Consider the following 144,179-nt stretch of genomic DNA (forward strand, 5'->3'; position numbering starts at 1 on the left):
TAAATTTAAATATTATGTGGTAATTCATGGTAAAACAAATGGTGTTTTTCAGATGTGGATGAAAGTTTTAGGCTCTATTAAAGGTTTTCACAAACCTCTTTTAAAGGTTTTAATGATTTTACACAAGCTTTAGACTATACTAGAGGAATATTAGGACCAAATTACTATATTTCTATAGACCTTAGACAAAATTCAGATAAAACTCCATGATAAAACATCCAAAAGGATACAGACAAAGTAATATTCTGTGATAATTGCTCATCCATGACCGAATCATTTAAAAGTCTAAATCCCAAAAAAAGGCTCTAATGTAAGAAAATGTCAAGCTCAGGGAAAAACTCTGAAAAATAAAAATCAAAGGTCAGACTAAACAAGATGTACAAACTCAGACATCTATACAGGGTTTTCCATCCCTAATAAAAATGGAGGAGATGGGTGTGCATTCCCCCATTGAATATTAAGAAATCCACTGTATCCAATGAAGATACAACTAGTCCGGTTCAAACAGTAGCCGGTAAAGACTTATCAAATCTGTTATGGTTGTTACTTTGCCAAAAAGTGAAAATGAAGAAAGTTCATCTTCTTCCCAGAATAGACGAAGATTACCACTATCTTTTACCCAAAAACTGAAACAGAAAACTAAAAAAGCCCAGAAAACTAAAGACATAGAATTTCTCATTACCCAGACAGTAGAAAAATTACTCAAACAAAAACAGGAACAAGAAAAACAGATGATTAAAGACCCAAGCCCTATTCCAAGCCAGAAAAGTAGTCAAGAAAACTCAGAAGATTACTTAGAGACAATGCAATTTTCCCAAAATCCTAATAATGATGACTCTGGGATGAGTTTTGATTCTATAGCATTGCATAATTTAGACACTTAAAAATAATAATAATAATAATAATAATAATATAGATAAATATTAAAGTATTTTGTAAAAAAAAAATCTATAATCAAGAGGGATGCCTCTTTAGTCAATCTGTGAGTTCCACTTTACTCACTACCACACATCTGTGGAAAAACTGTTGGGACATGCTTAAAAGAATAAGACAGATATCAGACCACAAGGACAATAATGCTAGAGAAGGATCATCATTTCACGTGACGACGGGTCCCAAAAGCGTACCCGGGTGAGATGATAAGATTATTTTTCTATTTGAAATCCGAAGTTTGAAGTCCGAAGATCTCTATAAAAGCAGACATTATCAGTTGAGGAAAGAATAAGATAGAAAAAGAGCAAAATAAAGAGAGAGAAAAACCAAAATGAGACATTATGCCAGAAATTTCTCTTCAAAAATCCCTAGCATAAAAAAGTCCTCTATAATATAAATTTTGTACTAAGTTTGAAAAAGTTATATTTCTGTGAGTTTTTGGATTTTCCGAAAGGGAAACTTCACTTCGTTAATTATGTAAGTTTTCATATTTAAGATCTAGTAACTTTTCCCATATATGTAAATTATGTTTGTTTATTTTGATATGTAAAAACTGTTTAATAGTTTTCTTTACCATGAATTTTATGTTACATAGTATATGGTTAGTCTCTTAGCCCCTAAAAAGCATCGATGGATTAATCTGTAAATTCCTAGGAATCTGATAGGTCATGTTGAATGTTCTTAAGATAGAACTATGAATGACCATATCCGGGGTGTGGTTAAGAAGATTGCAATTAGGAATTAAAGCTAAGAGAAAGAAATGAACAGTAATAATAGATTCATGAATGGACATAGTCCATAAAAAAGGGGGAAAGAATACTAGAAACTTATACTGATAATTACATAAAGAACAAGGAATGAAGTTTGGAATTCAAGTTTGACTTCACTAATAGGCCAAATTAAGTGAGGGGTCTTTTGGATATTTCATGGGAGGGTTATATAATGATTTTAAATCAGCTTTACTTCACATTCACTCACTCAAATCAAATTCCCAAATCAAAATCCAAAAGCTCTCCCCTCTCTCTATTGATCCTCCATTGAAGGAAGCAAGAACCTTGAATAAGAATACCAAATTCCCTAAGATTCTACTCAAATTTCGTGGACTAAGTCTCTTTAAGGTATAGATTCTTAACTCTTGGATTTTCTTTCCCCAAGAGGTCCTTTCAAAGTTGATTTCTAAATAACCCAATTTCAAGAGTTTTCTTCTACAAATGGGTTTTCTTCTAAACTTGAAATTAATGATTAATTGTGACGAATTGTGATTACCTATGGCTAATTAAGTATATATTGTTGGTAATTAATGTTGAATAGGAGTATTTCGTGTGGATCATGTCTTTTCCCCAAATCTTAGGTCTTGCTTATGAATTAATGGATGTATTGATTATTAGACTTGTTTTAACTATCCTTATTCATTTTTGGACTGCCTAGAGTCATGGATTGTTGGGATTGGATCTAGTTTTTGAATAATTCATGATGAACCCTATTCCCCAAACCCTAGGGTATCGATTGATTATGAATTGGTTAGTCATGATACAATTGAGTTAGTTATTGTGTTGATTATTATTATTATTATATGATGTTGTTAAGTATATTGATGGGTGACTATGGTTGAGTTGATGGTAAGACCTTGAGGAAGGATTTAAAGGTGAATTGGTACGACCTTGTGATTTTGAACCCTTACTTCAATGTGATGTATTTTACTTGATGATGATGGTTAATTGAAGTATAACATGTGATTAGATTACATATGTGATGGAATTATGGATGTGATTGAAATGTCTTGACCATATGAATTGTGGGATTCTTATTAAGGTATGATGATATAAGGTTCATTGTGAATCACTTATGTGTCTTACTATGATATGATGATGATGGTGTGTTAATCTCACAAATGAAGGGTTGTAATGAAAGGACATTATCATGCAATACCTAATGAGCTAAATGATATGATATACAAGGGGGTTAGTCTCCAATGACCTATATTAATCTATGATTGACTAAGAATGACTTAAAGATATTTCAAAAAGAGACTTTATCTTAGCACAAAGTGAACTAGTTATAAGAGGTGTCCCTTCCCAATGTGGGAAGGTAGGTTCACGTTGGTTCTCATGAGATGGAGATTACAATGCCATTGTGCATAAATAGGGTATCAAGTATGTCTCCTAGTTCTTGAACTATGCTGCCCCCACAGGAATACTAGCTAGTGGATCCACCTAGAATGCTATGTTCATTTTTTGGTCTTACCTTGGCAAGAAGACCACCTTCTTTCGGTGTAGGGTCTCATGACATCGGATTCTATGTTTAACTCATGAGGTCTATGTCGATTAAGACAATTGTTCCCGAAAGTAAAATAAATGTAATAATGTGAACTGTAGCTAGGATAACTTAAGGGGTTCTTCTTAGTATAGATATGGGTATGAGACTCTACCTATGCATTGCATTAGATGGCCTTGAGAGAAGTCCTAGGATGGTTTTTCTTATGCTCTTATGACTTAAATGATATGCATATGTTGACTTTACATGTTGATGATCCTATATGATGCTAGTTTCATTTACGAACATGTTATTGGTCTATATTGCTATATATGATTATGAATACTCATGATGCTATGTTAAATGAAGTTAGGAATTATTTATGATCTCTTTCCTTGTTTGATTGACTATGTGAGGTTATGAGACATCATATAGACATTGCAGTTGTAGGCTTGGGAAGGGGTTGTGAGTAAGTGTCTTGTGTGATATGATGATGAACTCGTGTACATGCTTTGCTATGATATTAGAGTTACTTTGGTTATATGATCTTGATATGCTACTATACATGTTGGTATGCCTCATGATTGATAATGTTCATGTTGACTTGACTTTATGTTGATATTGGTCTTGTGTTGCATATGAACTTGTCTTGATGAATATGTGATCATTGGCTTGTATGTGTTCTTATTTGTACATTAAGGCTTTCGAAAGTGACTTAACATGACTTGAACACAAATGTCCTTTTTTTAGCATGATTTCAAATGTTTTATGTGAATATTCATACTTAGTACAAGTGGTTGTACTAACCCATATTCCTTATGTTTCTACAAATATGTAGGTTCGAGCGGTTGAAGTTAGATGGTCGTTTTCAAAACTACTTGGATATTCCCCAATTGTTTGGTAGGTCCTCACCATCCGAGGATGATGTCACTATCGAGCTACTTGATGTTGTTATAGTCTAAAGACATTTAGTTTCTTCCTTCTCTTTCATTTGAAGACTATAATTGTATAAGCCTATACGTGGCTTTTGTTGTAATGAAGTGGGCTATGCCCAAAACTTATACTCATTTTAGATGGTTTAAATGTGAGATAGTATTATAGACTAATTTCCTATATGTTATGTATATTTTCTAAACGAGAAGCCTATGTAAACTTCCTATGCAAGTAGTCTAAGTAAACTCCATATATATATATGTTTAGTATTCGAGAGGTCTATGTAAACCTCAATATATAAAAGTTTTAACTTTTACGCATTTTAACCTATGAAATGTAATGAAAAATTCTAAGAGGCTAGTCTTTGTCCTCTCCGGGGACGAAGACGTTAGTTACGTCTAGGGGGTGCTTCCCGGTCGTGACAGAGTTCATGCGGAAGTTATGGGAATGAACAACTAGACTAAAAGTTCTAAGTAACTAGATGGAACTCATGTATACATTCTCGTTCTCTTACTTATTTACTCAAAACTTAATTCAAATCAATGGTTTACTGCAAAGGATTCACAATTGAACTCAAAAGACTTTCTTGAGATCTTCTTATAACTCTCTCTTGAATGTGAATTATGAATTCGAGTGTTTTGGCGCATGACATAGAAAATATCATGATGACAATGTAGATTCATGAATATATTCTCTTCATTCTCATACTCACATGCTCGAGTCTTGAAAAAAATTACTAGAATTTGTAGAAGACTCCTAAAAAGGACTCAGAGGGACATTCTTAGTATGATCGAAAGAATTTTCAAAACTTAACTCTTAACTCTACCTTGAATTTGTATTATGAATTCAAGGTTATGATCATGTTAGTACTGATTTTTAGGTGTTTAGAGGTAACTTATATTAGTTAGAATCGAATAGGAGTGAAGGTGCACTTTAAACGAACTAAAACGGAGCAACTAGAGGCAACCTGGATGGCAGGCGACATTGGCGCTATTGGTGGCGCGGGGAGCCAGCCCCTAAAGTTCAGAAGTGGGTTCCGGGTGCTTTGGCAGGCGTATCGCGCCAGGCCCCAACCCAGAAATTCTGTCGAACATCCTTACTCGTTTTCTCACCCTAACTCGCCTAGAATCGAACGGTTTCTTTCCCAATCACTTGTATTTGATTAGTTAACTTAATTACAATCTAATCTACTGAAAACAACACTCAAATAACTCAATTTCATCTCAAGAAATCATCAAAACTCCAATACAACAAGATTTGGAATGAACTTCAAGAACACCTATCAAGAACTCTAATCTTTCAATTTTAAGAATGGAACTTCGCTGAAAATAACATGATTGGCATGAGGGTGAACTTAAAAAACACTATGGAAGCTTACATACCTCTTAGGTATTAAACCCATGTCCAAAATCCACAACTAAAATCAAGAATGTCGATGAACGCCTTGATTCTTTCCTCTTTTCTCTTCTTTTTCTTCTTGAACTCTCAACTAAAACCCTAGGCGTATATTAGGATTATAAAACTGAAACTAAAAGGATTATATCCCTAAAATATTACTAAAACGAATTAAATATGATTGAGTAAGAAAAGGACAAAAATACCACTCACTATTTTCGGCTAATTTTCCTTAACTTGACAGCCTAATTTCAAAAGATCATATCTCACTCATATGAACTCAAAACTTATCAAACTCAGCGGCATTGGAAAGATAATTCAAAGATATTTCCTATGGTATCTTGTATAACACCTGACTTATCCTTTAATAAGAGTTATAGTCATTTGAATTTTACCCAAAACTCATACTTAACTTAATTCTCCAAATTTCAAATTTTACTATTTCCAAATTAGTTCTTTTTGGAACTCAAGGTGCTAAATCTAGTGAAATGACATTAATACTTAAGAAATTTTTAATTCCTTGTTAAATATAACACTATGATGAACGACTCAAGTCTTAGTTCAAAAAATTTTCTTGGGTGTTACAACATGATATGTCTTTTATTATGATTATGAATTGATATAAGTTTATTTCATATTTCTACATACATCTCAGAGTTATTTTATATCTTTGCATACACAGAGTTTACAACATGTTTTTAAACAAATTTTCTTTATCATGCACTTGCTTTTAAATTGTTTAATATTGAATGAGTTTAGTTAAGTATTCATGAGTTGAAAAGAGTCAAGGTAAGTGTTTCTTTCAGAATCTCCTTCAAGCCTATGTTGTTTAACACTCTAACTCGCATACTCGTACATTCAAAGTACTGATGTCAGTTGGAATGCATCGTATCATGATGCAGATGCATATAACTAGGATCGACATTCAGTGTACCATTGATCCACTACGCAACTTAGAATCAGTTAGTGAGCCTTCTTACATTTTGGAGGACATCTTTTATCGTTTCATTTTAAGTTTTAGTTGTTAGGATGATTGGGGGTCCTGTCCCAACATCTATTTTTGTTTTCGAGGCTTCATAGACAGATAACATTAGTTATTGAATCTTATCCTTTCAATTGTAATCGTTTAATACATGAGTTGTTGTTTTGACTAAGTTATTTCTTTAAGATATCTTTCATGAGTTTTCTCTCTTGTGTTTAAGTTTTCCATTGAGTAAGTAAGTTAGGCCAAGGGTCTGCTTAAGGCCAACAATGGTCTCCGAGTCCGGTCACATCTTGGGTGTAGGCTCAGGGCATGACATGACCTCTATACTTGTATTGACCATAGTAAGAGCAAATCTTCCATATTTATGATATCAACACACTGTGCATCGTATTCACTCAGCTCCCTAACTGCTTCGTGATGGCTGCACATAGTCCTATCAAGCCCAATTGTGTCATCTCTGCACCTTGTCCTTGCTCATGTGTATCATTCTTCCACTCTCACACGATAGATTCAAGGCTCTTTAGTTCATGGCACTTTACATAGCCATGCGCCCCACCTCATATGTAGCAACTACTTATTTTGTTAAATGTTTTCCTTCCTCTACGTATCGCCATGACGTTCAGAATTCTTGCCATCAGACTTGTAGGTATCATGATGCTTGGGATATGGTAGGTTTTCCTCAATTTTGCCACGATCTCTCCCACTATGGTTATGACTACCTCTACTCTAGATTTGTATGGATATTCATGCCTGAAGTCTGTCAAAGCTTGACCTGCATGATGGCTTCATCGATAGTCCTAACCTGTCAGCATTCCAACTTCTTCCTAGCCCAATTTTGTAGCTCATCCATGAAACAACATATCTTCATCTGTCAGGTTAGGAATCAGAAGCATGAGGGTGGTAAATTCCTTCACGTATATGCGTAGGTTGCTCTTTTGCTTCATCTCCCTAAACTTGTACTTCGCCGCATAGATTATATTTTTAAGGAAGAAAGTCTTCTTGAACTCCACTCAGAATTTCTCCAAAGTGTTGTGATGTAAAACCCTTTTCCTATGTTTGAATCTTTTCGCCTCCACCACAATATGACCATCTCCGAGAGGTAAAACACCGCAGTGTTGATCCTACTCTCATCACTCTTCACGCCATTGCAGTTGAAGTAATTCTCCAAATGTCATAGGAAGTTCTTCACCTCTTGCGCATCATAGATGCCTTTGGATATAGGTGGCTTGGGAGCCTCAACCTTGGCCTCCCTAAATCGATCGAACGTCGAAGTAGATTGCCCAGTTTTCTTGCCTTCTTTAAGTGATTTTTATCTCGGCTCCCATGACTGCTACGGTACTAAGTGCATTCATGAGTCGATACTCCAGGGAAGTGATAGCCTACTTCATCTAAAACTTGGCATTATTGCAGCTTTCCATTTCCTTGCGGATGTTGTCAGTCTCTTCAAGAGTGAAGTCCTCTATAGTTCTAAATTTTCCATCGACCTCGTTCAAGCGCTTGCCTAAGATCTCCACAGCCTGCCTCGTCGTCTCGACCCTTGCAATCAATCTTCTAACTTTCTTCGGTGGTCAAAGATGGGTGAGGTGCTAGTGTGTCGCTTGGTGTAGGGTCGAGCAACATCTTCTTACTATTCTGAAGGTGTTTCCTTCCCCTGCGGAGTTCCTTTTCACTAATCAGCCTGACATTGGTGGTACTAGCGGTGTTAAAGTCTCCTTCTTTTGTTATTCCCTTAGTACGAACCTTTGCTCTGATATCACTTAGCCACGGACTCATAGTCTCACTAAAAATCTGTGCGGAACTTGACAACTTACTCACGAATTTGTCATAATTTTATAAGCTCAAGTAAGCTGTTTGAAACTGTGATTTCTAAGAGAACGCAAGAAAGACTTAGAAAGCTTTGGAAGAAGACTTTGTATAACTTTGTTGAGGATTGCTTGCAACTTGTTGGATGATTTATAAATATGAAACCCTCTATTTATACTACTCCTTAAGGGCTTGAGTAAAAATAATATTTACTTTATAAGTCCCTACATATTTACACTTTACTCTACATTCTAGGATTCTCTCTAATTCTGAGAAATTCTAAAGCTTTCCTGGAAAATATCTAGTCCCTCTTCTAGAATTCTTTAGACTTCTAGAGAATTCTAAGGTTTTCTAAGATATTTTCTATGAAATTCTAGAGTTTCTAAGAAAACTCTTGGGAATTCTAAAGTCTTCCATTAACATTTTCGTAACTCTAACTTCATCTCCCTTATTTTGTATTAAAATTGAACAACAAAATGTCGGGTCGTGACACCAGGCTTAGAATTGGGGCGTTAAGAAGTTGGAATCAAAGCGGCTTAAGTTTCCTAGCTAGTCTGTAAGCTTGTGTATATTAAAGTCTTAATTATGGGTGTGGATTGTGTTATGTTTACAGTTAGGAGATTATGAGACAATTTCTTTGTCCAACAATACTCGTTCACTATTAACTTTGCACACTTAAAAAATTATAAATAGAAGGATAATTTTACAATATCGCCCTTTATATATAATTGATACACTGTCTGGAAAAATGTAATAAGAAAATTACTATAATTAGTGATAAGGGTAAACAAGGAACTAAGTGTAAAACTATCCATTGTTTTCATAAAGTGGACAAGTATTATTGGACATTCCAAAATAGTATAATGAATAACTATTGTTGGACGTGTTGGGAAACTATATGCACAATCGAAGTATATCAGAATCATGTCTCTTACATACATAATAGATAAGTAATACGTTTATGCTAGAGCACATAAACTTGCTGGAATTTAATTTAAGAATAACCTCTTGAAGCATGAACAAATATCTTCCAGCAAATCCATAAGCCCAATTTCAGTTCTACGATCTTTTACAATGATCCCAAGTTCACATATGAACTTGCTCAATACTTGAGTGGGCAAGTATTGTATAGAAAACTTCTTTCTTCATAGGTTAGAAGAACCCCTATTTATAGAGATCTCTTCCTAGTCCAATAAAGAAGAAGAAATACACGCCTGTCACATGACTTTTCCCCTTTCCCCTAGAAAATAGAATTATGAGTTCTAGTTAAATATAGGCACCGTAGAGTTCATATAATTAATTAATGAGACTTCCTATTATAGAAATAATTTCAAATAATTAATTTGAATTATTCTTACCATGATAAATTATAATCAATTTCACTAGAAATTTATAATTGCACTCCTCTATTTATATTCTTAAATTAGTCATTAAACACTTATATAATTCCTAAGATTATTATTACAGATACTAATCAATAAATTAAATTACTGACAAATTTAATTCAATGATTAATTTACTTTATATCACTGCTTATCTTATTTCATATCAAATTCATAACTCCACTTATAAGGTTTGACGCGATGAAAACTTATAACCTTCTCAAAAGCATATCATCAATAATCTTAAATGCTCTATTCCAACTTCAATAAATAAAGCTAACTTAGATCTTTCTGGGGAAGTTCACATCCATCAACTTCCTCACCACCTTAAAAAAAAAGTTATTAAGTCAAAAACACGTTTTTTTTCTTCACTATATATCATATATATAATACACCCCAAAAGTGCAAAATTAAATTGCTTTATTGCCCTTATACTAAATAAAAATGTCACACTTTTATATTGAGATATGAATTTCATTAACTAATTTATTATTTCATCAAATACATATTAGTTTCATCCAATTTACCAGGTATACTGAGTCATCTTAGAATCTCACATTTTAATAAATCAAAGCGATAATTAATATATACAGGTTATAATAGTTATACCAGAATTAAGAATATAAGTACATTTAACAGCTTAGATAATATGTCTTTGTTAGTCAGTCTAAAACAATCATCTCTATTTGATTCAATACATACAAACACAAAAAGTTGGAGGTATACCATTTCCATAAAGAAGATAAATTATATATAATCTTGTGCCACAATTATACCGGTGACGCATATAATTTTCATCTTAGATTGTGAATTTATTTTTTATTTAAAAGAACTGATGATTTAATTTTCTGTATATAAGATAAAACTCTATACACTAAAGAATCTATTATATAAATAAATAAATATCATTAATGAATATACGATCTATAAAAACTTTTATTAAAATTGAATGACTAATTATTTTATAATGAATATTATATCTAAATATATGATTAATAGTATATATTGAACGGGACAGATGGAATATTTAAGAATGTTACTCTTTCTTTCATACTTAAATCATGCTTGAAAGTTGATCAGCCTAATTAAGAAATGATTTTAACTCCTATTTTATCATATTTGCTTAGAAAGTTGAAAGTAAAGCAAAGCAATATAGATGAGTTTTATTGATTTTGTCATTGTCATAAAAGTACACAAAGAAGAGTAGTCATTAGATACTTTCTATCCATCTCGAAGGTGTCAAGCTTTTGTGAAGGAATAGAGAAGGAGTGTGGGTCCTAATATCACATGCAATTTATTTATTTTTTGCTTTGCATGAAAATTGCTCCTACAACAAATGTTCCATATCACGTGCCTATTTAATGTCTTGTATTTAAGGTTCTTTATGGGAACTTCCCTTACTTTTTTTTTCCTTTCTTTAATCGCAAATATTTCTATTACATAAAAGAGTGAAGTGGAGGACGATCAAGGTTCAAAAATGTAGTTTCACGTTAATAAAAATCTATGAAGAAAGATAATAAATAATTTTAAAATTATCTTTCTATATATAAAATGAATAATGATCAAGAGCAAAAATATAATTTCACGCTAACAAAAATCTAACAAGAATGATAACAAAAAAATTAAATAGTTCTAGAAACATCTTAAGTAATTGTGATTACCATTAACTTATTTTGTTGTTACTTCGTTTCCTTTTTATTTCTTTTGTGAGTTGTTTTGGTATCTATTTTATTATTACTCTATTTTACTATTACTTTAATGGGATAATGCCCAAGTACCCCCTCAACCTATGCCCGAAATCTCAGAGACACACTTATACTATACTAAGGTCCTATTACCCCCCTGAACTTATTTTATTAATAATTTTTTACCCCTTTTTAGCTTACGTGGCACTATCTTGTGGGCCCAACGATGGTTGACTTTTTTTTCGAACTAGTGCCACGTAGGCTAAAAGGGGGTAGAAAATTACATATAAAATAAGTTCAGGGGGGTAATAGGACCTTAGTATAATATAAGTGTGTCTCTGGAATTTCGGGCATAGGTCGAGGAGGTACTTGGGTATTTTCCCTACTTTAATTTAATTCTTAATGTTTTTCTATTCACTATGCTTATTAAAAACCTTCTTTTTATATAAAAATATCACGAATTAATTATTTCAATCTTTATTTACGCTCTAATTAATATACTTGAAAATAAATTAGTTTAATAAAATTAATAATATATATTAGATTGAAATTAAAGAAAAAGATGTTAAAAGTAAGTTTACAAATAAAAATAAATAAGATGATATAGTTGTATTAAAGATGACCAATAATAAAAAGGTAATTTCATTCTAATAAAAATCTATTAAGAATAAATAATCTTAGAAACATCTTTCTATATATAAAGTGAATGGTGATCAAAAATAAAAATTTAACTCATGCAAGCAAAAATCCATGAAGATTGATAACAAGAAAATTAAATAGTTCTAAAAAATATTTTTAGGTATTGTTATTAGTATTACCTCATTTTTATTATTTCTTTTTTTTTAATGAGTTATTGTGATATATATTTATTATACAAAAGTTAATAAATAATGATTACGCTTAGCTCTTTATAATTATATATCAAGTATAATATTAGGTGAAACCAATCAAAATAAAAATAAAAATTTATATGTATATTAAATTTTGTGTATTGAAATATATTTTAATTTTGTGATCTTTAATATGCTATATTAAAAAAAAAATTCAGAAGTTATTTACTTTTTGAAATGAAATAAAAAATAAGTTCATATAATAAAAAAGGAGGGAGTCATATATTAAAAATGAAATATATATGTGTTATTATTGAAATGAGCTTTCATATATTATTAAATTTTTTAAATAAATTGTTTAGCTTCCTTCTATAAATTTGTGCATATATGTGGAATTTTAAAGATTTGAACATTTTAACATAGAAATATAATGATTTGAAAACTTTAATTCTTCGTTTTAATTTCTAATTTGTTACATATTTGAAAATTACATAAAAAAAAAGAAACTTAAAAACGCAATGTAAAAATTTAAGATATTTTTAGAAAAACATAATGAAATTTGGTTGGCTCCCTTATTTTTATCAAAAAAAAAAATTGCACATATTGTTTGAAAATAACGTAAGAACTAAAAACTACTATGAATCACAGTAAAATAACAACTAAAAATATGTGAGAATTATATAAGAAATTATGTTTACTTTCCTAAATTCACTTGTATCACATAAAATAAAACTGATAGAGTAACATATATTATTCGAAAATAACATAAAAGGAACTCCATAAATTAACAATTTAAAATATTTTTTTAGAAAACACATAAAAAAAATTAGTTCGCCTTTTCAAATTTCATTTGTGCCACAAAAATTTGAAGGAAAAAACTACCATACGTTGAGCATGCGCTGGCGCGGGCATATGATATCTAAGTTGTATACACAATCCCAACAAATTTACCTAATTTGTTTTTGAAATTTTCCACCCTATATATTTTTTATTCGGTTTCTAATTGTTTAATTTATCCTCTTTTAAATCGATATATTTATTAAAAAATAATTATTAATATAGTGATTCTATCATTTTATCTCTATTAATTATGAAGTAAATAAAATAAAAACTTACGATTTTAAAGAAATTCTGCTTTTTCAAAGTAATTGATTGGTGGTACAATATGTCTAAAAAATTTACTTTTTTAATTTGTCAAAATAAACAAGTAATTGAGACAATTTAAAAAGAAAAGCAGACAAGTAATAGACATAAATGGAGTATTTCCTCTGTTTTTTTATATATCATCCTAACTATAAATAGTTAATTCATCATATTTTTCATTTCATAAAATCAAAGTATAAATAATTGTATTCTTTATAATTTACTCTTATAAGTTATAAATTTTGAAAATATTCATTTAACATAGAAAAACTTAATGAATAATTCATGTTTATTGATCAATTTAATTAATTAATTAATTAAAATAAATTATTTTATATTTATTAATTAAAAAATGACTTTGAAAAATAAAATAAAAATAAAATAATAGACTTACTTAATTTCTTAATGCATCTAAAATAAAAAAAAATGATTGAGATATAAATAGAAATGGAAAGCGTAAATGGTGTAACTAGTTAGCATATGAAATTTGAAGTGTCCAATTTTTAACTATGAAATTAAATAATGATTATTTTTATGAATCGTCAGAAACATCCTGGAATTTCCAAACAGACTAGTAAATAAAGCTTGGGCGTTGCCTGTGCACAACAAGAATATAGAAAATAAAAGTAGCGACGAAATTGAGGATAGAAATGGAATAAACTTTTGTAAATTTAAGTAAAAATAAATAAAGTAGAGGCAATATTAAGGGTTGGACAGTTCAGTCGGTTATTTTAGAAAAATATAGCATTTCAATTATTCGATTATTTTATTATGTATAGTTAAAATTAAAATTTTAAAACCATTTCCATCCTAATTTATGTGACAGAAGCAACACAATTTTTTTTTATTGTGTGGATATTTTAAGATATCAATTATTTTAACTTATAATACTTTTTATTTTAGTTTTAATAACATATGTTACTTTCTGTAATCGAGAGTTCAATCAATTTTTTAATGTGTCTACTAAATATTTTAAATTGTTAATTTTTAGTAATTTTTAGGTCATTTAAAAAAAACAATTATACTTTTTTAGTCTCGTTTTATGAGGAACGGTAGAATTTGGAGAGATGACTAAATATTTGTTAGCAAATAAAGATTAACATTCACAAGATTGATATCCGAAGAATTTAAGGATCGAATGTACTAATTGAAGTCGATAATTGTACCAATCACTACTCTGTCACATTAATTCGATATATTTTAAACAAAAAATTTAGATATACAAAATCTACACAAAAATTATTATGGATCGCAATTTTTCATATCAATGTAATTAAAAAAATACATCATAAAATGTTAATTGTAATTAAATTTAAAAAAATCACGATAATTAAAAGTGAACAAAAAAAAATATACCATAAAACATGAAATTGGTGTCAACTAAAGCGGACCCATTGGATGACTGAATTAAAAATAGAAATTAAAAACTAGCATTGGCTGGTTTTGATCTTGGGACCTACCTTTTGCATGAAACGTCATGATGCAACCAACTGGGCAAAGCAAGTAGGGCAACCCTTAGCTGCTAATTTAGCCTCTTATTATATATAATATTTAATCAACAACAAATTTTATTTATGTTACTTAGAAATTGATTATAAATATTATTGTAAAGAACTTTTTTTTGCGTGGGTGGGAGGGGAAGATAAAATTATTAACTTCCTAAATGGTAATATTTTATTTGTTTCAATATATGTGACACAGTTTAATTTGTTATAAAATTAAGAAAAAAATAGATTAAAATATTTTTGTTTATCATAAGAAAATTTTTAAAATTTTACTATTTAAAAATTATATGAATATGACATTCTTTTAGCTACGAACTAAAAAAGGTGTCACGGATTAAAAAATGAGATAAATGTCAAATACGTACTTAATTTTTTTTAAAATTTTATAACTAAATTATTGAGACCGTAAGTTTCATACCTAAAATATGACTTATTAATTTGAGATAGGGATCTTCAATTTATTGATATCCAATTTTTTTTCTAAGGAAAGAATAATCCAAATATGGAAGAAAATAATGTTTTTCTTTAAAGGAAAGTTAAAACATTTATGGTAATACTTTATTTTTCCTTTTCTGAAAAATTAAACTTTAAAGGATAAAAAAATCATAGCAAAACTTTAAGCAAATACGCTGTGACAATACTTACTTTTTTAATAAATGTGTCAATTTAAAAATAACAAACAATAGAAACAGAGAGAAGTATAATTGACAAAGGGAAGAATTGGCGGCAATTTGTACTTAATTGAAGATAAGGTCGGCCATGTTACTCATGTACATCCCATGAATCAAATTTTGAGGTTGATGTATACCAAATGGTGAACAGATTTAATTTGATTTGAAATGAAATTTAAAAAAAATATATTTTTTTAATTTTATGATTTTAAATTAATGTTATGTCTCATATATTAATTTTTTTTTAAATTTTATGATTTTAACATATCACATGAAAAATTAAAGTTAAAATATTATAAGAAAATCTTTCTTTTTAAAACAAATTAAAAAAATTGAGCCATTTTTTTAAAACGAGAAGTAGCACTTGATATGTCTAAGTACTAATCAAAGCGATGTCTAAACATGAAAAGAAATGGTCTTTCAATATTAGCTACACCCTTCTCTGTGAAATAAAAGTCACTATTAACTAAATGAATCTTTTAAATGGTTATAATATTTTGAGTCTCCCATTTTAAGCTTCTACATCTTTTTTATTGACTAATTGTAACTCTAAATCCATGTTCCTTATTTAAAGCTGATCAATTCTTAAAAGTTCGTTCTCTGTGATATTAAAGGTGAAAGGTGAAGCATAAGAATTAAGTTGGGGGGGTAAATGCTGAAAAGGGAAGTGATAAAGTAAGGTCTCGAATCTAATTTGAAAATTATGTTTAGATTTTGTGTGAGAGAGAGACCAAAAATACCTTAAAAAGGAATCTTTTTAAATTAACACAGAAAAAGATAATCAAATTTAATTAGGGCAAAGAAAACGAGACTAAAAGGGGAGAAAATGAATAGAAGCTAAAAAGGCAAAAATATAAAAATAAATTAAAACTGTAAATTTGTGTGTGTGTGAAAGAGAGAGAGAGACCCATATGTACACATTATACATTAGGTGTGAGATGGATATCCACACAAGACACAACGTACAATATGTTGTAATCTAATCATCCATATAATATACTTAGTGACCCAATATTTACGTGGCAAATAGATATCTATGTATTATACATAGTGCCAAGTATATATATAGTCCTCTCTTTTTGTGACAAAATAAGGAAACATAAGGAAAATATATAGTCCTCTCTTTTTGTGACAAAATAAGGAAACATAAGGAAAGAGCAAGTGAAAGAAAAATATTCAATAATAGAAAAGATGTACTACTATTACTACTAGTTTATGTAAAAAGAAGGGAGCTATCTCTGTTAAATTTGGAGATTGAAAGTCTTCTTTCCTTTCTCGACGGTGAAGTAAGACCAAATTCATGATCTTATTATCCTAGGTCGGAACAAGTTAATAGAACCTTCTTTTTTATGTCTGTATGGTTCCCTTGTGTGGCGACATGGGGCGAAAAAAAGGAAAGAGAGGGATGAAATTTCTCTCGCTTTTGGCAAAGTGGGCCCCTAGTGGAGGCTCGTACGACGGGCTATTAGCTCATCTGAAATATATAATAAAAAAAATAACTATAATTAATGATAAGTGCAAATTAGAAAGTAAGTATAAAATTATCCATTGATTTTATGAAGTGTAAGTATGATTGGACATCCCAAAATAGTATAGCGGACAATTATTATTGGACGGAGTAAGTACTATTCAAATTTTGAACTCATATATTTAGAACTGTTTGTTTGTGTGTTCTTATTTCTCTCTTTTTTCTTCTTGTCATTTTATTTTACTACACATGCTTCATTTTATCACACGTTATCAACCAAGTCTCTTCATCTATGAGTATCTCAGGTGTATTAGCTTAAACATAAATAGTATAGAGTATACTATTTTGCTATATAAGTTTTCATATACTTGATAGTCTAAAATTGATATATTTCGTTAATATTATAATGAATTTTGAGCTAAATGTTGAAAGGATAATTAGTACATACTTGATTGATAACCTTGTTGGAAGAATTAAACTCACCAAAATCGTTAGAAGACTAAAAGTGCATATTTTATTTGGTTGATACTTTATTGTGGTTATCACCTAGTAATATATAATTGCTTTTAAAGGAGATGTAGCTGATTGAAGGAATGCATATCAAATATCATATATTATTATACGCATGAAGCTCAAAACATAAAAGTTGAATTACTATTTTGTTCTTCTAATAAATTATAATTTTTATATATATAATCTTCTTAAACTCATTTCATAATCTTGACCTTCCAAATTTCTAACACAAATGTAAATAAAAATAAAATTGAGTAATTATTACTTATAGACAAGAAATTAAAGTAGATTCATGTCTCTTTAAAATTAAATTTCATCTCTATCTTTTTTATATTTATTTTAACAACAATTCATGTGACTTTTCATGTTTCCATAATTTTGTTCTATAAATTTAACTTTTTCAAGAAAAACTTTTATTTGTCACTCTTACAATTCTTGTGTGTAGGAACTCTAAATATGTGAAATAATATCACAAATTGAGGTGAAAGTTGTGAGATTCCCTTCTGCAGTCACGAAAATAGACAAGAATTTAATTACTGAAGCATCGGAGCTTGATGTGTTAGTTCTATACTTATATGTAGTAAGAATTATAATAAGACTTTTTTGTCTCTCTTCATATAGTTGAATTCTTGTTTTATTAGCAAGTTGCTCTAAATTCATATTTGTATTTTGTATGCTCAAATGTTCAGTTTCACTATAGAGACAAAAATAAAATGAAATGCCTAATTATCTTGCTCATCTCTACCTTTTTTTATTTTTTTGCTTCGTACTTATAATTTTATATATACATTAATTTTCATCTTTAAGAATGAATGTGATAAAATAGGATGTTTACTCTTTTCTTTTCTTTTTATGGAAAAAAAAGGTGAAACATATAATATTAGATTAATGGTGGATAAGTTATGTATGAAGAGAAAATTAAATTTTATATAAAAATAGTAGTTATTCATATAAATATTCTGATTTTTAAAATATAAATAATAAGACTTTTTACATCATAGTTTTAAATATTTATAGTTAACTAACTAGTTTAAAGTGTTTGTGGATAAAAATTTAATACAATACTTTAAACACATTCATTATAATTATCAGAAGATTCAAAAGACAAAGTAAAAAAGTTGAAAGGTTTTGTTTTCCTTTCACTCAAAGTTAATCTTACACTATTTCTTCTAACATTATTCTACCAATAAAACGGAACTATCGAGAAATTTAATTTAGATAGTTGTTATTTTTTCTTTTTGCTTTGCAAACTTATTTTTGAATTATAAACGAAGTTTATATTATTAATTTCTCATATTATTATTTCGATGTATTCATTAGGAGGTCAAAAAATTGGAGTGTCACAATTAGTAGTAAAACAAAGTAAGAAATCTCAATTAGACATATTTTATTAATTAATAATATTATCTTTGAAGAAATAATACACTCATAAGGTACATGTGCAAAGCGCGTACTCGGAAACTAGTATATACAAAAATGTGGGATTTCAGTCATTTATGTTGAATAATATGCAAAATAAAAGAGAGTTTGACACCATTTGTATTTTGTCACGACAAACGGCAGTAGTTATAGCTTGCTTTTTGTTTTAAATTTTCTAGCAATACTATTCCCTACTAATTAAAAGTTAATTATATGCCAGGTCGGATTGATCCAGTGACCTTCTTCCTTGTAAGGACTAAACCAAATTCACTATTGGAGACCTACATCATTGAACTTTATGTTTAAATTTCGATAAAGCACCTTCTGCCCCATGAACACCAAGTTCCGTCTTGACTTTGAGGAAAGGGACGATGAGTCAAAACAATATCGACAAAGATGTATTTAGTACAAACACACTGTAAAGTACGAAAACATGCGGACGAAAACTCTAGTTTTGTACTTGTGTTGACGTATCTCCTACTCAAACCCCTATTCCAAACAAGTTAACTAATAGTTAGGTCTCTTATACAAGAAGATAAATTGAACATTGACGGTAGTGTCAAAATACAAACTGGAGATGTTGCTTTTGGAGGTAATAATTTCAGAAAATGATCAAGGTAGTGAATGTTAGGATACTAAAGTAAGTAAAGTCTACTTCAAGTCTCGTTACAGAACTATGGAGCATATAAAAAGGGTTACTTAGCAAAAGAAATGAGATACAAAACGAGGTAGGCATAACACCGAAAAATCTAAAACGAATTGAATTAATTTGCTTCTTCAGTTTGATTTCGGTTCTATTTCCTCTATAGTTCAGTATTCAGTTCATTGTCGTTCGGTAATAGGGTCCCGATACCGAAGAACCGAACTTTTATCAATGCTCATTAATTATACTTTTTCTTTATTATCTTTTCCAGCAAAATTCCTTTTTAAACTACTTTTGCCTCTTCATTACAAAATTGTGATCATAAAAGCTTTTATATACTAACATAATGAATTGTTAAAGCTATAAGTGTTCAACTACTTTAACCAACTATCATGTCAAGCTTCGATGCTACCCCATTGACGTAAACACGGAATCTAAGATCAAGAGTGATCCCAAGCTAACTCAGAGCTGACATATCATAAGCATACTAGAACAACGAAATAAAAGATACTATGTAAAAGCTCAAAACAATAGTTAACTTAATGATGGAGAATACCCAATATTGACCTGAATATATACAAAACATTCGAAGAGTTTAGTGATACTGAGAAATCACTCAAAACTAAAGTTGAAACTAATAATATGTCTGAAAAAGCCTCTAGCTGACTAGAGTTGGTGAGATATGTCCCAGCTAACCCTAGCAAAACTGAAACTGAAATTAAAGACAATGGAAAACATGTCTATTGTCCTCGAGGTATGAGGACTCACCGTTGATGCTACTAAATATGGATTAGGAACGTATCTACGCGTGATCTGATGATGAGGACATGAACCTAAATCATGAAAGGATGTAGCACAAAGTATCCATCAGTACTTGGAATGTACTGAGCGAGCATGTACAATATAGAATATAGCTGAACATATACTGAAAAGAACTAAAATGAATGCAATGACCAAGTACTGATAATTAACATATCATGATGAGACTGAATATTGAAGTATAACTGAAAACCTAGTCAAATGCACTTGAGTCTGACAGTGGAAACTATTATTAACCAACAGAAAGCCACGTGAGTTAAAATGTGGAGTCCGATATATACGCCCCATCGAGAGGACTCAATATACCTTGCCATGGGTATAAAGGCATGAGTGACGTGATCACTAAATTTAATGCCCACATAGGGGACTTTTAATTCTTTGGGGCACGTAGTTCTAGGATTATGAGGGGGTAAACTGAACCCTATCCCAACTCGATGCTAAGCCTATTCCCAACTAAAAATATGTCTGACATAACATGATTGAAATATTGGATTAGCTCAATATTTTGACATGCTAACTGATAATGCAACATTTATGTACTCGCAATGAAACATTGAAATCAAAGGTATGCTTATCTATTTAATTAACCTAGCAAGTGTAATTTAGGAACTAAGAGAATCTACACAACTAGGGTTTTAAATTTCATGCAAAGAACTAAGCAACGATTTCACAAAAACATGATAATCTTATTGGGAACTCTATAACAACTAAATCACAATCAATATATAAGGTTTTAGAAATCCTAGGTGTAAGCAAAATATAGCGAATCAAGAATCTGACAGAATTCTAGGGACCTGAAAGGAATCCACTAGTGAAATCTCACACTACGGTGACGAAATCTATGAAAAAATCCTTCAATTTTGGGGCTGGAACTGAAGAAAACCTGTTGCGTTCTTAGAAGGGCTAGGTCGCCTCTTTTCTCCTATTTTCTCCAAGTTTTGATGAAATTTGGTGAATGAATCGCCTAAGGTAAGTTCTGACTAAGTTACTAGGCTTAAACTAATCAAAATTACGTAAATTAGGGGTTAAACGACATAGTTTAGGTATCTAACGCATAGGGGAAAAGACCAAAAGGACTCTAAACTTAAAATCTGATGGGGCCATCGATGGGCCTGACCAACGTACCGTAAGTCAACTGACGGTCTATTCTGTCAGTCGTTGTTTGGCTTCAGTGAGCTGAAAACTGGGGGTTTGAAACATAGGCCGTGGTCCCACCTAGACCCTGGTGTTGTTCTGGACTTCTTTTAAAAATTCTGGGTGCCTGACCCTATGGACCACACATACGGTCTGTGGTCCCAGCCAAGAGTCGTGGGTGGCCTCTATCGGTGGCACCTGCATGTTCTGTAAAGTTTGACATTTGATCTTTTTTTAATTCTAAGTGTTACATTATCTCCCCCTTAGGAAGGGAAGAAGCTGCAATCCCTACCACTAAGTACTATAAACTGAATCTTGAATTCGAAGAACATGTAAATATGCTGAAAATGCAAGAACTATTGAAGGAACGTGATACTAAGACTAAATTTACACAAGAGTAAACTAAGAGAAGGGAGAGGAATCCACAAAACCATCACTAAAGTGACCTTATTTCTCAACCTACGGACCTAACGGCCAAAAATATCAATTGGCACCTTCTCATAAGTGAGACTCTCCTCCACAACCACACTCTTTAATGGTAGTACAGATGTTGGATCACCTACACATTTCTTCAACAAGGAAATGTGAAAGATTGAATGAATCACTGCTAGTTCTGCTGGCAACTCTAAATCATAATCCACACTACCAATCCTTCTCAGGATTCTGTAAGTACCCACATATCTAGGACTGAGCTTCCCTTTCTTTCCAAACCTCATCACCCCCTTTATAGGTGATACTTTCAAGAAAACCCAATAAATTTCAAACTCTAAGTCCCTTCTCCTTACATCTGCATAGGACCTCTGACGATTTTGAGTTTTCTTAAGTCTATCTCTGATGAGCTGAACTTTTTCCATAACTTCATGAACCGAATCTGGCTCAATCAATGTTGTTTCACCTACTTCAAACCAACCAATTGAGGACATACATTTACGCCCACATATAACAGGCTATCTGAATATTGAATGGTAGTTATTATTATAGGCAAACTCTATGAGAGGTAGGTGATCATCCCAGCTACCTATAAAATCGATCATGTAAGCTCTCAACATGTTCTCTAACGTCTCGATGGTACACTTTGCCTAACAATCCATCTATGGATCAAATGTTGTACTAAGATTTACCGGAGTGCCAAAAATGAGAGGTAAACTAAGGACCACTATCTGCGATAATAGACAGGGAGCGGACTTACTAACTCTATCCACTATCACTCCATGTTATCTGTGAGTACGAGGTAAACCAGTAATGAAGTCTATGTTTATCACTTCCCACTTCTATGTAGAAATGTTAATCTTTTGAGTCACACCTCCTCGTTTTTGATGTTCTAACTTAACATGTTGACAATTAAGACACTTAGCCAAAAAGTTGATTATATCCCTTTTCACGTCATTCCACCAAAAGACTTTCCGCAAATCACTGTACATCTTAGTGACACCTGATGGATAAAATACTTGGAGGTATGGGCTTTTGTAAGGTTCTATTTCCTCAACTCACCTACCTTAGGAACACATACGTGATTGTAACGAAGCACACCATCTCCCCCTAGGTAGAAAACCTCAACTTTTTGTTGATGAACTGCACCTTTTAACTGAAGCAATATAGAATCACTACTTTGTTTTTCCTTAAATTCCACTACCAATGATGATTTAGCTCTATTCTGAACTATCACACCACCATCTGACATGTCTGTATGACCAACTCCTAAGCGAGCAAGTTAGTGAACATCTTTTCTTGATTCATTTTTTTCTTCCTCAACATGGGCTACACTACCTATAGTCTGCTCAGAGCATTGGCCATACTCGGATGAAAAAACACAGACGAAGATTCAACTCTTTCTGGGTGAACACATACTGTAGGCTCTTATGATATGTGAACACATCTACGTGAACACCACACAAGTAATATCTCCAAATATTTAGAGCAAATACTACAACTACAAACTCGAGGTCATGAGTCGGATAGTTCTTCTCATGTACCTTGAGTTGTATAGAATCATAAGTTATCACCTTACCTCGTTGCTTCAACATAAAACCTAAACCGACCCTGCATGCATCATAATTGATCATATAACCATCTGAACTATATGGTAGTGTCAAGACCGAAGTTGTAGTGAACCTAGTCTGTAGTTCTGAGAAACTCTTCTCAACTATCTGGAAGAGTCAAGACCAAAGTTGTAGTCAATCTAGTCTGTAGTTCTGAGAAACTCTTCTCACACTCATCTGACTGCTGAATCTAACCTTTTTTTTTAAGTCAACTTGGTCAATGGGGAAGTAATGGATGAAAATCCTTTAACAAATCTCCTGTAATAACCAGTCAAACCCAAGAAACTTTTGATATCTGTTGGAGAAGTATGTCTAGGCCACTACTTCACCGCCTCTATTTTCTGAGAATCAAATTGGATCTCTTCGCTTGATACCACATGACCAAGGAAAGCAACAAATTGTAACCAGAATTCACATTTGTTGAACTTAGCGAATAATTAGAGATCTTTGAGAGTTTGCATAACAACTCTTAGATGAGTCACATCATCTTCCTTACTTCGATAATAAATGAGGATAATCAATAAAGACAATGACGAACAAGTTCAAATATTGTTTGAACAAGCTATTCATTAAGTCCATGAAAGCTGCAGGAGCATTTATTAGCCCAAAAGACATAACTACAAATTCATAATGACCATACTGAGTTCTGAAGGTTGTCTTCAGAATGTCACTATGTATGACTCTTAAGTTGATAGCTAGATCTGAGATCTATCTTAGAAAAATAACTAGCACTGCGAAGTTGGTCGAACAGGTCATCAATCCTGGGGATGGTATACTTATTCTTGATTGTGACTTTGTTCAACTGGCGATAGTCAATTTACATCTTGAGAGAACCATTTTTTTTCACAAACAACACAACAGTACCCCACAGAGAGATACTAGGTATGATGAAGACCTTATCTGGGAGGTCTTTCAACTATTCTTCATTTCCTTAAAGCTTGGATGGAGCCGTTCTGTAAGGAGGAATCAAAATGGGTTGGATATTATCATTAACCCGAACAAGATGATATATGCACCCTTTAGAGATCATATTCCTAGCCTTAAAGTAAGAGATAAATCGATCATAACTGAAATCGAACGATTCTAGTTCTACAATCAACTGAGGCATACAAGGAATGTAACCAATCCATGCCTAGAATGATAACAAAGCCTAATGTTTCTAACTCTATAAGATCTGCTAAGATGATCTTCTGAGAGACTGCAACTTTTGTATACCCGCTTAGCTATAATTAAGTCACCAACTAGAGTAGAAACTAAGAAGGATTCTGAAAGAGTTTCTGGATTGACACCAAAGTTTACTGCTATAAAAGGACTTACAAAAGAAAGACTAGCCCTTGGATCTAACAATGCATAAACATCTAAATGAAAGACTCATAATGTACCAGTGACCACATTAGAAGAATCTTCCTGGTCCTTGCGAGCTTGAGAGCATACAAAATGTTTTGACATTGACAGCCACCTGTACCAGATGAAGCACCATGCTAAGTTGCTAGTGCTTCCCTATTATTGTTACCTCATAGCCCCTGCCCAGCAGAAGGGCAATATTTCAACCTATGACCACACTGAAAACACCCAAAACATCCTTCCCTGCCTGCAAGACACTCGCCCAGTGTTTTGGACGGCGAGAGGCGACAAAAGGCGACAAGGGCCTGTATCGCTACGCGGCGAGGCGAGCGGCAAGGTGCTCGCCTTTTTGAATCGAGGCGCCAATTAATACAAAAAATTAAAAACATTTAATTGCACATATAATATTCAAAATTTCAATAGCAATTACATATATTACAAATACTACAATAATTACTATATAAGAATTTTTTTTTCAAAAAGAATGGACAGCAGTCATAACACAGTGAAAGCAGAAAGCATTTTACAGTAATCCGGAGCAAAACAGAGAGTGAAGAAAACAAAGAAAAAACAAGAGTAGTGAAGGTAGGGAGCAGTGAAGAGTGAAAGAGAAAGACACGAATGGAGCAACAACTCGAGGGAAAGAGACGAAGAAGAGAGCAGCAACTCGAAAAGAGAAGAAGAGAGCAGCGATTGAGGAAGAGAAGAAGCAGCAACGACTCGAGGAAGAGAAGAAGAGGAATACACGAAGAACCAAGTCAAAAAACCCAAACTTGAAAAAGTTAAACCGAACCAAACTACTTCGGTCGGTATTCAATACACACTATTGAAAAACCAAAGAAGCAAAGGCCCACACCTGGGTACAAAGAATTTGAAGTGGAAATAAGTAGCCTACTTGCCATTAAGTTTATCAATAAGTAGTACATACCATGTCACCCCTTAAAGGGTTATTATTGAAGATTGCAGATGTTTGTTGGAAGCTACAAAGGCAACCACTAAACATATCTGGAGGAAGGTCAATCCATGTACCAATTTCTTGGCAAACAAAGGGCACAAACATGAAGAAGATTTATTAATCTAGGAAGAGGCAATCAAGGATAAAGAGGTTCTCCTATTTACATATTTAAGTTATGTAGCTTATGAATTACTTTAAACTAGTTGATTCTTCTTATCTGTCCTAGCCTTGGTGGATAGAGTTACCTCGTACCTGTTCCTAGTAAGAGGTGACAAGTATCTCGTGATATTAGTCGAAATGCACAAAAGTTGGCCCGGACACCATGGTCATCTAAAAAAAATGAGAAACTTTTTTGGTCCTTCCCAATGTACCAAATTTTTTTTGTTGTTTATTTCTTTAAACGTCGACACTACTTACAAGAAATTCCTTGCACACCACTGTCCTAGAGGTCTCGAGGATCAGCAAATCTTGTTGCATATGAAAAGAAACCAGAGAATACTACTCTATATGTCAGTGTTTACCACAAGGATGGAACACATGTATTTTCAAAGACACGACCAGGCCATCATTTGCCTAGTCCATGAACACAAATACTTCCTTGTCATTAAAAATCTCACTAATGTTCTGTGCAGCACTTGACAACTTACTTGCAAATCTTTCACGATCTTGTAAGCTCAAGTAAGCCTTTTGAAACTAGATCACTGAGAGAATGAAAAGAAAGACTCAGAAAGATTGGAGGTCTTTTGCAAGAAGTGTTTTTATTGCTTAGAAGATTGCTTACAACTTGCTTGATGATTTACAAAATGAGAGTCCCTCTATTTGTACTACTTCCTGGGGGCTAAAATGTAAATAAAAATAACTTGGCAAGTCTCTCAAATAATTACATATTGGTCCCTTTGTAGGATTATCTACATATTCTTGGGATCTCAAAAGTCTTCCAAGATATTTTCAAAGGCATTTTAGGTTCTTCCAAGGGAAGGTCTAAAAAATCTAGAGTGTTCTACTAACCACCCTACAACTCTCAATTCTTTCCCCTTATTCTGATGCCAAGTTCGTACTGTGAAGAGACGGGACATGAAACTCTCCCACACCTATTGATGCGACAGCCGCATCGCATCGTTGTTGCATCGCCAACCGAGTCTTGTCTTCTCGTATTCGTTACTGATAGTCCATTGACTCAATCAACGCCCTCGTGCCACTCCTTAAATTGTTTCATGATCTCCTCTAACTTGGCCATATAATCTTCCTCATCACGACATTGTTCTTTTCCAGAATCTTCTTCGTGCATGGTGACAAGGACCATTTTGCACCATTATCTTCTTTAGAACTAGCAATGGTGGCTATGGATGTCGACTGCTTCTTCTAAAGGCCTCTCACGAGCTGCATGGTCCTTAGTTGTACTTGACCTTCCATCTTTGGAACCTTAACCAGAGGCACGATACATGAACCTTCTTGCTTTATGACCAAAAGTCGTTGTAGGTAAGGATCCATCACCGCGTGGCACTCTCAGAAGAACTTATGCCCTAGGATTATATCAAAGAGATGTATAAGAGCAACAATGAAGTTGGGTTTGCCCTGCCACTCGCCTAGCGTGATGCTTACTCCATCCGCGACTCCACATCGATGGTGCATTGACTGTCATGAGTTGTGCATTACTTGGACAGTAACTTGATGCCAACCTTGTCGCTATTTTAGTCATTATATTGGCCTCTGCAACCGTGTCGACCATAGCACGAAGGGGTCTTCCGTTGATTCTGATATCTACATATTGTACGTCATATTCTATCGTCTTCCCTAGCTGTTTCATGATGGATATTCATAGTCCTATCAAGCCAACTTGTGTCGTCTCTACGCCTTGTCCTTGCTCCTATGCATCCTTCTCCTTCCACTCTTGTAGGATAACGCCAAGATTCTTCAGTTCAGGGCACCTTGCATTATGTCATGCGGCCCACCACATATATAACATCTGTTTCTTTTGGTAGTTTCCACCTTTCTCTTTGTGTAGCCATGACGTTCAAACTTCTTTCCATCGAACATATAGGTATCATGATTCTTCGGACGTAGACGTTGCTCCTCAATTTGCCTTGATCTCCCCCACCAGGATCATGACTACCTCTCACATTCTCTCCTTTGGCTTTGTCGGGCTCTTCATGCCTGAAGTCTACCAAAGATTTGGCCTGCGTGATAGCTTCATTGATAATCCTGACTTGTCGGTGTTCCGACTCCATCCTGACCCAATTTTATGGCTCATTTATAAAGTAGAACAACATATCATCATCTGTGAGCTTAGGAATATGAAATGCGAGGGTAGTGAACTCCTTCACATATGCGCGTGCGTATGTTGCCCATCTACTTCAACTCCCTAAACTTGCACTTCGGCTCATAGATTATGTTGTTTGGGAAGAAAACCTTCTTAAACTTAACTCAGAATTGCTCCCAAATGTTGATGGTTCAAATTCCCTTTCCTATTTTAGACTCTTTACACCTCCACCACAACATGGTCGTCTCTGAAATATACAACACAACAGTACTGATCTTGTTTTCGTCGCTATTCACTCGGTTACACTTGAAGTAATTCTCCAAGTTCCACAGGAAATTCTCCACCTCTTGCGCGTCACAAACGCCTTTGAACATAGGTGGCTTGGGAGCCTCGACCTTGGCCTCCTTATCTCGATCAAGCGACGATGATCCTCCAATTTCCACGCCCTCATTGAGTGCTTTCATCTCGCCTTTCATGGTCTCAATCATGCTCAACGCCTCCATAAATCGACACTCTAAAGAAGTGATGGTCTCTATCTCAAACTCGAAAGATGGTTTCCCCCCAACTCCTTGCGTAGTTGTCCGTCACTTCAAGGGCAAAGTCCTCGAGAGTCTTGAATTTGTCGTCGGCCACATTCAAATGCCGGCCTCGCTATTTCAGCCCTTGTGATTTACTCATCTCCATGTGTGATGTCAAAGGGATCATAGCCACGGTCATGGTAACTTGCTTCAGTGGTCGAAGGTGGATAAGATGTTAGCGCCTCGCTTGGTATGAGATCGAGCAACATTTCCTCATTACCTTTTTTGTGCTTCTTTTCCTTGCGGTTCTTCTTTCCACCATCCAGATAAACGTAGGTGGTGCTAGTGGCGTTTATATCTCCATCGTTGACCATTCCCTTAGTATCAAACCTGGCTCTGATACCACGTTGTCACGTACTTTGAGTTTTGCTAATGATTCGTGTGGCATTTGACAACTTATTCACAAATCTTTCAATATCTTGTAAGCTCAAGTAAGCCCTTTGAAGCTAAATCGGTAAGAGAATGTAAAGAAAAACTTAGAAAGATTAGAGACCTTTTCGAAGAAGTCTTTTTATTGCTTGAAAGATTACTTACAACTTGCTTGATGATTTAAAAATGAGAGCCCCTCTATTTATACTACTTCATATGAGGTTAAGTGAAAATAAAAATTACTTTGCAAGTCTCTCAAATAATTACATTTTGATCCCTTTCCATAATTCTCTACTTATCCTAGGGATTTCTAAAGTCTTCTAATATATTTTCTATGGTACTCTAGAGTCTTCTAGGGAAAGGTATAGGAAATTCTAAAGTGTTCTACTAATCCCCCACAACTTAAGATTCTTCACCCTTTTTCCGGTGCGAAGTTTATACTGTGAAGTGTCGGGACACGACACTTGATTTTCCTGAAATATAAAATACGAGGAACCAGAGTGAGGAATCCCTTTAAATGTTGTAGCGCTTAATATCAATGAAATAATTTTTTACTTAGAGAAAAATATAGGAATATCAAGAACTCTATTGCTCAAAGCAGATAGCATTTACTCTTTAGTATTCCCTCCGTTTCACAAAGAATGATCTGATTTTACTTGACACAGAGTTTAAGAATATAAAGAAAACTTTTGAATCTTGTGGTCATAAATTAAAGTTAGTTCATATGTATAAAATTGTCCTTTGATCTTGTGGCCTTAAATATGTCACATGAAAAGCTAAAATTAAAATGTTACCAAAAAGGAAAAGAGGTCATTCTTTTGAAACAGACTAAAAATGAAAGGAGGACATTTTTTTTAAACGGAGGGAATATACTATTACAAACACAAATGTTTATCTTTTAAAAGGTATGGGAAGCGTCATCCTCAAACCCCTCCTACCTAGGAATACGACAATTATTTTTCCGCTTTGCTCCTTGGTTACTCAAACCTCCAACCTCACTAGATTCTCCCCCTCCCTTGACTTCAAGCGAAAATTGCAGATCCTTAGGATAACTGTGCTACGGAATAGTTGAGCAAATTTTGTCTGATTGAACTTGATTCTGATTTGCCTCAATTCCAGGAGGTAGATTTAAGTGAACCAATACCTTGTACGCCAAATGACATACGAAGGCTACATTACTTTTGACAGTACTCCAAGTACACCTTTTTATATAAAATATATACTGTCAGATGCAATTATAGCTCATGGGTATGGTCAAACATAGATTTATAATCAACTTGTGAACTGATAAGGAGGATAAACACGATTTTTAGAAATAGCTTTAGGAACATGTCAACGGTGACTTATGAGTCACCCTCCGTAACACTAACATCATCCATGAGAAGACACTGAGCACCATTGTTCCAATCATTTCAGAGACTTGGTATCTGTTTAGATCTTCTAACTTTTCTAGTTTGGTCATGTGTATCTATCTTTTGTTTATTCATACCTAATTAACTACGAGTAGTCAACTATTTCTTATACATATTGTGATAAAAAAAGGCAAGAGTAAACATGTTACCAGAACCCAAATGTGGTAGCTGATAATATCATTACAACGAAACAAATGGCCCAACAATTGTATTGCTAGTCGCTAAATTGGTGTTTCACGGCCTTGGGCATCCTCAATCTGGAAGATCAGAAAGGTTACATAGAAGCTCATAAATTCCTAAGTTTTACGCATCAACATTAACACACAGTGGCCCCACACATATCTGCTAGTTCTAGTTTAGGATCGCTAGCCACTTTTGTGTCAAAACATGGGCCCATACACACTTGCCGTAATTCAAGGTGAAATTCTCAGAGAAGGAAATAATATTCTCTATCCGGGAAATAAAGGCTATAAGTAAACAACAAATGCATGTCAAACATTCAAGGGAGTCACATAAATAACTCCATAAACAGTAATCGAAGTCTCAAAATCCCTATACAGCACAGAAAGTTATATTACACATTTATTTGAAAACTGCAATTCAAAGATGGCGCCACTACAAGCTTTAGAACATGTTAAGCTTTTCAAGAAAATTGGTGTAGTTGAGATTTCAGAAAACAAAGACTGTCTCAGCTTTTGGTTGCCAGCAAGGAGTAAATAATCATAGCACCTTCATCTTGGCAACTGGCAAGTGCTACACTCCACATGTGCCGGAACCTCCTCAATACGTGTAAATTGCGACAGGTAGACAGCAAAAATATGTTGATCCAAATCGACAGACCAACCTAAAACATTTACAAGTACAATAAAAAAATATAAGGTTCATTTTATTTTATTTTCATAATTGTGATGTTTGAGCTAGTTTGCACCGACTAATCTCATTGGATACCTACTAGCTCTCACCAGCACAGATATCGACTAACTCTAATGGAATAGATGGAAAGAAATCTCCTAGTGCTCAGATCTCACTTTTTTGACCACTAGGTAGGTGAAGTAAAATCACCAAGCTTTATTTTACTTTGATCCAAACTACATGCATCGATCATCCTACAAATCCTCTAATTTTATGCCGAGTGGTCGAGCACTTCAAAATGGCTCAAAGAAAAAGTTAAAACTAATGGAATATATTCCCATGGTTGAAAGTTTTCCCTATTTGTCAGCTCTAGAGGATGTTAAAAGAAGTTTCAAAAGGCAGGGTCATGGGGTGAGGTGTAAGCCTTGAATATCTAATGTGTCTTCAATTTTATAATTTTATCACAAAAATACAAGTAAAAGAAAATTTCAATATTCTTGCACATGAATCACCAATAATATAAAAAGTATATAATAATTATTATTTGAGAAAAGTATTAAGTAAAAATAATCTTTAGTTGAATTTTTTCATCTATTTCATCGTCGATCTCCCTCCACATCTACTAGTCCCCCCCCCCCACACACACATCTAATATTTGCGCTTATTGTTTATATATTTTACATAAGGATAAGTATAAAAGATATGAGAGCACAAAAAATTGGATAACTTGCCTCAAGATTATACATGAAATCTCTATCTCATCAATTTTAGGCATAATCATCTAAATTGTTATATATGACATCATCATTTTCTATGAGAGTTGCTTTCTTTATTTTTTCTATATTTTAGAAAAAATAATTATTACATGATAGCATTAAGTATAAATATCATTACACTAATAATAAATATATGATTTATAGAAAAAAATACTTTTAAGATAATAAAAAATAAATTCAAGGGTATCCTTTTATACCTGGGCCTTACGCAACAAATTCTAGGACGTAGGTCCTACGGATCTACACCTTTCATTTGAGTATGGAAGCATTTTAGGTACATATGTAATGATTTGTCTAGCCGTTTATGGATAGTTAAGGCCACAGTACCCTTGTTAGAGTTACCATAATGCCTTGAGCTAATAAGAACTCAAAATAGAGAGATTTAATATCTCTTTATTATTTTGATGATTTGTGTTGTTGTGTTGTGTTCCGTTAAGAGGTGACCTAGTGATCTACACCTTCGTAGGAGGCTATCTGGTTGTGTAGATCAATCAAAAATGAGTAGTTATAATGGTATTGTATAAACAGGGTAAAACCCTCGCTCCTATCCAATAGCTCGCAAATCAAGAAAGGTAACCATACTAGGCAAACTCAGTAAAAACGAGCTCAACCCAGAAGCTAAACCTCTTGCTTTCCTAGCAAAGGGTTTCAAACTTGAGACCTCCAACATGAAATTCCAAGCCCAAACCACTGGGTCACCCCGAAGGGTATTGTGATGCTTTATGCATTTGTCTTTATGTCGTGACGTCATGCGATGAGAAAATGTGTTGTGAAATGAGGATATACTTTGTTTTTCCTTGAGCAGTTGTTTAAGGGGTTTTTTGCAGCAGCTAGACTGTAGTAGCGAGCAGGGACTCACTCTAGCGCAGGTAGATGAGCCAGATGACACTAAAAACGTACATTTTTGAAATAAAGTCATTTTCCATAAATTGAAGGAAAATAAGTTGATTTGGAAAACATTAAAGCCCCAACCGAACATGAGAAAATTGGAAAACATCACTCTTAGTAACTTCTGCCTACTGACAGACTCTGCCTTATAGTGGTTATCTGGCCAAGTTTTCCATCTTTGCCGAATTACTATCATTTTCTTCATGGTTACTGTTCTAGCAAAGTTTTCTTATTTTCGGGATAGTTTTTGTGGCATAGTGCTAGTTCGAGTTTGTTATTATGGTAGCAATGTGCATCTTTCTGGTGACTGTACAGAGATACGACGCCACTTCATCCTGATTATTATTCTATTGACATTGCAACTTCCTGTACAGAGATAAAGACGCCACTTCATGCTAATTATTATTCTATTAATGTTGCAACTTCTTTTAATGACCATTCTAGTGGCTCCGTGCCATTCACAGTGAATGTTTCAGAGGCACTGCACCTCTTCTTTATAAGGTTCTTACAATGAACTCAGCGTAGCAGAGCACCAGTTTTTGCCAACCATTTTGACAAGGAAACCTTTCTTCGACCATCCAAACATTATATTGACAAGAACCCTGAACTTCTCAATTCAGATTCTAGCAACCAAACTTTTCTCCAAGGATTTCAATTTCAAAAAAAGAAAAATCAAGTGAGATTCAAGTTGTCAAAGGGTAACATGTAAATGAGAAAAAAGGGAAGTTCAGACACTACAAGATTGGAATGCTACACTTAATGAGAAACCAACAAAATTAGCTTACATGATATTTCTAATGAATTTCAGACGTTGTGATCAATTTTGCAATCTCAAGTTTTTTGTCATTACATAACCAAAATATTAGCTTTAATCTTTTTTTATACTGTGTTATCCAAACCAGCTTGTGCACACCTCAACAAATTCCACATCATACGTGATATCTCCCACCAACAGGTCCTAACTCCGTACTCGAGGCTTGAATAGATATGAAGAAACCACCTACAGAGTAGTATTTTGCCTCTAAAGGATAGTAGCTTTAACATCCTAATAAAGAAGCATCCCTACGATATACGTTTTCCCTCAAGGTTCTAAATATCTAAATGCTAGAAAATGTTCCAAGCAACAAATATTACTTGGAAGGAGAAAACATTTCTAAGAAAAGGTGTATCGACCATATTAACAACCTTGGAAATTGTTGATGGGAACCAGTGGAAAAGGCCTCGATCCTCAACGGACTGTCCTGAAACATAAAAATGACTTCAAAATAAGATAATATAATCAGAAATGCATATCCAGTCTTTAAGAAAATCCAGTTCCACTATCATAAGGTGTTCATCAACTAACATTTGGATCATCATAAGAGGCACAAATCTAAGAGCTCTGAACAATTGGCGCAAATCTAATGCACCATCATTCATGTAACCTTAACAAGGATCAGTTAACATTTTTTAATCTAATGTCTCTTCGAATGTATATAATCAAGTCATTCTAAATAGTCATGAAACCTCATTTTTTTTAGATGACACAGTGGGGCAGTAAACTAGTTTACGTCAGAAAGCTGCAAATAGCATATCTATGCACGTAATATATTGGCACCATGTCCAAACAGAGCTGATGGGACGTAGAGGATTAATATATCTGAAACCAACTAGAATCTTGAAACCAGCATACCCAGTTAATTGTACCAGCTGAGACTGAAAAACCCTTCTCTGGTAAATGAAATACAAGGAAATTCGAGATGTATTCTATTCTGCTTTAATGAACTTATTCATACATTCATCCTTGGGATAAAGTCCTGAAAGAAAAGTACTCATGCAAAATTTGACTTACATCTACGAATATAGTTTCTCCCAGAAAAATGAGCAAAGAATCACCAACTCGAATATCATCGGTTGGAACTTCAATACAAATTGCATCAGAACCGACAACGTCGGTCGAGGAATCACTACCGGAGGAAGTAATTACAAGTCTAGACTCAGTGGATATATGCGACTGCCAAAAGAACCACACCAATATTTCGTAAGAAAAAGGAGTAACAAAGTATAGAAGTTTTTCTAATTATGAATACAAAGGGAAAAAGTAAGGTACAATACAAACTTCAATTTATTTCAATTCTTCAGCACTTCATTAGTGGACTTGGGAATCTAGTCTGAATAGTAAAATGTATTTGATTTCTTACGCAGACCAAAAATAAAGAGTAGCCTTGTGTGACTTTATATATTGTGTTTAATAAAGTAAGGAAATTGTAGCCCGAAAATAACCTGAGATTATTCTTTTGATAAGTGCAACTATATGTCTCAAAAGTTTGGGATACTAAACAAATGTTTTTCCTCGATAGGTGTGAATGAATATATACTGGCCACCACAAATAAGAGAATAGAGCTTTTATGCAACTTCTAAAACTGGATCATCTGTAACCCACTTCATACGCACCTTTTCCAAGTTCTAAAATATAACTGTTTTTTATTTTTTGAAGTAAAAGGTCAAACTCCAGAATTGAAACTGATATTAGCCAATAGTGGCTTTCAGGAAAAGGGAACTTTTTAATGCATCAATAGAACAAGAGAAAACTTGATACTAGGTGTAGTTCATTTCCATTTAGAATATGTTATCTAGTGTGTGCAAGAACTCAAAATCTGAGGACTTACTGGAAAAACAAAACATTTATAATAGTTGGATTTCATGCTATCAAGGACAACATATTGGTCAATAACAAATTCAAATAGGTGGTTTAGCATGGAACTCTCATGAATGTTTGTAACATACTCATTGATGCTACTGTATCAGAAAGCTCCAATATCTAAAAGCTAAAATAACCAGTATTCCAATGGTTAATAGAGTTTCCAACTTTTGGAGATGGTCGAATATTGAAGAGTCTCATAGCCCATATTTTTAATCCATTTTCTTAAATCACATGCAATGAAAACAACTTACTAATAGCTCATTCATGTCACTAGATGCCTTCAGCCATGCCCTTTCCTCCAAGGAACACCCTAGTAATACAAACCCAAGAAGCATGACCTGCGTACTAAAATCAATTTTTTTGAATGAGCAAACTCATTGCTAAAATAAAAAAAGAGAAGTTTAGTAATAGTGTAATAGTGAATAGAATTTGGTCGAGACAGACCATCATAAAAGTACAATTAGAGGTATTGCAGAGCATAAATGATATTTAATGAATTGGAAAAATAGCACAAATGAGAACTACATAGTGAAAGCTAATGATTGATGGATGGAGAATGGTTAGAGATGTTGGGTTATGGGTCTTTTTTCCCTTCCTATGTGGATAAATAAAAGCCCAATTTGGACCAACCCATTTTTGCCCATAGGCCCATTCTTATGAGGCAAATATAAGCCTATTTAGCTCTTATTTTCAAATACACAGAGAGTTTTTTTCAGCAGCCAAAAAGAGAGAAAAAGAGCAGTTTTTCGCAGTCAAATTTCAGCCACAACAGCCAACTTCAAATTGCGATTCCCGCTTCGTTTCTTGTCCGATTGAGCTGATTTTTGGACAGCATATTATCTTCATCTCAATCTTTGATTAGGAACTGACAGAGTTGGATTTGGTGGCTTGCAGCTTCAGTTTTGCTGTCGTGAATATTAGCTGCGAAATTGGTGATTTTGCTCCTTTAATTCTCTAGATTTGGTGCAATCTTATTTTGTTGTTGCTCGTTGTTTGGCACTTGTTTCGTGGCCAATTTTGGATAACAATATTTTAACTCTTGGTGATTATAGTGGAGCTTTTGGTCCCGTGGTTTTTTACTCTTCACATCGAAGGTTTTCCACGTAAATCTTGGTGTCTTGTGTGCTTGATTTATTATTGCCTTGTTATATTTGTTTGGTTGAATTACTTGCTGCCTTACTATCATATTGCTTGTGGTTGTTTGTCTTCTCTTGGTTCAAATCGAGAAGGGAAAGTATAGACTTGGGTATTCTTCCACTGTTATCCTGTCAGGCATTCTTTGTTAGTGCCTTGTCTTTCCCAACAAAGTGGTATCAGAGCATTGGTTATTGTTGATTGTCATTTTGAATGATGGAGGCAAATATAAGCAAAATGGTGTGTTTAAATGGTAGTAACTATCATATTTGGAAAGGCAAGATGAAAGATCTTCTATTTGTCAAGAAGATGCATTTACCTGTGTTTGCTTCTAATAAGTCTCAGTTTTTGAATGATGAATAATGGGAATTTGAGCATCTGCAGGTTTGTGGCTATATTAGACAATGGGTTGAAGATAATGTTAGAAATCATATTGTGAATGAGACACATGCCAAAAGTTTGTGGGACAAGCTCGAGACACTTTATGCTTCGAAGACTGGCAACAACAAGTTGTTCCTATTGAAACAATTAACGAACATCAGGTATAAAGAGGGCACTCCTATTTCTGATCATATTAATGATTTTCAGGGTGTTCTTGGCCAGCTGTCCGGAATGGGTGTAAAGTTTGATGATGAGATACAGGGACTTTGGCTTCTTAATACTCTGTCAGACTCTTGGGAAACTCTTCGAGTTTCTTTGACTAATTCTGCTCCCAGTGGTGTTTTAACCATGGAATATACTAAGAGTGGTGTCTTGAATGAAGAAATGAGAAGAAGATCTCAAGCCTCATCTTCTTCAGCTTCACACTCCGATGTTTTGGTTACTGAAGATAGGGGGAGAAACAAGTCCAGAGGTCAGAATGATAGAGGTAAAAGTAGAAGCAAGTCAAAGTCTAAATACAAGAATATTACATGTGACTATTGCCACAAGAATGGGCATATCATGAAATATTGTTACAAGCACAAGAGAGATATGAAACAACAAAAGAGAGAAGGCGATAATGAAAATCGTGTTGCTGTTGTTGCTAATAATGATCTTCTTGTTTCTTGTGATGCAAATGTCATTAATCTTGTTCGTGATGGGTCTAGCTGGTTTGTGGATTCTGGTGCTACTTCTCATGTCACGCCAAAGAAGGAATTATTTTCTTCTTATACTCCAGGTAATTTTGGAACGTTGAAAATGGGTAATAATCATGAAGTTGAAGTTATTGGCATTGGGACAGTTTGTTTGGAAAGTAACAATGGTTCCAAACTAGTTCTCAATAATGTCAAGCATGCTCCAGATGTTCGCTTGAATTTGATTTCTGTGGGATATCTTGATGATGAGGGTTATGTTAATACACTTGGTGTTGGCCAGTGGAAGCTTACTAGAGGTTTGATGGTTGTGGCCCGTGGTTACAAGTTGTCTAACTTGTATGTATTTCAGGGCTCCATGTCCAGAGACTCAGTAAATTTGGTGGAGAATTATACTTCATCAGAGTTATGGGATAGAAGGCTGAGTCATATGAGCGAGAAGGGGATTGATAGTTTGGCTAAGAAAAATTTGCTTTCTGGAGTGAAACAAGCAAAGTTGAAGAAATGTGTTCATTGCTTAGCCGGTAAACAGAAAAGAGTTTCTTTTCAGAGTCATCCACCTTCAAGAAAGCTCGATTTGCTGGAGTTGGTACATTCTGATTTGTGTGGTCCTTTTAAGGTAAGATCTCATGGTGGTGCACTTTACTTTGTGACTTTTATTGATGATCATTCTCGCAAACTCTAGGTATTTCCTTTGAAGTCCAAGGATCAAGTACTTGATGTGTTCAAGAGTTTTCAGGCCTTGGTTGAAAGACAAACAGGAAAGACATTGAAATGCATCCGCTCAGATAATGGTGGTGAGTATATTGGTCCTTTTGATAGATATTGCAGAGAGCAGGGTATTAGGCATCAGAAAACTCCTCCAAAGACTCCTCAGTTAAATGGTTTAGCAGAGAGGATGAACAGAACTCTAGTTGAGAGGGTTAGATGTATGCTTTCAGATGCTAAGCTGTCAGATTCCTTTTGGGAAGAAGCACTTAATACTGCTGCTTATGTTATCAATTTATCTCCTGCTGTTGCTTTAGATGGTGATGTCCCTGACAGAGTTTGGACTGGTAAGAATGTTTATTATGATCATCTTAGAGTCTTTGAGTGTAAAGCCTTTGTACATGTTCCTAAGGATGAAAGGTCAAAGTTGGATATTAAAACTAGGCAGTGTATCTTCATTGGTTATGGTCAAGATGAATTTGGCTATCGTTTCTATGATCCTATTGAGAAGAAACTTGTTAGAAGCCGTGATGTTGTGTTCTTTGAAGACCAAACAATTGAAGATTTTGACAAAGCTGACAAGGCTGATTTTCAGAGTAGTGAGAGCTTAGTTGATGTTGATCCAGTTCCTTTGACTATTGCACCAGAAGAAAATCTTCATAATGATGAAAATCAAGTTGATAATGAAGATGGTGATCATGTTCAGAATGACCGGCATGATGTTGTTGATGCTCCAGTGCAAAATGATGTGGTTGTCCAACAACCAATTATAGATGCTCCAGAGAGTTCTCTCAGACAATCTAGTAGAGAGAGAATTCCTTCATCTCGTTATTCGCCCAATGAGTATGTACTCTTGACTGACGGGGGAGAACCTGAGAGTCTTGATGAGGCCATGGAAAGTGAAGAAAAAGAAAGGTGGTTTGATGCTATGGAAGATGAGATTAAATCCTTGCATGATAATCATACTTTTGATTTGGTTAAGTTACCTATAGACAGAAAAGCTTTGAAAAACAGGTGGGTTTTTCGGGTGAAACACGAAGATGGTAATCCAGTTCCACGGTACAAAGCTAGATTAGTTATCAAGGGATTTAATCAGAAAAAGGGAGTTGATTTTGATGAGATATTCTCTCCAGTTGTGAAGATGTCATCCATTCGTGTGGTTCTAGGCTTGGCTGCAAGTCTAGATTTAGAGGTTGAGCAAATGGATGTTAAAACTGCTTTCCTCCATGGTGACTTAGATGAAGAAATTTATATGGAGCAACCGAAAGGTTTTGAAGTCAAGGGAAAAGAGAATTATGTTTGCAAACTGAAGAAGAGCTTGTATGGTTTGAAACAAGCTCCCAGGCAGTGGTACAGGAAGTTTGGTTCTTTTATGAGTCAGCAAGGCTTCAAGAAGACTTCTTCAGACCATTGTGTTTTTGTGCAAAAGTTCTCTGATGGTGACTTTATTATTGTGTTGCTTTATGTTGATGACATGCTTGTTGCTGGTCATAATACTTGCAGGATTCAGAAGTTGAAGCAAGAGTTGAGTAAGTCTTTTGCTATGAAAGACTTAGGACCAGCAAGCCAGATTCTTGGCATGCAGATTGTCCGTGATAGAAAGGCCAAGAAATTGGTATTATCACAAGAGAAGTACATTCAGAAAGTACTTCGCAGATTCAGCATGGACAAAGCTAAGGTTGTCAGTACACCTTTAGCTATGCACTTCAAATTGAGCACGAAACAGTGTCCTTCTAGTGATGATGAGAAGGAAGATATGAAGAAAGTTCCTTATGCTTCAGCTGTTGGTAGTTTGATATATGCGATGGTTTGTACAAGACCGGATATTGCTCATGTTGTTGGAGTTGTTAGCCGTTTTCTTTCTAATACGGGAAGAGAACATTGGAATGTTGTGAAGTGGGTTATGAGATATCTCTGTGGCACTTCTAGTCTGATTTTTTTTTTGGTACAGGGAAGCCTATTCTTTGAGGTTATACTGATTCTGACATGGCTGGTGATGTTGATACTCGCAAGTCTACTTCAGGGTACTTGGTTACTTTTGCAGGGGGAGCTGTGTCTTGGCAATCTAGGTTACAAAAATGTGTTGCTCTATCTACTACAGAAGCTGAGCTTATTGCTGTCGTTGAAGCTTGTAAAGAATTGCTTTGGATGAAGAGATTCTTGGGGGAACTTGGTTGTGCTCAAGAGAGGTATGTGCTTTATTGTGACAGTCAAAGTGCTATACATCTTGGTAAGAATTCTACGTTCCATGGTCGGTCTAAACACATTGATGTGAGATACCATTTGATTCGAGATGTGTTGGATTCTAAGTTGCTTGAGCTTGAAAAGATTCATACAAATGACAATGGTTCCGATATGATGACTAAAGCTTTACCAAGAGGGAAGTTTGAAGATTGTTGCATGGTCGCCGGGATGGCGGTCTCCTCCACATAGTCGTGAGGGGGAGAATTATTGGGTTATGGGTCTTTTTTCCCTTCCTATGTGGATAAATAAAAGCCCAATTAGGACCAACCCATTTTTGCCCATAGGCCCATTCTTATGAGGCAAATATAAGCCTATTTAGGTCTTATTTTCAAATACACAGAGAGTTTTTTTCAGCAGCCAAAAAGAGAAAAAGAGCAGTTTTTCGCAGTCAAATTTCAGCCACAACAGCCAACTTCAAATTGCGATTCCCGCTTCGTTTCTTATCCGATTGAGCTGATTTTTGGACAGCATATTATCTTCATCTCAATCTTTGATTAGGAACTGACAGAGTTGGATTTGGTGGCCTGCAGCTTCAGTTTTGCTGTTGTGAATAGTAGCTGCGAAATTAGTGATTTTGCTCATTTAATTCTCTAGATTTGGTGCAATCTTATTTTGTTGTTGCTCGTTGTTTGGCACTTGTTTTGTGGCCAATTTTGGAGAACAGTATTGTAACTTTTGGTGATTATAGTGAAGCTTTTGGTCCCGTGGTTTTTTACTCTTCACATCGAAGGATTTTTCACGTAAATCTTGGTGTCTTGTGTGCTTGATTTATTATTGCCTTGTTATATTTGTTTGGTTGAATTACTTGCTGCCTTACTATCATATTGCTTGTGGTTGTTTGTCTTCTCTTGGTTCAAATCGAGAAGGGAAAGTATAGACTTGGGTATTCTTCCGTTGTTATCCTGTCAGACATTCTTTGTTAGTGTCTTGTCTTTTCCAACAAGAGATTTATGGAATTTCACAAAATTTAGCCATTGCAAAAGGAGAATGGACTCAGTTAGTGATACATTTCAAAATAACTTCAGGCAGGTCAAGAAAAACATGAAATTAGAGCACCTGGACCATGTGAAACCCTAATGACATTATTGAATTTTGCAAGGACTTTAGATGAAAATATTTTGAAGCTTGAGATTTTTAAATGTTAAAAAAAAAGGTTGAGCCCAATAAGGCACAAGTATATGTGGCACCACCTCGACAACCTATTACATTGAACTTTGTGAATCGAAAGACCCTCTCATCATTTAAAATTCATAAGCAAATATAAAAAGAGAAACTACTTCTTAAAGACTATATGCTGACTGTCCTAAACAGCAGAAAACAGGACTACTTATGAGCAAGCAAATAAAATCAAAAGTGACAGAATAAATGGAAAGAAATCTAAGCACTTCAAGAGAAGTAGAGGAAAGTAAGAAAAGACAAAACGGCTCATCAAAAATTGATGCTTCCCGTTGAAGCTCAGGGTTAAGCAGAAGACTAAGAAAGAGAAGTTATCAGCATATCAGTCTTAACTCAAGAGAGTAATGGTTTCTAATCTATTATGAAAACAGACACTGAAATCATAACAAGAGCTACTTCTTAAAGACTACAATATGCTGATAGTCCTAAACAGCAGAAAACAGGAGTACTTATGAGCAAGCAAATAAAAACAAAAGTTACAGAATAAACGGAAAGAAAATCTAAGCACTTCGAGAGAAGTAGAGAGGAAAGTAAGAAAAGACAAAACGGCATCAAAAAATTATGCCTCCCATTGAAGCTCAGGGTTAAGCAGTGAGACCTAAGAAAGAGAAGAAGCTGTCAGCATATCAGCCTACTCAAGAGAGTAACGGGTTTGTAATATATTATGAAAACAGACAGTGATAACAAGAGCTACTAGCAAGATAAAGGGCACAACTTTAGTTGATTCTTACAGAACTAATTGCAAAAGCAGCTCCAAAGCCAACAAGAGAGTTCATATTTGGTGATCCCTTTGTGAATGCCAGAAGACCATCAAAGAGCAGCTCTGGAACATAATTTATTTCGGTTAGTAATGAACTAAGATGATAAGCTACATAGTTCCTATCTACATAACTGCCAAAAATGACGCTAGGTATTGAGGTAAAAAAAAAATAGCATGGTGCACTGAGCTCCCACTAATGCATGAAGTTCATGGGAAGGGCCAACCCACATTTTCATTTGAATTCTTGACATGACACTATTAACTTGCAAACTGAAAACAGGTTCTAAATGCTACTCATAATAACAACTTTAATCGACTCTCTTCCAAAACTTAACGCAGAGATGATAGTGAAAATTGGACATCAAATTCAAACACAAGGTCATACCCATTTGATTTTTTTAGTTAACTTCCACATTTAACTAGAAAAAGTAACAAAGGAACATAAACAAATAAGAAAACAGAAAAAGATAAATGGAGTAGAAAGTAACAGTCAATTAAGAAAGAAACAGAACAGAATAAACAAGTAGTGATTAACCTCGTCGAAGTCCTAATAAAGCCCCAACGGCCAATCCAGCTTTGTCATAAGAATTATGCAGTATATCCAACATTGAACCTGTATCAATGTGGATCAACTAGTCTGAGTTATCCAGAACAGAAAATTTCATCAAACACTAGCTATTTAGCTTTTGGTACAGATATTTCCAAGCTGAATTGCATATAGTTCCAAAGAAAAGCAATGTAACCGGATGCTTTTTTCATAGCTGAATTTCATATAATATTGTTATGGAACCGGTTAAGAGTATTTGCCTTTTTTCTTTTCAACATCTTTTACTAACTGTTAAATCAAGAGTTCAAATCGTTGTTGTTCTGAACTAGCAAGCATGCATATTAACTCAGAAATGAATTGTGCATCTTTCACTAGTTTACCGTGAATATGAATGCCAAGAGAGTACAAAATATGAGTAGCGTGAGTTCCACAGCATAAAGCAACCAGAGTCCAAGTGGAAGCCACTGGGTTACGACTCTTAACAAGCAACGTCACCTTTTTCTTCACCGTTTCCTTCCACTTCACCTTGGCATCGATTCCTCTAACCCAGATGACCTCTTCTTCGACGGAAAACCACATTTCGGCAACCTCTTAGCCAACACTAGAGACGTCAAACCAGTCTCAGCTGCATCCGGTTTCAACATATTGACCACAGCCAAGTCAACTTTGCCTTCCGCTCACAAGATCGCCTTGACGCGTGAGACACACGCGCCACACATCATCCCGCTCACATCTAGAAGCGCCGTCGTCTCATCATTTTTCAACTCTACCTGCTGCTCAATTCAACTCACCGTAACTTCGAACTCCACAGGCTTGGCCAATACGGCATTGAGCCACAGGAATAGCTGACTACTACGACATCGCTGATGGATGACAGTTTATATAGAGAGAGTACATGTTTTTTAGCTTTTCATTTCGTGTTAGTTTAGTCATTTCTCACTTGGTAATTTACTTCTAATTTTGGACCCATGGAGGAAGGAACTTCTAATGGTTTGACCAATATCTTAAAAAATATTCGAAAAAAGCCTAAAATATCTTTAAAGTATTGAAAATGGTATAAAATTACCCTTCGTCCACCTATTGGCTCCAAAATGTCTTTTCATCCACCTATTAGCTCCAAAATACCCTTGTCAACCACCTTTGAGTTCAAAATTGACCACTAATTTAATGATAATTTAAACTATTTAAATATTTTTTAAATATTTGATGCTCAACTATTGGTTATAATTTAATTTATTTGTATCATTTATAAACCAACTCACTACCCACTCATTACTAACTAAACACCACCCAATTAATAATTCAACTATTATATCAAAATCGTCATAAACACTACTAAAACACGATGAAATTATAGATTCCTGAAAATGACATCCAAAATTATTCGAGTCCTAATCAAAGCTCCAATTAAATTTATGTTGAGCCGTTTATTTAGGAGGACACTTTCAATAGAATTTTCTTTCAAGATTGAATTAGAAATTTATGATTAAATGTAAAGAATTAATATATCCCGAATTAATTCATGCACTTTTTTAAAATATACTTTTATAAATATTTATTATTTGTTTTAAAACCTTTAATATATTATTTTGAAAAAAAGTTACCTATGAAGTAACATCATATAATTGAGACGTGAGAATAATTAAGATGAACAAAGTTAGACTTTTAAATTTGTGGGTAATTTTTATTTAGACACTTAAATGTATGATAATTTACTTCAATAGATATTTTGGTCTCAAATTTTTAAAAACACTCAATTGGCAGTATCTTTTCTGTTGTTGCATTAATAATGTGACGGGTTTATTAATCTGGTGGGTTTAATTAGCAATGGGTGGGTAGTGGATTGATTTATAAATTATACTAATAAGTTAAATTATAACAATAGTTGAGCGCCACGTATTTAAAAAAATATTTAAATAGTTTAAATATAAAACCGTTAAATAAGTGATGAATTTTGAACCAGAAGGTGGATGACAAGGGTATTTTGGACCCAATAGGTGAGTGAGAAGGGTATTATGGAGCCAATATGTGGATATTATACCATTTCCAATACTTTAAGGGTATTTTAGACCCTCTTCCAAAAAATATTTGCCTGATTTGGCAGATTACGTGCATGACATTTTGACTAGTATAAGCTTCACAAAAGGATGCTACGAACACAGTTACCAAAACTTTACAGGAGTCAGTATTATCTAGTGTTACCATCATTATAACAAAATGATTGTTTCTTGGTTTTATTCTATAGTTAGGGATACAATCTTGATCAAGTTTCAGTGTTGATTTCACTATTTCCGGTAGAGAAATAGCTTCATCAAATGTAACTTGATCTCTTAATCTTTCCCCATATTGGCTAGTTCATATCTCCTCTCTCACTCAGTATGTGTGGACAAATACAAAATAACACTACTTGAGAGGAGAACAATCTGATCAATGGCATGTTGGATCAGTCAAGGTGCTTTCGCTTTGTTGTTAATCATGTTAATAATCAACAGGGAATCAGATTCCACCATCACGTAAAATGAACTTCTGCAAATAAACCGTTTCACACACTGTAAAAGAGCTCTGCCCTCAGCCATATTATTCATCACAGAGCAGCCAAGATTGGCCCTAATGATACAACAACCTCCTCCAAAGCTTCCTAGTTCCCTTTACAACAGCCATCAATGTTTAGTTTTAGTCATTCAAACTCAGGCTTATTCCATCTAACCGGTCCACTACTGATTATTTCTTTTGCCTTTTCCACTAAATTACACATCAAATTTCCGGATAGAGGCAATTGGACTTTGGGAAATTGGCCATAAAAATTTTGGTCATCTTTTCACAGACCTGCTGAATAATAACTCTGCCAGACATGTGAACATTATCATACCTAGCAACCACTTCTATTTTTCTTTATCTCCCAGCATATAACAGTTGGGAAGCATTGAAATAGCACTGCATGGATACCATTATTAGCTTTAGATAGCCACTAAACATGAGTAATTGTTTCATGTTACCGCCATTTCTAATTACTGTACTACAACTTTGACCAAAGAACCAAATATGTTTTGCAATCTTTCTTGAACGAAAAAAAGGTGCATGATAATCTCTTCATTATGAGTAGTACAGAAGGAACATCTAGATCGTAGCATCATAGCAAATATTTGTGTCACTTCAAACCAGTGATGGATCCAGGTTTTGAAGTTTATAAATTCCTACAATGAAATACATGGTATGAACAAAAGATATCAGTCCCCTGAGCGCATACCTTAAGGGCTAGATCCGCTCCTGCTTCAAACCTAAGAATGCTGGATTCAACAGAAATGATTGCTACAGTCCTTTATGCTCATTCCTTCTCTATCCTATTTAATGTGAAGAGTTGATTGTCTCTATCAAAATATGATTTCAAGTACAAGCAGTAATAGCCTAGATTATGTTCCAACATTAGAATGGTTGATACTACTGACATCAAGACTTGAAGACTGCAATAGTCTATAATTGACATATTATTGGGCATTCGATTTTTAACACTTAAAGAGGAGAAAAATCTCACAGAAGTACGTATCCAACAAATAAGATACAACTGTGTGAGTGTAATGGGGTACATATCTCAAAGTTCTAGACCATCAGGCAGAAATAGACACCATCTGAACATGAAAAAATGCTAATCTGTCAATGGTCAATCAGAAAACATCATATCTCTATGTTGTTCTGAAAGGACGAATGATCATAATAAGCGAGCACCATAAGACTGGTACAGCCAAATTCTAGATGAAACCCATTCAACTTCCAAGATGAACAAACAGGTGCCTCAAAATGAATTAGGTTCTCCGTTTGATGTTATGGGGCTTGATAATCGAGGTATGATCTTGGAAGCAAAAATTTCATAGCAACAACATAAGTAATATTGACATATTGAAAACCCCAAAAGAAAAATCTCAGAGAAACTAGCAGTTTGAGATTATAGAATAGAGTAGCTTCCTCTAACTGAAGACTACACTTCCTTGCTCAATTTGGCCAAGTAAAATTTCAAGATCGATGGGACTGAAGCGACAATTTTTTGGTAAGAATACTTCGACAGAGGATATAGCAAAATGTCCTGCAAGAGATGACAGACATGCCTTGAAAATATGCTATCGAATGATCACATGGCCTGATACTTCAAACACGTCGAGATCAACAGTCAATTGCATGATATGACTATAAGAAATATTGCCAGAGTTCAAGAATAGAAGGGCAGAAACCAGAGTGCCCTGAAGAACATCGATACCAAAACCAATAATTTGGATGACTAACCCATACATTAATTAATTTCTTTGGTGGAGCATTTATCCTAACAAAACATTCACCATCTCATAAGAATAACTGAATGAGATGGTGATAATCGCTGACAATGACAGGAATTCATAAACTGTTGATCAAAGGAAACCTTAATAAGGAGAAACCGAGAACGTCGACAGGCTCTCTTCCAACACAAATTGCAGAAAATGATACATCCGCTTCATCAGACGCATTCAACCAACCTTCAGTTTAGATATCATAGGTAAGATCATAGCGGCATCAACTTCCAATATTCCACGGTCTTCGTGGGTCACATTTCAAATTCTCAAAGGCAGAAACACCCATCAATTCAGCAGCTTAAACAATTTCATGATCTGCTGTCAGTGCATTCCTTATTTACCATTCCACTATCTTCTTGACCAGAGGAAAATTCAAATGCCATTGTGAAAATCAGAGTCGACAGCATATTCTAATCATCATCGCTCTCCTTTCTCCACTCCTCATCATCAAATAGATCTTCAGGTGGATCATAAACTACAGCATCCGGGAACAGTTCCAGAAAGTCATCCTTCACTTTTTCTCTCAATTCGGGGTAAGGAAGTAGCCCCTTCAACATAACACGATAAGGTAAAGACATAGGAGGATCAGGAGAGCGCCTCATTTCATCATATATTTGCATTGCCTCCAAAGGTAATCCGCCATCTAGAAAAGCCCTGACAAGATCGCCAAATGTATGTTGATCAAAAAGCACCCCTTCTTTCTTCAAATCTTCCCATACCTTCTTCGTTTCATCTACCTTTTTGTTTCTTGCAAGCATGAAAAGCATATCCCTGTAAAAAAACATGTCTGGACGATACCATATTTCTTTGCGCACAGCCTCATACAACTGCAAAATTTAGGAGCAAAAGCCAGCAGTGAAAACATCATACAAATGATTAATGAAAGTGGACAACTTCCATCTCCAGATAAGCTAAAGAAAGGGTCTAGCACTAGGCAAACATTCTCTCTCTACTCTGGAATTACCACTTAAAGAGGACAACGGGAAGTAAACATAAGAAGTTGAACATCACATCTCTATTGATTAAGATGAATTAACGATCAAAGTATAATTGATAATGTTTCAAGAAGGAATCAGATGTGTTCAACATCGTGAAACACAATGTTACATTTTGCTGGAGTATGATAGTACAATAATACATAGACATTACAACAATTACTTCTGAACGAAACAAGATAACATTATTCCCTATACGGGCTAACTTACAGCAAAAAATTGGAACACATGAACCCATGATCTCTCTGTAAAACTAGATATTTTATGTACATATTTTCTAAAATTAGTATAATATTATGCTACAAAAACACTAAATGATTCACTGAGTTATTTACCCAAAAGGACTAGGAATTGCACCATCTTTTTCTTCAATTTCTTTTCTATATTGTACAATAATCAATTTTTATAACCAAAAAGGGTTACAACTTGTTAGCAGCAAAAGGAAAAAGAAAAATTCAAATTATTACCCTCATGGAGAGGTAAGGGAGATCTTGTCTTTGGAACTCAGCAAGAACGGCGACGAGGTCAGATTTGAGTAGGCGAGAAACATTGGACTTCATGAACCGCTCAAACCTAACGGCGTCGGACTGCAAGCGCTTAAGCTCCTTGGCGACCATTAAACCTTCTTTCCCCATTTCTTTCTTGCGCCTCCATATAGACACACTTGGGCTTGAAGATGACGCTGAACCAGCAATCATTTGTCTGATTCCGCAGCTACGGTTTAATACCGCCGCCCGCCGCAGAAGATTCTGACCTTGACGCCACATCTGCAACGGGTGATTCACAAGTCTAAACCATGTAAAAGGGGTCAAATAAGTTTGACAAGTTTTTTTAAAGTGATCAGAAGGTGCCGAATAAGTTTTATTGTTTTTACCGACGCTTTAGTAAAGAAGGGTCAAATTTAACTATTTTTAATTTTAACCTAATTAGTATAAAAAGTAAAGAAAATTATTTAAAACTCTGGTCTCTCCAACGTTTTTCTTCCTTGAAAAAACCGACCATTAAAAGCTTATCGAAATCTAGATTAGATATTCACATTCTTCGTTTCTTTATCACCAATCGTCACTTTATCTGGAGCTGAACGCAATCGTCGATCATCATTCTTCTTACAATGGATAAGTCGTTATTTTTTTGAAAAAATTTAGAATTGTGAAAAACATATTATTGATAGTTGAATCTTTTCTTGGGTTAATAAACAAGAAATTGTTCTACAGATATGAACATTGAATTATGATTTAATGGGACCTGTTATTTCTTATTTACGAAAGAAAAATGATAAATCCAAAACACCTAATTCTTGAGCATTTTATTGATATATTGGTAAAAATATAATATATTCGATTGTCCAACATTTATTGAAAGAAGTGTCATATGTTGCAGGAGTCATATGTTGGTGGAAATTTCATCGTAGTTATCAGATGTTGGAACATGTCACTATGTGTTATGAAACAGAATGGTCATCTGTAGTAACATATTACTCGTGTTGTAATAGAAGGTTCTTTTGGCCAACATAAGCATATTCACAAATGTAATGTTATAGACTCAGACGATGTCACATGCAACAAGAGAAAAGAAAGGGAATTAACAGAGCAATTCAAATTGAAAGGAAGAAGATACTAGAAATCAAATGTTACAAAATTGAATGCCTAACTAAAAATAAATAAATTTATCAGATGAAAAAGGAAAATCACAAACATGATCAAACTTTAACAGGCTATGGGCAAATAAAATCCAATCATGTTATTCCTTAAAGAAATAGTAAACAACAAGCTATTAACAAAGGAAAATTACACTTCAGAAGCCAATCATATTTATCGACTAGGTGACATATAACAGGGTAGAACATAACACTTTTCTCCTGCATTTAACTGACTCATATAGATGACTTGTTTAAACAACAACTAACTGTTATGCAAAATTAAAGTGAAGCTATCGATATAACTCTCGTGTTCATATATATAAAAAAAAGAATAAAATTAGACTTTGTTCAAAATACAATGCAAAACTTTTCTCGTGAAAAAATCAAAACAGAGCTAGGTAGCCAAAGCATGAGTCATGAAGTTACAGAATTTCATGGTCTGAGTATTCAAGAAGAAAAAAGAATAAAGTAAAGTTATGCATTCATAGCAAATACAAATCATAAACTAGTACGAATTAACTGGATATCTTTAGGTGAGAACACAAAAAAATGAAATCTAACTTGTTAAATTTTAGAATAAACAAAGAGTAAGTAACTCAAATCGCAGGAATGCGATAGTGTTGAAAGAACAAACTGTTTTATTTATTATCAATGAAGTAATTATCATGTACAAAAAGAGGGCAAGAACAAAAGCATGATGCACAGTGCATATGTACTCAAGACAGTCAACCTGTGAAGATGAATTTGTGAATCTTTAATTAAACAAAGGTTGCTCGGCATACAAATATGACAACAACAACATTATAAAGGAAATTTCCAATCAAACAACCCCAAGTCTGATCCATTTAATACATTATTGAACTCATCTATATAGCTGAGACATGTTACTAAAGAGATGGCTAGATGCTGGTTCAGAGGTATTCAAGTAAAAGGGACTCAAGACGAGGAGTAATAAATAAGGAAGAATTAAGCAACAGACAATTCACACGATATTCAAATATTAGAACAACAACTTTGTATTTTCATTAAGGTTGGACACTAAAATGTTTAAGAACAGTTATAACTTTAGTTCATAAAGTTAAAACTGAAAAGATTGTTACCTTTCCGAGGGCAGTTGCCAAGCTCGAACATGAAAAAAGAGGAAAAGAGGGGGTGAGGGTGGTTGGATGTGATCACTTAGGATTACTAGGGTACTAGGTTGGGGAAGACGAGTGCGGAGAGTGGGCCCTGTAGGATCGTCGTTCTTTTGTGGAGACGAAGAAGAGTAGCGGGTCGTTTCTGGGTTTAACCGGATTTGCTGGTTGGAGGAATTGCAATTGAATAACTTAAATACACAATTTTAAGTTTTTTATTGTTCCACTTTTTTTAAAAAATTACTTTAATCCCTTATTTAACTAACAACAAATTTGCAAATTACATTAAAAGATTTTACCAATCTTTTACCTCAAAGGTTTCACAACTTCACATGTCACTCCTTTTTTTTTCTTTTTTGTTCCATTACCTTTTCGATTACAAATAATTATCTCAATTTCATTTTCAAAAAAATTCTCTCTCAATCCGCCCATTTTCAAACATTGTCTTCTCCATTTCATCTTCGTCCTTCCATTTTTATCTTGTTATCAGTTTTCTCAGTTTTTTCGTCTTATCAGTTTTTCATCGCCTTCTCAATTTTTTCTTCTAGATACATATGAATTCACATGATATATCAAATCCTTCTAACAGTGATCTAACAATACACAATTCTCATGATGAAAATTCGACAGAAAATCAAGAAAAAAGTTTGCATGACCCATTAAACTCGAGGAAGAAGTCGATTAAAGTTGTGCCTAAATCGTCTAAATCAAAGGTTACAAAAAAAAAACCTCAAAAAAAATAAAGGAAAGAAAAATAACATTCACTATTTTTAGACCTTCATTGTCTAGAGCATATGTTTTTAATCTTCATTAAACTTGTTTGTGATCTATATTGTGTTTGCTATCTTAATTTGAAATTGCATGATACATCAATTGAATGGGATATATTGTCTATTGGTTTAAATTATGATACATACAAAACCCCTATATTAGTTTGATACATTATGATTTGGGATTTCATCCAACTTTTAAGCCTTTGTTTTATATGTGTATTGAAAAATTCATAAGACAAATGTTTGTCAAATTTAACAAAAAGTTTGTTGATGTATCATAAGAGGGCATCATGTTGTATAATGTATTAAGTTTTATAATACGAATATGTTGAAATCTAGTGGCATGTATTTTTATTTGTATCAACTTGTTCTTATTATGTATCATTAATTGGTGTGTAGTGTGACTTGGTGTTTTTATTTAAGTGTGACGAAGTATCATTATAAAGTATAATTTTTCTTTTCATTTTGCAGTCATTCAACTATGTTATAAAAAAAGGTACCAACACATGTCATAAGATTTGTTTTCCCTTTTAACTCAAATTTTTTGAATTAAAACAGGAAGATAAGGGTGTATGACTCTTTATTAGGCACAAGGAAAAGAGCAATTCTGCACGGGATAAAAATGTTGTTCAAAATGCTACCTTCTTACCTTATGGTAAGTGGATTTTTTGAAAAAATTGAGCAAACAAATTTTGCTAATTGTGATGCGTACAAGGACAATAATTCTTATTCACTTTTGGAGGCACAAATTCCTTTCAGTAGTAGCCTGTAAGTGTTTTGCTTTTATTGTTTTTGAATCATGCATGATTTAAGTTTATAGTTTCTATTCTGCATTTTTGTAGAGACTGTGGGTTATATGTTGCTATATTTGCGGAGTATGTGAGCGACTAAATCGAAATATCATTAGTTGATTTTCTTCTAGAATACTTGCGTAAAGATATGAAGCATTGAGTTATGGCATCAAGAAGGCTAAGGGTGCATATGTTAATGACAATGATGATTCACCAAAACCTAAGAGTATAGTCACAACAGTATCTGAAGAAGATTTGTGTAACATCCGGGAATAGCCCCTTGATGTAACCAGCGTCGTCGTCCTCTTTTAGGTCTAAGACTAGCCTCTTAGCTTACATCATTACATTCATAGGTCAAATTTAGCAAAAAAAATTACAACTTTCATTACTTCTACTCGGAGGTTTACATAGACCTCTAGATAGATATAATGTATATATATATCGAGTATACATAGACCTTTCGTGTTGAAAGATTACTTGGTCTTCTACTTATATTTCATATAATTATATAAAATATAACATAGTCATAATAGTCTTCTCATCTCATAACCATCTAATAAGAGTATATCAAATTGGGCCTAGCCCTGTAGCCTATACATCAATTCAATAAGACCACACATAGGTCATACAAATGTTTAGTACTCAATTGAAAGGAAAGAACTTAAACTCATAACAACTCCATTAGCTAGATAGTGGCACTGCCCTCGGAAAGTGAGGACCTACCCTACTTGAATGAATAAGAGATCCAAGCCTTCTTCAAGTCGTCTTTCAAGCCCTTCAACGACTGGAACCTAAAATGTTGGGGGAAAAGGAAGAAATGGGGTTAGTACACCACTTGTACTAAGTATGAGACTATATGCACACATACTTTGAAATCATGTTAAGAAAAAGGGATATTTCATAAAGTATGCACTTTTCGTTTAAAAACATTTATGCACATTCAACAAGACCATACCAAATCACTTAGGCATAATCATTAAGTCATAGACATGTACATCACAAAACCAATAACATCAAAGCATAGTCAATTCAACATACATATCATGTAATTGGATACATAGTCAAGTAACTCTATCATTAAGTCATAATAGCAACAAGCATGAATAAGAGTACATTTCAACATAACCAAAGTAAGACAATTAACCATGAATCCCTATCAAGTCAACAAGTGCAATGACCAAGCAAAGCCCCATAACCTTACTCAATCAAGTAACACAACAATAATCATGACTAATATTATACTTCACATATCATAACATTTAAGAGTACATAACATTATACTTTGACAATATCGACCATACATACTCATAAATGACACCAATCAACATATAGTATCAACAATGTGCAAGTTCATCATATACATGTCATATAACATTATAAGCATTTTCATACATAAGAGCATTCTCTTAAGATTCCCTTCAAGTCTAACTAGTGCAATGTTTAGTTAGAGTCTCATACCCCTACCTAGACTAAGCTAAACCCCTTAGGTCACGTTAGTTAGAGTTCATTCCTTTAATTCATTTTACCTTTTGAGAACATCTTTCCCTTACCGACATAGACCACATGAGCTAATGTGGAATTTGATGTCATGGAACCCTACACCAAAAGAAGGCGGACTACTTGCCAAGGTAGTACGAAAACATGAACATAGCAACTACATGGATCCACTAGCTAGTATTCCTATGGGGGGAAACATAGTTCAAGAACTAGAAGATATAGTTGGGACCCTCATTATGCTACATGCATTGTAGTCTCTAATCTCAAGAGTACATTAGTGATCCTACCTTCCCTATGTGGGAAGGGACACTCCTCACTCTAGTTCATTCGGTGCTAAGCTAGAGTCCCTTTTGAAATGTCTTTGATGTCTATTAATCATCATTACTTAATGTAGATCATAGGGTTTAATACTTGTATAACATCATCCTCATCATAGCTCAATAAGTATTGCATGAGTATTGTCCTCTCATTACAATTTATATAGATGAGGTTAGCACATTAACATTTTCATATCATGATAAGGCACATTGGTAAATCATTCACCATCCTTATAACATTTACATCTTAAGTCAACATGTCACAAATCATAGTCAAGACATCTAATTTCAATATCATACCACCCTATCAATCCTAACACAAGGCATAATCCAATACAATATCATGACTTAATCACAATTAACCAAAATTTGAAGTAAAGGATAGCTTCATCATTTTCCGACTTCTAAAAGCTAGTCAAATAGGCTAAGGCACGCTAGTACCTCCTTGAACTAGTTTATGGACGTCATGTACGTTCTTGGACGTTTTGGTTTCTAGACTTCCTAAATGATTTATAATCATTGTAATGGACCTTAAAGTAGTGTCTAGACCTTAGGAAATTTATGTTAGACTCTATAACATGTCTTGGATTTTCAAAGTGTTACAATTTGGTTCACATAGAGTAGTAATTAAATATCTACTCATAGACAATGTTTTATGTTTTTCAGTTTCTTTTAACAATTTCACTCATGTTTTAGTGTGTTTTGTATTGTATGGATCACTATATTTTGCTTATAAAAAGTTAAATTTCAGACGCAATTATTGCATTACATAAAAAGTGTAGTATATAACATATAATGTATGATACATTATGTATATGATAGATATGTTTTTGAAAAGTAATGTACATGATTCATTATTTATAATTAATATTATATATGAAACAAATAATATATATATATATATATATATATATTACAAACATAATTATTTAATTTATGTATCATATAAATTATCACACATATTCGTTGTGTATATGATTTAATGCAAATAATACAGTAACAATACAACAAACATTATAAATTTAATGTATATGATACATTACTGAAATTATTTATTACTTAATGTACATGATACATTAGCATATATGTTATCCAACAATTGATTTATAATCATAATTGCACCTTAAAATTTATTTAACAAAATTAACATTGATACACAAATCATAACAAATTATTTTTCTGAATAACAATATTGATAACAATTGAAAATTGTTTACATGAACAATATTTCAACACAACAAAAGCATTAATGTCTTATAAATATAATGATTATTTCACATTTCATTTGGGAAGAAAGTACAAGTTCTTCTGTTGTGGCCTTCTTGACCACAATAATTTTATGTTCACCATAATATTTTCATCTACATTCTTTTTTCCTCTTTTCCTTGGTCGTCCAGCTAATCGTTTGTATGTAGGTTGATACACATTTTCAGCTACCACATTCTCAGGAACAGTCCAGTCTTCATCATATGGCATCGAAACAATTGAAATCTCATATGTTTTAGAAAATGCATCAGGATTGTAGTAATCAGAGAAATATGAATGCATATCTTTAATATTTTTTTCCTTTAAAACAACGATTTCATGTACGCAAGGTATCTCATCTAGTTGAAATCTTCCACAAGAACATTCTTTCTGCTCAAGACAAATAATGTATCTTCTTCCATTTACATAAATAGAGAAAACAAATTCAGATGATGGAACAACCTGCGTACATTAAAAAGATCAACTAGAAAATTATTTAAAAGAAAGCATGCAAATGGTATACTGAATTAAAATAATAAAAAATAATGTATCATGATACATACCTCCATCTTTAAACTTTTAGACGTGTTTATAATCAATACCTCCTCAAATCTTCTCCAGTGTGTCCTTTGTATAATAGGTTATTTCTCTGTTTTTGCACTGCCATGAACCAATAGAATTCTAACTTCTTCCGAGAATTCTAATATCGACAATTGGCGTGCTTCAACAAGACAACCATTGTTACATTCCACAATACTCTCGATCACTTCTAATACCTTGCATCCTCAAGGTACTCCTTAATACTGCAATCAACTTTATCAACCTTAACCATCAATTTATCGAAATCCTCCTTTTGGTATGTCTTCGCCATAGAGATAGAATAGATGACTTAGGGAATTTCTACTCTTTTTGAAGCTTTCATAAACATTCTTCCAAAAATGTCATATGCATGCATAATGAGGTACATTTGGGAACACAAACCTTACAGTATTAATAATACTCTCACTACTATCTGATAACAGCACACATGTCTTTTTGCTCGCCAAAATGCATTTTTGAATTGCTTTTTTTCCCGTAGTTTCCTGGTAGCGCTTTGCGAATCTGACTAGTTGTACCCACCGGGTCCCGTTGTTTCAAGGTGGGTGCACCATAGTTAGTTTCACAGGGCCCTGGAGACGCGATCGGTTTGTAATGCCTCCAGTGGACCTGTTGGGGCTTGAACTGGCGACCTGAAGGACTTTATCCTCAGGACTTTACCAGCTAAGCTACCCCTTGAATTGCTCAAAAAATCATGTCATGACAATCATTTTCAGTGTCAATAGCACCCTATGCCAATGAAAATATGCAACCTAATTACAAAGCAACACATATTATCTTATCTGATACATAATATTTATAAACACATCACAATTACAAAAAAATACATACCTGCACCATCAAGTGTGCTTGCTGATACAAATGTCCTTTTATAAGTTTCACCCAGATGTGTACCATTAACAACAACTATTGGTCTGTAATATTTGAACCCCCTAATAAATGGTCTTAAGGCTATAAATAGATACATAATAATTTAGTGTATTTTTTATATCAGAGTCAAAAAAAAATATTTATCCATGTATCACAATTTTTGTAATGCATCGTCTATATGATTGTTGAGAGTAATTTAATGTTTCAACAGTATTATATTAACATATCAAAAGAATTAACTTAATGTATCAACAATATCAACAAATAAATAAATAATGAATTATGTATTAAAAATTTTTGGAATGTGTCGACTACCTGATTGTTGTTATAAAATTCTGTAATATTTCAACAACATTGTCTTAATGTATCTACAATATTAACTTAATGTATCATTATCATTCAACCAAATCATATTCAACAAACAAAACAAAACAAAAATCTAAAGACTTTCTAATTACTAGTGTATCAAACATTACAATAAAATAAATGTTTCACAATTCATAGATCTAAAGAATCCAAACACTCACATGCCTTTGTTTATGAGATCTCTTTACTTTACAATTGAAGTTGTTCTTTATCTTATATTTCGCCATAACATCTACGAGTGTTGTTTTATTCTTACATAACTGACATGTCTTCACCTCTATACCATTTGAATCAATTATGTAATTTGTCCATTTTAATTCTGAAATAAAATATGAATCACAAATTCTTCATTCAACCATCGCAAGAGCTTGTGTATCTTGTGTTATGCCTTCTACACACGTTATTTCTTCGCATGTTCCATCAAAACTATCTACATTATCGTTAATCTTTTCAATTGTGTCAATTCATAATGGATACATTGAAAATTCTTGCTCACTTTTTCACTTCTAAATATATTTAACACCCATGTCGTTCTTAGTTTTCATCGTAGACAAGTTACCTTATATGATGTAACGAATCTCAATGTTTTCCTTGATACATCGATATCCAATTCGGCTGAAATTGATGCTTTGAGATTTATAAATGAAATGATTGTCCAACAACGATTCCGTCACTTTTGTAACTTTCATATTTCACTTCGCTGACCTAAATTTCTGAATGCCTCAGTAAAATTGATATATTCAACATGTAGTAGCAAAAATTCAGAAGTTTTTTTCGTATTTCTTGCATTTTCAATGGCTGTTCACAAATTGTTCTTTCATGTAGAAGATATAATTTTGAAATTTAAATTTTAAAATGTCAGAGTCAGTTACCTAGTAAGATATGGATTGTTTTGAAATTGTAAGGCGTTAATTAAGCTTATTAAACTAACAGAATTAATTATTAAGTTTTTTTTCATTTTTATCTCAACAATAATTTATATACCTTGTATCAATTATAATGTATCTAAGTGGTATCCATGTATCATTCACTTGCTTTTTTAAGGGATTTTTAGTAATATGTAATAAGTTAGGATAAATTGTAATTTATATCTTACACGATGAGATTCTTTTGATTTATACAGTGGGCTTCTATAATTTAGAGTAAAATTTGGCCGTTGAGCTGAAGAAAATAGACCCAAAATTTGGTCTGGATGGGTTTAAGATGAAGTAAGAAATGAGCTTACATTGGAATTGAGAATTTGACCCATTTGCTTGCAATTATAGCCAACTGAAACTAAATTAATTGGTGAATTCGATTGAAATTGAAATGAGACGAATTAATATAGATTAATTAATGAGCTTTTTTAATTTCAATGAAATAAAATAATCACTTAATTATTAACTAATCAATTCAATATTATAACTGTAGCTTTAATTAAAAAAATTTAAATAAATATTTTAAATACATTTTTTGAGATGATTTTAAATGTTATTAAATGTTATGAAAATATACTAATTATACACATAATTATGTATAATATATATATTATTCAAAGATTATAAAAAGTGACAAAACGATTTTAAAATAACTTTCAAACAATTTTTTTGAATCTTTTAATATAAAACTAATTAATTCAAATCGATTGAAATCAAAGAAGCTTGATTAATTCATATTGTGAAGGATCAAAATTTGGTGTCAACATTTACCATGATGTTCCAATGTTTCTATTGTGGAGTCTATGTTGAACTTAAGACATCATGAAAACTAATTAATCCTGAAAGAAAGTAATGAGTGTGGATTCTTTCAATAGGTGATGCAAATGATGCAACATTCCAAGAACACAACAACATCAAGAATTCATCAACGAATTGAGCGCAAGGAAGTCAAGGAGCAGTAGCATTAATATCATTGTAATTGTGATTGTTGTGATTTGATTTATAATTGTTCTTTTTAAGATGTATTAATTAGTATTAGTTTTTATTGATGATGAAATGACATACCAAAGGCTTTGGCTTCAATTGTTGATTGCATTGGCTTTAGAATAGCCTTTAAACACAAATCTGAATAGCAACTTAACAAACACATTAATTTCATTCAACCACTGATTCATATACAAAGTCTTTCAAATAGCAACTTAACAATAGTCGAAAATGAAAATAGAATAAAAAACAGTTGGGATCAAATCGTTAAGCCAAATAAAGTCAATTAGGATAAACTCATTAAGCTAAAGAAAGAGAAATAAAATGTGTGTCATCAGTGCTTGGTGTGGCATAAGTGTCAGTTGTGACTTAAATGCTTTTGTAACTCTCCTCTCATAGCTGCCTAACCATAGTCCATTGAGTGTAATCAAGATCTACATTGATAGAAATTGAACTTGATAATGCAGCCTTATGTAACACCCTATCAATATTTCCAGAATGAGAAAACAACAAAATCATCACTTAAAGATGAACTAATATCAATAATGACAATTAAAAATGTGTTTAAATGATAAATTAAATATCTTCTCAATTATACTCGCACCAGATCCACATAAGAGACCATAACTGTCTTTGTTTTTATTTTTGTCTTGGTCCCCCTCTTAGTTGTGCTAGTCTTTCTTTTTTTGGTCCACTTGCATGATTGTAGAGTACCAAATGGACTTGTTGCAGGCCCCACACTACTTGATGAATTATTTGTAGGCCTTCCATCAAATGTTAAGGCAGTTGCAATCCTTACACCACTTGATGAAATATTTGTAGGCCTTTCACTAGATGTTGATGCAATTGCAATCCTGATAACACTTGATGTAGCACTAGTAGGCCTTCTACCAAATGTGAGGCAATTGCAGCCTTTACACCTGTTTTGGTAGCGTCATACTTGGACCTGAATTTACACTTGATTGATTTTTTATTCCAACATTTGTAAAATCAGATGCTTTATCACTCCTACCAACTTTATTAGTTGAATATTCAATATTTTCTACAAACATATCTTAAAGTCAAAAGTACAATTCAGTAACAGAAAGACATTAAAGCATAACTTATCAGAGAATATTTCATTTCTCTTTCCTTCCTTTTCACTTTAAAACTTTTTGTTGACAGACTCATCACTATCTTTTTTTTACATGATCTTCCTGCATGCCAGTAATTTCAAGTGGTTTAATGGCTAATTTTGTGCTTTTGGATCACATTTTCATGTTTGTCATAATTTGAATAAACCTATTATATATATATATATATATATATATATATATATATATACACACATACTAGTGACCAAGAAATGACTCAACAATCCAATCATTATAATGACATGTTGTAAGTGCATGAGCACAAGAAATTTCCTTTAGTTGCCATGACATACAACTACATACCTTTTTTAGACCAACAATATGTTTATATGGTGAATCATGAATCTCAAAGTCAAAATCTATAATTTTAGCATTTTTTTGAATAAAATCTTCCATAATTATTGGTGAAATATCAATAATCCATTTTTCTTAAATTTCTCTTATTTGATTCGTTTTCTTTATGACTTTGGTTCTTATTTTCTTTAGCATAATGATGAAGATATGAATCTAGTGCCCAAAAGTCAACTATTGAAAGTTTCTCACATTTTGTTTTCAACCACATCATACTTGCTATGTTCATTAAAATATGATTTAAATTGTGCTTCTTTATTATGCTTTAACAAATCTTTCACAATGTCTTGTCCTAACTGACTCATTTCATCAAGTTTTACCTGTAAAAGGATTTCAAAGGATGCCCCGACAACCTGCTAGAATTTTCTTCTCCTTTCTTCACCCCTCCACTATTTCTTTCACTTTTCACTTAGCATGTCATCTAATTTTAGCATTTGACGATAATTCAACAAACGCAAGATGAAGGTGTTGTTAAACAAAGAATATTAGACATATAACAATATTAAATATTAATTACTACAAAAAGTTGAAAGAATAAATTTGACAAATGATTTTGTAATACCTTTTTTTTTTCATATGAGACATCTATGTTAGTCATGCACCTTCAATCTCTGTAAGTTTCAAATCATGTTTGATGCACTTCAAAAATCAAGATCATGTGTCCTTGGTTTCTTTATTAACTATTCTCCATGCTATAAGGTATATCTCATTATTTCTATCTTTGGAAATGCAAGATTATAGTTGACCTTTACATACGCTCTTAAGAAATGCACCATCTAGACCAATAAATTAAATCCTTCTACAATTTTTTTTTATTCACTTTTTTAAGGCACAAAGACAAACATAGATGCCAATAAACACCCCTTTTCATAGAACTATGTTGTTGGATTCTTAATAGATACAAAAGTTTCAAGTTTTGTAGTCTTTAATTCCTCATTTATATTTGCTTGGTGCCTTAAAAAGTGGACGGAAAGAGGGGTATATAAAAATTATTGATTTAGGTGGTACATTTCTCAAGAGTCTATGTGAAAGTGAACTATTATCTTGCATTTCTAAAGATGGAAATAATCATATGTACCCTATAGCATGAGCAATAGTTGATAAATAAACCAAGGACATATCCTCTTGATATTTTAAGTGCATCAAACATGATTTGAAACTTAGAAAGACTGAAGGTGAAGGACTAACAATGATGTCTGATATGCAGAAAGTAGATATTACTAAATTATTTGTCAAATTTGCTCTTTTAACTTTCTTTGGTAATGATATTAAACATTGTCGTGTATCTAAATTTCATTGTTTGACAAAGTCTTCATCTTGCACTTGTTGAATTATTGTCAAATGTTGAAATTAAATGGTGTGCCATGCATATATGGGAAAATTGGAAGAAAGATAGAAAGGGTGTAGAAAGAAGAAGAACATTCTCGCAGGTTAACAAGACATCATTTGAGAAGGTAAAACTTGATGACATGAGTCAGTTAGGACGATGCATTGTGAAAAATTTGTTAAATTATAAGATAAAATGGTCAAAAGCCTCCCCAACCTATAGTCATATTCTCAACTACACACCTATACTTCATGATGATTCTAATACTCCCTTGAACTATTTTAAAATGAAATTATTGTCACCTTATATGCTGAGATGGCAAAGAAAATTCACTTTTTTAAAAAAAGAGTGAGATACACTTTTTTTAGTTAAAAGTTTTAACTTTGCAAGTGATTTCCTCTTTTCATTTCTAACATTTTTTTAAAAAAAAATTATGTTATGTTTTACTTCTATTTCTCTTTTCTTTTAAATTTTTTTGTCTTCTTTCTTTTTCTCTTCAAAATTTCTCCGAAAAATATCATAAACTTATTTAATTTTGCAGCTATCACTAGTATTATCTTTCTCCTCTCTTTTTTTCTAGAAGAAATCTACTCTCCTTGTTCTTATCATATAATTCAATTTTGCATTCTCAGAGACTAAGTTTACCATTGTCATACCGCTATTTTTCCCTTTTTTCCAGATCTATCATAGTATGTGTTATTCAATTTTGAGTAATAGCAAATTAAAAAATATTCAAAAGTAAGTCGTATAGAATAATTTTTAAAATGCTAAAAATACTTTTTGTAGACAGTGACCACGATAACGAGACTAAAAATAGCAAAAAAAAAAATTTTGTACTTCGAATCACAATATCCAACTTTAATATGTGACCCACTTTTCGAAAACTACTTAACCACACGACTTATCAATGTTGTCATCTAATTCTTCGATTGATAGAATCAAATTCGATTCAATGTTCTTATCATTATTACTTGAATGAAAATTCACTAAAATTATGAAAATAAAATAATACCTTTCGAACATCATTAAAGGTGTTGGCGAGGGGTGTCGGCGACAATGAAAACACCTTGGGATTGTTGAGAAATTTATCCAAATATTAGGAAAGCTTATAGAGGAGTAGATAGAGCTGATCATAGTGGACTGGGTCAAAACCTTTATTAATGCTTTTTGAGATTTGTAACATTTAACTTTGATAATTAATAAAATAGTGTAACAGCCACCAAAAAATTGTTTTTTCAAAAAAAATATAAAGAAGAAGAAAGAAAGAACAAGGTAATGTGCTTCTGGTTTCATATCAATAACAAAAGAGAAAAAGAGATAGGAAAATATAAAATAAAGACAAAATAATAACTTTTTGTACTAAAAAATGATGTGGTAGGCGAGTGTATCTCACTACTTAACATAAATTTGGGTAAGACTTTTTAAGTGGGTATATATTTCACTTTTAAAATGTTCAGGGGTAATAAGGTACCCATAAAGTTAAAGTATGTAGTTGGAATTCCAGGTATAGATTGGAGGGTTTTAGACTATTTTCTCAAAGTATAATAAAAAAGCATGGTGTAGAGCTATTTCAAAGAACATGCAAATGATGTTGACAAACAACATGTGTGAGACTTTCAATAGTTGAAATTTGATTGTTAGATTCAAATCAATTATCACTATGCTAGAGTAGATAAGAGTCAAGGTCATTAAAAAAAGAATCAAATGAGAAAACTTTTAGAAAAATGGACTACTAATGTATCACAAATAGCTATGGAAGAACTTAAACAAAATGTTGAAATTGCAGATGATTATGAGATGAAGTTTATTGATAATTTTGACTTTGAGATTAATGATCCACCATATAAACATGTTGTTGACCTAAAAAAAACAAAGGTGTATGATTGTAGGGTATGACAAATAAAAGGAATTTTTTGTGTCTATGCACTTACATAAAATGATTATAAGGATTGAGTTGTTGGATCATTTGTTGATAACTCGTATAAGAAGAAAACATACTTGAAAGCATATAACAGGTTTAACTTGTGACAAACATAAAAATGTGGCCAAACATTACAAAATCAACCATTGAACCATCTGAAATTACTTTGATGCTAGGAAGACCAAGTAAAAAAAGAAGAAAAGATAGTAATGAGCTTGTCAAGAAAATTTTTGGAAAGGCTACAAGGAAAGGAAGAAAAATGAAATATTCTCTGAGTAAGACTTTTAGACATAACAAGAAAGGATGTCCAACTCTGGTAAGTTGTTCTTTAATGTCTTTCTGTTACTGAATTTTACTCTTTTTAGTTATACTTTTGACTTTAAGATATGTTTGTAGAAAAATGCTTGAACTTCAATGGATTTGATAAAGTGATAAAGCATGTGATCTTACAAATGCTGGATTATAAAGTCAATCAAGTGTAAATGGAGGTTCAAGTGTGACACCTACCACAACATGTATAAGGACTGCAACTGCCTCTGGTAGAAGGCCTACCACAACATGTGACTTATGGAATTCACTATTACATGATGATGTTATCCTATACGATGTATGAATAACAATAAATTAGGGTTAGATCTTGAAGGAAGTTGTGAAGGCTATGAATGAAGGTTTTCAATTTGATGAAAAGTCTTATATTTAATTGTTTATCAACTTATGATGGAGGCGCTTAATTGATTTATTATTTGTGGTGTTGAGTCATGATTCCTCTCTCAAACAACCCTAATTATGATCAAGTATGTTATGATATGAACATGAATGTTATGTTATGATTATAGTAGTGTCGGTTTGATGAATGAAAGGTGATTCTCATAAACACTATAGGACTATGATATAAAAGAACATTCTCACATGTTCTTGGTTCTATGATTGAAATGTTATTCTCATCTTTGGAACCTTTGAGCTAAATAATATATGTGAGAGGTGGAATTCGTAAGGCATTCTTTATGAACTAATACATAAGTAAAGGTTTAATCTTACTTTAACAGGGAAATTGTGCTTAGCACCGAGTGAATATGATTATGAGATGAGTTTTTCACGTTAGTAGTTGGGTTCCCACTACGGTATCTCATGAGATGAAAACCCGCACGTTAGAAGTATAAGGTTTCTAGAAGAAATATCCATATCTCATAACTATGTGCCCTCATAGGTCTTAGCTAATTGATCCACCTTATAGATAGGTATAACTAGTTTCATCGTAGGCAAGAGAAACACCTTTTTTTGGTGTGGGGGTAGAACACCAAATTCCATATAACTCACATGGTCTATATCGATTATCGCAAATCTTCCTATGTTTTAAGGATATGAATTAAAATATGAATATGACCTATGATTAAGAATATGAACTTTAACTAGGGATTCTTGAGAGGTACTACTTAGTATAGGTGAGGGTATGAGACTTTACCTATACATTGAACAAGTGGGTCTAAGAGGAGTTCTTGCATGAGTCCTTTATGTATAGCAACTTATGAATGATGTTAAGGTTGATTTCACCTATTATGAAATTTATTATGTATGTAATTACACTTGTAACTTCTTGATGGCTTTACTTAGTATATATATGGGGGTATGAAACTTCATATGTACATTGCACACATGAACTTAAAATGGGGTCATGGGTGGTGTCTTTATGATATGATGTGTTAAGTTATGAAATATTACTTGTTATAGTGTTACTTGTGATCATGGATGTCTCTTCATCTTATAGTATGTATTGTTATGTATTTTTTGAATGTGCATTATGACTTTCAACTTGAAATAGCATGTTTTTAACTAAAAATTCATTTTTGCATGTTTTAAGTGATTTTAATTGCGTGGCCTCCATACTTAGTACAAACTGATTTTACTAACTCATATTTCTCGTATTTTTCCACTAAGTGTAGATTTTGGCTAGTATGTCCTCATTGTGAAGAAAAGAAGGCTTGGATTGTATTCCTACAAGACTTTGGTATGTCCTCAAGTTTCGAGGTCAAGCATAATGTCACTTACGTTTCTTTCTATTGTAATAGACTAATAGACTTCTTATGTTTCTATTATGAGACAATTCTATTGTAAAGGGATATGGTTCTTATGTTAGACTTCTATGTTGTACTTAGACGGTTTATGAGATGTCTAGACATTTTCTTTTCTATGATGAAAGAGTTTGAAATCGATTGTAAAAAGGGTTTTAAATTCCACAGATTCAATGTCTTATGCAATGATGATTATGCTAAGAACTTGTATGAGATTCCTTCGGGATCAAGTACGTCGTGTCACGTTTAGGGGGTGCTCTCAGGGCGTGACAACAACATGTTGGACTCAACTGCCTCACCAGAACGTTTTGCCTTGAAGAAAACAATTTGTGTTTGGTTAGTTCTTTTGAAAATTGTTTTAATAAGCAAATTATGTTGGGTTAATCTTATGTAAAATGTTTTTTCTTAGAATCAAAGTTATGAAAAAGGGTGATTGTCAATGTACTTTAATATTAAAATTATTATATATAGAGAGAAACTATTTTAAATAGGAAAAATGGTATAAAATAGCAAGCTATTAATTTTAATTAAATGCTATAACCACATTTTCATTTAATTCTAATCCGTAGCAAAATTTTGCCATTTGCCTCTCTCTCCAGATATCTCGCTCGCCACTCTCCTGATCTCACTCGTCACTCTCTCTCGCCTTTCTCACTTTATACAAACACAAATCTATAAATTATGTTTGTGTTTTTATAAAGAGAGAGAAAATTATATATATAACACAAATACATATCTTTTCATTCGCTTCTCTCTTAGATATCTCGCTCGCCGCACTCTCTCGCCTCATTTTCTTTATACTAACACAAAATGTATTGTTTTGTGATTGTATAAAGCGAGAGAAAACTGTGTATATAAATACAAATACATATATTTTCATTCTAAACAGTTATAATTATACAATACAAATTTCCCCCTGCCCAGTTATCTTTTGTCTTTCTCTTTTTTTTCGCTTTATACAAACACAAATTATATAAAAAAGAATACTTTCTTATTCCAAATATACTTATACAATTGATATTTTTGTATAAGTATACCGAAATATACATATTAATAGCCATAACAAACATAAAGTTTGTTATGACGCGCAATTATGCAAACTATAACTATAACGTACAAATATGATTTTTATGTTTACTAAACCTAAAATTTACTCTTTTAAATATCTATTATAATTTTTTAATTTTATTTTAATTATATTCATATGTACATATTCAAATTTTAAATCAGTATTATATATACATACATACATAAATAAATTAAATATTGATATAATATCAACATGAAGATTTAAATATAATTAAAAATATTAGGCAAAATGATTTTGTGGATCCCTGTACTTGCATGCGTTTGTATTGTGACTCATTCTACTTACCTCTTTGTCATCTGGACCCCTGAACCCATCTAAACTCAACATGTTGAATCTTTTCAACACATCGTGGCTCTCAATCGCGTTGATGTCACACTCCATGTCAGATAAAATTTGCCACATCATTCTTATCTCTTTTTATAATAATATATTTTTTGACAAAAGAAAAATCATAAAGTTTGATGCAATTTTGAAAAATTTAATTTTAATTTATTATTTTAAATTAAATGTTTGAGTCTCCTAGCATCATCCAGTTTCACAGCGAACTGTCCCAACTGCTGAAGAAAGTCGATGTTGTTGCCACTCCTCTTGTCAAGGAAACTACAAATACGATCTCCCTCACCAGTCTACATCCACTACAAGAAAACAGTGAATTATATGGGGATTTTCTTGAGGATTAGTATGAAATTGGCAGAAAACTTATTTTTCTGTAAATTTCATACTAATTCCCAAAAACATCCCTATGTAATTCACGATTTTCTTGTAGTGGTCTTCATTACACATACTCACCATTTTTCTTTCGTCCTTCTCCAACCTCCACAAATCGCCGCACTAGCTCCTTGCCATTGTCGGTGTGGCTCCTCGCCATTGTCGAGCGATGTGAAGCACTAGGAACCTCCTATGCTCTCCTTCCTCTCCGACGTACCAGAAGGCCAAGAAACACATTGCCTCCGGCGTACAAAGGCTCCCCTCCACCTCTGGAGTCTGCTGTAGCAGACCATTTTGCCAAAAAAAGCTGGAAGAATAAAAAAAAAGGTAGGGCAAAGATGGATGGCTGAAAAAACATATGGGTTGGTTGAACAAAAATGATATTTTTTTCTTTTTAAGTTTATTATATTATTCTCTTATAATTTAAATATTTTTAAAATTAAAATACGGCATTCACTTGCTCACTTGCCTTAATAGGCCTTTAGCTTCACTCTCTTGCCAACTCAACCATCTTAATGACACATACGCATGGTCAATGGTCAGAGGGGTTTGATATATTATCTTTTATTGAGTGTAAGGGTCTAGATGACAAAGACATAAGTAGAAGGATTTTTAATACAAACTGATACAAGTACATGAGTTCATCAAATGATTTTGCCAAAATATTAAACAAAATAAATTTAAAATTCATTCCATAAATTAAACTGCTATATACGAAAAGTTCACCACAAGAATAGATAAACTCCTCCATCTTTTTTATCCTACAAAACTATTATTGTTACCTCTGTTTCTAATTCTGTAAAGTAAAAACGCAAAATAACATGTAAAATATAAAATAAAATAAAATATTTATCATATTTTTGAATGAAACATGATCAAATTTATGAGATATGCTAATTAATTAATGAGATATATATTGGTAAATATGTATACAAGAAAAAGATATTTTAATCTTCAAAAAAATAATTTTCTGCTTTTGCCTTTTTTTAACAAGCAGAAATTTGTAATTTCTTCCAACAATAGAAGAACTATTTTTTCTTTTATTTAAAAATTGTTTTAAGAATTTACCAAACATTTAAGTTTTTTTTTAAAAAATTATTCTTTTTCTCAAAAGACACTTTTAACCTCCTAACAACAAATGTCAAACCAACTCTAAAGCACCTATGAGATACATGATACTTACAAAGCAAAAACTTTACCGTCATAGGTAAAATGGTACTTAAATGACATTTATTCAGCAAAAAGCACTAAAGTCGATCCATTAGTTATTAACTACTTAACTCTAACTCATTTTAATTTTTTTTTCTTAATTCAATAGATATGAAATTTTAGGGAAAAAATAAGTTTCAGGAAAAAATCTGAAAAATATTTCAATTTGAGCTAACATTATTGTCAAACTTTAAGAATGACATTTTACCCTCTGCACTTTTTAAAAATATATTTTAAAAGTATATATGTGTCCACGTGGACACATCACTATTTAAAATGATGCAATATTTATGATGTCCTAAAATACATTATTAAATAGTGCGGAGATAAAAAAATCCTTCATAAAATTTAGTATCGTAACAACAATTTCGATCAAAATTCGAATATATTTCTCATTTTCAACCTAAATTTTACTATCTTTAATAATATTAAAGGTGTATATTGAACCAAAATATCTTTTGAGTCTTGTGATCTATGAACTCCGTGCACACTGAATATAAAAAGTTATTCCTCCATTGCAACCAAAGTAAAGTCATTTGACTGGAAAGAAAATTAATGAAATTTTGTCCTTCAAAGTTGGATCTTCCTAGTATGCGTGAGTCTTTTTTTGGTCGACCAAAATGCTAATCAAAATTCGAGAACAATCTATCCCTCCACTATGGCTGGTAAAATTTGTGAGCTAATATTTTCCTTACATTATTTAGAGTTTACAATTTAAATATATAAAGCGATGTTCTTTTTAAATAGATTTTAAAAATCTAAATATAAATCGTGATATTCCTCAATTATTTTTTTAATTGTTTTTCCAAAAGGAGAAAAAGAAGCAGCAGAGAAGGAACAACAGAGCAACCTAAAATTTGCCAACACTAACATTTTAAATGGCGTCACTACAATCAGCTATCAGAGTCCCGTTCCTACTTGTTTGCAACGAAAGAAAAAGTAATTGATGTTGTTAGCAGAAAATCTACGGAGAATGGCGGAATATTACCTTGAACCGTGAAATTTGTTTATTATAATATTGTTCACCATTCACCTTAAGATTCTTAACTTTAACGGTTTGATTCAAGATTGGCCTTTAGAATAACGAACACACCCAATTGAAATTATTTAAAAGGTGTTGGGTTTCATAGTAATTTTAAAAAACAAAATAAAATCAATGATCTGCTATCCTTTGAGTGCACGGGTAAAACCCAGCTCCTATGCAACCGGCAAATTATAGGAAAGGTAAGCGGACTAGGCAAGCTCGAGCTCGACCCAGAAGGCAAACCCCTTGCTTTCGCTGACAAGGAATTTCGAACTTGAGACTCCTCTGGCCTTTTAAGGATTTGAGCTCATAATCAGAAATATTTATTTTTATTTGCTTAATGTTAACAACAATATTGCCTTGGTTTTCAAATGGAAGATAGTGCTGACAATACTCTATAAACTAACACTAGTGTATTATGACACTACAGCTACTCTCAGCTGATGGATACATAACAGCAAAGTCCAAGAATGAGTAGCACAAAAGATTTCACAGATTCAGATTCTTACATGTCAACTCCATGATTTGGATGAACTTGAAGTTATTGCTCCTTTTGAGCGGGTTTATATGTAAGATTCTCTTTTCTATTCTTTTGCGAACCGTGGAATTGTAGCAACAGTGAATTGCTCACCACAAATATTGAGCTCATAGCCATTAACCCTCCTGTCAGGAAAAAAAGAAAGCAACAGCTGTTAATTCTATTTCACAATTTGAAACCGCGGTTAAAGGTTGTTTTAGGATGAATTTCTCCAAAATCACCAAGAGATGAATAAAGAAACCATGGTGGGAAACCCTCTAAGCAATATCCATATATTGGTCATATATTCCAGAGGATTGTCAACAAGATGCCAGATAAGTGATTAGACAACAAAGTATCATAAATCATTTGGACCAAGAGGCAGAACAAGCAATATGGATGTTATTTACCTGAAAGAGATGGTGTCATTGCAAAATCAAAATTTGGAAGAAGCACTCCAGCTGCAATGGGTATGGCAATGACATTATATGCAACCGCCCAAGACAAATTTTGATGTACTTTTGCCATTGTTGCCTGTGCAAGATCAAGAGCTTCCAGCACCTGCCAAAACATTAGGAAGCATTGAAAAATTAATTACAAGACAAGGCACATCATCATTTTTTTTCATCTGAATAAATTCACAGGCAAATTGCATTGAACATTTGTGTAATTATCCCATAGAAATTGCTCATATACACACAGAGGGATGTACAGTCTGCTTTCGGTCACCTGAACCTATTCTTCACGGTAATCCTCAAAACTATAGAGTGAAATAAGTTAGCGTGCTGTAAGTTATTCTTTGCGCTATGATATTCAGCAACTTTTTACAAATAAAAAATATCCACCTTTTTTTTTTCTTGACCGGAAATTTTGAATCCATCTTCTCATGACCATTCAATGAAAATGATAAGCAAAAACAAGACACAATAGGATAATAACTAAATATTTATTCCTCTTATATGATATACATGTTACCACATATTAAAGAAAAAATAACTTGGTACAGGTTACACTATTTTTATGGTCAACACTAATATGTGAAGAGATAATTAATATTTTTTGAATAGACATAATTAAATAAAAGCCTCACTGTGATGACATGGAGCAATTCATTTATTTTAGGACAAATGTGATGACATGGAACATGTACCTGTGAGAGTCTATTTCCAAGGAGTATAATGGATGCTGCATTTGAAGCAGCAGTTTCCTGTGCTTCAACTTGCAAAGCAATCCCTACATCAGCAAGAGCAAGAGAAGGTGCATCATTAATGCCATCGCCAACCTTCAAAATGAATTTCTAGTTAGATGGCCATGCATAGCATCTGACATTGAGCAAATCATATGTTCATATAGTACAAAACTAATACTCTTTGAGAGATAACTAGAATAATGAATAGCTGCTAAGAGAAAAAGGAAATATGATGACACTTGCTAGAGGGGCAAAAAGACAGCTCAACTACTGGATGTTATGTGCCATGGAGAAGCAAATTTCTTAAAAGGGCCAAGTAATTGTAGAAGTCAATTTTTATATGTTAACTTTTACGACGATATAAACCAAAGTTTTCTGGGAGAAAGGTAGCAGCCAATTGCAAATAGTATTACTGGCGAGGTAACTTTTACAGTTGTTCTGCATGTTTGAGGGACAAGTAGAATATTATTAGGTTTTCACCGGATAAATGCATTTACCACGACGACGCAATTGCACATGGTATTGCAGGACAAGATAACTTCTATATGTTTGAGGGACAAGTACAGTATATTTATGTTTTCATCAGATAAATGGAGTTACCATGGCGACGCGGTGACCTGAAGCTTGAAGACCTGAGATGGCAGCAGATTTCTGCTGGGGTGTTAAAGATGCATTGACAAATTTGTCTTTTATGCCTACTGTCTTAGCTACAGTTGCAACTGCCTCTTCCCTGTCTCCCGATAACAGTACTGTTTCAATTCCCTTGTGCTGAAGCCTTCAATTGGTAAGAAATTAAAAGAAAATATGAGATAACTAAACGAGAATAAAATTAAGATGTTCTACGAGAGGAATTTAGAAGAATAGAGAAGGGATGAGCAACGGGCAGGTGGTGGAACACATATTTGCAAGACTCTACATATTGAATCCATTCAAATTGAAAACTGATGGAAACATCGGTAAAATCTTTATGATATAAGTTTCAATCTACAACATGTTCATAGAAATCTAGACTTTGTAAAACTGCGAAAGGCAAGTCAATTTAATGATTTAAGTAACTTCTTCAAAAGGCTGAAGACTGGATGATCGCCTCAAATTCCCACATCACGACAACTTCAAAATAAAAGAATTAAGAAGCTAATGACCTACCACACATCAAAGATAGGTACCATATCTATGCAGCAAGGAAAAAAGTGAGGAGTGGGGCCATGGGGGAGAGAAATGATGATTATAACTTCTAAGATGCATTTAAAATCTACACTTGAAATTGTCTTCAACGTTACCTGCTTATTGTAGACTCAGCATCCTCGCGTAATTTATCAGATATTGCAATGGCACCAATCACACCCTCTCCCTCCCGACCAACATATACAACTGTTGTTGAATGATTAGATGATTGACTGTCCTGTAATGATTTAAGCATCACCGATTGTTCAAGAGCCATCAAATCAGAACGTTCTGTTTTTTGCTGGAAACGTTCTTGAACCCATTTCAGCTTTCCAATTGCAACCAAGAGCCCATTTACTTCTCCCATGGTTCCAGAGCCGGGTTCAGCCAATTGTCCACGTGTGACAGGGACACTCAAATTTAATGATTCTGCTTTGCTAATAATAGCATGAGCAATGGGGTGTGATGTTGTTTTCTCCACTGCAGCAGCTATTTGAAGAATCTCTAATTCCTCATGCCCCAATGATGTGATAGCAGAGACAGCAGGTTTTCCTTCAGTCAGAGTCCCTGTCTGAGAGTTACAAGCAGAGATCAGGTTTGCAATTCAGATAAATCACTGCGGATCTTTTAAATTTAGCTGCGGAAGTAATCATTACAACTAAGTATTCAATTGAAGAACTACTAAACACCTTGTCCAGCATGACATGATCCACACTTGCCAAGCGTTCCAGTACATCTCCTCCTCTGATAAGAAGTCCTTGTCTTGCTCCTATATAGTTTTAAAAGATAAAATTACAAGCTTAGCAATTTGGAAGTGTATAAGGTAACACCATGAAACTGAACTACTGCCTACTAAACTAAAGACAGAAAATAAAAGGGCGAGTATGCAATCCACAGAGTGTAATTCTGAACACTTTGAACAAATATTATAGCCAAGGAAGTAGGGTCCTGCAATTTCTTGTATTATTGGCATTTCTGATAGCCAAGGAGCCCATATTTCTGCTTGTTGGTTGGAACATCTAAATCTTCTCTAGAAGTTTAGTCTATAAAGCAAGAGATACATCAAGGAGAATACTCTTGTGAGTAAGAATGTCAAAAGATGTACTGGTATGTCCCCAACTGCTGCATAACAGGGAGAATGGAGGAAATTCTTTGAACTACAGCAAAAGCATTTAAATCTGATTATGTACCTAGTGAGGTTCCAACAAGAATTGCAGTTGGTGTGGCAAGGCCTAAAGCACAAGGGCAGGAGACAACCTGTCAAAAATCAAAGACAATAATATGGTAATCAAAATCACATCATACCATTTAAGGACATCTATAAGTGGAGGACATATAGTCCCAATCAAGCTAGGCATCAGAATAAGAATAGACTAGGTGAAATGACCATAGTAAGTCTGCTGACCGGTATCACAATTGATTTTTCTTTTTTGAGATAAGAGTAACTTTGTATTCACAAAAAATCATCATCCAAGGATGATGAATTGGAAACTTACATTACACAGGGTAGTGGCATCAAAAAGACCTACAGTATTACAAGTTCCCTATAAAATCGACCATCTCTGTGCTTTCCCCTATCAACTCTAGCTTACACCAAGAAAATAAAAGACTTAAGCATTTCATTTTCATCTTCTGAAAACTAATCATTTTGTCCTTCAAAACACCTAGCATCCTTTCTTTCCATGGAGTCCACCATATACCGCCTGGAATAGTCTTCCACCAATCTTCACTTTTCCCTCTGTTGCCAATTCTTGCCCAGCTATTAAGGAGCTCCATTGTTGTCTTTGGCATCACCCAACTAACCCCTAGTATACACAAAAACATTTTCCACAATTTTGAAGTTGATTTACTGTGAATGAAATAGGAAAAGAATAGTATTGAATTGTTGGTGTGTCTCATTATTACATTGATGACCCTATTTATAGACACTAGAATACAATCCTTTACCAAGTAGGATACTATTTACTGTTCCTCTATTTGTATTCCTATTCTAAATAGGATTGTATAAACCTTTTCCTATTCTAATAGGATTATATAAACCTATTTCTATTCTAATAAGATTGTATAAACTTATTCATGTTCTAACAGTTGTCTTTGGCATCACCCAGCCAACCCCTAGTATACACAAACATATTCCACAATTTTGAAGCTGCTTTACAGTGAATGAACAAATGACTATTTACTTCTGCTTTCTGCTCAGACATAAAGCATCTTGAGCAAAACTGCATCCCCTTTTTTGTAACGCCTCATGAGTAAGGCAAGCTTTTCTTATGACCAACCAGACAAAACATGATACTTTAACGGGCTTCTTGTCTTCCACACTAGTTTCCAAGGCCACTTTTTAGTCACTGACTGATTAACATTTATCCTCCAGTAGCAAGATTTTAACTGTGAACATTCCTTTGCTATGTAGCTTCCAAATTGGTTTATCCTTTCAGATATGGCTGATGGGGGGTGTTAAGCACCTCTAGTAGCCCGGCCACATTATCAATTCCCCAGTCATTCAAAGCCCTACTGAACACCAAGTTCCACCCGTGTTGGCTCCATATTTCGGCAACAGTAGCAGATCTTTGTAAGCTCAAGGTCTAGAAGTTTGGGAATAAGTTCCCAAGGCTATCATCCCCTTTACAGATTTCATTCCAGAAATCCCTTTTCAGATCATTGCCCACACTAATATAAATATTGTTATTGAACTCTGGCCACATCCTTCTGATGTTCTTCCACACACAGCATCCAAAAGACCCCATCACCTCCTCAGTAGTCCATTGGCTAAACAAGTTGCATGTTATTACAAATCATTTACTCTCAGTAGACAGATAGCACAAACTCTTCCTGCAGGCAAGCAATTCTTGTGCTTTTACCTATAATGATACCATATTTATGAAGCAACAGCATCGAAAAGCAGCCTTCTGCAGTAATTCCATTCATAACATGTCTTTTGTTTAAATTTACAATTGGTTTTTGTTTTTCTTTTTGATTACTAAATTTTACAATTTGATTTCTACTTTGGGCCATTTCATGAAGCTTCTGCTGAAGTTTAATTACTCCTACAATTTCTTCATCCTAAAGTTATTGGACAAATCTTCCTTCACCAGTTATATCATAAGAGCAAATGGAGAAGCACAGATGTGACCAGCAGACAAACTGACAAAGCACAAAGATTTGGACAAGCTAAAATGATAACTCCAAAAGTTATTGTCTATCATTTATAACTTCCAACAAATTAGCAGCAGCCTCTAACAAGAACTGACAGAATAGAGAATGACTTTTCTAGACAAAGATAGAAGGGAAACAGAGAAGCAATTTAAATTCGTTAGGAAGGCACTGATATAAAATGGTTCATCATGACGCACCAATACATCTACAGCAAGTTTCAAGCTCAGAAGCAAAGGATCTCCTTCTGGTCCGGCAATATCATTCAATAGAACATCTGGGAAGATGTTTGACCCAACATAATACCTATAGAATGAGCAATAATTATCAAACAACAGAAAATTATAAGTAACTTCCCCGTAAAATGAAATATATACAGTACCAGAACATGCTATCATTGTTGGAGAGACTCAAAGTAACCAAATAAGAGTATCAAAGATTCATTTCTACTGCTACCAAGTTATTGCAGAACATTGATCATCTATGTTTTGAAAGCTTATGTCAAAACTTGTATAATGTGCTATTCCCTCTGTCCCATTGGCACCCTTTTCTTTATAGTCCGTCCCAAAAAGAACGTCACCTTATTATAATTAGAAACAATTTAACTTTAAAATTCTCTTTTTACCCTTAATGAAATGATTTACAACCACACAAATATCTGAGACTACAAATTTAAAAAGTCTTCCTTTTTTTCTTAAATATTGTGCCAAGTCAAATGATGCCATAAAAAATGGAACTGAGGGAGTATTAGTTTTGATGAAGTAGTAAATTTATTAAATCATTGTTAGAGAGACTTAAAAGTAACCAAATAAGAGTATCAAGGATTTCATTTTCTGCTGCTGCCAAATTATTCCACAATCATTGATCAACTATATATTTTTTGGAAACTAATCATTGATCACCTATATTTTGAATACTTGTACCAAAGCTCGTATAATGTGCTGTTCTAGGATTTCTCTATCAGATGATGCCCTAGATCAGGGAAGGATTTACCTTGATATATGTGGTATCATCTGACACCACCTCATCAGGAAATCTTACTTTTATATATCAATAACATGCAAAATAAAAAATAGTATAAATAAAGACAGAAATGACACCATTTGTCACAAGTTGCATCCAGGTTCTCTGGTTAGGTGGATAAAATTTCTGAAGGACGCCCGGTTCAAAAACCTCGATAGCTTGCTTTTGTTTTAAAATTTTTGAGCAATACTAGTCCTTACTAATTAAATGCCAGGTTGGATTGATCCAATGACCTCCTTCCTTGTAAGGAGAAACTAAACCACATTCACTATTTTTCTTTGTGAATTGAACTTTATGTTTAAATTTTTAATTCAGTTTAACTTTCAATGACGATATCATTTGCTAAAGCACCTTCTGACCCTTCAAAACCAAGTTCAACATTTCAAAGTTCATCTAACTTTGAGGAAAGGGACGATGAGTCAAAACAATGTCGAAAAAGATGTATTTAGTACTATATCTAGTGAGACTATTATTAACACATTGCAAAGTATGAAAACATGCAGACGAGAATTGTAGTTTCATACTTGTGTTTTTTGATGGCTTTACTGTGTTTGTTTTTTGTTGGGATCGACACATGTACTTCCCTGAATCAGACAAATTATGAAGTATGCTAGGGAAATTGTTGACGTGTCTCCTAGTCAAACCCTATTCCCAAACTAATAGCTAGGTTTCTTGTATAGGAAGATAAATTGTACATTGACGGTGGTATCAAAATGCAAACTGGAGATGTTGCTTGTGGAGGTAATAATTTTAGAAATGATCAAGGTAGTGGATGTTAGGATACTCAAGCAAGGTAAAATCTACTTCAAGTCTCGTTACAGAACTATGGAGCATCAAAAAGGGGTTTTAGCAAAAGAAATGAAATACAAAAAGGGGTAGGCATAAACACCGAAAAACCAGAACGAACTGAATTAATTAAGTTCTTCAGTTCTGATTTCGGTTCTATTACCTCTATACTTCAGTATTCAGTTCAGTGCTTGGTAATAGGGTCCCGGTACTGAAGAACCGAACTTTTATCATGCTCACTAGTTATACTCTTTCTTTTATTATCTTTTCCAGCAAAAATCCTTAACTACTGTTTCTTTTGCCTCTTCATTACAAAACTGTGATCATAAAAGCTTTTATATAATAACATAATGAATTGCAAGTTCTCAGCTACTTTAACCAACTGTCCTATCTTATGCATTCTGATAACTTTTTTATGCTAAACAAATACAAGCTTAAATTCAATGTTAAGTCGTTCATGTCTTATGGAATTAGATTCTGTTAGTCTTAAACAACTGCTATTATAATGTATCTGTACTTTAGTTCGTCTCATCGAAATAAACAAAGAACCGAATTAAAAAAACAAACTTGAAAAAGTTGAACCAAACCAAACTAATACGGTCGGTATTCAGCACACACTAGTGAAAAAATAAAGAACCAAAGGCCCACACCTAGATACAGAGACTTGGAAGGGGAAACAAGCTTCCTACTTGCCATCAAGTTTATCAATAAGGAGGACATACAATGTCACTGCCCAGAGGGCTAATGATGAAGATTGAAGATGTTTCAATGTGCCGCTTTCCTGGCAATCAAAGGGCACAAACAGGAAGAAGATTTACTAATCTAGGAAGAGGCAATCAAGGATATAGAGTTTCACCAAATGGCAAATTTTAGCCATGTAGCTTATGAATTAGTTTAAACTAGGTGATTCTTCCCATTTGTCCTAGTCTTGGTGGACAGAGTTACATGTACATGTTGTTGGTGGGGAGGTGGCAAGTATCCCGTGGAATTAGTCGAGGTGCCCGAAAGCTGGCCCGAACACCACGGCCATAAAAAAATATGAGTTTAAACTTTTCTGGTCCTTCCTAATGTACCAACAAAAAAAAATTTGTTGTTTATTTTTTTAAATGTCGACACTGCTTACAAGAAATCCCTTGCACGCCACTGTCCTAGAGGTCTCAAAAATCAGCGGATTATGAAAAGGAACTGGAGAAGACTGCTCTATATGACACATGTTTACCACAAGGATGGAACATATGTATTTTCAAAAACAGGAACCAGACCATAGAATGCCTAGTCCGTGAACATTGTACTGAGATTAAGTTAAGAGCTTCAAGTTTTAGAGCTGCAAATACTTTCCTTGTCATAAAAAAACTTAGTTTGAGCCTTGATTTTCCTGAAATAGTTTTTAGGGGAACCAGAGTGAGAGATCCCTGTAAATGTTGTGGCACTCAATATCAATGAAATAATTTTTTCTTACTCAAGGAAAAATATAGGAATATCAAGAACTCTATTGCTCAAAGCTGGTAGCATTTACTCTTTAGTATACTATTACAAACACAAATGTTTTTATTTTAAGGGTTATGGTAAGCACCATCCTCAAATCCCTCCTACCTAGGAACACGACAGTGGTTTTTCCACTTCGCTCCTCGGTTACTCAAACCTCCAACCTCATAGTTGAGGTGGACGTCCTTCACCACTAGACTCTCCCCCTCCGTTGTCTTCAAACAAAAATTGAAGATCCCAAGGATAATTGTGCTAAGGAATTATTGAGCAAACTAGGTGTCGAATTTAGTCTGATTGAACTTGATTCTGATTTGACTCAATTTCAGGAGGTAGATTTTAGTGAACCAATGCCTGTGTGCCAAGTGACATACTAAGGTTACATTACTTTAAACAATACTTCAAGTACACCTTATAATAGAAAATACATGCAGTCAGACGCAATTATAGCTCATGGGAATGGTCGAACATAGATACATAATACAACAGCTTGTGGCTTGATAAGGAGGAAAAACACGGTTTCAAGAAATAGCTTTAGGAACATCTCCACACCACTAACATCATCCATGAGAAGACACCGAGCACCATTGTTCCAATCATTTCAGAAACTTGGTATCTGTTTAGATCTTCCAACTCTTCTTCTAGTTTGGTCATGTGTACCTATCTTTTGTCTATTACTTCCTCCGTTTCAAAAGGAATGTCCTTATTTCCTTTTTAGTTTGTTTAAAAAAGAATGACCCTTTTCTTTTTTGGCAACAACTTTAACTTTCCACGTGGCATGTTTATGATCACAAGATTAAAGGGCATTTTGGTACATTTGATATAACTTTAATTTAGAACCACAAAACTAAAAAGTTTTTTTTCTTTTCTTAAACTCCGTTCTAAGTCAAACTAGGCCATTCTTTTTTAAACGGAGGGAGTAATACCTAATTAACTAAAAGAGCAGTCAACTGTTTCTTAAACATATTTGTGATAAAATAAGGAAAGAGTGAACTTGTTACCAGAACCCAAATGTGGCAGCTGATAATGTCATCACACTGTAAACAAATGGCCCAGCAATTGTATCTGCTAGTCGTTGAATTGGTGCTTCACGGCCTTGGGCATCCTCAACCTGTAAGATTAGAAAATTTACATATAAGCTCATAAATTCCTAAGTTTTACGCATCAACATTAACAGGCAGTGGCCCCACAACTGCTAATTCTAGTTCAGGATCAGTAGCCACTTTTGTGTCAAAAGATGGGTACACACTTTTGTTTAACTGCTTATATTAGAAAGAGTAATTCAAGGTGAAATTCTCCGAGGAAATAATATTCTCTATCCAGGAAATAAATGCTATAGGTAAACAACAAATGCATGTCAAACATCCAAGGGAGTCGCATAAAGAACTCCATAAACATTAATTGAATCTCAAAATCCCTATACAGCACAGAAAGTTATAATACACATTTATTTGAAAACTGCAATTCAAAGATGGCGCCACTACAAGCTTTAGAACATGTTAAGCTCTTCAAGAAAATAGGTGTAGTTGAGATTTCAGAAAACAAAGAGTCTCTCAGCTTTTGGTTGCCAGTTAGGAGTAAATAATCATAGCACCTTCATCTTGGCAACTGGCAAGTACTACATTCCACATGTGCCGGAACCTCCTCAATACGTGTAAATTGCAACAGATAGACAGCAAAAATATGCTGATCCAAATCACAATAACCCAAAACATTTACAAGTACAATAAAAAAATATAAGGTTCATTTTACTTTCTTTTCATAATAATGATGTTTGGGCTAGTTTGTGTGCACCTCGACTAATTTCATGGGATACATGCTACCTCTCACCAACACATATATCTACTAACTCTGCTGGAACCGATGGAAAGAAATCTCTTAGTGTTCAGATCTCACTTTGTTGACCACTAGGTCACACCCTAGTTGAGGTGAAATCACCAAGATTCATTTTCCTTTGATCCAAACTACATGCATCGATGATCTTGCAAATCCTCTAGTTTTAGGCCGAGTGGTCGGGCACTACTAAATTGCTCAAAGAATTAGTTAAAACTAATGGACTATGTGAGAAATATAGGAAAAGAATATTATTGAATTGTTGTTGTGTCTACATTATTACATTGAAACAATATTTATAGACCCTAGAATACAATCCTTTATCAAATAGGGTACTATTTACTATTCCTATTCCTATTCTAATAGAATTGTATAAACATATTTCTATTCTAATAAAATTGTATAAACCTATTCCTATTCTAATAGGATTGTATAAACCTATTCCTATTTCAATAAGATTATATAAACCTATTCCTATTCTAACACTCCCCCTCAAGCTAGTGTATACAATTCATGTACCGAGCTTGTTACAAATGTAATTAACACGAGGACCGATGAGAGGCTTGGTGAGATATCCGCAAGTTGATCAGTCGACTTCACAAAATTGATAGTCAATCTCAACGTGTTTGTCTTCTCATTAAATACTGGATTTGATGCATAATGTCAGAGATAAGATTCCAGTGTTGAACTTCCAAACTAAACCTGCAAAGACTTCTTCAAGCCATAAAGTGACTCACATAATCGACATACAAGGCTACTAAACTCCCCTTAGCAACAAAGTGCTCAAAACCTAGTATAAAGTATATGGATCATGTTGGAATTCAATAAATTAGTTGATATTGAACAAGTCACTAAAAAACTGGTTGGAACATGCTCATATGCCGGAGTATTAGATTTGATGGCTAAAAGTGGTCATAATCTAAGAAATAAAATTATTAGGTAGGGTCTGAATGATGTCACGACCTAACTAGAAAATAGAAATTATATAGGATAGTTCGAATTGATGGAACGACCCTATTGAAAAAAGAAATAATATGGGTAGGGTCGGATGATGGCACGACCCTAATGAAAAATAGAAATTATAGCGGTAGTATTGGAATGATGGCACAACCCTACGCAAATCAGATTTGAGGAGTCACCGAAAAACGAATGGAACTACACAAATCATATCTGAGGAGTCACTGAAAAGACACACTGAAAAGACACTGTGTTATGCAACTCAGATAAAAAGGTAGTTCGGAAAAAAACCCACGATACTACGCAAATTAAATATGAAAAGTAGTTCGAAGAGATGCACGATGCAATGCAAATCTGATATGCAAAAAAAAATGTAGTCACCAGAACAATGGACGGTGCTACACAAATTAAATATGAAAAAGTAGTCATGTGAATGATGGCATGGTGCTACACAGATTAACTAAAGTAGTCACCGGAAGGATGGCACGGTGCTACATAAATTAGATATAAGAAAATAGTCACTGAATGATGGCACGGTGCTACGAAAATTAAATATGAAAAAGTAGCCACCAGAAAGATACACAGTGACCAACTTTTGCCAACATAATCATTGACCGGACGGGTGGCATATATGAGTAATAGCCGCCCGCCGATAGCAGATGCACTTTGATTTTCTACCAAGATCATAGAGGCTCTGATACCATGTGAGAAATATAGGAAAAGAATATTATTGAATTGTTGTCATGTCTATATTATTACATTGAGACCCTATTTATAGACCCTAGAATACAATTCTTTATCAAATAGGGTATTATTTACTATTCTTATTCCTATTCTAATAGGATTGTATAAACATATTTCTATTCTAATAGGATTGTATAAACCTATTTCTATTCTAACAGGATTGTATAAACCTATTTTTATTTCAATAGGATTAAATAAACCTATTCCTATTCTAACAGACTATATTCCCATGGTTGAACATTTTCCTATTTGGCACCTTTAGAGGATGTTATAAGCACTGTTTTAAAAGGCAGGGGCATGGGGCGAGGCATAAGCCTCAAATATCTAATATATCTTCAATTTTACAATTTTATCACTAAAAATATAAGCAAAAGTAGAATTTTCAATAATACTGCAAATAAATCACCAATAATATAAAAAATTGTTATAATTATTATTTGAGAAAAGTATTAAGTGGAGATCATCTTTAAAGGAATTTTTCATCTATATCATCGTTGACCTCCGCATCTACTAGTCCTTCCCACCCTCATGTACTATTTGCACAAATTATTGTTTATACATTTTAAATAGGGATAAGTAAAAAAGGTATAAGAGCACAAATAGTGGATAACTTACCTCAAGAATATAGTGTTATTGAATCTCAATCTCATCAATTTTAAAATAATCTGAAATTTTATTTATGATAGTATCATTTTCTATGAGAGTTGCTTTCTTTCTTTTTTATATATTTTAGAGAAGATCATTACAACATGTTACCTTTCTCAAAAACAAAAAGAGAAGATCATTACAACATGAAAACATGATAGCATTAAGTATAAAGATTATTACACGAATAATAAAAACATGATTTGTAGAAAAATACTTTGAAAACAATAAAAAATAAATTCAACAGCTAGGGGGTATCCTTTTATACATGGGCCTTACGCCCCAAATTCTAGGATGTAGGTCCTATGGATCTACGCCTTTCATTTGAGCCCCGAAGCAGTTTAGGTACATCTGTACGTTATGAAGGTTGGGGCCATAGTACCCTTATTAAAGTTACCATAATGCTTTGAGCTAGTAAGAACTCAAAATAGAGAGGTTTTAACACTGATGTCTCTTTATTATTTTGATGATCTTGTGTTGTTATGTTGTGTTGTGTTCCGTTAGGAGGTGACCTAGTGATCTACACCTTCGTAGGAGGCTCTCTGATTGTGTAGATAATTCGAAAAGAGTAGTTGTGATGTTTTTTTGAACAGGGTAAAACCCCCACTCCTATGCAATAACTCACAACCACACATGAGAGGTAACCTGCACTAGGCATGCCCGGTGCGACAAGCTCAACCCAGAAGGCAAACCCCTTCCTTTAGCTGACAAGGGGTTTCAAACTTCAGACCTCCAACATGGAAGTCCCAAGCCCAAAACACTGGGCCACCTCGAAGGGTATGATGATGCTCTATGCATTTGTTTTTATGCCATGACGTCGTGTAATGGGAAAATGAGTTGTGAAATTGGGTTGAACTCTGTTTTTCCTCGAGCTACTGATTAAGGGGTATTTGCTGCAGCGAGACTGTCATAGTGAGCAGGGACTTGTTGTAGCGCCAGTAGATGAGTCGGATGAAGCAAGGCAGAATGTACATTTTAAGTCAGTTTTCTCAAGTCTTTCCCCATGACTTGAAATATTTGAAACCGAGAATCCAAAGGCGAATTTTCAAGGTCGGGGGCAATTTTCTCTAGACTTGAGTATTTTTCATCAATCTTTCCATCTAGAATCCAATGAGATGATCTTAATGGTAAATTATGGGTTAGAGCCCTAGAACTCATGATTTTGTGGGAAAGCATGTGGCTTGATGTAATTAGAGTGTGTTTATTCTAAGTTGACTATCTATCCTTCTTGGGATGAAATTGATGCCTAAATACTTGTTATGATGATTGGGGAATCTAGAAAACCAATAAAAATGATTTCTTGAGCATAAAAAATGCTCAAGAAAGTTTTTTTGTGTGATCATGGAAAACTTTTGTGTGATGAAATAACCCTATGCTGTTGATGATTTCTTGATTGTGAGACTTATTGGTCCAGTTACTTATGCCCCCATATATTGGCTTGTGTTTATATATGTTACTAATCTTAGTCGGGCTATGATGCAACGAGTACATAGTGTTTGTACTTATGCTACTCCTACACTTTCTTTTGAGGGCTGACTGTGATCCAAAAACTCTTACGGGACAACGCATCTAGCGCAGATACATTTTAGATCTGAGGGTGAGCAGATCTTCTAATGACACTGGACATTAGTACATTTAATTTAGTGTTTGCTATTCTTAGACATTTAATATTTAGAATCATAGTACAATGACTGTTGAATTTTGAGGATGCAATAGTTTAGATTTTCCGCATCTTTTATTTAAGTTGAACCCATTGGCGGCCACCTAAAGTTGCATAAATTTACACTTAAAGACACTTCAACTAAGGTTTGTTCGTTTTAAACACCTTATGTTGGGCCTCGATGTGTCATTTTGACTTTTTACCTTGAGGTTGTTTTGTGCAAAGAGGTATGGGGTAGTCTGGAGAAGACAATCAAAAGGCAAGCGGGTGCTACTGCAAATATTTTTAATTGATTAGATTTCTTTTCTGTAAATTATTTGGATAAATATGTTTCATTGGCCACTTTTTGTTTACTCAAAATTCATTACACAAATGACAAATGTTGTCATTTAATTGGTCACTTTACATGTCATTTGAGGAGTGTAACACACATTACATATTTTGGCTGATTGTAAATAAAAGCGTCAAAATGACACATCGGGATCCGACATGAGTTGTTCAAAATGAATAAACCTCAGTTAAGATGTTTTAAGTGAAAGTTGGTGTCAACTTAAAGTGACCGCCAATGGGTTTAGCCCTTTATTTTTTATTTCATTTTGAGACTCTTATTTCTCGTGATATGTTTTTAATTATGTTTACTTATTTGGTTATAGTATTTTTTTAGTTGTTAAGATTTGGTTTGCCCAATGGAGGTTAGTGTGGGTGTCAATCACTGTGGCTTGGGTCATGACAACATATTGCCCCAAGACCACCCCGAAAACACCTTTGGAAACACTGGTTAGAAGTAAGGTAATAATTTATTTGAATGCTAGAGTTAGTATCAAGAAGATCCCTCATCAATTACAGATAAAATATTAATTGTATAACACTTACCATAGGTGTCCTCTATTTCATCTCATCAAATTGTGCGTATATTTTCTCTTTTCATTATTCTCTCACATAGTTCAAGACCTCCACGATCTTGGTGGAGACTTGGTAACTTCTGCCTACTGACTGACTCTACCTTATATTGTTTACCTAGCCAAATTTTCTATCTTTGCCGAATTACTATCTTTCTTCTTTATGGTTACTGTTCTAGCAGTACCAATCTTATTTTCGGTAATGATACCTGTAGCATAGTGCTAGTTTGAGTTTGTTCATTTTATGGTAGCACTGTGTGTCTTTCTGGTGACTGTACAGAGATAAGATGCCACTTCATGGTGTCATTATTTTATTGACGTTGCAACTTCTTTTAATGACCATTCTAGTAGCTCCGTGCCATTCTCAGTGAATGTTCCAGAGGCACTGCACCTCTTCTTTTTAAGGTTCATGGCACTGAACTCAGAGTAGCAGAGCACCTTTCTTTGCTATCCATTTTGACAAGAAAAACTTTCTCCGACAATATGGACATTATATTGGAAATAACCCTGTTCTCCTATGAGATTCTAACAACCAAAACTTTTCTCCAAGGATTTCAATTTCAAACAAAAAAAAATCAAGTGAGATTCAAGTTGTCAAAGAGTAACATGTACTTGAGAAAAAAAGGAAGTTCAGACACTACAAGATTGGACTACTACACTCAATGAAAAAACACCAGAATTAGCTTATACGCTATTTTGAATGAATTTCAGACGGTGTGATCAATTTGCAATCTCAAGCTTTTTGTCATTACATCAACAAAATAGTAGCATTAATCTTTTTTTATACCGTTTTGTCCAAACCAGCTTGCGTACACCTCGACAAATTCCACAGCATAACTAATATCTCCCACCACCAAGTACCAGGTAACTTTGTACTCGAGGCTTGATTAGATGTGAAGAAATCACCTACGGAGTAGTATTTTGCCTCTAAAGGATAGTAGCTTTGACTCCCTAACAAAGAAGCCTCCCTTCGTTATCTGTTTTCCCTCCTCAAGGTTCTAAATTTCTAAATGCTAGAAAATGTTCCAAGCAACAAATATTATTTGGAAGGAAGAAACATCTCTAAGAAAAAGTGTACTGACCATATTAACAATCTTGGAAATTGTTGAATTGGAACCAGTGGAAGAGGCCTCAATCCTCAAAGGACTGTCCTGAAACATAACAACAAGGACTTCAAAATAAAATAATATAATCAGAAATGTAAATGTAGTTCTACCATCATAAGGTGTTCATCAACTAACATTTGAATCATTATAAGAGGCACAATCTAAGAACTCTGAAAACAATTGGCGCAAATCTAATGCACCGTCATGTATATAACCTTAACAAGGATCAGTTAACATTTTTGAAATCTATTGTCTCTTCAAATGTTTATAAGTTGGTATATAGCCTATTCCTATGTTGATAATAATAATAATTAAGTCATTCTAAAAGGTCATGAAACCTCATTTTGTTACAGATGACACAGTGGGGTAGTAAACTAGTTTACATCAGAAAATTGCAAGTAGCATATCTATACATGTAATATCTTGGCACCATGTCCGAACAGATCAGATGGGACGTAGAGGATTAATATATCTCAAACCAACTAGTTGGGGTATCATATTTGATTGATTGATAGAATCTTAAAACCACCGTACCCAGTTAATTGTACCAGCTGAGACAGAAACACCCTTCTCTTTAAACACCGGAAGAGACTCTCCAGTAAGCATAGACTCATCCACAACACTTCGACCTGCAACAACTCTTCCCTGCAGAGGCAATTTGATTTATCATTTGAGAATGTAAGATGTTGCATGCCTAGTCAACAAACAGAAGAAAACAAGTATTTTAAACAGAACTCAACAGCCTTGAATAGGCATTTGTATTCCTTACAACCGACTGAAAAAGGTGCCTTAAATGCTTTTAAGCTAATAATTAGTCAGTTTCTTTAAACAGGACAAATAACTCATTTGTCCAAAATTACCTATTCAATCCTCGGGAGAACTTTAAAAAATATCATTCCTATGACTCCATATTCTGTTTGTAGTAGTTGATGGCTTTGTTTTACATTAGTATCCTAAATGCTTGGATAAATGAAATCCAAGGAAATTAGATATGTATTCTATTCTGCTTTAATGACGATATTCATACATTCATCCTTGGGATAAAGTCCTGAAAGAAAAGTACTCATGTAAAATTTGACTTACATCTACGGGTATAGTTTCTCCAGGAAAAACGAGCAAAGAATCACCAACTCGAATATCATCGGTTGGAACTTCAATACAAATTGCATCAGAACCGACAACGTCAGTCGAGGAATCACTGCCGGAGGAAGTAATTACAAGCCTAGACTGAGTGGATATAAGCGACTGCCAAAAGAACCACACCAAATTTTCGTAAGAAAAAGGAGTAACAAAGTATAGAAGTTTCTCTAATCATGAATACAGAAGGAAAAAGTAGGGTACAATACAAACTTCTATTTATTTTAGTTCTTCAGCACTTCATTAGTGGACTCGGGGAATCTAGTCTGAATAGTGAAATGTATTCTCTTTCATATGCAGATCAAAAATAATAAGTAGCCTTGTGTAGCTTAAATAAAGTAAGAAAACTGTAGCCTGAAAATAATCTGAGATTATTCTTTTGTTAAGAGCAACTATTAGGTAGCATAAGTCTTAAATGTTCGGAACACTAAACAAATGTTTTTCCTCCATAGGTGTGAATAAATATACACTGGACACCAGAAATAAGAGATCAGAGCTTTTATGCAACTTCTAAAACTAGATCATCCGTAACCCACTTCATAAACACCTTTTACAAGCTCTAAAAAATAACTGTTATTTTAAAGTAAAAGGTCAAACTCCAGAAGTACAACTGATAATAACCGATAGTAGATTTCTGGAAAGGGAACCCTTTAATGCATCAATAGAACAAGAGAAAATTTGATCGTAGGAGTGGTTCATTTCCATTTAAAACATGTTCACTAGTGTGTGCAAGAACTCAAAATCAGAGGACTTACTGGAAAAAACAAAACATTCATAAAAGTTGGATTTCATGCTATCAAGGACAACATATTGATTAATAACAAGTTTAAATAGGTGGTAACCATGGAAGTCTTATCAATGGTTATAACATACTCATTGATGCTACTGTCTCAGAGAACTCCAATATCTAAAAGACTTAATCAACCAGTACTCCAGTGGTTAATAGATTTCCCAACCTTCGGAGATGGTCAAATATTGAACATTATCCATTTTCTTAAATCACATGCAATGAAAACAACTTACTAATAGCTCATTCATGTCACTAGATGCCTTCAGCCTTGCCCTTTCCTCCAAGGAACGCCCTAGTAATACAAACCCAAGAAGCATGACCTGCGTACTAAAATCAATATTTTTGAATGAGCAAACTCATTGCTAAAATGAACAAATAACAGTTTAGTACTACTGAATTGATTTTGGTCGAGACAGACCATCATAGAAGTAAAATTAGAAGGTATTGCAGAGCATAAACGATACCTTAATGAATTGGAGAAATAGTACAAATGAGAACTACATAGTGAAAGTTAATGATTGATAGATGGAGAATGGTTTGAGATTTATGGAATTTCACAAAATTCAAACATTGCAAAAGGAGAATTGACTCCGTGGTTAGGGATACATTTCAAAATAACATCAGGCAGGTCAAGAAAAGCATGACTAATGATTTAGAGTAGAGGGCATGGGACCATGTGAAACTCTGATGACATTATTTGAATTTTGCAAGGACTTCAGATGAAAATATTTTGAAGCTTGCGTCATTGGAAAAAAAATTTGAAGCTTGAGATTTTAAAATGTTAAAAAAGGGCTGAGCCGAATAAGGCCAAAGTATCTGTGGCACCACCTCGACAACCTATAACATTAAACTTTGTGAATCGGAAGACCAAACAGCAGAAAATTAGCAAGCAAATAAAAACTTAAGTGACAGAATAAATGGAAAGAAAATTTAAGCACTTCGAGAGAAGTAAAGAGGAAAGTAAGAAAAGACAAACCGGCTCATCAAAAAATGATGCTTCCCATTGAAGCTCAGAGTTAAGCAGTGAGACCTAAAAAAGAGAAGAAGTTGTCAGTACATCAGTCTTAACTCAAGAGAGTAAGGAGTTTCTAATATATTCTGAAAACAGACGCTGAAATCATAATAAGAGCTGCTAGCAAGATAAAGGGCAAAACTTCAATTGATTCTTACAGAACTAATTGCAAAAGCAGCAATTGATCCAAAGCCAACAAGAGAGTTCATATTTGGTGATCCCTTTGTGAATGCCCGAAGACCATCAAAGAGCAGGTCTGTAGCATAAATTATTTTTGTCAGTAATGAACTAAGATGAGAAATTACATAGCTCCTATCTATAGAACTGCCAAAAATGACGCTAGTATTGGGGGGGGGGGGGGGGGGTCCTTGACATGACACTATTAACCTGCAAACTGAAAAAGGATTCTCTATGCTACAAATAACAACTTTAAGCTAAGCTATCAGCTCTCTTCCACAGAGATGATAGTCAAAATTGGATTCAGTCACATGATCGTACCCATTTGATTTAGTCTACTTCTACAGTTAACTAGAAAAAAAAACAAAGGAACTTGAACAAATAAGAAAACGGACAAAATACAAACAGAGGAGAAAGTAACAGCCAATTAAGAAGGAAACAAAATAGAATAAACAAGTAGTGATTAACCTCGTCCAGGTCCTAATAAAGCCCCAACTGCCAATCCAGCTTTGACATAAGAATTATGCAGTATATCCAACATTGAACCTGTAGCAATGTAGATCAACTAGTCTGAGTTATCCAAAACAGAAAATTTCATCAAACACTAGCTATTTAGCCTTTGGTACCGATATTCCCGAGCTGAATAGGATATAATAATAGTCATTATGGAACTGGATGCTTCTTTCCAAGCTGAATTGGATATCACATTGATCATTATGGAACCAGGTAAGAGTATTTCCTTTTTTTTCTTTTCAACATTTTTTACGAACTGTTAAATCAAGTGTTCAAATCGTTGTTGTTCTGAACTAGCAAACATGTATATTCACTAACGAGATGAATAGTGCATCTTATGCAAGTTTACCGTGAATATGAATGCCAAGAGAGTGCAATATATGAGCTGCGTGAGTTCCACAGCATAAAGCAACCAAAGTCCAAGCGAAAGCCACTCGATTACGACTCTCAATAAGCAAGGCCTCCTTTTTCTTCACCGTTTCCTTCCACTTGTTCACCTTGGCATCGATTCCTAATCCAGATGACCTCTTCTTGGTCGGAAAACCACATTCCGTCAACCTCTTAGCCAACTCTTGAGCCGCCAAACCAGTCTCAGCTGCATCCGCTTTCAACTTAACCGCAGCTGTCTCGGTCAACATATTGACCACAGCCGAGTCAACTCTGTCGTCCGCTGACAAGATCGCCTTGACACGTGAGACACACGCGCCGCACATCATCCCGCTCACATCTAGCAGCGCCGTCGTCTCATCATTTTTCAACTGTACCTGCTGCTCATTTCCGCTCGGCGTAACATTGAACTCAACAGCCTTGGCGAATACGGCATTGCGCCGCAGCAATAGCTGACTAGTACGACGTCGTTGATGGATGAATGGATTGAAGTAAAAGCTGCGTCGTTCGTGGTTGGCATTGGAGCGAATGAAGTTGGAAGTGAGGTTGTGATCGTGTGAGAGAGAGAATCGGAGGAGATTCGCCGTCATGGTTTCTCCGGTAGAGTAGAAATCGGAGAAATGAAAAGTGGATATGAGAGAGGAATTGAAGAAATTAGTGGCGCATGGTGAATATTGAATGCATACAATGACACGTAGATTTGAATTCAATGCTAGATGAAACGAAATGAAAAAAACGTGTGATCCAAATTTAACTTTATTTCTAGAGTTTCACTCTCTGGATTCTAAATGCACATGCTAACTTCAATTTTCAAAAATGACTGCCTAAATTTTACACTTAAAATTTAGATATTCTTTTTAATTTCAAAATTAATGGGATTTTTTTATTTTAATAATTAATGAACAGTGGAAGATGATGGTGAAGAGGACGTGAGTATTTTTCAAAATCAACCCAATGTTATGATGAAAATTTAAATTTCATATGATAGGAGTCATACTACTACGTAATCTATTTAAAGCTAATGGCTTTAAATGTTTAGTGTGTATCAGAAGAATAGACCATATGAATAGAGAACTCTATTATTGAGATTTCTACTACACTTTATTATTTCTTAGGAGCAATGGTCAAATATACCTCTAAACTATTTTAAAAGGTCTAGATATATCCTCCGTTTAAAGTTGAGTTCACTCATGCCCCGCCGTCCAACTTTTGGTCCAAATATGCCTTTATGGGCGTTAGTTGCCATGTTGGACATATCCAACTCATTTTTCATTTCTTTAAATGCCACATGGAATTAACATATCATTTTGGCCTTACCACATAACATTTTTTATGAAATGGAAAGCTATCTGGATTCATAAACATCTAATCCGACCCATAAATCAATTCCTTTTAAATTCACTATCCGACCCATTTTTAGCAATTTTGTTTAATTTTTATTATTGCGATAAATCCCGAAAATAAGTAATTGATTAATAAAAAATATGAAAAAAAATATAAAATTAATGCCGAAAATTCACAAATAAATATAGTAACCTTAAATCTAACATTTCAAATTTTTTTTAGATTTTTTATTTTTCGATAAATCTCAAAAATGAGTAATTGATTAATAAAAAGTATGAAAAGTATGAAAAAAATATAAATTAACATCAAAAGTTCACAAATAAATATAGTAACATTTCAATCTACATTTTTTTAAAATTTTTATATTTTTCGGCAAATCCCGAAAATGAGTAATTTTTTAATAAAAGGGGAAAAATATGAAAACAAAATTAAAAAATATACGTCAAAATTCACAAATAAATATAGTTAACTTAAATTCAATAATTTCAACAATTTTTTTATTTTATATTTTTTTCATATTTTCCTATTTTTTATTTCTAAATTTTTTGAGTATTTTTTATATTTTTTCATATTTTTTGTTAATAAATTCATTTTTGCGATTTGTCGAAAAAATTAAAAATTAAAAAAAATATTGAAATTGTTGAATTTAAGGTTACATTATTTATTTTTTAATTTTTGGTGTTAATTTTATATTTTTCATACTTTTTATTAATCAATTACTCATTTCGGGATTTATCGAAAAGAATAATTTTTTTTTAAAAAAAAGTGTTTAAATTGAATTTAAGGTTAATATAATTATTTATGAATTTTCAGCGTTAATTTTATACTTTTTTCATATTTTTCTATTTTTTTTATTAATCAATTACTCATTTTCGAAATTTATTGAAAAAATAAAAACTAAACAAAATTGTTGAAAATTGGTCTGATAGTTTATTTAAAAGGGGTTGATTTATGGGTCGGATTGGGTGTTTATGAATCCGAATATCATTTCATTTTCATATAAATGTTATGTGGTAAGGCCAAAATGACATTACAATTCCATGTGGCATTTAAAGAAATAAAAAATGAGTTGGATATGTCCAACATGACAACTAACGCCCATAAGGGCATATTTGGACCAAAAGTTGGCCGACGAGGGCATGAGTGAACCAAACTTTAAACGGAGGGTACATCTAGACCTTTTTGAATAGTTTTGGGGCATATTTGACCTTTTTCCCTATTTCTTATAAATATAATTTTACTGTCAATTCAATTTAATAGTCTTTGGAAATTTAGTATTTTATTATGTTTGGCATATATTATTGAAATTCATTTAACTTTTATCAGTGAGATTTAGAATATAAGAAAACATGAAATTATTCATTTTTGCATTGAACTTGCATATGAAGTATAACTTTCATAAATAACAATGGTTATTTTCAAAAGTATACTTTAATTTATTATTAATTAATTAATTATAGAAGAGATAAAAGACATGATTCTTCAAATATTATAATAATAATAATAGTGATGTATGAAATAAGATATTATTTTTTCTTTAAATGTTTGGTTGAATTGGTAGGTAGAGTTTCTTATTTCTTTCTCCCTATGGTAGGTGGGTTTTGAATGAGATATTATTATTATTATTATTATTATTTTTATAATATGATGTTACGCTTTTTAAGGCCAATAACAGGCAATTTCCATTGCATATGGGTAGTTAACACCCATGACCCATGTGCACCACATTCATTTTTTAATTCAAATCAATGTCTATCTTTGATTTTCTGTTTTTTCTTTTCTTCCCAAAATCAGATGGCATTACATTACAAGTAGTGAGAATTTAGAAAGACAGCTTCTTAAATCACGGAAACATCCTAAATTCTTTCAACTAAGGCGGCGCATCGAATTCCGGAACTATTGACAAAATAGAAATCGATCCCAAAATATATTTAAATTATTTTAGAAGATTATAAAAATATCTCTTATTCGGATAAAAATACCTCTATATTTACTTTTTTTTTTATTTCTTCCTTTATAACTAACCATTACACTTTTTAAAAAATAATAATAATTATTATTATTATTTGTTACTCGTTCTAATCCCATGACCCAAACTCAATTAGAATACCAATTAAAAAATAAATTAATTGAATCTTTTTCCCTAACCCCAGGTCTCTTTCTTCTTTCCTTTATTTCTTATTCGAAAGAGAATTTGGTTGTACTTCACGTAGTTACAAAAAATATATGTAAATTTATTTAGAAATTAATTATGATACGAGAAATAAAAAATCAACATAGAAATAAAAAAATGATAAAATCACAATACAAATATTTTTCTGTAGAATTAAAGCTTAAATACCTTACATTTTTATCATCAAATATTTTTCAAAATTAAAGGCGAACTTATTAAGAAAAAAAATTATATATATGATGTTAATACATATAATTCGAATAAATATATTTAAGACTTGTTTTTTTTTGTTGTTTTTATTAAATGTTAAATTTATTATCTGACGGATCTTCTTTTTATTATTTTTTGAAAAAGAAATGATGAAACTAAAAATTAGGAGGAAAAAGAGAGAAGTATTTCAATTGAATTTCTTCTTTGATACTAAATCCTTTCATTTTCTTGATTTTTCTCTTATTTTTTTCATCATCTAAATTGATATTCTTCTCCTATTTTTCAGAATTTTTTATCAAACTAATTCATTATATAAAGCAATTTATCAAAATAATATATTTTTCTAAAAGTTTATAAAATTAGTATAAACGTATTTCACAGTAACGTTTTAGGAGTATATTATGTTTTTTTAAAAACTAACAACGTTAGGTTGATATACATTACTGTAAGTAACGTTTTACTCCTAAAACGTTGCTCATAGTAACATTTTATAATATATGACTTTTAATCATATTTTACTAAAAGCGGATAATCTTTTATTAGTGCGGTTGTGTTAATCTTCAGTTGTGCATGATGTTCAATTATGTTAATTTCCTTTAGGTTAGCTATTGTAATATGATTTAAATAATAATCATTCTTTTAAGGTATGAGATAATTTTCTAAAGTCTAACTCCTCGAAAGTAGGTCCATTTCGTTGCCCTTCTCCACTTAACAATATAGGACTTGATTCATTGGCAAGTATGCGAACAACACTGTAAAACAAATAACTTTACTACGATACCCTATGGCACCATAGAAATTAAAATGGAAGGACATGCAAGGTGAAGCTAAAAGAAGAAACAATTTAAAATTGTAATGGGAAAAACTTTTGAATTGAAGGTAAAGTTATATAACAACTTAGAACTGTAGATGAAAATAGCTAATTTAAAATTGTAATGGGAAAAACTTTTAAATTGAAGGTAAAGTTATAAAACAACTTAGAACTGTAGAGGAAAAATAGCTAATTGAAAAGAGTACAAAACGTTATTGTGAGTAACGTTTTAGCAATAAAACGTTACTATGAGTAATATATATCAATCTAACGCCGTCAACTTTTAAGAAATAAAATATATCCTAAAACGTTACTGTGAAATACATTTATACTAGTTTTATAAAATTTTAGAAAAAAATATTATTTTGGTGAATTGCTTTATATTAAGGAAAAACTTCAGAATATGGTACAAATTCATATATATATATTCAAGAAAAATAACTATGTTTAATTTTTTTTTTCATGTTATATAAATATAATTAGACTATATAAATAGTAAAGTTAACTCTATACAAATATATATATATATATATATATATATATATATATATATAGTTAATTCATGTTTAATTTTCTAGTTAACTACAGAAGTAGACTAAATCAAATGGGTACGATCATGTGACTGAATTTGCTGTCCAATTTTGAATATCATCTCTATGGAAGAGAGTCGATAGCTTAAAGTTGTTATTTGTAGCGTAGAAAATCCTTTTTCAGTTTGCAGGTTAATAGTGTCATGTCAAGAACTCAAATGAAAATGTCCTTCCTCGGACCGCATGCATTAGTGAGAGCTTATTGCACCATGCGGTGTCCCCCCACCCCAAATACTAGCGTCAGTTTTTGCAATTCTATAGGTATGAACTATGTAATTTCTCATCTTAGTTCATTACTGACCAAAATAAATTATGCTACAGACATGCTCTTTGATAGTCTTCGGGCATTCACAAAGGGATCACCAAATATGAACTCTCTTGTTGGCTTTGGATCAATTGTTGCTTTTGCAATTAGTTCTGTAAGAATCAATTGAAGGTGTGTTCATTTTTAGTTTAACAACTAGTATATCTATTGTCAGATAGTTCACCTATTTAAAATTGAAATAGTTAACCTTCATTCACAAATTCAATAATTTGCTTACAACAATAACTTGTATTAACAAAAAAATGGTAAATACCTTTACGATAACAAAATAAGAATTATGGAGACAACAAGAAAATTGAGTATGATGTATCACAATTTTTGTTAAATTCGTAAAGAATATAATCTGATATGTCTTTAAATAAGTAAATTTTAATTATAAAGTTAATTATGGAAAGTTGTTCATTGTATGGACATAATGTAAGGATAGTGGGTTATATTTAGATTTAACAACCTTTTTTAATTTGTTGTACTTAAAGATGTATTAATGTATAAATAAAAAAATAAAAAACTATACAAAAATATAGCAAAAAAATGATATAAATTATAGTCATTTATCGTAATTAACATACTTATAGCTATTATTATTCATTAACCCTATAAATATAATTATTTTTGTAAGTTGCTCTATATATAATGACTTAGTTTGGTCAAAACCTCTATTTTCATCATCATCATCATCTAAATAAACCTCTATAGCTAATTTTTGTGTATATTTTATATTATTCTTTGGTAATTCTTTTAAAGTAGAAGAAATGAACAAATTTAAAGAAAATGTAAATGGTGGTTCTTCACCATAAGAAACACCTAAAAACGATGTGTTTCAATATTTTATATACATTTGTTTTGAGCCATGAGTAGTAAAATTTGAACATCTTATAGCGTAATTAGCTATTTGTGGCAAAGTTAAAAATAAGTAAATTGAGCCAAAGGAAAATGCAATTTACTATGATTAAAAATTTATAAGAATCTAAATTTAAAGAAATTATAAAGATAACAAATTTTTGTTAAGTTTATACTCACAAAAATAAAGATGAAAAAAAATTACATAATTAATACATATATTTTTGAGTTTTTATCCGGCTCCTGTTCTATCCACACCGAAGAGATTTTTTATGGAGTCAGATTAAAGTGTAAGCCTGATATTACAATAATAATATACAATATCACTATTTCAAATATGAAATAAAAATAATAATCTTTAATAGGATTCTTATGAAACCAAAATATGAACTTATACTAACATAATTAAAGTATATGATATCTTAAATTTTGAAATTAAATAATTGGGGGTTATGAATATGAAACTTTAAATAAAATGAATTAATAATATTAATTAAAGTAAAATTTTAATAGGTATAAGTAATGGAGATAAACAAATAAAAGAAGGAAAAACAAAATAATGAAGACCAAAAAAAAATCATGAACTATCAAACATGTGTTGTGTGTCTAAGTTTTATTAGAAAAGAAAGCAACTCAACTTCATCTTTTTTAAATTACTCCATTGTGTTAAACAAAATTGAAAGAGGGAAAAAATACAATAACAAAAGAGACAAATATCTTGAAAGATTGAAGAAGTAAATATTGAGATTTTTAATTATTTGTAATAAAGAATAATAATGTTGTAAATAATTTTTGAGACTTTTGAGTATAATATTTGTAAGCGTCTAAAGTTTCGTCCTTGAAAACAGCAAACAAGAAAGGAAAAATAGCAAGCAAACAATGATATTTGTATTTGAATTAATATGAAGGTTACAATCTTTATGAAATCTTTAATAAAAGATGTAATCATCTTATTTTCTCTTCACGGATGTTCTTGATTTGACGGGATGCTTGCGGCTCAACATTTGGAGCGAATACTTCTTTGTATGCGGAAGACTTGTAGATCAACACTCAAGAGCAACTATGTATTTATGTATGTATGTATTTGTGTGTATTTTGATCTTATGAAAACCTTCTTATATAGGCCTGAGATAGGGCTTTAGGGGTATTTTGGTCCTAGCAATTTTGACCCATGGGTTTGAAGAACATGAGTTAAGCTCATCTTGTCAGCTTAATGGACTTGGCTCAATGTCTTTTGGACTTGATTTAGGTCATATAATTCTGATTTAAATATTAATCTGACTTTATATACAGTAATTTAACTTGGTCAACATATCATGAATTTAAGATTTAATCCAAATTTAGTATGGATTTGTCAATAAAACTTCAATGTATACAAATGCCCCCTGCTTCGAGGCTTGTTAGGGTGTTCAATTTGTCGAACTTGTAAAGACAAGCCTTGAAGTATTTGTGAAGCAAATGTTTTTTTATTTCACAGTTGATCTTTCACGAAGCATTTTAAACTTCATGAGAAATGACTACAAGTCAACATTTACCAGAATCTTCATGACAATATTCTCTAATTTGTGAGAGATCATTTTACTTTCGGTTGTTTATCAACTCACTTTCGACTTGAAGTGTTTCGAGCTCATGAAGACTTATCGTATGATATTTCTTCATAGTGGGGTAATTTCATTTGGGTCATCAACTACGAAATGACCGCCAATTCAATGAGCAAGGATTGCGTCTACAAGCTTGACTTGGTGATAGAGACCTTATGATTTCGACGTAAATTTTAGGCTTTCTTTGGGGTTGAATGCCCGGCCGGTGGTTTTTTTTTCAACTTTGCTCAATCAGTTGAATAAAATGTAAGGAATTCAAATTCTCATTGCGTGGGTTTATTCTCCTCCGGGACATTTTTTTTGCTCCCGTCTAGCTTCCGAGAAAACCTTATCATATTTTGATTTCTATGAGATTCCATAAATCGACTTATTTGGAAAATTTTCATAGTTTAAATCTTATGAAAATTTGCCATAATTTGGTTTCAATTTCTATAATTTGATTCCCATTGAAAATTTCCATATTTAATTCTTATAAAAATTTACCATAATTTTCATAATTTGTGGAAAATAAACTTTCCATCATTATAATTTCTCATAATTTGTAGAAACACAATTTATGTACTTTTGATTTCTATAAATACACATGATCTTCCAATGATTGATTGTCAATTTGAGGCATACAAAACTCAGTTTTCGTCACATTTTTCAGCACAACACACCTGCAGTAGAAAGTTCATAACTTGTTGTAAAAACATTGAAATCATAATCCGTTTAATGTTCCAGAAATCAGTCTTAGAGGGCTACGACATATCCGAAATTCAAAACCAAAATCTTTCGGAATTGACGGTAATTGATTTTTTAAGTTTGCTATCAAACCTGTCTTTTTTTTTTTATAGCTCTATGCATTCCCATCAAAACATCTCTATCTTGGTGTAGGAGATTTTGAATGAAGAGCAATTTTTCTATAGAAACTAGACATAATAATCTATAACATATCAAAAAATCAAGGTGAAGCTCTTCATGGATTGATGAGAATTTTAATTTTTTTGAAGTTGGTCTTTGATTCTGTCATTATTGTTTTCTAGATTGTGGAGTCTCACCAAAACGTTTGCGTCTTGCTGTTGGAGAGCTCGAATGGAGAGTGACTTGATTAGAAAATCAAAGTCAAAGTTCTTATGACCTCATCAAAATTGACATTTTTTAAAGCTAGTAATCCAATTGACTTTGGACAACATCCATGAGTTCACTTCTCTGTATCTTTGCCGAAGAGCTGCATACTGATTGATTGAGATTTTTTTGTCAAATCATCATGTGATTTGAAGTTTCGTGCAATTGGCACCGTGAGACACATCTTTCATCATGATGAGCTCTATAACATATGTCTTAATTTTCACCATGTCAATTTGAAGCTTCGTGCAATTGGCACCGTGAGACACATCGTTCATCATGACAAGCGCGAGAGTATATGCCATAATCTTCATCATGCCAATTTGAAGCTTTGTGCAATTAGCACCGTGAGACACATTTTTCATCATAACGAGCGCTAAAGCATATGACATAATTTTCACTATGTCGATTTGAAGCTTCGTGTAATTGGCACCGTGAGACACATCACTTTTTTTCAACGGGTTTACGATGGATCAAAAACAACCTCAATATCATATCATAAAAAATGTGGGGTAATCCAAAATTGACGAGGAACCACTTCATGCATCTTCATTTGTAGTTTTAGCTTTGATGACGAACCACACTTTGTGCCTCTTCATTTAAAATAACGGCTTTAGGACGAACCACTCTTATTACATATTCTTCTACAATTGCGGATTTGATGACGAATCATATGTGGATCATCTTGTTTTAGAGTTTGTGTCTTTTATGACAAACCACACATGAAATATCCTCTTTTTTTTTGCAGTTGTGGCTTTGACAACGAACCACACTTGATATCTCTTCTTTCGTGGCTTCAACTTTGATGACAAACCACATTTGGTGCCTTTTTTTTGCTATTGCCGCTTTAGCGATGAACCACACTTAGTACATCTTCTTCTACAATTGCGGCGTGGCGCATCTTAATTTAGGGTCATGACTTTGATGAAGAACCACACCTGAAGTATCCCTTTTTGAAGTTGCAACTTCGACGACGAACCACACCTGAAGTCTCTTATTTTATAGGTGCCTCTTCTTTGGAGGATCATGTAGAGAATTTCTTCATGTCGTATGCAGAGTATGATACTTTAAGATCATCAAGAATGAATCAAAAATCACATGAAAAGGCCCTCTCTGATGTGTAACGCCGTCTTGATAGTGCAAATATGGAACATGAAAAGTTGGATGGATCCATGGAGAAACTTCAAGCAACTCTAGCAGAAGCAGAGAAAGACTCAAAAGTCTTGAATTTCAAGAAAAAGAAGGTCACAACGCTTATTAACCAATATCAATAGAAGTTGTCCAAAAGTCAAGAGAATGTCACCATTATTGAGGGCAAGGTTTACACCATTGAGGCAAATAATGTGATGTCTAGCGATGAAGTTGAGAGACTAGACAAGCTAGATGAGGCGATCGAGAAAAGTCGCCAAGAAATCATACTTTTTCCGTAGTTAGATTTTCTTTTTTTATTATTTGCTTAGAATTTTCTGATTCACTCATTATGGTGTATTGGTTTTTTTTAAGCAATAAAATAGTGACTTATACTTCAATAAGAAATCCCTCATCTTGAATTTTTAATTTTGATTGTTTCTTTCTACGAGACACCTTCCTTATTAAATAAAGACTCCATAAGCTAGCCTTTATAAAGGATAGCGACAAAACGTTAACTCTTCATCTTTGCGCACATGTGAAAGAAAATTCATAATGTGAAGTAGAAGCATCAGAATAATAAGATTATTTTTTTATTGGAAAGATAACTTAGAGATCTTCAATCTATTGAAAAATTACGTCCATGAGATTTACGATTTAGTTCAGATTTGTGTTCGAAGTTGGCTCAAAATATGTGTGCTTGAATCTTCATCTTTCTTCAGCTTGGGACACATGTGGAAGAAAATTCATAACGTGGAGTAGGAGAATTGGAATAATGAGATTCTTTATTTGTTGGAAAGATGATTTCGGTGTCTTCAATCTCTATAAAAATTAAATCCATGTGATTTACGGATTAGTACAGATTTGTGTTCGAAGTTGGCTCAAAATTTCATACTTGAATCTTCAGATTTCTTCAAAATTGCGCACATGAGAAAGAAAATTCCTAACGTGGAGTAAGAACACCGGATAATGAGTTTTTTTGTGGAAAAGATAACTTCAAGATCTTCAGTCTGTACAAAAATCACGTCTATAGGATTTACAGATTAATGAAGATTTTTCTTCAAAGTCAACTCAAAATCTAGATGCTTAACTCTTCATTTAAAAGAATCAACATGATGTTCACATGGAGACGTTATATTTCTTCTGATGATTGAATCTAGACTAAAAATACTCTAAGCTACCGACGTACCTCTGTGAAGAGGATCAAATATGACGTAGTTCAAAAAGCGAGCTTTTAATTTTTTTTGGTGTCCTAACTTTTGCCTAGGCCGCCTCTTTCGAGATTTTCAACTTAGCAGACATCTTGCAGACCAGGAGTATGGCACCGCTTCAAGGATATTACTTCTTCAAGAATTTTTCATTGATAGGACCAATTTGCAAACCGTGTGCATCCTCAAGTTTGGAAGCTCCGCTTGAATAGACTTCTTAGATGACGTATGGTCCATCCCATTTTAAGGTGAACTTGCTTTTCGATTTATGAGATATGATAATTGGTCTTCTAACTACAAGGACTTGATCACCAACTTGGAAGGACATTAGGCTAATCTTTTTATTGAAGGCACAATAAAGAAGAGCTTGATAACATTCAAGAATTTGTTGAGCTTCCATCTTTTTCTCATCGAGAGCTTCTAACTTTTCAAGGAACAAACAAGCATTTTCTTCTTCAGTAAGTCCCTCTTGGATGGCAAGCTTTAGTGATGGTATTTATTATTCAAGTGGAAGGACTGCTTCAGTTCCAAAACCAAGAGAATAAGGAGTTGATTGAGTTGGCGTGCGATGAGTCGTCCGGTATACCCAAAGAGTTCCTTCATTCTATCATTCCAATCTCTTTTAGATTTGGAGATGAATTTCTTTAACAAGTTGCACAGGGTCTTGTTAAATGCTTCAGCTAGACCATTTGCAGCAGTACAATACATTGAAGAATTACGTTGCTTAAAGCCAAAAAGGCCACAAATCTTATCGATTAATTTATTGGCAAATGGCTTTCCATTATCTGTTAGTATATAACTAGGAATGACAAAATGATAGATTATATTCACCTTAATGAAGTTTGCGACATTTTCCTTCTTTATTTCTTTGAGGGCTACCGCCTCAACCCATTTTGAGAAGTAATTTGTCGGTGCAAGGATGTACAAGTGGCCATTAGAAGATTTTGACAGAGGTACAACTACGTCTAGTCCCCAAGCATCAAATGGACAAGATACAACAGTCGGATGTAATACATCAGGAGCTTGGTGCATAAAGTTTGCTTGAAGTTGGCATCCTTGATATCTTTGAGCATAATCCAAACAATTTTTTTACCATTTTTGGCCAATAATACCCCATTCTTTTTATATGAAAATGCAATTTTGGCGCAGTTTGATTCAATCCACAAACTCCAGAATGTGCTTCTTGCATAGCTTGATTTGCTTCTTCTTCTCCTAAACAACACAAGAGAACCCCCTCGAATGATCTTCAATATAAAGTATCTTTATAGTAAAGAAACCAAAAAGCACGGTGATGAATTTTGATCTTTGTTTTTGGATATTTTGGAAGATATTGTAGCACAAATAATCAATCAAGACATGTCTCCAGTCGACCATCTCAGCTTGTGAGACATCTACAAGATGTTCAAGCTTGCTTTCTTCCTCTGTATGTGGTGGTACTATTCATTTTTGGCAGATAGTGATTTGAGTTTTGTGAGGCATTGTCAATGTTGAAGCCAAAGAAGCTAAGACATCAACTTTCTTATACTCCTTTCTTGGAACATGTTAAAGAGTTACATCTCTAAGCCATCTAATCAATGTTTGTGCATAGTCATGATAGAGGCGTAATTCTAGCTTTTTGACTTCATAACCAACCGACAATTGATTGATAAATAATTTAGAGTCTCCAAAAACTTGTAACTGCAATTGCTTCATATCGACCACCATTTCAAGACCAAGCATTAAGGCTTGATATTCAACAATATTATTGGAGCAATATTATGTTACGGTGAAGGAATATGGCAAGATCTCCTCTTGAGAAGTGATGAATACCACTCGAGTGCGGCGCCTTCACGATATGAGGCCCCATCAAAATACATTTTCCAAGGTGATTGAACTTCAAAAACCATTGCATCTTCATCAGGTATTTCATCAGTGAGTTCCCAATCATCAGGTATCGGGTGGTCTACTAAGAAGTCTGTCAATGCTTGCCCTTTCACAACCTTTTGAGGAACATGCACAATTTCAAATTGCTAAAACTAGAGATACCATCTTGCTAGTCGATCATTGAGGATGGGTTTCGACATCACAAATTTGATGGGATTTGTTTAAAAATAAGACGGACGACGTGATCTTGAAAGTAGTATTTCATCTTCTAAATTGAGAAGACCAAGGACAAACATAGCTTTTTGTTGGCGAGTACTTCAACTCATTTGGTGTCATCATCCTACTCAGATAGTAAGGAGATTTTCTTTCCCTTCGCCATTCTCTTGGGCTAATTGTTCTCCCACTGATCTTTCTTGAGGTGATATGTAAAGTATCAATGGCTTTTCACGAAGAGGAGCTGCTAAAACTGGTGGTTTGGTCAAGTATGACTTGATGCTCTCAAAGGCATTACTACAAGCTTGTACCCATTCGAAATAAGTGTTCTTTTTCAAAAGACAACTGAATGGTTGGCTCTTTCCTCCTAGATTCAAGATGAATCTCCTAAGATATGCTAGATTTCCTTACAGAATCTTCAATTCTTGAATGTTTCTTGGCTCAACCATCTTCAGAATTGCATTTATTTTTGCTTGATCAATTTTGATTACTCGATGTTGTACAATGAAGCCAAGCAAGTTTCCAGAGGTAACTCCAAATGCACATTTCAAAGGATTCATTCTAAGTTGATACCTTTATAGTAGATCAAACACCATTCACATGTCTTGCAAGTGGTCACAGTTTTTTCCTTGATTTTAAAACTAAATCATCAATGTAACATTCAAAATTTTGCGAAGAATGTTATCAAAGATGTTTTGCATAGATTTTTGGTATGTTTCTCCTGCGTTTTTTAAATCAAACGGCATTACTTTTTAGCAATGGATGCCCTTAGGAGTGTGGAATGCGGTCAACTCTTCATCCTTTGGTGACATGCGGATCTGGTTGTAGCCACATGAACCATCCATAAAAGACATTGCCTCTTACCTGGTAGTCGCATCAATCATAATCTAAGGTATAAGAAGTGAAAATTCTTCTTTTGGACATGCATTATTGAGATCTCTAAGTCAATGCAAACTCGAATTTGCCCATTATTCTTCCTCATGGGAACAATACTTGAAACCCATGTGGGGTACTTAACTTCACGGATAAAGCTAGCCTTAATAATCTTGTTAACTTCAGTTTCGATCACGGGAACCAATTCAGGCCTAAAACACCGTTGATCTTGCTTGATTGGACGTGCATCGATTTTCACAGGAAGATGATGGACTGTCACCTTCAGGTCTAATCCCGACATTTTTTTGTAACTTCAAGCAAAATCATATTTATACTCTTTGAGTAAGTCGATGTAGACCCTTCCCTCATCACTTGCCAGTGAAGCATTCACATAAGTGGGTTTTGGATCTTCATCAATTCCAAGGTTGATTTATTTCAATGCATCAAAGGTCACCTTTACTCCTTCTTCAAGATTGGGTGGCGCATCTTTAAAATCTTCATCTTCTTGAGGTTCTCCATTGTTGAAAGATATATGGTAACACCTTGAAACATTTTCCGACTCTCTAGCAATTTTAATTGGAGAAAAAGTATGCCTTTCATCTTGTCTAGTGACGTGATATGAAGAGCCAACACTTTCTTCATCTTTCTCACGTTGCTTAGTGTATACCACAACATGCGACTTTGCCATTAGTATTTCTCCACAAGAGACCACAATGTTCTTCTGTTGCATCATTTTAGAAAGGATTAGACCTTGACGGTTCATTAGGATCGAATCCAGCTTTTGTTAGCAGTTTGTAAGCATTAGGATAAAAACCTTCTCTATACGCTTCATTGGGAGTGCTTTATATATTAGGGTGACTTAGGGGCCACAAACTTTCTATGTAGTAATGTCTTAGAAGCCACAAACTTCTCATGTAATTTCGTGGATGACTTCATCATTGCAATTCGCCTTACATGAAGGGTCAAAGCTTGCAACGCATTTTCTCTAAACTGTAGAGTGTCCCTTGTCCTCTTTTACCTTTTGGGTATAACGAAGAATGGATGTGATATTTTTACTTGAAAAATCACTGATCACGTTAGGCATCTTGTTTGGACTACCATGCTTTGGATCTTTCTTGTTTGCAAATTTCACCTTACCAAGCGCTACCTTAGCCATCTTGTTAAGAAGTATGACATCTCTGGATAAAATGTCATCAACTTTTGCGAAATATTTCTTCAAGTAAAACTTTGCATCAACAAAATGAACTTTAGCTTCAGTGAATGGATTATCATCTGCAATAATCCTTTTTGCAACTCCATCCTCATAATACTTCAAACATTGGTGGTAGGTAGATTGGATCACTTTTCATGTACACACGTCCTACCAAGAAAAATGTTATATGAAGTCTTTATATCAGTCACATGTAACCACACGCTTGATTGCAACTCTTCGATGGTGAGGTCTATTTGGATGTTTCCTATGGACCTTTGTCCTCCTTGGTTGAATCCCTGGATCATCAAACAACTATCATTTGGATCTTCTATTGATATCCCAAGTTTTTTCATTGTGTTAATTGGAAGGATGTTTATTCCAGATCCTCTATCGGCTAGGATTCTGTTCACCCTTCTCTCACGTGCAAAACCAACCATGAATAAAGGTCGATTATAAAATATCTCACCAAACAAAAGATCATCAGCAGAGAATGTGATTTTGGCCATACATGTATTTTCGGTCCCAGGAGATGACTTTGCAACATCTTTTGGTGATGGAAATGATAGAGTTTTGATTTCAGTAGATAACATTAGAACATCTTCTTGTGATGGACATGATGGTGTTGCACGTTTCACTTTCTTATCATCGACTTTACGACATAGAGCTTTTGTTTCATATCATGTAAACCTTGTGTAAAACCAATTTGGCAAATATTCTTCAAGTGTAATTAGTTGATGCGACTTTTGGTAGTGGTGCACTTTTATCTCCTTCTTCTTTGAATGCAGAATCAAAGTTTTGGTTTTGGGTCTCATTACCATCTTTTCCCTGACGTGTTGCTTTGTTGACTCTTTATGTGAACTCGCTTTTCAGCATCTACGACGATTCACAATAGTCCAGCCCTAATCATCAAGATCATCGATTAAGTCTTGATCTTCTCTTGTTGATCCCTCTCCCACAGAAGCCACCTCACTTAGTATAGGACAAAATAACAAATTATTTACATCAATGGGCTCGAAGTCTTCAAACTTAGCATTTTTGTCTGACTGATGTTTGGAATTCCTTGATCCATATTTCCTTAATTAAAATTGCATGGAATGATTGGATTAGGTAAGTGAGAAGCGATATTGACTTGGTTTGAACTCAATTTCTCATCTTCAAGTTCAAACTTCCCTTTGCGAGCTAAGTCCATGATTTTTTCCTTGAAGACGAATCATTTCTCAATAGGGTAGCCAACCAACCAGTGATATTTGTAGTATTTTGAATCATCACTCCTCGCTACTTCATATGTTCGTTTCATCTCTGGTAAATCAAAAAAGTTTCATCTTAAGGAGTTCATCAAAGATTGCAGAAACATTCGAGTCAAGAAATAGGTAGTCCTTTCGCTGCATTTCCTTCAAGGTGAGCTTTTGATTCGTCCATCCTTCAAAAGAAGACGCTTTTGCGCTCTGTGTATTGCCCAATCTTGTGGTGAATTTGACATGAGAGGTATTGACGTTCATGGATTCCTTGTTTTCAGCCTTAGGGCAAATATTTTCCTACTTTCTTAAATTCTTGACTTTCTTTGACTTTGCGGAGTACCTGGACAAGTGGCGCTTCAGTTCCAACCGACAACATGCTCGACTCCATATCATGAGCGCGAGTGGCCAATTTTTCAAAAGTTTTAGGCTTTATGCCTTGAAAATATAGCGGGACCCCAATGCATACGTTAAATGCGCATCTATGCCCAAAACTTCATGAAGTCTATCTTTACAGATTAGATTTACATGCCTCCATAGGTTGATGAAGTGAAAGACTGACTCTTCATTTCGTTGATGTGTGTTTCAAAGTTCTACTACGCTTACAGTACCTCTTTTGCTATAGAAGTGGTTGAACAATTCTTGCTCCATTTTTTCCCAATTATCAATGGAACCAGACTCAAGATTTGTGTACCAATCCAAAGCATTTACCTTAATGGAGCGGACAAATTTTTTGACGACGTAGTCGCCGTATGTCCTAGAATTGTTGTACATTTCAACGATGTATTCCACATGTTTCTTTGGGCTTCCCTTACCGTCGAACTGTTGAAATTTCGGAGGTTGATAAGCGGCAGACATTTTCTAGGTATCAATCCTCGTAGTGTATGGCCTTGCATATGTCAAGGACGATTTCGTTGAAACCTCGTACTTGTCTTTAATGGTCCACATGATGAACTCTTTGATTTGGTTGATCGGGATTGTTCCGTTTGAGGAAACTTGTACCTTTTTAGCATGTTCAACTTTCTTTAAAAGGGTGACCGAACGTCTCTTGTATTTTATGACGTTTTCTAGGCGCATGAGTTGATTCTTCATCCATCATGACTTCCACTCTATCTGTTTGCTTAACAATTCAAGTATCTTGATCTTCAACATACTTGGTCAACCTTCAATGGTTCTTGTCATACTCACAAGTTGTTCTTATGAGGATGAAGTATTAGCCACCATCACGTGTATTACCATAGTGGGTGATAGATAATGGTGTTGATTATCCTAAACATGTGATACAAACATATTATGTGGGGTAGATCCAGTGTTCAAGATATCATCGTTGACTAAAGTAGAGGGCTTTTCATATGTAGATAAGCTTAATTAGGCAAGAACCCTCTCGACTATTTCGGCGATGTCTTATTTTGCGGCTTTTGCAGGAGACTTCAAACATTTTGCGGACAAACCAAATGCGACAACAAATTCGGACCACACTCGTGAGGCTTGTTGTCCCAACATTTTGTCTTGGTTCCTTGTGATAGGTCCCATGTTTCCCACAGTAATATCAAGGATGTTTTCCATATCAATGCAGAATTTGGATCCATCAATTTTTGCAGAAGCATATGCAAATCCATATGCAAATTTCAATACAAGTGCAAATTTTGATGCAAATACGGATATGGATGCATATCCAAATTTAAATGCAGACGTAAATTTGGATGCAAATGTAGATATGGATGTAGATGTAGATATGGATGTAGATGCAGATTTTGATGCAGATGCGGATATGGATGCAGACGTAGATTTAGATGCAAATGCGGATATGTATGTAGATCCAGATTTGAATGCAGATGCAGATTTTGAGTTTATCTTCTTGGAAGCCATCTCAATGTTCTTGAACTTGTATTTGGAAGAGAAAGATGAATGTAAGGATTGTCCCACTGGGCATTGCCAACTTGTAAGCGCCTAAAGTTTCATCCCTGAAAACAACAATCAGGAAAGGAAAAATAGCAAGCAAACAATGATATTTATATTTGAATTAATGCGAAGGTTACAATCTTTATGAAATCTTTAATAAAAGATGTAATCCTCTTATTTTTCTCTTCATAGATGTTTTTGATTTGATGGATACTTGCAGCTAAACACTTGGAGCGAAATTTTTTTTGTATGTGGAAGACTTGCAGATCACCACTGAAGAGCAACTATGTATTTCTGTATTTATGTATTTGTGAGTATTTTGATCTTATGAATACCTTCTTATATATACTTGAGCTAAGGCTTTTGAGGTATTTTAGTCCCAGCAATTATGACCCCTGGGCCTGAAGAACATGAGTTGGGCTCATCTTGTCAAATTAATGAACTTGGCCCAAATGTATTTTGAACTTTATTTAAGTCATACAATTTTGAATTAAATATAATTTGACTGTATTAACTAGTAATTTAACTTGGTCAACATATCATGAATTTTAGATTTAATCCAAATTTAATATAAAATTTTCATTAAAACTTCACTGTCTACAACAATAAATAGATGAGTAGTAATATATATATATATATATATATATATATATATATATACTTATTTCTAGTACAATAATAAGTAAGTTGTCAAAAAAATTGAGAAAAAAGATAAGTAAAATCCTTGGGCGTTGGGCAAAAAGAAGTGCAATTTCACTTTTTTAACATCTAGCTTATATTATATATAGATTTTATGCACAACAATATTTAGTACCAATGAGAAATGTACTATAGATAAAAAAAATCACTATAGATAATATACATTTCAATCAAGACAAAATTTTCGAATATTGAAATAAAAATAATACATTAATTGAAAAAATTGTCAAAACATTGATGAACAGATTAAATAATATCAATGGCCAAAGAGAGGCGCAACTTGAATTTTCTAACATTTAGCTTATATTATATATATAGATTTTAAGCACAACAATATCCAATAACTATGAAAAATTTATCATATATTTATACCTTTCAACCATGCCAAAAATTTAATGAAATCAAAATATATGAATCTTTAAAGTACTGAAAACATTCAAACTTTATACTTCTATGATTATCGATGAATCTTTCAACATAGTGAAGATTCCTTCTTCATTTCGATGAATTTGTACTAAACTAATGTGAACATCTTTTTAATGAATCTTTAAAGAATATATCATTGATCTTCATCAAAGTGAAGAACATATCATGTTACAATCGTTTCTATAATTTCTTATGAGAAAGATGTAGAATTAAAAAAGAAAAGAAAAAAAAACTACACTGATAATGAGAAAATGCAAAAATGAATATGAAACATCTCCATGGATGTTTGTTGTGTGTAAATTTGATAATCCATATAACTTTATAGAAAGGAGTTGAATAATCATGTTGTTTAAGTAGAGAATATGAATAGATGGTGATTTTTTTTGTAACTCATTAGGTATAATTAGAATATTAAATATGATCAAATTTTTTATTTAATAAAGGAAAAATGCACAAGTACCCCCTCAAACTATGTCCGAAATCGCGGAGACACACTTATACTATACTAAGGTCCTATTACCCTCCTGAACTTATCTTATAAGTAATTTTTTACCCCTTTTCGGCCTACGTGACACTAATTTTAAAAAATAGTCAACCAGCATTGCGGCACACAAGGTAGTGCCACGTAAGCCCAAAAAGGGTAGAAAATTATTAATAAATTAAGTTCAGGGGGGTAATAGGACCTTAGTATAGTATAAGTGTGTCTTTGAGATTTCCGGCATAGGTTGAGGGGGTATGTCACATCCCGAAACCACACCCTAGAAGATATGGCATTCTCGGAATGAAACCGGCATAATTGACCTCTCGAAGGTCTTGTACAAGCCCATCCGTATCGTTCATCGCATATAAACATATGAAAAGTAGTGCGGAATTAAAACTTTTCATAAACATTCTATAAATCTTTAATAACTCTTTTATATAAAACTCATACGAATTAATAAGTCTCATTTCATCAAATCTTAGACAGGAGAACACTTTGGGACATGGCCAATACAATACGAATACAGAAATACTTAGTCTATTACAATACTTTGAAATAAAAGACATGTATATATGCCCTCGAGTCAATTGAGGATATACTTCAACTTTACTTGAATGACTCTAGAATCCAAGTTCTCATTCATGATCCTTCTCACCTTTCACCTACACCTTTAGAGATAACAAAATGTATGGAATTAGTCAAACACTTGTACTAAGTATGACATTATGTGTAAAATCATGTAAACGAACATTTATTAGAGATATGCATCTTTTCATTTAAATATCATGTCATAATCATAAGAATAATATTTAACACCTTAGAAACACATAAGAATCACTTAATCAAATTAAAACATTTATAGAAATATTTACAGTGAACTATGTCAGTTTACAATGACTATTTCTTAAGGTTACAGTGAAGTTTCTCAAATTCACAAGGAACTCTTCCTATCATGCAATCCTCTCACTACAAGTTTTTCTAAGACTCACTTAAGTAAGACGAAGAGAGACTTCCCATACAACCTCACTAGGCACACCTAAATGATCCTTAAGGCCACCTATAGTTAGTTATACACACTCATAATACATCAACATGTAGGCAACATGTCATTCTCCTACCAAAGGCTATGAAAAGACTTAAACGTCCATGACTGACCTATTCAAGATTACCTAAATAATCCTTAAGACTACCTATGTCTTAGATCATGTGCACATAATCAATATCTTCCCTAACTACAGTCATTCTTAGGACTTATCTAGGTAAGATACGAAGTGACCATTCATATTCCCCCTCACACCTTAGCTAGACAACCCTTAACTACTCTAAGTAAGTAGTTACTCATTTAACATGATTTCTTAACTTAAGCCATTACATTCATTAGTTAATTTAAGACTCATTCATCACATTAGGACATTCAAGTAATGGTCTTGGACAAGACCTAGGGACTCTTCTTAGTGCGAATTTTCAGACATCCTAGAACTCTTGAACCTAGTGCTCTGATACCAAGTTTCATCACGCCTCGAGCTACCTCTAAGACGCGGACACAGAACTTAGAACCACAAGTGATCCCAAACTAACTCTGCTGGCATGATCATGAGCATACTAAAGATAATAAAATGATGCGGAAGCGAAATCATAACTTATAATGAAAAGATGAGGAATACCCATATGCTAAAACTGATATATATGAAAAATAATTAGTTTAATACAATGAAGTTACTAACTCAACTCTAAGCTGAAACTAACTATGTATGAAATAAGCCTCTAAACTAGACTAGAAATACTGGGACAAGCCCAAGCTAAATCTAGCATAAACTGAAACTAAATGACCAAATACTGAAATGAAAATCATTATTGTTGTTCTCAGAGAATGATGACTCACCACTGAATCTGCTGATCTGGAGATCGGAATAAATCTGCACGTGATCTGGATGCGGAGAACCTGAACTTACATAATGAGAAGATGTAGCGCACGTATGCATCAGTACTTGAAAGTTACTGAGCATGTAGGATAGAATAAAGCTGAAATAAAACTTAATTGAACAAGCATAAAAGCAAGTGTAATAATCTGACGTGATAATTTGAATTCTAAGCTATATGGATGCAATGACCAATTTATAACATGTTGAAACTGAATACTGAATATATTGATAAATGGTCAATGCAGAGAGTCTCACTTATCTATGGGAGATACTAATAACCGATAATAAAAACACATGAGCTAAATATCGTGTCCGATGTATACGCCCCATCGAGGAGACCCAATATACCCTGCCAAAGGTAGAAAGGCATGCTGGCGTGATCACTAAACTGATTGCCCACAGAGGGGACTTACAACCTACTTTTCTAGTAGTTTCAGGACTATTGGGTACGGTAAACCCTAGTCCAACTCGGTATTATGGTACTCCCAACGAATTTTATAAATTAACCGATTAGTCTGATTTTCTGTAAATACTGGATAGCTTGAAACTGAACATGAAAACTGAGAATGCAACAATTAATCTGGTAATTATGCATTTATAACTGAGGCATGTATATATGAGGTGTCTGAAATATCTGACATAGCATGTGTAATTCAAGAACTAAAGAAATACATAGCTAGGGTTCTGAAATTCATGCAATAAACTGAATAATAACATGATAATCTGATTTGGAACATATACCTAATAAGTTCACGAAGTTCTCGTGAAGTTGATATAATCATGATATGAGAACAACGAATCTGACTGAAAACTAGGGACCCAATGGGTGAAAGGAACCCACTAGTGAAATTCCACATACTTGGTGATGAAATTCACGGTATAATACTTAGGTTTTGAGGCTCGAACTACTAGAACTTGTGGCGTTCTTGAACTAGGGTTCTTGAGCTTTTTTTCCTCTCTTGCTTCTAATTTTCTAAGTTTTGATTTAATGATTTGACTTAAATATGTTTTAATTATGTTTCTAGGCTTAAAATGACTAAAATATGACGATTTAGGGTCAAAACGACATAACTTAGGGTTTAAACGAAGTGGGAAAGGTCCAAAAGACTCCTGGGAAGGCTGCTTTCGGACCAAATGACTGCCAGGACTGACGGTCCGTCGTTTGCCTGACACCCCGTCGTTTGGTCCGTCGTTACTCGTAGGTCTGATTTTAGAAAGGTTGGTGGATATGGAAAGGGTAATTCAATTATCTATCTGTGGGTAGTTCATGGGACACCTAATTCATTTTGTGATAAAAAGTTATTATCATTTGAAGTTGACCCAACTGCATTTCCCCTTAAGTGTTTGCAAAATTCCACCTACGGACCCTGCTGGTCATCCGTAGCTTTTTTCATAGAGTGGGTGAATGGGGGTCTCAATCGACAGTCACAGACTATGGACTATTGTCTGACCTACGGAACGTCGGTCCGTCCGTCGATCATGACTTAGCCAATTTTTCTCGTCTATGCCACCATTGGTTGAACCTGCATATTTTTCTGAAAAAAATGATTTTTGGTCTATATTGGCTACGGGGTGTTACACCCACGAGCCGTCTATTGCCTCCGTCGTTTGGGGCTGTCTTGGACAGTCTTGGCTCTTGAGAATGGTCCTTCCTTAAGGACCCTTGGTTGGTCCTTAGGGACTTTCACATGGACATTTTCAACCCAAATATGTCCATATATGAGTTTAGGACCTATAACATGAATTTCATCCAAAACGAACATGTAAAACTCAACGAAATATGCCAAGACACACAAGGTCGTTTCAAGGCAAACCTTTCGAACGTCATGGATGTTTGACCTCCAAACTTCACGAAACTTGACACACTACCTATAAACACTATAATAATTCATATAATTACCTAATAAGCTCATTAAATACACATATTAGCATATAACCACATATGAGGCACATAGGTGACTTAGTCGTCGAACGTCTAAGTCGTCCTTTGACGTTTCACTTTCAAATCACCTAAAATCTTAGACACTACCTCAATACCACATTATAGAAAATTTTAGGACCTTAGACCATCATTACAACTATGTTAGGTTCTAACTTCATCTAAGTCATTTGAGGGGTGTTATAGGGTACTTGTGCATTATCCATTTAATAAAAAAAATATTTAATGAAATGAAATGATGAATTAAGAAAAAATCTCAAAAAAAGGAAAAAAATATAAATATAAATGGAGGATATAGAGAGGCGTCACATCACCTTGTCTATGCTTCTCATTTATATTATATATATTATCGATGAATCTTTCAACATACTGAAGTTTTCTTCTTCGTTTCGATGATCTTGTACTAAAATAATGTGAACATTGCTTTGTAATGAATTTTTTGAAAAATATATCATTGATCTCATCAAAGTGAAACACATATCATGTCACTGTCGTTTCTATAATTCCTTATGAAAAAGATGAAGAATAAATAAATAAACTTATTATTCTCCATCGTGTTCATCGAAATTGTGCGAATCTATCAGTGTGATTAAGTTTGGTGTATGAAATCTACATATTAATTGTTTATGATTTTGTATTTGATGTGAAGATTTGAGCTAAAAACTAGAAAACTCCATTGACGTACAATGCTGTCAAAATAAAAAAAAACAATGTGAATTTTTGGATTTGAATCTTAATATGAAAATCCTCATTTGCGATTACTAATTTTATGGACTAAATTGAATACTTTATGAGAATTTAATTATTGAGTTCTTGAGATTGGAAACATTTGATTTGTTTCTCTAACAACTATAAAATTTATCATCCATCAAAGAAGGGGTTGAAACTGGTGATTTTTCTTCTCCAAAGTGAAAATGAAATATCCTTCATTAAAACGGTGTCATTTTGCTTATAAAAATAAATAAATAATATATTATACTATTTAATTTTAACAAAAATATTCTTTTTACTTGTTTTTTGCTTCTCACTCTCTTGAAGAGAGTGAATGCACTCTCTGTGCCAACTCAAAATTTAAGGAGTCATTTAATTCATTTTTAAATAGTTAAGGGGTGATAGGATACCTCTGAAATTAGAGTATGTAGTTAAAATTTCGGGTATTATAAAAATATATCAGTTTTGTGGAAAAAAAATATGTAGTTCAAAAGTAAACACATATTTTTTTTCAGTAACACAAATTGATTTAAAATAAGATAATATACATACAAAAATGTTAAAAAAACAAGTTCATTAAAATTCAACAATGATTATGGAGCATTTCGATATGGACATATTATTTTTTTGTGGTTTAAGTGCACTTTTATTTTCTTGTTGGAAATGATCATAAACTCCTGACCTTTTCTTATACCACCTTCTTTCAAGTTTACTTGGATCAACATATGAATGATATATTTCTCTCTTTAAGATATTCACAGGGACAATCCAACAATCTTTGGAAGGCAATAGGTAATTTCCTTTTAATATATAATTATGTATATTTTTATTCATAAGATGAAATGAGTACTCGTAAATATGATTTATAGTGATGTGGTAATTAAAGTAGGTGGTTATATTGTTGATATGTTGATGATTTAGCTTGTTTACGGTATATACTAATGATAGAAATAAATATGTATATACTTAGTTTGTTTTGTTTAGATTGTTTGTATCTATTTTTCACTAACGATGAATTTATTTTTACACTATAATTTTTTTTCAAAAGCAGTATTTTCAAATCAAATCGAATGATTTGTCTCAATTATAATTAGAGGAGCAACATTAATATATATATTCTTAGGAATAATTGAGTTAATAACACGTGGATGATATGATACTAACAAAATGAGTTAACTAAAAAAGTTATTGTTAATTGTCTTGTTTAGTTGTTGTCACTCATGTTGAGTTTAATGCGGCGGATTGTTATTGATAATTGATTTCTACTTAGTTGACATGTGTCATTGGCGGTAGTAATTGTGAAGTCCAATTGCATGCATTTTTAGATGTTTGAAGCGAAATATTAGACACACATTATGTATAGAAAAAATATGATGGACTCTCTTTGAACTCTTCGATATTTGAAAATAAGAGCCTACATATATTTCTAGTCATCCCATCGAGCCTTTACATGCTTTTGTCTAGCATATCACCCTGAACACTTGATTTCTTGTGATTTTTTACTTGCTTGAATACTTTTAAGTGTAAATATAGATTAAAAATATATATTTAGGAATAAATAGATTAAACATACAAATATAGATTAAAAGCCTTAATCTGAGAATGTAATGATGAAGGATGTGAAATGATCATAAAGAAAATAAAAATGCGATCTCCTTCTATTAAAATATAATTAACTAAAGCTACATTGATAAGGATATATTCTGAAGTAACCAAGTCAAATGTTTCTATTTAATCGCCCTTACCCACAAACGTTAGTTGATCATGTGTCAAATAGTCGAAATTAGTAAATAAATACATAATGAACAAGTTTATGATACTACATATGCACATAAGAATATTCTTTCTGAGAGTGAGTATTTTGTTATGTATTTGTTATCCCAAAGCATTATAATATTGTTGTGAGAGGAATTACTTTCATTAGTCGGCACAATATATTGAGCATGCTCAATTGTTAATGTTGATTAGATGTCATGAAAAAAGATATGTTTGGATGTTCATAAGTAAGTTGGATAATTTTCGTGTCATAAATTTTTGGTGTCTATGATCCAACATGGGATTCAAATCAAGTTATGTGTTAAGTAGAATTAAGTCTAAGTCTTGAGATGTTGAAGTATTTGTATTGCTTGAGGGCAAAGAATAGTTTAAATTTTGGAGTTTCATAAGTGAATAATCTACCTACTTATCTAGTTCCTAAGCTTTTATTATTGTATATTTACAACTGAAGAAATGTGAAAATTATGGTGTTTTAGTGACAAAAGACGCGTTTGTATGATTTACATTTGTCTGAAGTAAAATAAGTTTAAAAAAACAAAACAAAAATTGAAATTAAGCAAATATCTTATTGCCATAAATTGATATTGATGCGCAAAAAGTAATGATGTCGCATGTCCACATGCGACGCCACATCATTAGTTTATCGTCTGCAACTCAAAGTAGAACGATTGTTAAAAAAGTCAATTAATTGTTGCAATCATAACTGTAGATTTGAGATCATATGTCATTCGTCACTCATATACAAATTGAACGTAATAAATCATTGTGCTAAGCACTATGCCAAGATTATTTTTTAGTACGATGATTCTTGACGCAATGCTTAGCACCTTAAATACAATTTCGCGTATGTGTTGCATTGATCTTAAGGTGATAATAGAATTAGGTTTTTAAATTTTATTGTCTAGATTTCTTTTTTTAGAAATAAAGACCATTCACTTAATTACACCTAATATTATGAAAACTACATAAATGGGTCATAAAATCTAAAATAATAACATCTTCACACCCAGCCCAAAGTAATTCAAGAAATATCCATTCTCTCATAAATAATTACAATACACACCCTCCGCTTTAGTAAAACTAATAATTTTTGCCCAACTGATTCTAAATCAATATCATATACGATATTGGTATCATTAAAACTGATAGTTTTGTTTAACTGATATATATAAATATATACACTTATATATATACACGCATACACTGTAAGGTTTCTTATTAAAAAATTTAATCATTAGTCAAAGATACTACAAAAGTATATGTATATTGTTGTGGTATCATTAAGGTTTCATGTTTAGAAACTTAATCATTAGTCAATGACACTATAAAAGTGTTTATATATATATATATATATATATATATATATATATACGCTGATTCAATATCAATTAAACAAAATTATCAGCCTTAATGATATCAATACATTCTATAATACTTATTTAACACTCCCTTTGTTTCAAAAAGAATGACCTACTTTTTTTTAGTCTGTTTCACAAAGAATGACCCCGTGCCTTTTTTTTTCCCAACACTTTAACTTCAACTTTCCGTGTGACATGTTTAAGAGCATAAGATAAAAGGAAATTTTGGTACATTTGACATAACTTTAATTTAGAACCATAAGAGTCTACTTTTTTTTTCTTAAACCTCTTTCCAAGTCAAACTAGGCCATTCTTTTTGAAAGGAAGGGAGTATTAGTTAAGCGAAACTAGTTGGGGGAGGGGGGTATATAGTGTAATTATTTAGTAGGATATGAATGTAATTGGTACATATTGATAATTATTTTGCTTTAGTTTTTCCCTAATATTAATGGCATAAATAATAATCCCAAATATAGGTAACCCGCCCATAATTTTAAGGGTTGAGCCCAAGATAATTAGAATTGGATTCAATCTCAACTCATTCAAGTCTTAACCCGTCTTAATAGAATCCTCAATTGAACCCAATTTAATCTCTAATCTCAACCCATTTAAGACTCTTTATTTTGGTGCGATGTATGTTTATATATTAAAGATATAAATTAGTATCTATTTTATATATTTTAGGATTTATCTATTTATTTGAAACTTTTTTTAAAAAAATATTGAGTTTTAAATTTGAAGTATGGATATAAAAGTTAAATAACAATATGTGAAAGTTATTGAGATTAAGCTAGTCAAATTAAGCGGGTCTTGACCCAATCCAATTTTTAGCTCATTTGAGTCCAAAGTAAATTTGAGCGGGTGAAGACCCAACCTAATTTCTATTTCGACCCATTATAATGTTTTTGATTTCAATTCGACCCACCATTTGATACCCCTGTCTAACAGTAATATTCTCACCATATATATTTTGACCCAACCTTGTTGCTTTCTATATTTGAACAATTATTGTTTCACACTTTATTGAAAGGTGTAATTTGAGCGTATTAAAGAGTAGTGAATGAGAAATGTTTTGGGGCAAAGTGATTCAGAGTGAAGTAATATTATTGACAAATAGTTGCACGTGTAAAACAAATTAATGCATCATTGAAATCAGATATCAAAATTAAACAATCTATTACCAAATTGATAACCCATACTTATAAAAAATTAATTCACTCTTAAATCGTATTGAATATGGGCAAACTACATAAATTCCACTAGTTTAAGTCATAATTACTAGGATTCACGATATTTTGAAATATTACTTCCTATACCATATTTCGTCCTTTGGATACATGTATCCATCCTCGCCATATACATGTATCTGTAAATTTTAAAATTTGAGATACATGATTTATAAATTTGAATTAAAGGGCTGTAACTTATTTGTCACTCCCGGAGCCTACACCTGGACGTGACCGACACCCAACGACAATTGATGGCCTTGAGAGAACCCTTGGCCTGACTTACTTAACTCAGTGAAAGACTTAACTTAACTCATTCATAAAAACTGGAACATTCTTATGAGAAAATACTTTAAGTAATAGTCTTGGCCAAATTTCCACTTAAGTTTCAAAATTAGGACATCTGACATGTAAGATAAAAGAGACGCAACTAAATTGATTGATTGTCTGTCTGAGAAACCTCTATTACTAATAAGATGAATGTTGGGACAAACCCCATAACATTTTAGGAAGAAAATACGAAAGAAAGGCAATTAAAGTGTCCTCCGGAATGCAAGGAGGTTTAACACTGACTTTGAATGTTCAAGCTTGATCAACGAGGCGCTGAATGTTGATCCTGGTTACCCGTTTCTGCATCATAAGACGATGTAGGCAAACTGGCATCAGTACACTGAATGCACGAGCATGCGACTTGGAATGCTAAACAACAACTTAGGCTTGATGAGAATAAGATGAACTTAACTTGGCTCTACTCAATTCAAGAAGTACTCAACTCAGTGAATGAATATAAATCAATTTAAAACACAAGCAATATATATATAAAGTTTGTAAAACTGTAAATCAACTCAGTTCATCAAAGAAAATGCAATAGCAACTTAACTTTACTTATATATGAATGTCATATAGTTCTGTGGGAGTTTCTCCAACCGAAAACCATCACTATGAGTCTAATCAATGATACAACGTCTTACCTCACATTGCAAGAGGACCGCCCTATACCTTTCCACTGGTATAGAACCTAAACTACTAAGTGGATCCATTAGTCTATGCTAAAAAGCACTAAGGAATCAACTAAAAAGTATGATCCTTTATCTGCCCATGCTGGCTATATAGTTTATGGAGACTTGATTTGATATGACTTGCGTCTGTATATTGGTGCTCAATACTACTCCCAAAATAATCAGCTCATATGTCTTTAAAATAACTTCTTTTCTGGTTCGAGGTAATTGCTCAAACTTAGCTTTAAACGCTCTCTTGGAAATCATGGTTCAAATTTTCCAAAAACTAGCCAAAGGCTTTGTGGAAGTCTACCTTCCATTTCTTTCTGAAAATGTGAAAATATTTATACTGTTAGGGACTACTTAGTTTCCTTGTAGGTTTTGAGAAATGAACTAACTCTTTGCTCTTTGCTTTACTTGAAACTTAACTCTTAGGAAATTTTTAGTTCCCTTAAAACTTTTGAGGTTTAAACTCAACCCATTAATCTTTCCTCAGCTTATAGCATGAGCCTTAAAACAAGTAAAAATGTTTATTTAAGACTCTTGAAAACTTTAAAAACTCATTTTTACTTGCTTCATAACATTTAGACTTGACTCTTAACTTCTTTGACATTGATCTTAACTTTTCTTGAATTGGATTATGGATTCAAAGACCATGGTTCATGTTTATGGAATATTTCATGATGTTTAGATGTACCTTAGAGTGTTGGAATCAATTAGGAATTTTGGGTATGTCACTTAGGAACTCATACGAAAAGATGGGGGAAATGGGATTTACAGGTGACCTGACGCTTTGAGAGGTGCGGGGCGCCAGAGCCTGATGGACAAACATTGTCCTTAGGTGCTCTGGCTGGCGCGGCGCACCAGATCCTGACGGACAGAGTCTATCCTGAGGGGCTTTGGTAGGTGCGGCGCCACAGGGCCTATCAAACGGAATTTTTGACTTTTCTTCTCCGATTTTCAACTATAAACATCCAAAACTTTCATGGATCTTCCCCCAAACACTTAGGATCACTAATATCCTCAATGACTAATAGTTTAGACTCGTAAAACAACCAGAAACATGAATCGAAACCACTAAAGGTACACTACAACTCTACCAACAAGATTTCAACAATTGTTAATCAAGAACTTCAACATTCATCATTCAATCAATACAAAACTTGCTGAATTAATCATATTTGTGTGTGGGTGAACGAACCCAACACAGAAATATCTCACATACCTCGATAGGGATCACGCTCGACGAATTCCACTTGCGAAACCTTAGCGTTCTTGAAGAATTCTTGATCTTCCTCTTCTCTTCTCTCTTCTCCCCAAGCTCTAAGCGTTCTCAACTTTTCTAAAACTGATTTGGGACTTGGTATTACCCCTAATAGACCCTTAAACGAATTAGGCAATACAAGGGTGAATAGTCTACTTTATCCTTACTAAAATCTGGATTGAACTTTTCTGAGTCCAATAGCCCAACTTTCGAAAGGCATATCTCCCTCGTATGACATCGAAAATGAGCAAACTTGGCGGCATTAGAAATATATTCCCCAGGTATTTCCAATCATATAAAGAACTCACCCTAACTCCTCCTGAGCTGGGAGTTATGGCCATTTGAAAATGACCAAAACTCACTTTTAAAAATTAGAAAAATTTCCAAAGTTCCCTATTTATTATCAAAAATGATTATTCTTGGTTTCTTAGCTTATTCTTAGTTATTCAAAGTTACGAGATATTACATTATTTTCTTAATCAAAAGAAGTAATTGATGATTAATTAACACCTCAAAAGGATTTACAACATTCCTTGCAAATCAGTTGGTTCATATTTATCAAGCACAATAACTAAAATGCTTAATTTAAGGAGGAAATCACTCTTTTAATTAAAGTGAACAGCTTTTTTCAAAAATTAAAATTTGTTTCTTTGAGTTTTGTGATTTTCTTCTTCTTTATTTTTTCATTTTTTAGTTAACAATGTGTATCTCACACAATTTATCTGATTCATGCACCAAATTTCATTAAATGTATTTCATTAGGTGTATTTTCTATATACATATATATGATCCATAACATGTATTTGAAACTTATTATGTATTTGAAGAATGTATCTAATTATTTAATATCAATAGATTTGATTTGATAAATACACATTTTTGCTTTGGTGGGTCTTTATTATCGCTAACTGCGCCAACAATAAATTTGTGATTGTCGCGATTCCATAAAAGTGTGATCTACAATGATCTCTTTAAGTATTATCAAATACATGACAAACTTTCTCAGATACATGACAAAATCATCTCAAATACACTAAAGAAAACACACTAGATCATGACAGGAAGATCTTATATGCATAGAATAGCATGCTCATATAGATGACAGAAACAAATGATATATATTTAATAGAAAATACATATACATTTGATAAATAAAAAAATATATAATAAAGACATATACATAGAAAAAAGAGAGATACGTAAATGAAGGGATAATACTTAAAATATTTAGACACGTCTAACAAACACTGTATCTCTACAAACTCATTGTAAATTAACCAAGTACAAAGCTTAAATCTAGCAGTGATATGACACTAAATCTTATCTTTCAACCTTTTTTTCTCCATTCTAACATGTTTTCAATTTTCATAGTTGCTATACTATCCATCCCTATTTTCGATGATGAAACACCACCGCAGGTTAAGACGCTACTGTTTCGTTTTCAATACAATTTTTGATGATTTAGTGAAGAAGATCTATGAGGGTGAAGGAGGTAATAGATAGAATGAAAATACGAACTTGGCATACGAGATTGAGGATGAAGGAAGAAAAAATATGGTAAAGGTACTGGAGAATGTGGAGGTTGGGAGATATACAATTCATAAGAGTTCGGAGGGTGGAAGGGTGGGGTGGGGGAGATATGTGAAAGAAATTAGTTTAAGTCGTTAATGTACCTTTAATTAAGGAGTCTGGTTCTTCAACAACAAAATATAATAGTTGAACTATTGACACCTCATGGGTGTAATATCATATTTAGAGGGTACCTCCATGATTGGGAAATTCCAAGAGTTACAAAATTCTTCAGCGTCATTGAACAATTTAATGGCTTGAAGATAGGAGAAGAAAAATTGCAGTGGTTGGGGCACAATACTGAGACTTATAAAGTAAGTGCAACATATAGGAAATTCAATCACCCAATTATGCACGCATCAAAATGGCCCTGGAAACACATTTGAAAAGCCAAGATCTTACACAATGTGGCTTGTTTTATGTGGTTACTGGCTAAGGAACTTGTGTTGACACTAGAGAATACGATAAAGAGGAGGATTACACTGTGTTCAAGATCATTTTTTGTGGGAAAACTATAGAAACAATCAATCGCTTATTCATCTAGTGCAGGTCATTGGTCAATTGTGCAGCCTATTTCTAAGGCTCAAAAACATCTCATCGGTCATGTCCGGTATAATGGCGGAAGCCTTATACAGTTGGGAAGAAGCAATTTTACAAGCAAAGAACAGAAGCAACTGAAGAATCATTTTTGCTACTATTTGGCGGACTGTCAGAAAAGAGAGAAATCTTCGAGTTTTGGGAATAGGGAGAGCAATATGTAACAAATAAAAAGCGAATTATATTCTAACTTTATATTTTTGGTGTAATCAGATCTACCCGCCTTTAGATTTAATTATATAATTATGAATTTTAGTACAATCCTGTACTATATTTATCAAAATTTGTGTATATGATTTAACTCTTCCAAATATATGGTATAGTTATTATAAAGTAGTTGTATGAGTTATATTTTTAAATTATAGGTTTATATATATATATATATATATATATATACATATATATATATATATATATATATATATAATAGTTATATATGTTTAATTATGCAGTTTTTCGATTCAATTGTATATCCCAATATCAATAATTCAATAATATTTTTTATTTTGTACAACTTACATATATCCTAGAGTGTAAAATCTAAATTACATCTTATCCCTACATTTTTCTATTTTACAAAAATTCCTTAAAATATTAGCAATCTGAATACATAATTGGTTGTCTGGATTCATTTATTGTGGTTGTTGCGCTTAAAAGGAAAATAAAAAAAATTATATTAAAATCCCATAATTTATGTCATTCAATTCCTCTTTTATGTGTCAACCATAGAAACTAAATCCTAAAATAATAAACCAATTCAAAATTTAAAATTTATGTTCATCTTTATCCCTGTTTCAACAGAGAACATTCAAGTAGGATTCAATTTTTTTTTTTGAAAATTTGATAAGATACATAATGAATATTTTGATTTTTGACCGACTCTTTCAAAGTAAGAAAAGATTGAAATCACAGTTTTTGGGTTCTTTGAATTTTACACAAATCTCACTCTGATTGACGATCACGTTTGAATTTATTTGCAACTTTCTTGGTATATTTATTTTTGTGTTGATGGTTGCTTACAATTGTGTGATGAAAGATCCCAAATATGAAGACAATTGAAAGTTGTTATTTTATAATTAGCTTGGGCAAAATTAGTTATGTCTATTTGCTATAACTTCAATTTTTGAGTTAAAAATTTTATAACAGAAGACATGCAACACATATTCGTGTGCTTTAACTATTATTTTTTCATTGGTGAATATGTATATTAACCTATAAATCATGATACATTACTAACTTGAACTTGATACATAAAAGTTTTGACATATATGCTATGAGTTTGCGGATCTTTGAGTTAATGTGTATTGTTAATATAAAGTATCAGGCATATACATTTCTTTTTTAATTTTTAAATTTGTATGTGCATACATAAATCATGATACATTACTGATTTCAATTTGATGTAATTCTAGTTTGATGTGTGTAATGAATTATTCTATATGTGAGTTAGTGCGTTGTTTCTATAGCGTTTTAGATACATATAAAATTTGTATTTTTATGCATCAATATATGAATGTATGTATCAATATATAAACTATCGTGTATCTGGAGTTAATTATCATTAGGTTGTTGTGTATCTTAAATTGAGTTGATTGATATGTGATGTATCTTTAACTTTCAAGTGTGTGCAGGTTGTGGACGTTGTGGACAAAAAGGTCACAACTGAAGAACTTGTACTTTCTTTCCAAAAGAAGATTGACAAATTCATTTTTGAGACTAATGAGATGTTCTCGATACATTATTTTGAGATTATAGATTTTTAAGTTTTGTTTTTTTTTTCACTTTTACCTTGATAGAACATTACAATTTCTCTCAGCTGGTGAAATTCTAATACAATAAATTGAAATGTTAAGATTTTGAACTTTGTGTTTATTTTTGTAACAAATTATGATTCATATACCTCTTTTTAAAATAATGTATCTTTAGCTATTTCATAATATTGTACCAGAGATTGTGCTTGTGGAGATGGTACCACTTAATATGGTTTAGATATATTTTTATATAATGTATCATGTTCTAGTTGAGAATGATGTATTTGATACAATAAGATTGTGAGAAAGTACTATGTAAAATTAAATAAAGTGTTTATTTAAATGTATCACAATAAGTAAGAATTAGTTTATCAATTAGATACATGAACAAATTAGGAACTAACTACAACTATTATTTGATATATCAACATAAATCAATACGCAACTAGCTAGAACTAAGCTATCAAGTAAATATATAATTGAATCAACAATCAAATTATAAATTACATTGCATCAGGCATGTGTCAAAATATATCAATAACTAACTAAAACTAATTAGAAAAAATAATATTGTGCGTTTATGCATTTATGAATCTGATACTTAATTTTATTCAAATTTTGTATCGTTTATTTGACAATCCATACTGTAAATAACAACTAACAGTAATGCAAGTTAAAGTTGATACGCTCAAATTTACTTCTCAAATAAGAAGTAAAGCGGCCGTGTCAAGTAAATAACCCAACTAGTGAGGTTCGGATCGTTCCCACGAGGAAAATAGTCTAGACTTAACTTCAACCTGTTATTACTATTGTTTGGTCAATGACTTCTTTGGAAAGTAAAAATAATAAAGGGGGTTTCTATTTCTAAATGAGTAAAATTAATTAACAAACTTGACAGAGACACTTAACAACTTTGAATGTTGGATTTTAATCAATTAATCAAAGTAACTAGGGTTTACGTGTTCCCCACAGGTTCATAACTTGATAACTCTAACTATAACAATTCTTTCTTAGTATCTTGCATGCAAAGTGATAAGTTATGTATTTCTAAATCCTTGGTCCGGCATCTAGAAAATCTCACTCCGCACCTTAGTCCGGCTACAAGTGTTGCTATCCTAACCCTTATCCTTCCCTCATATTAGGCATCATATTCGATATTTGACTAAGTTATTACCTCGTACTAATCAATACTAGCCTATTAGATAGTATACACTAAATCTATGTTAATAATTCTTTTCCTATTATCTACCTCCTTGGTCCGGCAAGTAGCATTAAGGCGAGTTCTAACGTTGACAATCCGTTAAAAAGACTTCTAAGCGAAAGAATTATTAATACATGCAAGACACTATTCTAGAATTGTTATTTTAGTTAGGCTTTATCTCATTATTTGTCTATGGTTCCCACAACCCTAGTTATGGAGTTTAGTTACTCATGGCCATAAACACAATATTCAAATATATTAAATAAGAGTTCATTTACTTACTTCAATGAGAAAGAGTAGAATCCAAAAGTTTGCTTGATTAATCACCAATATTCACTTGCAAGAATCTCAAAGTAATCAATAATCTCACAAAAAGTCTAATGATTATCAAGAATCTCACAATACAATGTTTACCAATAAGGAATTTTACAATCTAAGAGTCAAACCTAACAGAGTCCCACCTCAAAAATGAGGTTTTTCGAACTATTTATAAAAAATAAAAAATCTAATTAAACAAGGACTCTGTTTGCTGGAAATCTGCCAAAACGCGGCTGGGTCGACGGACCACGCGACGAATCGTCGTGGTCACGACGGACCGTCATGGACTCCGTCGTCCCATACTTATGCAATTTCTTCTGCTGCTCTCTTCACCACCTTCTACGGCAAGTATGACGGACCGTCATAGGCACAACGGTCTGTTGAGGGTCTTCGTTCCAAAACACTTCAACTCTTGGAATCTAGGTACTGGATCACTTCTCTGAACTTCACGATGAACCTGCAGAACGGACCGTCATATACACGACGGACCGTCACAAGATTTGTAATTCCACACTTGGTCAGACTTCCCCATCTTCCTTCAGGAGCTGCACTACGCTGCCACCTACGGACCTTCACAAACACAACGGACCGTCATAAGCTCCGTAGGTGGACTCTTCTACATTTCTTCGCTCAAAATCTCCGCATTCATTTTTGGACAGATTTCCTGCAAAACAAAGAGAAACTTATATAAAAATTAGCACAAAATAGGCTTTTGGACACAATAAACTTAAGAAAAAAGTATTAATTATACCGTGAAATTACGGTATATCAACACCCTCAACTTAAATTCGTTGTTTGTCCTCAAGCGACGCACTATGAGTCACTACACAATCTTTGTACAATATTATTCATGTTTTATCCTTTGCAATCATTTGGAATATCAATCCCGATTAATCTCATCAAATCTATACATGCTATCACTATTAGGCTTGAATTTTGTGGGATTAGAACATGGCACAGACTCACCATGCACTAACACCTATCCTCTTCAATTTCTCACCGAGGTGCTAATAATTCCGGTATTGCAACTAGTGTCCTCACTTTAAAACAAAATCCTCATTTTTCACACAATGATTTTAGTTTGAGTATAAGGATTATTTTTTCAACACTCACTCTCAGAACAAAGTAACACTCATTCATACCTATTGCCATAAGCTTGCCCTTATTTTCACTGCCTTAAGTTCGCTATATAACCCTTAGGATCATGATAGGACTTTCTTAGCTAGTAACATAGGCTCAGGGTCAGGTAGGGTATATTTAGGTATACTTTAGTGACTTTTTGCCCTCCTTGACATATCGGCTAAACCTTCCACTTTCTATCATTTTATCTCGCCCAGTTTCTCATATTCTTCCACCTTGCTATTTACTCTTCTTTCTTCATTTTTGTAAGTGACTCTCTTCTTTTCTTGCTTGTATTTCTTGTGTATTTTTCTTTTTCTTTACTTTTCTTTTCAAAGAATTCTTGAGTCACTTTACTTTTGTTATTTATCTCTCTTTGTTCTTTCAACATCATTTTTCAGAGCATTCCTCAAAGTAGCCACCCTCAACTCATGGCTTTCCCATGAGTCAAGGTACACAATACCCAAAGTTGGGTCAGGTCCATAACGAAGGTTATTTATGAATTATCCACCCTCAACTTATGCTTTTGGCATAAGCGGAGGTGCACATGTCCAAGGAGGGACTAGGGCCAACACATTGTTCCCAGAAAAGATCAGTTGGGGTGAAAAGAGAAAGGTCTAATTTTAAGCTCAAATTATTTGGATCAAAGAAGGATAAATTTCATTTGGTTTCTTTTATTTAGGCTAGAAATGGGCTATATTGAATAAGGGCCTATGATCCTTTCCTAATTGTCTATTACAGCTTACTTTTAGCAGGACTAACCAGGCAAGTTCTAGCTCAGTACCAATAGTGGACTATTCAAATTTCCTCACACTCACTTGACATCTCATAACTATACCAGATTGTCAGACACCTAGTTCGAATTTAAGACTTAGGGTAATGCAATGGTGTAACTCTATTTCATGCTTAAAGCCACACAATTATCAGTTACTATGCCTAGTCATGCATTATTTTCCAGTTTATCAGGATATCATTTTAGCCATCATGCTCCAGAATTAAACTATGTACAAAAGATATAAACATGCCGGTTCAACAGAAAAAGTAATCAGTCTTCTGGGAAAAAAGAACACAGGCAAGAAAACCCCAAAAGAGGATAGTGAATTGGGCTACTCAGACTTCACCCTAGCACTCACTTTCCATTTACCCCACCCCCAACAAAAAGACATGCAATTGTCCCCAATGCATAAAAAATTGAAATACAAGAGTGGTAGGTGAAGCAAACCTGGGGCGCAAAGCGCCGACAATCAGCAGGGACCGTTGTGATTATGACGGTCCGTCGTCGATGTCCGTCGTGGGACACTTGAAAAAAATGGAGACCCTTAAGAGAGGGGTCTCTGACCGCCATGACGGTTATGCAGGACGAACCGTCGAGAGTATGACGATCCGTCGTAGATGTCTATTGGAGGACCCTTAGAAAATGTGAGAGACCTTTAGGAATAGGGTCTCTAACAACCAGCACGGTTGTGCAGGACGGACCGTCGAGAGCACGACGGTCTGTCGCATGTGTCCGTTGGTGACTGTTTCAGAGTGATCTTCTGCAAAATTTCCTGGTGATGTGCCTGCAAATTTAAAATCCATTAGTAGAGAATGCTACCATTACTAAAAAGACTATAAGTATTGGGTTGCCTCCCAACAAGCGCCTGATTTAATGTCGCGACACGAGTGGGGACCCTTGATTACTTAGACTTCATCAATATGGTATGCCTCTATCACTTCATTCCCCGATGTTTTATGCCCAAAATAGAGTTTTATTCTATCTCTATTCCTCTTAAACCACACTCTCTCCTTGGCTTTTAACTCAACTGCTCCATGAGGGAATACTTGGGTAATCAAGTAAGGGCCAGTCCATTTGGACTTGAGCTTGCCCGGAAGACAAGGCACCCCAGAACTGTCTACAAACACCAAATTCCCAACCATAAACTCTTGTTTTGTATTTTTCTGTTCAGTCTCCTTCTTCATCTTTTCTTTGTGGGATATGGCAGATACCGATTGGAGCTCACCACTCTGCCTCATGGTCCTACAAATGTTGAAGGTCGCTTTTTCATTATTCAACTGAAATGTCATCTGTCCCTTCTCCATATCAACTAATGCTCTACCTGTAGCAAGGAATGGCCTCCCAACAATAATAGACACTTCAAAATCGACCTCACAATCAAGAATAACAAAATCAGCCAGAAAGATGAATGACTCCACTTTTACTAGCACATCATGGATTATCCCTATAGGCCGTTTCACTGTCCGATCAGCCATCAGTAGCCGTATCGCAGTGGGTTTGGATCCCCCAAACCCAATTTCTTTTAAATTGAGAAGGACATGAGATTTATGCTTGCCCCCAGATCACATAATGCTTTCACAGAATGTAATGACCCAACTGTACAAGGAATAGTGAACGCACCAGGATATTCTTTCTTTTGTACGAGGGATCTTGTAGCAACAGCACTACAATGCTGCAGTCTATCATCATCCTCAAAAGTGACCGATCTTTTCTTGGTGACCAGATCATTCATAAATTTGGCGTAACCGGGCATTTGTTCTAAAGCTTCTACCAAAGGGACATCGATAGAAAGTTGCTTCAACATTGTTATGAATCGCCGGTATTTACCATCCTCGATATTTTTCTCTAATCTCTGAGGGAAGGGTGGTGGTGGCCTAGGCATGGGAATTACCTTGATAGGTACTTCTACATCTTTTCCATTACTTTCCTCTGCTTCACCACTACCCTTTACCACATTATCATTATCTTTTCTCACATTTTCCTCAGTAGATGGCATAGGTGGGTCAATGGTTTGCTTACCACCCCGAGTAGTGATTGCCATACAGTGCGCATCATTCTTTGGATTTTGGACAGTGTTTCTAGGAAGAGTGCCCGGCTAGGAAGAGTGCCCGGTTGCCGTGTGTTCTTTGTCGCAGATAATTGGGTTATTTGCAACTTGATCTGCTTAATCGAAATTGCATGTGTATCAACTTTTTGCCCAATACTAGCTAAATCACACCTCAACTCTTTAATGTTCTCATCACTAGCATCGAACCTCCTCATCATTTTGTGCAGCATATCCTCAACTCACGCCATACTATCTCCACCATCCCTAGGATTAACTTCACGATTTTGAGGAGGGACATAGGGCCCATTCCTGTCGTTTCTATTAGCACTGTTACCCCTGTTAAAGTTGTTGTCGCGGTTGTAGTTTCCATCTCGGACATAATGACCCTCACGGTTGTAGTTACCATAGTTCCGACCTTGGTTCCCTTGACCTTGGCGCCAGTTATCCTGATTTGAGTCTTGGGCGCTTGGTCGGAAACCCCCCGTCTGCTCATTTACAGCATAAGTGTCCTCCGCATAATAATACTCATCATTAGGAGGTGGTGGTTTAGCCAAGTAGTTAACTACATTTATCTTTTCTGCACCCCCTGTGACATGTTTTAGTACCAAACCAAGCTCAGTTCTCATCTGAGCCATTTCTTCACGAATCTCATTTGTGGTTGGGTTGAGAGTGGACTGTACTGCGAAGGTGTTTCTCCCTGTATCAGACTTCCTAGTACTCCAAGCTTTGTTATTCCGGGAGATTTTCTCTAATTTTTCAGCAATCTCACCATAAGGACACTGCCCAAAAGATCCACCTGCTATAGTGTCCAACACCGCTTTATTGTTATCATCCTGTCCCCGATAGAAGTATTCCTTCAATGACTCATCATCTATACGGTGATTTGGAACACTTCTCAAGAATGAGGTGAATCCATCCCAAGAACTACTAACTGACTCTCCTGGTAGTGCCACAAAGTTGTTCACTCTGTCTTTGTGGTTTAGTTTCTTGGATACCGGATAGTAGCATTCTAAGAAAACATCTCTTAATTGGTTCCAAGTGAAGATTGAGTTGTATGGGAGCTCAGTGAACCATATAGTAGCCTCTCCTGTCAGTGAGAGAGGAAACGCTCTGAGCCCTATTACATCTAGATCCAAATCAGGCCTCCCACACAACTTTTACACACTGCCTTACCTTAGTTATATGGACATGTAGATCCTTAGAAGGTAGCCCTGAAAACAAACCTCTGGCAGTGAGCATTTGGATCAGGCTATTAGTTACCACAAAGGTGTGGCCTGTGGGTAGAGGGGGCAAGACAAGTGCCCATCCAAGTCTTCTATGTTATCATACCCTCTGTAGTATGCTTGGGGCCGTGGAACGGGATTTTGTCCCCTCTATTGATGTTCACCCGGAGCATCGGGTAACATCTGACCATGAACATCAATCGGAGCTGGGATGTGCTGGTTCAGATCCTCATCATTTATTCCTAAGTTTCGATTCATATTGCGCAATGTACGCTCTAACTCGTGATCGTAGGGAAACAAAGGTTCTCTTCCTCTCCGTGTATGTGGCATACAAGGAGGACAGTTCTGAAAAGAAATCAAAAACAATAAAACAAAGTAAAATCAAGAAAATATCAACTAAACTATAGTAATAAGTTCAAGTTAATCTAAAAGCTAGATTCCCCGGCAACGACGCCAAAATTTGATACGCTCAAACTTACTTCTCAAATAAGAAGTAAAGCGGTCATGTCAAGTAAATAACCCAACTAGTGAGGTTGGGATCGTTCCCACGAGGAAAATAGACTAGACTTAACTTCAACCTGTTATTACTATTGTTTGGTCAATGACTTCCTTGGAAAGTAAAAACAATAAAGGGGGGTTTCTATTTCTAAATGAGTAAAATTAATTAACAAACTTGACAGAGACACTTAACAACTTTGAATGTTGGATTTTAATCAATTAATCAAAGTAACTAGGGTTTACGTGTTCTCCACAGGTTCATAACTTGATAACTCTAACTATAACAATTCTTTCCTAGTATCTTGCATGCAAAGTGATAAGTTATGTATTTCTAAATCCTTGGTCCGGCATATAGAAAATCTCACTCCGCACCTTGGTCCGGCTACGTGTGTTGCTATCCTAACCCTTATCCTTACCTCATATTAAGCATCGTATTCGATATTTGACTTAGTTATTACCTCATACCAATCAATACTAGCCTATTAGATAGTATACACTAAATCTATGTTAATAATTCTTTTCCTATTATCTACCTCCTTGGTCCGGCCAGTAGCATTAAGGCGAGTTCTAACGTTGTCCATCCGTTAAAAAGACTTCTAAGCAAAAGAATTATTAATACATGCAAGACACTATTCTAGAATTGTTATTTTAGTTAGGCTTTATCTCATTATTTGCCTATGGTTCCCTCAACCCTAGTTATGGAGTTTAGTTACTCATGGCCGTAAACACAATATTCAAATATATTAAATAAGAGTTCATGTACTTACTTCAATGAGAAAGAGTAGAATCCAAAAGTTTGCTTGATTAATCACCAATATTCACTTGCAAGAATCTCAAAATAATCAATAATCTCACAAAAAGTCTAATGATTATCAAGAATCTCACAATACAATGTTTACCGATAAGGAATTTTACAATCTAAGAGTTTAACCTAACAGAGTCTCACCTCAAAAATGAGGTTTTTTGAACTATTTATAAAAAATAAAAAACATAATTAAACAAGGACTCTGTTTGCTAGAAATCTGCCAAAACGCGGCTGGGTCGACGGACCACGCGACAGATCGTCATGGTCACGACGGACCGTCATGGACTCCGTCGTCCCATACTTATGCAATTTCTTCTACTGCTCTCTTCACCACCCTCGACGGCAAGTATGACGGATCGTCATAGGCACAACGGTCCATCGAGGGTCTTCGTTCCAAAACACTTCAACTCTTGGAATCTGGGTATTGGATCACTTCTCTAAACTTCACGACGAACCTGCAGGACGGACCGTCATAGACACAAAGGACCGTCGCAAACTTCGTAATCCCACACTTGGTCAGACTTCCCCATCTTCCTTCAGCAGCTGTACTACGCTGCCACCTACGGATCGTCACAAGCACGACGGACCGTCATAAGCTCCGTAGGTGGTCTCTTCTGCATTTTTTCGCTCAAATCCTCCGCATTCAGCTTTGGACATATTTCCTGCAAAACAAAGGGAAACTTATATGAAAATTAGCACAAAAAAGGCTTTTGGACACACTAAACTTAAGGAAAAAGTATTAATTATACCATGAAATCACAATATATCAAAAGTCAAAATAAATAACTTTATAGAGAAACATTCTAAAACTTGAGTACGGGTATCTTAAAACAATAAAAATAAAAAATTCTAAAACTAGAGTTCATGTATCTCAAAAACAATAACACTATGAAAAACTTATCTAAGAACTCATAGATGATCTCTATTCAACATTAATCAAATTGACTTGAGTTGATGTTGTGAATTGACTCTTAGGGGCTTAGTTGATACTTAATGATAACAAATAGTAATTGATACTCAATACCAAATGATGTTATATAAAATGTGACAGATATTTGAATCTGCTACAAAATGTAACAACATATATTCATAATATGATATTTAAGTATCGCGTGTTCAACTATTTTAGACTATGGTACATTGTTCTGCAGTTTAGTACACCCATTATATAATCTGAACTTTAATCTTTGATACATTGATCATAATATAAAAAATTAGACTAAATTTAAGATTTTATTTGTAACAAATCGACGTTTATTTAAATATGATACAAAATGTAAGATCATATATTCATTAAATGTTATTTATGTATCATATGTTCAACTATTTTAGCTTATGATACATTGTTATGCAGACTACATTCCATCATATAATTTGAATCTTAACCTTTGATGCATTATTCATAATATATCAACAAACTAGATTAAAACTTAGGACTTTATGTGTAAAAGCGGTAGATTTAAACAAGATACACAACAATGTGATATTATATCTTTAACAATAGTGTATCAAATTAAAAGAAACTACACAACAGATGAAGACACATATTTAACAAAGAAATAGATACTAAATGATCTTATATGTTTGAATATCTTGATATAAATGTACAAGTCGAATACATTGATACAAAAGTATACAACGGATAAATACATTTGATTACTTTTACATAAGAAGTAGCCCTTAAATATATTGATACAAATATCTTTCATTGAAAAAATACACAAAAATAAAATCAAAAACAACAAAAATACATTCGATCTAAAAAAAATTAGTAAAAAATACATAAACAAGTTAAAACACTATCTCCTCATCGTGTTAGGCATTAAAACTATATATAAAAAATGAAAAACTCACCCATAAACATAGTCTATTACAAAATCATTTGATCTCACCAAAAAAAATAATAAACACCCATTGTTAGAATATTATGGTACAATAAAGATGATCGAGGAAGCAGAGGTTGAAAACAATAACGGATGAAAAGGAACCATGACAAGATTAACTCAAAAACATACAAACAAAAAAATAATTTACTTAATTACGAGAAATTCTGAATCGTTGGAGATTCATATTAAGAATCGAAATCGATTTGAAAAAGTTACTTTATGAAGGATCAAGAACAAAAACTGAACAATTTTTTAAAAGTAGAAGATAGCAATGGAGCACAATCCTCATCTATTAAGATGTTTGAAATAGATCGATGGGAGATATAATCTTTTTGAAAAATTAAATTGATTTGAAAACTGTAACTGCTAAGAATGTGGAATGAATTTATGGAGAGAAAAAAAGAGTGAAAAGAGGAGCGATAAACGTAGGTTTGGTTGATGGATTTATATATCTGAAATTTTTAAGAATTGCGAGAAATAAGGAATTTGTGAAATATTCTAAATGGAAAAGAGCCCAAAATACCCCTTAACTATGTGAAATGGTACAAAATTATCCTTCTTCTACCTTTCGGGCCTAAAATGCTCCAGTCGTCAACCTTTTGGCTCTATTTTGCCCTTATCTTTAACAACCCAAATTCATTAACGACGTGTCACTATTTTATTGGTTACCCTAATAATTAATTTAACTAATTTAAAAAGGGCAGGGGACAAAAATAACAAACTTTTAGGATAAAATGACCATTTTACCCTTATAAATTTTTAATGACAATAATCCCTCAAAAATATAAAACACGGATACAATAATAATCGGGGTTGATACATTAAAAAAGATGGATCGGATACATTATTAATTAAAATCCGGATATAAAAACGGAAAATAATAAATTGAATCCCTTAAATCATGTCAATCAATTTCTCCAACGTGATTCGTAATATACATCTTCTTCTATGTTTTAACAAATCAAATCAAAATTGAAAGATTCAAATTGTATTCATCTTCTTCTATGTTTCAACAAAGAGAACTTCAAGTGAGAATCAATTTTGTTGTTCTGAGTTTAATCGGATAGTTATGAATATATCAATTTTGTTAAGGCATTCTAGACTTTGGGAGAGTGAGATTAAATATGAAAGATACAAGAGTGATGGAATATTGGTTGGTGAACATGTTTCATTCATGAATCTAGTTTCAACAATTGCGGCTGAGTTGAATATTGATGATTCCAGAAAAAATTGAAATAAGATACGTTGTAGAAATAAACTCCTCTCCAATGAGTATAAGAACTGATATGGGAGTAAGATTTTACGTAAAGGTGAAGAAACGTGAGATTGTATTTAGAACGTATCCCCATTGTATTGACACAATTGATAAGGATGTTGGCAATATTGAAAGTTTTAATATATCAACTGGTTCAATCGTCTGTGCTGAAGGTGCTGAACATGATACACTCACTCTAAACTTGATAAAATAAAATAAAAAGATGGTAATTTGTGTTATATACCAGAGCTAGAGGTGATGAATTACATATCTGATACAAAAAGTAAAGACGTGAAAGTGGATCAATTGTACAAAGATAAAGTCACTTTGATATCTGTGATGGCAGAATACAAAATAAATAATTTTAATTTCATGGTAAAGATATCTGATAACAGGAGGTATGGAACTTTGTCTAGTTTATTTGATGTGTTAACCTATCAATATATGATTTCTGATTAAAGTATCACTGCAATTTGTTGAAATAGTAAGGTTACATTAGTGGCTAAAATTGTGACATGATTATTTTTTCTAGTTTATTTGATGTGTTAATGTATCAATATATGATTATTCTGATTAATGTATCACTATAATTTGTTGAAACAGTAAGGACACATTACTGGCTAGAATTATGATACAATAATTGTGTCTAGATTATTTCATGTGCTAATGTATCAACTTATAATTGTTTTAATTAAAGTATCACTGCAATTTGTTGAAAAAGTAAGGATACATTACTACCTAAAATTATGATGCCATAATTTTTTCTAGTTTATTTGATGTATCAACATATGATTGTTCTGATTAATGTATCAACATATGATTGTTCTGATTAATGTATCAATATAAAGTAACTGATACATTTTACTATATCTTTATTTATGTTTGGTATGTGTGTAATAATAATGATACATTATTGTAGTAAAACTGCTACAAGTATGCATTCTACTAATGTATCTAGAAAAATATAGCTACAAGTTATTGTGTTCATTGAATGACTTTTGTCGGAGATACAACGCATCTGTTAGGAACAAATCAGATTTATTCAAAGTAAGGTACTTCAATTGTGAGCATACATGTCCAATAAGGGATAGATTGTTAACAAATATTCAAGCTACTGTTGATTTTATAAGTGTTGTGACAACGCCTAAACTGCAAAATCTAAAAGAATTCATAAAAGAAATGATGTTATTGAGGATATAATAGGATTGTATGGGATTGGTATTTCATACAAGCAAGCATGGTTTGCTAAGGAGCGCGCATTATAGATGATAATGGGCAAATCTGCTAATGGATATAGATAGTTGCCTGAATATTTAATATATGTTGTTAATCGTATATCCAAATTCTTACATACAGATGCACAAGTTGGAGGAAAATAAGTTTATGTATCTGTTCATATCATTAAGGCCACTAGTGAGGGGTTTGACTACTGTAGACCAGTAGTTGTTGTTGATGGTGCACATCTGATGGAGCTTACAAAGGAACTTTTGTATCAACAAGTATGCTTGATGGTGTAGGTATGATTCAAAAATGTGCACTATTTCTTAATAGGATGCATATTGCCGTTAGCTTATGGAATGGTGGAAAGTGAAAATGTTTGTTCATGGATTTGGTTCTTTCAACAGTTTAAAAGTGTATTTGTGGAGAGGAAACAAATGTGTGTTGTATCAAATAGAAATGAAAGCATAATTAATGGTGTTAGAACTGTTTTTTCAAATGTTCCTCATTTTGCATGCATTTGGCGCCTTTGAAAAATGTTTATACAAGCTTCAAGAGAAGAAAAAATGTACTAAGTGATATTTTATATGGCCAAGTCTTATAGAAAAGATGATTTTAAAAAATTGATGGCTAAAGTCGTTAAAATTGACAATCGAGTTAAGATGTATCTTGAGAATGTTGGTTATGAAATTAAAAGTGGTCAAAAGTTCATGCAACAGTAAACAAGGGGAGAATGATGACTTCTAACATAGCATAATGTATGAATGATTGCATTGTTGAAGCGCGACAACTTCCTAAAATACAATTTTTGGAAGAAGCCAGAGTTCTATTCAATTCTTGGAGCTCTAAAAATAGAGAAATAGCATCCTATACAAAGGAAACATTGGGTAAGAGATTTTAAGAGTTGTTGATTATGAACGCTTCTAAATGTTTAAAAATATAGGCACATAATGTTGACAGGTTGTGCAATCTACTTAATTTATATATTCAGTTTTTGAATGTGGGTGAAACCACATTGTTTGCCTTGAGAGGAAGATTTGTAACTGTGGGAGATTTCAGATAGACGAGATACCTTGTGCATATGCATTTGCTATTTTTAAGAAGAAAAACATTTTAAATATACATCCCTGCTCAGATTACTATGAACCAACTGCATTGGCAAACACATATGAATTTTTGATAGTTCTAATGTCAGATAGGAAGGATTGGTCAGCACCAGAGGTTGTTTTGGATGAAATTGTATTGCCACCAATATTCAAAAGGCAAGCTGAAAGACGAAGGAATAAGAGAAAGAAAAATTCAGGTGAAAAGATAAGCAAAAAATACAAACCATTGTGGACGTTGTGGACAGGAAGGTCACAACTGTACTTTCTTCCCAAAAAAAGACTGATGGAGTTTTCGTTAGAGATACTTTTATGTTTTAAATACATTATATTTCAGATTACTAATATTTTGCTATAATTTTACTTTTTTCTTTCTATTTTTTATTTAACCTTGATAAAATATTGCAATCTATAATTAGCTGGTGAAATCTCATTACAATAATTTGAAATGTCAAGATTTTCTACATTCTATATGATTTTATAAAAGATTATGTTTCAAAATATGTATTGAAATAATGTATCATCACTTGTTTGCTAATAATTTACAATATATTCTAATTATGGAAATTGTGTAAGTCTATGTATTTCAAATCTTCAGTTATTAATGTATTATAAGATAAATGAATGAAGCAGCAACTAATTAGAATAAATTGACATAAACAACCAGCATAGTAAAGTTGTGTTTCCTTATAAATTATTGAATCTGATACATTGAGTTATTAAAGTGCAAAGGAATCAAATGATAAATTTAAGCAAAAAAATATCAGAGCATGAATAGAGTATCGAAGTATCAATTCCTACCAGAAGCAATGAAAATGAATGAATTCGTTTATTTATGAGTTAATGAATATGATACATTGCATTAGTAAAGTGTGGAAGTATCAGTTCATACAAGAAGTAATGAGCGTAAATGTTGTAGTGTGGTTTTGATACATAAATGCTATCCAATTTTTTTAATCAAATTATATACGACAAGATTATACATCAACGTGCTTCATATATAACAGGTGAAAAATTGAAAATTGATGTCAAAATAACAAGTTTTAAGATAAACATTAATGCTTGGGTACAAACATCTGGAAAAAAATAAAAACCAAAAAAGTTTAAAGTCAATGTATCTCAAAAACAATAACACTATAAAAGAGTGTCTAAGATCTTATCAACATTGACCAAATCTTCTTGAGCTGGTTGATTGAAATGACTTCTAGGCCTTGTGGGATCATCATTTTCACTAATGTATCCTGCCTTAGCCTTTTCAGTACCATATTGCCACAAAAAAGCTCCATAGCTTGTACGAAAATAGTATGAAGGGAAACCAATTTTGAAAACACTGATCCCATCGCTAAGGTACTAAGCAAATGCAACCATGTACACTCCGCAATCCCTTAAAAAAAGAGGAATATACATTATAAAGAGAAATAATATACATTGTAACTTTAATAAAAGACATGTTAATACAAGCTATCACATTGTTGTTGCATGATGTTTTGTTCGAATTTAACTTTAAATATGACGTTTGGTTCCAAAAGCATTCCAGCTTGGTTGTCCTTGTAAGTATCCAATGATGACCAGTCAGTTCGCCCAGTTTGATCGAAGAAACTACTGCGTGAAGGAAAGATGACAACACAGTCACCAATTTTTTTATCCCACCACGCGGCTCTTTTATTCTTGTACCCATTGATGAGTCGTAGACGTGAATGATCCTCTCTTTTAAAACAACAAAAGTCAACAACCAATGAAACTCACCATCAAAGTTCATCGGGTTATATACCTCATCAACTAGACGCGATGGTAAATCAACCGGGATGGAAAATCCTCTGATTATGTTCTTAATTGACCTCTCGATTCCATATACAACTGCACCACGCTCCATATGCTCTTGCGTACTTTAATTATCATCAGAAGGATCAAAGTAATACCTAATGTATGCATTATTAACAAATGTCTTAAATAAGCAATTGAAAGTGGTGAATATGTATTTTTTAGGGTTCTGTAGTTTTGAATTTTTCCTTAAGTAATGCAAAACTACATCGATGTGTTGCAACATAAATTTAAAAAATGTTAGACAATTTGAAAAATATATATGATATAATTTTATATCATATACACATTCAAGATAATGTATATGATATAAAAAATCCATGTATCATAGATATAATAATGTACCTTTCTATCATACCTGATCTGTAAAATATTTTTTCAACTGAGATAAGGCATAAAACCAATTATTATTGCTGAAAAGGCAACTATAAAGTCCATGTGTTCAAATCCAAATGAAGCTGCTTTGGCTCTGTATTTATAGTCCATTGGTTCTCTCTCTCTCTCTCTCTCTCTCTCTCTCTCTATATATATATATATATATATATATATATATATATATATATATATATATATATATATATATGCGCACACACATATAATTCTAGACAAGTAAAAAAAGTCTGATACTATTAAATTGGTATTTACTTGTTGGCATTAGCTTTAAGAAGGCCATTAGAAATTCAATTGGAATATTCGTCCAATAATTTTGACGGAAGTTGGTAAGGAATACTAAATCTATCAAATGGGGAGATCGGACGAACTTCTTCTTCAACTTTCTATTTTCCTTTGTCACTAGAATAAAAATGAGTCACATATGGCGATTCAAGAATTTTTGATGGCATCCGATTTCGTTAAACAGGGTCTCTGATAGTTGATAGACGATCATCTCATTACCCAATATTTCAGAGTGGGTGTATACTGTCAGGTATAAATTGATGTGTATCGGTTAATGGATGTGACTTGACAACATTCAATGGTTGAACACACAAAGGAGTTTGAAGGTCTGCAATTAGTACGTCTATAGCTTCTTGGGTTTCAGCAGAAATGGATGTCGATGTGGTAAAATCCTATATTTTTAAATCAATAAAAAGAAATTTGTATCATTCAATAACCATCAATCAATAAGAAAAAAATTAGAATTTACCGATGTAGTAATATTTACTGGAACTTCATTTTAAAAAGGGATGTTATGTTGAGATTTATCAAAAACATCTTGAACCAAAGATGATTGCTTAGTTTTTTTGGCCAAATCCATCTGTGTCCCCCTAAACATGGCACCAATTTTCACTTAGACACCGCAATTAGGCGATGTTCATTTTAGACACCTCATGTATGGTTGTGTTGTGTTATTTTGACACTTTTCTGACAATAAAAAAATAAAGGAAAGTGTAATACACTCGTTAATGACATGACAAATAATCAATTAAATGATTACATGTGTTATTTTTAGTTTAAAATAATTATAAAATCTATTTAGCAAATAAATTTAAAATATTATTCTAAGAAAATCTCTTATTTCATTACACTCAAAATCTCTTTTGTTCTTTTTTTTTAAAAAAAAAAACAGTCTTTTCTTTTATTATTTTTCATAAATGGGTACTCATGACAAACTTGCAAAAAATGCAGGGAGGTGATGGTAGATTTAGATAAGTAATACAATGAAGAAGAAGAAAATGACTTAACAACGATTTTGAATAAAAAAGTTGACATCCATTGAAGGAATTTAAGCTTGAAAAAAAGGTAAGGGGTGGTGGCTTGAAAAATGGAGAAGAATGATATACCGTGGTTTCCCTGTATTATTAATACTTTTTCCTTA

The 144,179-nt window shown here is 33.3% G+C and overlaps 4 protein-coding genes and 1 long non-coding RNA gene across 7 annotated transcripts; all 5 read right to left on the reverse strand.

Moving 5' to 3' along the window:
• Positions 1–30,979: 30,979 nt before the first annotated feature.
• Positions 30,980–44,269, reverse strand: LOC101266743 (copper-transporting ATPase PAA2, chloroplastic). Of its 3 annotated transcripts, XM_069288016.1 has the most exons (7): positions 43,694–44,269; positions 43,302–43,379; positions 42,738–42,829; positions 35,923–36,009; positions 34,819–34,980; positions 34,173–34,223; positions 30,980–31,315 (listed from the first exon to the last, which is right to left on the reverse strand). In XM_069288016.1, exons 1-7 carry the CDS (start codon positions 43,890–43,892, stop codon positions 31,160–31,162), a joined length of 825 nt encoding a protein of 274 aa, XP_069144117.1. In that variant the 5' UTR covers positions 43,893–44,269; the 3' UTR covers positions 30,980–31,159. The 3 variants fall into 3 exon arrangements, with proteins under 3 accessions (XP_069144117.1, XP_069144120.1, XP_069144118.1); XM_069288019.1 differs by lacking the exon at positions 34,819–34,980 and having other exon boundaries at positions 31,010–31,315; positions 34,173–34,228; XM_069288017.1 differs by lacking the exon at positions 30,980–31,315 and having other exon boundaries at positions 33,748–34,228.
• Positions 44,270–47,513: 3,244 nt separating this feature from the next.
• LOC101267041 (pentatricopeptide repeat-containing protein At1g62350) lies at positions 47,514–49,488 on the reverse strand. The gene is made up of 2 exons (XM_010326700.4): positions 49,095–49,488; positions 47,514–48,459 (listed from the first exon to the last, which is right to left on the reverse strand). The coding sequence occupies exons 1-2, from the start codon at positions 49,392–49,394 to the stop codon at positions 48,043–48,045; spliced, it is 717 nt and encodes a 238-aa protein (XP_010325002.1). The 5' UTR covers positions 49,395–49,488; the 3' UTR covers positions 47,514–48,042.
• A 6,570-nt stretch (positions 49,489–56,058) lies between these two features.
• Positions 56,059–56,591, reverse strand: LOC138338006 (uncharacterized). The gene is made up of 2 exons (XM_069288455.1): positions 56,586–56,591; positions 56,059–56,484 (listed from the first exon to the last, which is right to left on the reverse strand). The coding sequence occupies exons 1-2, from the start codon at positions 56,589–56,591 to the stop codon at positions 56,059–56,061; spliced, it is 432 nt and encodes a 143-aa protein (XP_069144556.1).
• Positions 56,592–59,898: 3,307 nt separating this feature from the next.
• On the reverse strand, positions 59,899–64,170 carry LOC112942078 (uncharacterized). The gene is made up of 2 exons (XR_003247906.2): positions 63,580–64,170; positions 59,899–60,702 (listed from the first exon to the last, which is right to left on the reverse strand). It is a non-coding gene; the product is annotated as an uncharacterized lncRNA (long non-coding RNA).
• A 6,728-nt stretch (positions 64,171–70,898) lies between these two features.
• Positions 70,899–92,572, reverse strand: LOC101267332 (copper-transporting ATPase PAA2, chloroplastic). Its single transcript, XM_004244997.5, has 17 exons — positions 91,725–92,572; positions 91,331–91,408; positions 90,844–90,941; positions 90,650–90,703; positions 89,907–89,993; positions 88,830–88,991; positions 88,281–88,391; positions 87,723–87,791; positions 80,904–81,013; positions 76,812–76,917; positions 74,649–74,715; positions 74,148–74,227; positions 73,575–74,029; positions 72,895–73,069; positions 72,256–72,387; positions 71,516–71,666; positions 70,899–71,251 (listed from the first exon to the last, which is right to left on the reverse strand). Exons 1-17 carry the CDS (start codon positions 92,350–92,352, stop codon positions 71,130–71,132), a joined length of 2,685 nt encoding a protein of 894 aa, XP_004245045.1. The 5' UTR covers positions 92,353–92,572; the 3' UTR covers positions 70,899–71,129.
• Between the last annotated feature and the right edge of the window lie 51,607 nt (positions 92,573–144,179).

This window comes from Solanum lycopersicum, chromosome 8 (assembly GCF_036512215.1).
Source record: "Solanum lycopersicum chromosome 8, SLM_r2.1".
In the NCBI taxonomy this organism is placed as follows: domain Eukaryota; kingdom Viridiplantae; phylum Streptophyta; class Magnoliopsida; order Solanales; family Solanaceae; genus Solanum; species Solanum lycopersicum.

Bases quoted from the DNA above. Each gene is read 5' to 3' on its own strand.
- LOC101266743 (XM_069288016.1), bottom strand. From the start codon at position 43,892: ATGTGGTTTTCCGTCGAAGAAGAGGTCATCTGGGTTAGAGGAATCGAT. The intron at 34,981-35,922 runs GTAAGTTGTTTT...TTCTTTTGGCAG, and splicing joins GTGACATGAATGAGCTATTA to TCGCATATATCCACTGAGTC. The intron at 34,224-34,818 runs GTAAGTCAAATT...GTTTCAGGACAG, and splicing joins GAGAAACTATATTCGTAGAT to TCCGTTGAGGATCGAGGCCT.
- LOC101267332 (XM_004244997.5), bottom strand. From the start codon at position 92,352: ATGACGGCGAATCTCCTCCGATTCTCTCTCTCACACGATCACAACCTC. The intron at 74,228-74,648 runs GTACATAATCAG...AAAACTATATAG, and splicing joins TCTTGTTGGAACCTCACTAG to GAGCAAGACAAGGACTTCTT. The intron at 72,388-72,894 runs GTAACTCCATTT...TTCATTTTGAAG, and splicing joins CAGGTCACCGCGTCGCCATG to GTTGGCGATGGCATTAATGA.
- LOC101267041 (XM_010326700.4), bottom strand. From the start codon at position 49,394: ATGTGGCGTCAAGGTCAGAATCTTCTGCGGCGGGCGGCGGTATTAAAC. The intron at 48,460-49,094 runs GTAATAATTTGA...TAAATTTTGCAG, and splicing joins TCCCTTACCTCTCCATGAGG to TTGTATGAGGCTGTGCGCAA.